Source organism: Zosterops lateralis, assembly GCF_965231275.1.
Source record: "Zosterops lateralis genome assembly, chromosome: 4".
Classification (NCBI taxonomy): Eukaryota; Metazoa; Chordata; class Aves; order Passeriformes; family Zosteropidae; genus Zosterops; species Zosterops lateralis.
The window spans coordinates 31,259,480-31,403,658 of record NC_139765.1 but is presented as its reverse complement, the minus strand read 5'-3'; the positions used below and the strand labels follow the sequence as shown (position 1 = coordinate 31,403,658).

Below are 144,179 nucleotides of genomic sequence, written 5' to 3'. Positions count from 1 at the left end.
TTCAGGGCCAGGTTGGATGGAAGTCTGAGCAACCTAATCTAGGTGAAAAGTGTCCCTGTCCATGGCAGAGTGGTTGGAATTAGGTTATCTTTAAGGTCTCTTTCTACCCAAATTATTCTATTATTCTATGAGTCTAAAAATGTTATTCAACCCTGTCAACTAGACAAAGTGATCTGAGAAGAAACATCTTTCCTGGTCATGTATATAGTTCTAAATACCTGAAACTAGTGCACCTACTTTTGAGGCACCAACTGCCTTTTCTTGTCTCTGTTCCTTCCCTTTACTCTTTTAAAAGTGGCTCTAAGCTCCAAGTGGCTTGGATTTAAAATAATGTGGCAAAACTGTACAAATCCACCCTGGTGGCAGATTTTTTTCCCAAATTTGGCTGCATTTCAAGACCATTTTAGATCTTGACAGTTGATTTGCTTAGTAGTTTAGAAAAAAAATGTAGCCAAAAGATTAACAAACTCCAGGTTTGCATACCCAAGCTATGTGTAATCCATCCCCTATAAATTCAATGAAGACAAAAAATATCATTTCTGTAGTCACTGCTCCCAAGGAGGAAGGGGGAGTTGAGAGTAAACAGCTGCTACTCCCACTGACCCTCATTTTTGGCACAGCAGAAACACACATCAGGAAGCCTCCTCAACAAGGTGTAAAAGAAACATGAGTTTTCAACTTCAGTGCACCTGTCCTACCAAATATTCACAGAAGCTGCTGGTAAAATCTATGCCTCCACCCATTTCCATGAAGGTCCGCAGAGAATAAAGCAATCTTCTCCAAGAGCTCAACTGTTGTGCATCTTACTACAGCACCGGGCCATGTGGAATTTACTTGCCACAATCATTCAGAGCAACAAAGCCTTCCAGTCCATGAGGTAGGAGGGAAACTGAAAATAGGAAGGAAGTTGGAAAAGACAAGTCATGAGGTCCCTTCCAGTTCTGTGTTCTCCAAAGGAAAAAACTGACAGCATCTAGATAAAATTGCCAACTTAAATTCTGTAGGTTTTGTTGGCAAAAGCCCAGTGAAGGAAGGCAGAACCTTAAATTTGCCCTCCTTTCAGTAAAAGTAAGGTTTTCTGGAAATATATATATATATTGCTAAGATGGGACATGGAGACAAACATAGGGTTCTTGTTTTATCTCCAAGAAGATTGTAATGCATTTTGTATTGGGTTGACATTGCTCACCAAGGAATTTGTCACCACCAAACAACACAGCTATTTAATTGGAATTAAAATGTGAAGTGTACCAGCTTATTTCAAGTTCCACCATTACTTAATAATCCCAAGAATTTCGGGCATTTTTTCAGGTTGTATTAAGTCAATCAGAGTGTCACATATTTTTAGGTCACTTTAGAACTGGTTTTATATAATGTTGCTGTAAAACACACCCTAGTAGGACACATCAGAACTAAAAGCACAAGGCTCTGTGTCCATAACTCAAGGAAAATTTGACTACAGCCCAGTAACAATAGGCATTTTTAGTCATACCTATGCTGACTGGCTGCCAAATCCAATTACCTGGCGGCGTCTTAGCTTTTCAGGTTTTGTAAGGTTATGCGCACACTATTAAAATGTATGAATGACTTTTTAAAAGCAGGGCTCAGCATTTCTTATTCTTAATTTATTTTCATTACTGTCTGAAATGTCACTATTTCTTTTAACATAACTGGATATTTTGGTTGTAGGAAAGTACACCCAGAGATATCATTCCTGGAGAACCCATAACTACTGCAAATAGTCACATTCTATGATTTCTCAGTGGTCTACATTTTAAAGCATGGATTTTGGCACTGAATGGCCTGTGAAAGCACCCAACACTGACTCTTAACTTTCTTAACCTTTACCACCATTTCAGCTTCATTTGTCCTGCAGTAGCTGGGGCATCCTCAGCATAGATGGACTGTGTAGTTCACGTCAGACACAGACCTCTGAGGTAGTTGCGGTCAAGCCAATGAGTGCACGATACAGCATAGAACAGAGCATGTTGATGTAGCCACTTTCACAGGATGAAACAGCCTGTGGTTCCAGCTGCCTTTGTTGGACAGGCAAAACTCTGCCATCCTTCATGTTCTCCTTGCCTTCTCCAAAGAGCACTGTCATCCAATTTGTTATGTCTTATGCTGCTGTGACAGGTCTTTGGAAGAAGCCAGAGAAGCAGCTGTGTGATAGCCTGGGTACTGCTAGAGATGGACCACTGCTGAAGTAAGATTGATCAGAAAGGAACGGCTGAGGTAAAAATAAAACCAACCATGATGCTTTGTGATGAAATAAGATGTCCTAATGCTGATTGGACTGTGATATAACTTCAACCTAATTAAAAGCTATCTCTCCTTGAAAAGAGCATTTATGGTCTCAGTGTTGCGTTGATAGTCACTGCCTAATATTGAAGGGCAGGGGGTTAATTTTTTATATGAGTGATTCAGACTTACCCCTGTGCTTACAGAACAACTGATTACGCAGCTAAGTTAGGCTCTGATCAGTTTGTCATTCTTTGTTACTGTTTTTGTTTTTCCGGGGAAAGCATCACAGACGTGGGCGAGCTTTGCTGTGCAGTGGGATGAGAACTCTCTTCAAAGAGAGGAACTTGGTAGGAGACAGATTTGAGGTGGTGTGGGGAAATTAGTCACTCTGTTGTCTGGAACACTTCTGTTAACTGAGATTTTACAGATCTTGCTGTAGAGAGCATGGAAAGTTTCTTGGTTTCTCTCAAGAGGTGATATAACAGGAGAACAGTGATGTTTGAGACAGTTTTTATGCAAACACCAAGAACTGGCCCTTTCCTCTTACTCATTTTGCACATTGTCCAACTTTTCTCCATTCTATTTATTTCCTCTACAACTCCACAATTACTGCCTCTCCTGAAAAGTCTTACTTGTGATGATCTATTCTTATCTCTATGTTTCCAATTCTGCTTCTGTATTTCTCTTTCCAGCCCCTCCAGATTTTGACTTCCAGCAGGGATGCTTGTGGGTAGGCCATAAGATTGCTCACAACCCACAGAGCTGGAACATTGCATAGGGCCAAGCAAAAGGAGTATCTGGACCAAGTCTGAAACATCAAAGGAAGAAGAAATGGATCCCCCAAGCCATCAAGTCCTCATCCAAACACCTCAACAGAATCTGCAGTGATGGGCAGATAGGGTTGCTAAAGGTATTTTTTCCAGTCAGCTTAGAAAAAGCAAGGCTTTTAATTATTCAATTCCATAGATACAGATCAAAAAGCAGAGCCCTGGTCTCCATTTCTTCCATTTTAGAGGAGGTCCTCACCACTCATTTGGCATCTAACTCGCTCTTTTTCCTTGAACACACAGTTGCATTACTCAGGTTGGTACAATATTACATGCTTTGATGTGCTATGTGGGGCTCAGCTAGTTAAAAATCCGAAAGCACACAACTGGTAGTATGAGTCTCTACCAAGAGAAGATCATAAAGCATCCCACAGACCCACCGTTACTGCCAAATCCCTCAGTTACCCTCCTGCTGGCTTGCTTTTGCCTATTGTTTGTGTCATCCTTAAGCAGACATTTATTGTGTAATACAGCACTACCACATCTTAGCACCACCTCTCTTCTAGTAAAAGGGGAGGTAACAGGAAGGTTTTTTAAGGCAATAATTCTTGTCTGTTCTAATAATACCCTTAAGATCATTTCTATAACCTGAGGAAGCTCACAAATACTGTAAAAAAAGTCATATCTTTCACTTCAGGTACTTTCATCTGATGCTGCATCCTGACTTTATTTGATTTCAATAATTGTTCTTTCTACCTGTCACCAGTGTTCACATATGTAGTCCTTTTTCTGCTTTTACAGTTGATTGACAAGCTTACAAAGCTTACAAGAAAAAAAAAAAATATATCACTCATTGGGATTCCAGTCCCCCATATTTTCCCTTTTAGCTTTTTCTTTTGCCTTTTATTTTTGGGTTTGGTTTGGCATTTTGATTGGTTGGTTCTCTGTTTGGTTGCTTTATGTTTTTTGTTGCTGTCTTTAATTTTTTTCATTCAGTGCTTAGGTTATAAATGTGAAGAACAAGTGCTTTAGAGATTTATGACAATGGATTCTGTATTCCTATATGTTTTTATCCTCTTGCATTCTCTGTGAGGATTGTTTTTTTCTCTTTGGTCCCTATTACCTTAACATGACTTGGATAAAAGCTGTTCATTTAATTATCATCCAATTACAGAAGAACTGGTTATAATACAGAGCTTATGTTCTGCTTCTGAAAGTTCCTCATGGATCTGTTTCTGTTACTTTGCAAATTTTTCTTGTGGTTGCTCTTGTTTGATTTTGGTTAAATCAAAGCCATTTTTCATTCAGGAGTTAATAGTTTCAGTTGCTCACCTTAAAACAGCACTTCTAGTTTCTCAAGGTACTTGGTTATGATTTCAGTATAAATCAGCTGCTTATTACAGCCAAGTGAGATGATTTAATTTCCTTGCTGATATACTGAATTCTTGTTATAGCAGGAAACAAACATTTTCTTGGTAAGCTAAATTCATTTTTTACAGTGATGAATGACTCACTGAGCAATCATTCTTGAACATGGCTGCAGCCATTTTTGAGTACTATTTTTCTAAGAGAGGAAGACAGTGTTTAGTTGTTTTGGTTTATGGTAGCTAGCTTATCTATAAGTATTACTAATATTTTTTATCCTCTAGAAGAGATCTGTGACATCCATACTAATATCACAGGATCTCATTTTATTTCCCTGACAGCTAGCAGGACATTGTATCTCTTACTAGGCAGAGAAAGTATATTTGTTCCAAAGTGAATTTACCAGTTCATGAAAGAAAGAGTGATACCCAACTTCATTAACTTAATTACCTTGTACATACAACAGGTCTTCTCCCTCTAAGGGGATGTAAGCAAATCCTTACTGCTAGCAATTGAGGGATGAATGACAAGAGCTGTCTTGGACTGAAATATCTCTGTAGTGTCTTCAATATAAATATTTTTCCTCAGAGGCTAAACATTTGGAGAAGTGTTTAGATTTACATCTTTCATGGAGCAGATTTCCATTCTGACATTTTCTGTGCCAAGACTTGGCTCTCAGAGGAGTCATCCATGCCCTTAAAATGTAAAGCTAATAGCACACGTGCTGGCAGATCCTGATTTGTCCCACTACTCTCCTTATCCTGTTTCTCATGCATGTGCAAACATGTGCTAAGCCTGGACAGAGGAGGAAAAAAGATTCTGCAGTCTAAAAAGATTATACTTCAGAGTTTTTTTCATGCAAACACATGCATCACCATATGATCTACATCATTAGTGTTTCCGTACCTGTGTTTAGAATCAGAGCTGTAGAGTCTGACCATGATGTTTCAGGTCAATTTGAAATTACTCGGTTTTAGATTGTTCATCTCCAGATCTCTTGAATAGAGTTGAGAAGTGCACAGTCAGACATGACTTCAAATGGCTGGCTGAAATAGCCCAGAAGTGAAGCTTCAAGACTCCAGGTGCCACTGTGTATCTAACACAAATGTGACTCAGGTGGAACTTGCCAGGTATACAAATTTGAAGAATGATGAGCATTTTCTATTTTAACAGACATTTTTCAAAAACACCAAATACAATTCACTGAAGGAAGTGGCAAGTGGATAGCAGCCACAACATCAGGACAGAGAGAAAGAGAAATTTGGACTGTTTGAACACAGGACAGAAGAACAAGAGTGAAGTCTGAGACTGAATGAGGAGGAAGTTTAAAAAGAGACCTAGAAGTAAGGAGATGGAGTTATATGCAGCATGGAGAGAGAAAGAGCAGAAAGGGGCAGCAGAAGTGGGATTTAGACTGGAAATCAGATGACAAGGTCTTTGTCAACAGCCTTGTCCTCTGCTCCAAAGCCTAAAAGGGCATCTTTCCCTTGTTGTCACAGAAACACAGTTCTTAAGCAAAACTTTCATCCCTATCAAAGCTAGTTTTCAGAGAAAACTATGTACTTCATACACTGACAGCCTCATACCATTTATTCTGTTCATTCCAGAGGCTCTGGTTCCACATCTGTTTGCATCAAGTTCCAGTTACCAGTTTATTCAAGCCTTTCTCTCTGTATCCTGCTAAAGCCTGTCTCCTCTGTCACAGTTTCCAAATCCAAGAATGGGCAAATTCCTATTGAGGTAAAGGAATTACACAAGCACACCGCAAGAGAAAGCGAACATGCAACTCTTGTAGCAATATCAGACATCTCAAATAGCCAAGAATTCCATTCCAAAAACAGTGTGCAAGTCTTTGCCTTATTCAGAATTTTATCTTGTATGATTGTATGTCAAAACTGGCAAGGACAATCTTTGTGTGGGAGTACTGTGGGGGTTTTGAATTAAATCATATTAATTCCATTTATTTTTTTTTTTTCATATTATTTCTATTTTCCAGAAGAGTAAGTGGAGAGACAGTCAAGCTGGATGGAAAAGGTGCTACTGACTCATAAGGATGAGAAACAGCCAGCCTTAAGAAGGCATTCTGGATTTATGCTTGCTGATTCATAACTTCCTACATACATGTGGGGAAAAAAGTGTGGATTTTGCCCTGAGCTATATTCTGCAGGAAACCCGCCTTCCCTTCACTAAGTGAGAAAGTAGTTTCAAAACTGTAGGACTTAACTTCAACTACCAGAATATGTTCCCTTGAAAAATGTTTAGAAAATATTATCCCCAACCACCAATTTCTTTTTTCTCTGCCTTCACAGAGAAGTTCAAAACTAGTTAAATCTCAAATTTCACAGTTAAATTATCAAGTAAACCAAACGTACCAATCAAAAAAATAACAGAAGAGAGTTGCACAGGGAAGGCATTAAGGGGTTTATGGAGAACTGCTTTTCCTTTTCCATGCAAATGCCACTAGATCAATATGTCCCAAGCAATTAAATAATATAAGAATATAAACAAAATCAAGAACAGTAAAAGATAACAATCAAGTAAGTTGTTGCAAATAATGTTTCATTTCCAAGGGATTTAAAACTCTGCTGATAACCAAACTGTTTATTGACTCCCTGTGTTTTGTAAAAGGACCCAATTCACAGAGAGTCCAGGTGAAACTTTTGATTGTAATAACAACTTTTTATGTCATTGTTCTACCAAGGAGCCCAAAAGAATTTGCCTGTCCCTATAGAATTGGGTGACAGAATTAATTGGCATAGTGAGTAGGATCCTTGGCTTAGAATGCTGATTCCCCTGCTAAATGGTATCTATTGCAATAAGGTTTTATGGAAAATGGTTGGCAAGATCCTAAGTGACATAAGGAGTGACTAAGGGCAATAAGCCACAATCTGAAAGTCTTGGTGAATGAATTCTGTAACTGGAGTGATACATGTAAAATAAAAACAGAGGAGAGGAAGGGATGTGCTGGCTGCTAGCTGCAATATGGAAAATTGGAAACTAATAGGCTGAAAGGTTAAAAGAAGAAATTCAAAAAGGGAAGAGTGAATTTTCAACAAGGGATTGAGAGAGAATTAAAAGTAAATTAAAGGCTGGCAGTAAGTCTGGGAAAAGGTTTATCTAGGGAAAAAATTAAAAAAAAAATAATAAAATAAAAAAAAAAAAAACCCACACCCCACCAAATAAAATTAATGCCACAGGATATAAAGAAAGCACGAAAACACCAAGAAACTGGATTACAAGGTAACAATCTAGACCTCATGAAAATCTGCACAGATGCATATGATACCAACTGAGATGGAGATATTTGGAATAGGCTAGATGGGTATAATAAGGAAGCCATTAAAGTCAAGTCAGTGACTCTGTACCAAACCTGATTAAACAAGAAATCATTACTGATGGCACATTTGAAAATGAACCAGAGAGATGGAATGCCACTAAAGTTCATTATTTATTGCTAATAAAGATGCTCTGTGAAAAATACAAGTAAGCTGGGGAATTAATCAGTGGTTATACCAACTTTGATTGGGCAGTGTTAGGGCAGAAAGAACATCTATTTGTGACAGAGGCAGAAGATTTAGATCTAGAACTTGCAAATTTCCTCGCCCCCCAAGAAGATGCTATTCAGACATTATTGACTCTCCCCATTAGATGGGCAAGAGAGGTCCAAGAGCAAGACTGGGGTGAGGAATCCATGTTACCTAGGCTGGGCCCAGACAAATTGCAGGGAAAATATTACATGTGGCTGTCCTAACACTGCACTGAGCCAAAGTTGAAGGTAATGAACCTAGTCCTTGGGACATTTCTGCTCCCTCCCCCAAACTGAGATCTGTGGGGAAGGGAATGTGGGGATAGGAAAATCAGCTTCATACATCTATATCATACAATACCTGTCGAAATCCCCTTTCTGCAAGTGCTTCCACAAACTATTTTGCAAATGCAAGAACTAAGGCCTGACACTTAAGACTCTGAGTGGTGTGAGGTCTTAATCATTTTGGCATGACCCAGAAGTTGTGCTCCATGAGACCAATGAACTAATCCTATCAAACAAAACAAGACTGTTAGAGGAGTTACCAAGCAAACTGAGAAAAAAGCACCTGTCCAGATCAGGGATGCCCTAGCAACTTATTTCATGTTTATAAATGGCAAGACAAGAGAAAAAGGCTTCAAGATGCCTCAAAAATCCTTCAAATTGGATATTAAGAAAAATTTCTTCACTGAAAGCATTGTTTAACACTGGAACAAGCTGCCCAAGGGAGAGACTATGTCTAGAGGTCTCTAAAAATTGTGTAAGACATGGTGCTTACGGATATGGTTTCATGGTGCACGTCAACTTGCCAGTGTCAGGCTAATGGTAGCTCTTCATGATCTAAAGGGTATTTTCCAGCCTAAATGATTCTATGAATACAAGTACAGAAGAGTTTTTTGTCAAATTCTGGTTCTAATTCCATCTGTGTAAATCTGTTATTCACGAGCTCTGCCTGCAAGCTAACTGAATCAGGTCATGATTGGCCTGTGGGAATTTATTATTTATTACTGTGAAGTCTGCTACAAGTTCTGCTGGTGCCTTTGCAGTCTCCAAGGGGATGCATTTTTTTCATGGAGTCTGATAGAGGCTCGGCTCCTATCACCATTTTAATGAGTAATCTTTTCCCATATGTGGTTACTCTTGGAGCAGCTAGAGCAGAAACTATGTTAGCTGCGTTGAATGGCTTTATGAATGAAAACAGTGAACAGGATCTGTGATGGCACTTCTGTTCTGCAGTTTCTCAGAACAGCATTGACCTCTACAAAGGAGGGAGGAGGAAGGTCAGAGGCAAAATGCGAGTTACAGATCAGGTTTGCAAGTTGCCACAATATCTGGGATTGTTCAAAGATGAGATTTTGTTTCAGGCACTTCTAGCCAAGGAATTATCTTGTTTACTTTCAACACTCCAGATGTCACCAAAGTAATTTTGATGTTTAGTGGCTGACTTGAAAGACGTACAGTGTGCCAACACAATATTTGAAGTGAACACAGTGTGGTTCAAAAATAGAGAAGGATCAATAGCATCAGAGTTCATTAAGAAGAAAATTTCTTTATTATGTTAGGGAAAGCATGGAAGTTTCATTAGTAATAAAAGACTCCCTTAGAGTTTAAAGCTTAATGTATTAGTGTTTATATTACTCCTAAGGAACTGATATTTAGGTCTTTTTCTTGGCTTTATCATAGTTGCTAGGTAACAGAGATGCCTGCGACAGAATAATCTTTAGGGATCGAGTTGGAAGAAAATTTTATCCAACAAAGTATGTGTGAATGATTGCTTTTTTCTCAGCTCCATTCTAGGAAAAAGAGCAGCTGGAAGAACATACTTTTAACAGTTCTTGGAGGAATGCTGTCAAGGTTACGGAGAATCCTTCCTGGTCCTCTCTGTTAAAGTTTTACCATCAATGGAAGTCATTGGAAGAATCAAATTCTTTTCTCATATTCCTTGAAAGTGGCTGAAAGCAGCACAAAGGTAAATAGCCACCCCATTTGTCCCTCTGTAGTAAGCACTGGGCTCACAGTCCTCTGTTGTTCTTTTGGCTGTCTTTCCCACCTCAAGGGCCTTGTCCCTCCTGCCTGCAGCGGTTTCTGAAGTTCCTCCTCTCCTTTTACCATGGAGAAGAAGAGATCACCAAGGTCAGAGGTCAGGTGGCATGGCTGCATTTTTGCTCCAGCAAATGCATCTTGATATCCAGCTGACAGAGTTTAGCTTTCAGATTAATGGGTGAAGGCAGGCAGCAGGGGGAGGTTCTTTTTCCACTGTGCTCTGCTGACCTGTCAGTCACCCATCTAACCTGATGAAACAGTGCTAGAAGGACGTTTTAATATCATCAAGAACAAGCCATTAGCCTTAACTAGACAAGAGGAACAGCCTTCAGGGACCCATTGTTATCTCTGAAGGAGACAGAGGAAATGAAAATGTAACATGTCTCTGTGGGGCCTGTAGAGATCTGAGTTCATTTCTTTTAGTGCCTTAGGAAAGGAAAACAAAGATGGATTTCAGCTTTTAGTGCTTTACTACTAAGACTAATGGCTTCTAGTGCTCCTAACAACTATATAATTCTTGTAACCATAAGAATTATTATCTAATAGTTTTTGCATTGTTCTCCCGTCGTGCTTGAAGCTCTGGCATATCTGTCACATGCTTGGTTGGAACAAGGATAATGTATGGTTTCACCTGACAAATTTCAAATTTCAGCTGGCAAAGAGCAAATGTCTTTCCCAGGTAAAGGGGTAAATACAGCATTTGGAGGGCTAACTCTACTTCTGTTGATTCTGAATTACATTGTTTCTGCCCCTTGTTCATATGGTATTCAAAGGTTTTCACAAAGTAAGGCAAAGTGATTTCAGCACTTAATTTGCAAAGAGAGATCAGCAAAATTATCAGACTAAGGCCATCTCTGAACAGTTTGTTGAAAATACTGAAATGTGGATTCCATCATGTCCTTGTAACAGGTTACAAAAGTCATGTGTAACACTTTTGTTCCACAAAAATAGCAGAGCAACTCCAAGAATTACACCACAGTTACAAAGATTATTCTAATTCAGGTTAAAAAAATGGATCATTATTATTTTACAACATCCTGGATGTGAGGATTCATGCCCAGGATGAATCAAGTAAACAAAAGAAAAGGGACAGTGTCGACAGAAGCCAAATCTTTTATATTTGTATTTATACAAATTTTGCAAAGAACCTTGGATAAATGTATAGAGCATACAATTCATTAAGTGCCAAGGCACAGTCAGGTTAAGTCAGGTATTGCACTGCCTGCACTGTGTTTTACATGCCCAGTTCCCATAGGGAAATCCCAAACCCAGGGTATTTATCTCTCCTAAGCAACTGGCATTCATTAAGATGAGTCTCAGCTCTGATTAGGCAGTGACATAAATACAACCACCTAGAAACTGCACAGAAAAGTGTCTCAACTCCTCCCCTTTTTAGAAGCTGAGATCCTACTTCAGAGCTAACAGTAAGTAATTAGAAACTAGAGCCTCCATTTTTTCTCCTACAGATCTCTTTTCAAAAACTGTCCTGGTTCTGGCCAGGAACAGAGTTAATTTTTGCAGTAGCCAGGAGGGAAGATGGAGAGGACCTGGATGTTATTCTATACCACCTCACATCTTTTCTGGGGATGGGGAAAGGGCTCTTTTCCAGGTCTGGTATTGCCTACCATTAGGGAGATTCTATGTGATCACCTCTTTATCATACCCTCTGCCATTAGTGCTGTTACTCTTACTGTTCATTTTTTATCTCATTGCTGTTTCCAGTAAGCTGGTCTTATCTTAACCCTTGATCTTTACCTTTTCTGCCTCCAATTCTCCTCTCCATCCATGGGAAGGGGGAGAAAGTGAGTGGTAGCACAGGGAGAGTGGGAGCACCAAACTGGGGAATACCATTCCTAAACCACAACAAGAGCTGGGGAAAAATTACTCTTTTTGTCTGTCTCTCTTCAGGAATGTGCAATAGAGATCACTCATCCTGAAAGCTCTGACCTAGAAAGTGGGAAGTTGGGATACTAGTCTCTTCTATTCTGCCACAGCTGAAACCTCACTACTCCCTCACCTCCTGCTTCTCCTCTAAACACCCAAAAGTTTCACTAAAAGCACAAAAACAGCTGGAAGTCCAGTCAAGGCACTGCTGGGGAAATATCTCCAAGGCTGGATGGTCCAGGTGCCTGGGAAATGAAGTGGATATAGGGCTGCCTCTGCCAAGATTGCTGGAGGCAGCCATGAGGATACCTTTGGAGTTCAAAATCCAAGGGCTTTCTTTGCCCTGTAATTTTAAATGTTAAATAAAATCACTTGACCTCCTGACAATTGCAGGGAATTGAAAGACAGTTTGGGGTTTAATATATTTCTACATTTCTATATTTCTACATTCTAACCAGTCACAGGGTGACTACTGATATCTGGATCTTTGTTTTTGCATCTAATAAGTACTACTGGGGTCTTGGGAGTATTTGAATAAATTTAAATAGTTTGTCATAAAATTTGAAGGCAAAAAACTAAGAATATATCTTTACCATTTCCAAATGATAAAGGCTAAAAATACACAAAATTGTTCCAGTTTATAAAATATTATTGCAGTGGTTTCATTTCTTCCTAGATTAACATAAAAGGAGACTCTGTTTAAAATTTCCTATGCACATCGTTTTATACTTTACCATTAGAAAAGATGGAGCAGATTCTTTCATACATTTTTATGCATTATGGCCCAATCAGATAGATGAATAAATATACAGAGTGAATCACACATGCTCAAGCCACTACTTTTCCAGTCATAAATAAATATTCCCTTTGGGACTATTATTTACTTTCATATAAAGATAGCCCTCAAACACAATTTTGTTTTGCACTTGAAAATGCAAATTTTCTATAGTAAATACGAACAACATGAAGTGAAATCCTGAATGTTTTAACAAACTGCATAGAGTCATTCCATTTTATTCTCCACTGTACGCCACAAACGTTATCAAATGAAGGTGACTGAAATCATAACTTGAGTTTTTTATGCTTGGCTTGTGGAGAATGATTGTACAAAGTGGAAAGTCAAAGACATTTGGCTTTTGGCAGAATCAAGGACATGGAAAAGACTTTGCTTGTTATGCCCATTATGATATTGAGAAACATACATTATCTCCACAACTGCATCTGGTGATTCAACAAGAGCTGAAATGAACAATAAGGATGTAATTTTGCATTATCTAGATCTGCAAGAAATTTCATATTTAAGGGTCTGGATCTTTTTTAAGCACAGAGTAGGAAAAGGTAGACTCCTGTAACATGTTTCAAGGGATGACACTACATTTCTCTTGTTTCAGTGATGATTTCCCATTTATACCTGCAATATATTTGAGCAATACAGCCACTATAATCCTTTAATTTTATAAATATGTTTACTTATCTATGTATCTGCCCAGATATAAAAATATATCTTTCTATCTAGAAGCATCTCTCTGTGGACAGATAGGTAGCCACAGCATTTACAGGATAGCATGCAAGCATGTCTGTCTTGAGGCAGGCCTGAATTATACACATTTTCTCAAACATTCAGAGTAAACATCAGAAACCTTGCAGTCTGAAATCTATAGGAACACCCAGTATTTCAAGCTTATGAGAAGTCATGGTGACACCATGTCACCAAAACCTTTACTTACAATTTTCTACTTTACTTTTCACTTGAAATGATTTATCAAAAATATTCAGCACTTTTAACTATAGCTGTAACAGAGTGGTTTTATTGTTATTAAAAATTGTTCACACTATCTAGTGCAAATACAAACAGTGACACTTATCACAGATTGCCCTGCTTATATCTTACCCTCATTTTTGCAGGGCACTGGGTATTTATTATCTAATGAAGCTCTTAAGCAATTCTATGTTTCTCAGTGTTATAAGAGACCAGTAATGCTGGCTGATGGCATCATTGTAAGGGCTGCTGAACCAAGCTATTCAGACCTCCATTCAAGGTGGTTGCTATCAAAAATGCAGTGTTTCAGCTTCTTTTGGTAGCAATTAATAAACTTTCTGCAATCTTTTTCCTTGGTCTAAATCTTCTTTTCCAATTTTGCACTTTCATGAGTATTCAATACTTGTGCTCATTTTTGTTCCAGGCCACTGAGAAAAACAGTGACAAATTGGCTTTAAGGTTTACTCTTAAAATCTGACACCTCTTTTCCCTGGGCCTAGAAGAGTCCTAGTGTGGGCTAGGTTGCCATACAGGAGTTAAACAGGGATCTGAAGAGAAAAAGTCATTTTATAGAAGGCAGTATTGTCTGAAGTAGCACAGGGGAGAGTTAATGAGCATCATACTGACCAATATGCTGAGCAATGCTCATCTCAGAGAAACTCCCTTAGGCTCACTTAGTTTCTGCATTGTAGATTAGTGAAGCATAGCAGACATGGTGGGTACTATACTCTAACCTGTGGTAATATTTTACTATGATTTGAAGGACTAGATTATTTCCTGAATCGATTGGGAAAGGCTTTTGTTATGACCTGAGATGCTTTTGTGCAACCCTAAGCCACCCTCCTCACGAGGGGAGGCGCTTTCCCACCTGCAGCTTTGCGTGCAGCTCTGCTGCTGCTTATGTTCTCTGCAGCATATGGAGGGCATGAAACTGTTGGAGTCCAGAGGAGGGCCATGAAGATGATCAGAGGGCTGGAGCACCCCCTGTGATGACAGGCTGAGGAGGGCAGGGCTGCTCAGCCCAGAGAAGGGAAGGTTGAGTGGAGGTCTCATGGCAACCCCCCAGTGACTGGAGGGGCTGCAGGGAGTCTGAGAGGGTCTCTCCTCAGGAACCATAGTGATGGGACAAGGGGTAAGGGCTACAAACTGAAAGAGGGGAAATTTAGGCTACATATCTGGAAAAAATTCTTGACTGTGAGGGTGCTAAGATACTGGAACAGTTTGCCCAGGGAGGCTGTGGATGACCCAGTCCTGACAGTGTTTAAGGCCAGGTTGGATAAGGCCTTGAGCAACTTGGTCTGGAGAAAGGTGTCTCTGCCCATGGCAAGGGGACTCTGAGCAGATGATCTTTAAGGTCCTCTTCAACCTTTAACATTCTTTGATTCTATGACCTGAATGGAGGAGATTTTCCTCTTAAACAAAATGCTTTTGTTATTGTTCTTCTGTGATTAGTGACAAAACTCTCTGATTTCTTAAGTATCTAGTAACAACAGGTCAGCATTCATATATGATACTGGGCAAAATAAAATTCAGTGAGAAACCAGAGGAATTTTCATGTTCTTAAGTGGGAAATTATTTTAAGCATCTGGAAAGTACTTTTACTTTTCCTTTTTGTTTGCTCTGACTGATTTAGTGACTTTCATTCTCCTAATTATGACCAGAGGCAAAAGCAGATGACAGAAGATTCTCATGTCAGACAGAACAGGTTATACTGATCATAGAAGAGAGATTTAATTAAAGCACTATCACTAGGATGGTGCTGCTATTTTTCACACAGGAGAGATTCTTCAACACAGAAAGATTTGTACAATCCATTTGTGTAAGTTCAGGGACAAATACTCAACTGTGCATCTGCAGCCAATTTTCACAGCAAGTGTTGATGTCAACTGAAATATGAATGCACCAATCAATAAACTAACAAATTCAAGTCCTGTTGCCAACAGAGAGGAATTTCTGGCTTGAAGGAAGAGAAAGTTTATAAATTCTAGATTATCTGATCCTGGAATTATTTTTATAATTTGCCCATGATATTTTAACTCAGGTTATCATTTTCTGACGAAGAATGAGATAGTTCCCACTCTCTGAAGTGTGAACTTCAAATTAATTTTTGAATTTAAGTAATCCAGCAACTAGTTTTAACTCTTCTTTGAATTTTACACATTTATTAAAGTAATGTATTTGACACCAGTTTTGAACAGCAACTTCAGAACCTGGAATAGTCAAAAGTTTCTACTTTTGGAGTGGTGGAATACTTACTCAATTTATAAAACTTGCATATTAAGTCTGTTTAATACATTGTTCTAGTTACCATGACCACAGCTAATAAATGTTTGTATACCTCAGCAGTGTCTACATCCAGTTAAAATCCCTTCATTGACATTTGCTTCCTGCTGCATTTGGCACAGTAAGCTGAAGTCAGGAACAATTACAATTTTGAAGGAAACAGACATCCTATGTTCACACTTTCGAACCTGTTTTTCCAAAATCCCAGGTGGTTAGAGTAGCACATACACAGTTAAAATGTCCACAATTATTTCAGTCATTTATGGAGCAGCTGGCAGGAGGGCTGATGCCTGATTCGTGCCCATGAACGCACGTTCAGGAGAGATTCAGTATCTGGCTTGGTAGTGTTAATTGTGTTAAAGTACAGATTCCTATCAACCTGGAGCACAAAGGGTTTTATAAGTTCTACTTCACATCTAATTATTTTCCCTGGAAATATCAGAGGTAATAGATACAAATTGAGACTGACTTGAAGGAAAGTCTTCTTTCCAAGAAGGGCAGTGAAGTACTAGAGAAAGGCTGCCCACAGGAATGTGGGCCCTTCATCCCTGGTGGTTTTCAGGAGTTAACTAAACAGTCATGGTTGACCTGATCTGGTGGTGACAACACACAACCACAACATGAAGGAATACACATGGACCATCAAATCCTCTTCTAAGCAACATTCTAATTACTTCTTTTTGGTTTTTAAACTTAAGACACCCTATTGTATGCATTAGATGCAGTAAGTTCAATGTTCCTGTAGATTCACATATGCCTGTATCCATTTGTGTACGCATATAAAAATTGCCGGTAGAAGTACAACCTGTACTTTTAAGGACACTAGCTATGCATGCATTTTTATTCAAACCTCTGCAGACAAGTAGGTCCCAAAACAGGACTTTTAAATATCCACCTGACGTATGTGTGAGTATTAATTTTGCTCAAATTGTGGTTGTGGCCTCCACTGGGCTTTGCAAGATGACTCAGAGAAGGGAGGATTGCAAAACACAGAATGCAGCTGTCAGCAGCAGCTCAGGTCCTCCAGGGTGGAGGCATGAGCATAACCAGCTGGTGCACACATTTTAGCTTCCTCTCCTGCCCAGAAGACAGGAGAGGTTCTTCCTCTCCTGCCCAGAAAGAACTGAACATCTGCTGGCTCAGGTGATGGCACAAAGACAAGATAAGATAAAAGTGTGTCACATTTTCTAGGATTTTGGGAGGTACTGATGCTATCTGTCTCTTGAAATGCAAGACTTCTAAGTTTTAATAGTCAATGCATTGGATATATTCATTAGCACTGGACTCCAAGACTCCCTCCATGAGGGTAGGATGGTTTTGAAAACTAGACTAGGTTGTGAATAAGGAAAGCCCAAAAGGGAGCGGCTCCTTTGAGCAACACCAATAAATCTTTGGAGATCTGGAATGCCATGAGAAGGGTAATAAGCCTCTGCAACAAGACAAAGCTTCCATTAAGTGAATTTTGCTGAGGTAGGTTGATGCTAATTTGTAGTGCACATTTTGATGGGAAGAAATCAATATTTTAAATGAAGAGTTATTTTTGCTCTAAGATTTCAATTCCACTTGCAGATAAATTAGCCTTCGGGCTACTACTTCTTGTTCTTTAGTCAAACCCAAATACTCTGAAAGTTTGATAAAGTCTACTTTAGGAAGCACAAACAGGCAGATTCTGCTTTCAGAATTTCTACTTTCAGAAATATTTACTAGTCTCAAAAGGTACTTAAATTTTAGATTTAATCTTCTGTTTATAAAATTTACAGTAAAAGAAACAATAACATTTAGCACACTCACTAGCCACCATATTTGTGGCTGCTGTGTCTGTTCTTAAGGACAAGTTTCGGACTTTTCTTATGCAGAACTCTTCCAGCTGCCAAGTAAACAGAAATGGCAATGCAGCATAAAAAATTTTCAAAAAGTGTCTATCATTTATTCTTGTAACTGAACAGAATGCAATCTTGCACTGGACAGAAATATATTGTAAATATATTTGTAAAATTCAAAATTTACTTAGTGTCATTGTTTTAACTACCATTTGTTCCCATCTCTAAATCCTTCCTCACAAATCCTTCTGTTTCCTGTGTTCTATTCTCAGTCAAGACAACCCTTGCAAAAATGAAGCTTGGCCTCTCTGGTGCACACCAAGCCACACACCTTTTCATTCACCTCTCCCTGATCCCTGTTATGTCTGGCTCATTGCCCAGAGCCTGCTCTTTCCCAGAGCTCAGTTTTCCAATACATCCTACCTACCTCAGCTAGTTTTTTGGCAGAAGGGGGACAGTGGGAACTGGCAGCTGGCAAATAGCAGCTCCCAGCAGATGCACAGCACAGGGAAGGAAGGAAATTCTGTAGCAAATGGTGCAGATGGAGCCTGACCTTATTGTGTTCACGTGGCCCTGCCATTCAATGAAAAAAATCCTTTCCTTAGTCCTGAGCAGCTTTCTGTGGCTGCTGCAGACCCAAGGCTAAGTCAACATCTCATTGCACAACTGAACACTAAAATCTGCCTTCTTAAATATAAGACTTGCCACAGATTTAGTCTGTCATGAGGAAAAATAACTTCTGCTTGTGTGAAGAAGTCACCCTTAGAAACATTAAAATAATGTGAAATTCCTTACAGTTACTTTAACAAGTAGTTAGGTAGGAAAACATTTGAGATAAAAATGCCTGAACATCATCTCTTTTTATTTGGTTGGGTTTTTTTAATTAACGCAGCTACCTTATTGCCACAGATGCTGACAAACAAGGCACACAAGAGTATATGCAACAAGTTGTGCTAGCAGGCAAAAGAATCCAAAATCTGTCTTTAAAAAACATGTTGCATCTTCATAAAATTCCCTCTAGGACAATTTATTAAATTATATTTTCTATCCAGTCTCAGCCTACAACTTCCTGTTTACTTGGAATTGTAGTGTATGATTTATTTCCAGTCTTGTGTTTATTTTCTTTTCTATTCCTTTTTTCCCAAATTATTTCAATGACTTGTAAAAGCTGATAAGGAAGTTCATTCCAAGACTGAAGTTAATGAAGGCAGCAGATCTTGGTTCCTTACAGAATTAGAAAGCTGTGTCCATGGAAACAAAAAGAGAAGTAAAACCTGAGATTCTATTTTTCTTCTCTGCTGTATGATGTGATGAGAAATAATCAGTTTAGTGAAATCTGAGGACAAATATTTTGTTGTAGAAATTCCAAGATATGAGATGCCAGGAAACTAGCATCAGACAAGCTCCAAATTATGACACACATTGAAGAGTAACACCTGCCATTTCCCCAACTTATGTGTCTTGGTGTGCAGCTTTCAGCAAGTAACCCTAAGCCATCTATCTGTAGATTTGTAACTATTGCTACAGCACAAACCCCAGAATTGATTTTGGTACTGGCTCATGAAGATATGTCATGATAGTCTCTTAGGCCACAAGTTAATGCGTTACCACAACTTGCTAATGTTGCTATTGTCCCAAGCTTGGTTTGGAACTATCTCCCTCACACAGCTACTTCCATGTTATTTATTATTGAGATCTAGAAGGTGCCAGCACACTTTGTGATATGTCAGCAAGCCTGACCTGGGTGACTTTTTTTCACCGACTGTGTTTTATGTTCACAGATTTTTTTCATTTTCTATTGAGAACTATGGGCAGATACTGGTTTCCTCTCTCCAGAGAACATTATATTTATAGTACATATTTTTTAAATTTTTGTAAAAAGAAACATCATCATAACAGGATAACTCCACTCACTCACTTCCCTCCAACATGACTCTCAAAAGCCGTGTAATATCTCTCTTACTCTTCATTTGGAAACATTGGCCTCTCATCCTTTTACTTTTCCCTAGAGAACACAGACCTTCTTTCCCTACTCTACCTTAATAGGTTGGTTTTTCTGTATTGCTTTTGGACCAGTTGACTGAATCTTCTCTGTTGCCACAGATAGAAGTCAGCCTCCTCATCTTTAAACCCATGAAAGTTTATATCTGTTTGGTAAAGTTGGAGGAATGATTTAACAGATGAAGTCACAGCTATAAAAGATGAGTCACACAGAGGTAAAATACAGCCCCCACCTCCCCCACATATACCCGTGCATACTGGTCATGAACAGAGCAGTTACTAAAAATTAAGCCTCATCACCTACTCCAGGTACAGTTTTGCTCTCAAAAGTTTCTGTTCTTCCAAGCTGGGATGGCAGAAACAAATAGCCCAAACATGATTTTGATCAGTAACTCAGACTCCACAAGACTACTACACAGCTACTGTTTTTCTCTCTATTTTTTCAGCTAGTCTACCCAGTCCATTCCTTCCTTCCTTCCTTCCTTCCTTCCTTCCTTCCTTCCTTCCTTCCTTCCTTCCTTCCTTCCTTCCTTCCTTCCTTCCTTCCTTCCTTCCTTCCTTCCTTCCCTCCTTCCTTCCCTCCTTCCTTCCCTCCTTCCTTCCTATACCTCCTATAAAAGCAACTCTGCCTGTTTCAAATGCAGAGCCCATTTATCCAGCTCTTCTCTATGAATGCCACTCCAGCAATTTTCTGAAGCCTGACTGACTCTACTTCAGAATAATCTGAACTCAATGATGAAGTAGAAGTTCAGCAAATTGTCAGCACAAGAACAGCAGTAAGGTCTTCTCTGGTTTAAAAATCAAATTTTTAGCTTGAGCTAACTTAGTTGGAAAAATGCCTGTACTTCACCCTAGTCTGAAAAAATCCCTAAAGCTGAATCTAGAACTGACAAGACTACAGAAGTGTCTTCTGAGAACACCAAAAAAATCCCTGTCCATGCCATGTCAGTGATTAATTTCCTTTGCATAGACTTCAACATATGTCTTCCCCCCCAAAAAATGAGACAAATAGTTGTGTTGTAGCAAGAACATATTCTGCTAAAAATGCCCCATAACCATACCTTTTCAACTCTCAAAGAGTTCATCTTTTAAATGTCTTTGGGATATCTTCTACACAAAGTCCTTTAATAGAAATTACCCAAACACTTCTTCACACAATTTGAACATATTTCATTTCTACCCTTAGAGGGTCATTACCCTAATTGCAGTATCAGAGATGTTCAGAGGAGCTAAACAACACAGCTCCCAAACTGGAAGCAGCATTGTGTGTTAGGGTACTGCAAGGCTCCATTTGGGCTAATAAACCTGATTCAGAAGAACAACAGTGTGCTAATAGCTGTGCTGCAAGTGGGGTTCCCAGGTAAGTCATACAGAGCTGGTTTAAGCACCTGTGCTCTCTAGACAAATCTGCAGAATAATTTTTTCACTCACACTCCAAAGAAAACTTTTTAGAAGTCCAGGATTATGAAGTCCTTGGCTTTAAAATTCTTTCTGACAATTCCTCCAATTAGTCATGTGTCTTCATATTTAATGGCTATAATTAGTTCATAATTAATCCTGTGCTTTAACTGTGATCTATATGACCAGTTTAGCTTTTCCTGGAGAAGATGGTTGCTCCAGTGAATACTTTCCTCATTATTCCACAAAAGCAACTCATGTGGTAAAAGATTAACTTCTGAAGAGTGTTGAAACATTCCTCGTTTGAAAGAGTGGTTGAAGTATTTAAACTTGGTTTTTTGCCTGGGGACGACAAGAAGTCTTTCTGGTACAAGAGCTTTATTTCTTCTACTTTGTTGTTTTGTTGTTGGTTTGGTTTTTTTTCAGCTTGCTTCTGGTAACATCTCAATCTCTTTCTTTTCTGTCTTTCCTATGGAGGAAAAAAGAAAAAAAATCCTATATTTACTCCTTTATTTTCCCTTTTATGGTGAAAATTGCTGTAACGTTTTAGCAATGTCTTTACAAACAAAGACATTGCCACCTTTTGGAACCTTGATAGTCTCTTTCAGATGTTTCCTGTTTTTCTATAATAAAAATGACTTGATGTGTTTTTGATTCCTGTGCAGTCTTGTTTTCTGTTAGCACCACCTGGTTTACAGCTATGTCACTGTGTCGATCCTAAAGTGACAGTCTGCTTAGGCTGACTGGTGGTCCTGAAGTACAGACAGACCACACACACAGAGTACCAAAGGCTAAATACACTACAAACTTAACTGTGACTACTCAGGAAAGTCCACTCAGAGCACATCTACTACCTTAATCCATAGATCATGCTTTCATTGTACTATTGCTTTTTTTAATTTTTCTATCTTTAAGGTGATTCCAGAAAAGCTCCAGTGCCTTCCTTTATCCTTAAACGTTTGGTTCCTGAGTTGTGATTACAACAATCTGAAAATCAACTTTCAAATTTAGCATTGTTCATAATTTTCAACAAAGGTACTAAGAACATAGAACATGGAGTAGAAACAACGAAAACAAGTATTCTTTGGTTTCATTTTTGCCTTTTTTCTTTTTAAAATTCTTGTTAGCTCTATAAAACTCATCACAAATTACTAATCCTTTTCTCCCCCAGTTGCTTGAAATGGGTCTTCTCTAACTTCTTTTCTTGTCTTGGCCAATTTTGTTGCCTTTATAATTCTCTTTCATCTATATTTCCCCACCCCTGGACAAAATGGTAAACAGTATTGAGTTACAGATTTGCTTAGGCATTATTATCTGCTGTAGTCTTGGTTTATTGGGATATTCTTGATCAAAGTCCATATTTTAACTTTCCTGATGACTTCATTAATATCCCATTATCTATCTAACTGTTTTGCAATAACTCATCACATTTCCTAGTGTCATAAGTTATTTTATGTTGAGACTCTCTATCTTTTAGTTTTCAATCTGCCTTTTTCCTACATTTTCTTTGCCGCTTATAAAAACATTGTCTGGATGAAGCTGTTTCTTTGGCAGACAAAGATCAGAACATTGCAGTATAAGAGGTGATGTGCTTTGGTTGATCAAAAGTCAACCAAGCCCAATTTACCAATCATCATAATGAATAGCAAAAGTTTTTTAAGAGTAACAGAAGCATATGCAATTGATTCAGTGGTCTTTCCTAATGTATCCAGACTGTTTCTGACAGTCAACATATGGATTTCCTGAGGTTCCATCTAGAAGACAAGTGTTTTCTTGCAAGGATTTGTCTGATTTTAGAACACTTGTAAGCATTTGGCTCTCAGAGTATCCTGTGGCAATGAATTCCATTATGCATGCATGTGTTGTCTAGAAACAAGACGTTGTGGGAAAAATTCCTTTTTGTGTATGTGCATTTTAAACCCAGTCATTTAATTGGGTATGCTCTCATTTCCAAATTGCTACATATATTGAATTATAGTTTCAAGTTTTTCTTCCCTTCACTGAATATGATATTTGAACTTCTTCCGTAAGCTTCAGCTCCTTTTTAAACTCAAATCCTCATCCATTTAATCTTCCTTTACCTGGGAAATAACAATTTCCAAAAGGCATGCAGAAACACCTCAAGTGAACCCACAGAGTATTTCATTTGGGTACCAATGCTGAGGTTCCAAACACCACCCCTCAGCTGTAAGACACATAGTGATGCTCTGCATCACTCTCCAGCCACCTGTGTGGCACACTTCTAGACTTCTTCCAACCTTTTCAAAGTCTCAAAAGAATGGGGTTTCTTTTCAGCTTACCCTGCCAGAAGAGACTTGCAGCTTTAAGCTGGGAATCAGAACCTTTAACAAAAAATTGTAACTGGAGAGCACAGCACAACATGGCAAGGTCCTTCAGATCCAGGACATTGGAGCATGACTGAGCTTTTGTGACATGGGAGTAAACAGCCAGGCAAGCACTTGCATAGTACTCAACCATCTCTCTACTGCCACATTGCTTAAGAAAAACGTGCAATTACTCCAGCAAGCAGTTTTACATGATATGTAGGCAGACTGTCTGTGCTACGCTTTAATAGCCTCTAGCTATAAATAACATTATTAGGAAAGCGCATTGCCTTAGAAGGACAGAACAGAGATAATCACCTTTCTGACTGTCTAGAAACGTATTTAGATTTCATGTTTAAAGATTAAAAATAGACTCAAAAAATGCATTCAGTTTTTGACACTGGGTTAAGCTTCTTACACAAATGATACAATTGACACAATAATGACAAGAGTTTATTACAAGTTTTAAAACCCATTAAAATACTAGTCAAAAATATGAAACCTTAAGAGGCATTTTAATTAAAAGGTGAAAATTAGGGTCATGACACATTTTTCCCAAGAGATAAAACACAGATGGCTGACTCAGCTACTCCCCTGCTGTGTACACGAACCACCCTATGGATGGACACCGCAGCCCTGAACCTCAGACAGCTTAACTGCCACAGATTTCAGCCTGAGTTTCCATCTGATATTGAAAATAGTTTATGTAAAATGTCAGCCTGAAAATTTTGTCTGACTTTGAGGGGGACATTCTGCATGAGTACCTGCCACATCAGGGATGTTATGGGCTGAAGCCATGTCCCTGCTATGTCCAACAATCTGATGGTGGGGGTACTTGGTATGTGCTGCATTGTCCTCTTTCTGAAGCAAAACAGAAAAGCAGTGACTTCAGCCTAACTGTCACATCTTTCTTGCTCTCACACCTTCAATGTGTCTTTCTTAACACAGTAGAAAGAAAAACCCTGAGCCCTGTGGCCCTGCTTTAGCTTTTGCAACACTATGTCCCTTCACCCCTGTTGAAACAACATTGGCCCATTGACATGCCAAGTGTCCATGGGCCTGCTGGAAAGGCTAAGTGTCCCTCCTGGCAGAGCCTAAGCTGGAAAGACTGACAGCCATTTGGTTATCATGCATTTCCCCAGGAAGCTGTGTAACCACACAGCATGCAGCTCCCTATGGGTAGCCACTATAGTGTGCGTTCTGACCTAGGAAACTGAATGTAGCTTTGGGGTACACTAAATGAGCAAGTGTTCATTGAATCCTGACTAACCTAGTCACTCTCCTCTCTTGCAGGATGTGGATGTTGATGCCACAGCCTTCATCAGTATTGTGAGGATGCACAGAAAACTTGTGGCATGTGCCGCTGAGACCATTACGGCCCTTTATGTCATTTCTTTTTGTTTGGTCCATCAAAGCTCCACATAGCCTCAGAAACAGCAGCATCATGTCAAAGCCTGCCAACCTGACCTGTGGCCAGCTGAAACCAGCAGCAGGTGGTCAGATGGAATTTGGCCAGGCAGATATGCATATTATGCATATCTCTATGGAAAAACCTAATTGGCCAGAGTTATTGAACTAGTGAACTACCTATCAAACTAGGCCAACTAGGTTGGACTTCCACTTTCTGTTTGTAGAAATGCAAAACAAACAAATGCACACACTGAAGCGTATCACCTTAGGAAATAACAAGCCAAGGACATAGCTGGTCTCCAGCCCATACAGGATACTCATTCACACAGGATACCTGTGTTGAACACTCCTTGCTATAAATTTTGTTTTGGGTGTTTTCTTGACAGAAGGTTAATCCCACACCCAGGCACTCCCCATATGTTCTCAGCAAAGTTGTAAAACAAGCCCTCTGAGTCAGGAGTTACACACTGATAGTAAATACACCTGATAACAACACATAGCCTCCCCGAGGCAATACATCCTACAAGGATATGTGGTAAGGGACTTCATTGGCATGTATGCTCTTGTGTAAGTGCCAAATCCAGGTGAGACCTCCAATGTGGGACAGACTAATAACTTTTATAATTTATAAGGAACACAAGCAAGGTAAAACAATCTTTATTTTTGTCTTCATAATTTGATTCCTCTGAAATAAAATATTTGCACTTTCAGCTGATTATCACACACTTGCCTCTGCAAGTTCACCTATCCAGAACAACAGGTACTTGATCTTCATGTCTTTACAAACTTTATACTAGGTGATCTATTATGGCATTTTATCTCAATTATTTTAAGGAGAGAATGGCCACAAATAGGGATGTGTCTAAAGAGAAACACTGAAGACATTAAACACCACCTTTATGTTAGTGGCTATTTCACATATCTACAATACTAACTGAGTAGTTGAGAATACAAGTGACATCCAAGTTAAAAACAAACAGCCTCATTACAAGCTGGGCAGTAAACAGACAGCTGGCTTTTAAAGGATATTCTACTTCCTGCTCCTTTCCACATACGTAATGTTTATTTTAAATTTCTGTGGGCTTATGCAAACTGGACAGCTCTACAAACTTCTGATTAGATTGTTTAACTTTCTGGTGAGTGAGTGGTACAAATCTCTCTTTGTGACAAAACCCAGAAGTTAAACATATTGCAGACTCCTGCCAAGAGATTTGGCACCTTATTTTACTGTAGCAGCCCAAGGTCCTGGTGTGATGGTAAAGAATGTCTTGCTTACACACAAGATTCAGCCAGTGGATAATATTTGCTATGTTGAATTTTTGCTCATTTGATTCTCAAAACATCCACTTTGCAATTACTAAACAAGGAAACTAAAAGTTTCATAACAGATCTTTCTTTACTTAAATTAATTTCTCTCCAAATGATGACATCATTTTGACAAAAAACAGTACCGCTAAAGCAAGGTGGGATACATGATGGTTTTAGCACGAGCATTTCTAATAGTATTTTTAAATTAGTTTTAGTTGTTTTTCATTTCTATGAATATTTCTGATCTAATCTCCTTTCTCACTTGGGGCATGACCCAACACTCACCAAAACAGATGGAGACCTTTACATCAATTTCAGTGGGAAGTAAAGTGATCCCTAAAGATCAATTAGAAGATCATTGTTTAGTTATGTGTGAAGTTCTTCTGGGATAGATTTTATAATTGTTTTGTTGAAACCATCCAAAAAGTGAAGATTTGTTTCCTGTAATTCATAGCCCCATTAGGCAATGCAATAGAATGCATTATGAGTGCTAATGTGAGCACCAATATCTAGACGAATATCTCATTTATTCAATGCCATCAGGGCTCTTGAAAATAACACCCCATAAATTCTTAATGATAAGTACCTAAAGTAAGTGTCACTGAGAAACACTGGATCAGAGAAGAAAGCAAACCTGATATTGTATTTGAGATCTTTAGAGCAGTGTTTATTTATTATACCTGAAGAGAGTACTCTCCTTTAAAGATGACATTTACATAGATCATAAAATAAAGTCACCCAAATAGAGTAGATGTAGTGAAGGCAGTGCAAGGAAAAAAATGTCTCACTCTCTTGTACTGCCCCCCAGGGTAGGGAGTTAAACAGATTCCAGTATCTGGATAAACCACCTTTATCTAAAACCAAACACCAACACTTCTCATGTTTTTCATTGAATCAGCAATAGTATCTAAATAGTATTTTGAAGAAATATTTTTACATATATGGGGAAAAATGAAGAAATCAAGTAAGGCACAGCATGTGTTTACTGTGCCAGTCTACTCAGATATCTTTACTTGATAACTGTCTTTCAGGATGAATGAAAAGTGGGTAAATTATTGGAGGACTGTCACTGGGAAATTATTAATCCAACAAAGAGATAATGGGTAGTGTTGAAAGGGGAACTTCTGGCTAGAGAATGACTAACAAAGAAGTTTCTAAAAGATCAGTCAGGCCCTTCTAAAAGAGCCTATCTTCTTCAATACTGTCATCAGAGAATTTGGCACAGAAATAGAGATGAGCTATTGAAAGTTAGTGACAATACTTATATGAATGTATTTGTCATTACAGTTGAGGGAGCAGGCTATTTTGAAGGAAGAGCTGGACAACTTTGAGGTCTAGAGTATTAGAAATGGCCTAAAATGCAGCATTATTACTGCAAAGCGTTTCAATTACTAATGAGATTTTTTTTTTCTTAAGCACACTACTTGGAAATAAATGAGACAAAGAAATAACTGAAAACACCAGTTGCTTACAGGATGATTACGATCCATCAATGTGATCTGACTATGAAGAAGGCAAGCACAATTCCCATAAATCTTTTTTTTCCAAGAGAAATAAGAAACCATTATTATCTTTATACTTGTGAAACGTCCTCTGTATATAATTTTGACTGCTTGTGTTCAAGAAAGTTGAATGCAAGCTGAAATAAATATAGTAAACAAAGTAACGACACGCAACTGAAAGCACGTATCTTTTCTAACAAAACAAGAACTGTAAGGTGACGTTTTCTGCACCTCAGGGGTTAAAGAGAGGAAAGAGAGAAGTGTTAGAGCTAGACGATGTTGGGATGATTAAGACAAGTATAAACCAGCCACGGGTGAACATAGCCTAGAAATTGCGACCTGGAACAGCTTTTTTCCTATCAGTGCAGAGCCATACTTTTGCAGTGGAGTTTCAAGAGTCTGTAAAGAAGAGAATATAATGTGACCATCTGAGATAGCAGAGATTTGCACTTCCTCGTTAAAGTTTTATATACATTGATTTCATTCTTCACTTAAAATCTCCTGGAGTGATTTTGATGAGTAGTTAGGTGAATCTGGGTCATTCATGGGCCCAGTTGTAGTTTTACCACCAGACCTTGAGGCTGATGACTGATTATAGTAAGTTCAAGAACAGATTAGCAATCAGACTGTGAGCCAGAGGTGGGATGGATGTAATCTTTGCTGGAATATTTTCATTTGCTGCAGCACCATACAGTATGAACTGCATTGAAAAGGAAGAACAAATTCTTTTTTCATGTTTACCTACATAAACGTAGCCCATTACACGGACTGCACAAGTATATTCAAAGGAGACAAGCAGAGTAATTCATATTCTTGACTTATTCCTGCTAACAGATGAACCTACAATTATTTTCTATGAATACAAAAAAGTTTTACAAAGGTAGAAACTATAATGATAATAGTGTTTTTTTCAATAAACTCTTCTTGGTATCACCAATACTTCTGTTCAGATCTATAGTTTCACTGGGGTTCTGTGTGGTTTACCTGTAAAGGCAAAAAATCTCACAGGTTGTTAAAAGGATTCAGATATCAGCAGTAATTTTTGTAAGATTTACATTCATTAGCCATCTTCTCTTTTGCTGACCTTTATGTCATGTGCCATTCATAGTGTTGTGTGAAGTACTGCTGCCTTTGTTTTATCCAAAGACTATATTTGTTACTGGAAAAAAAAAAAAAAAAAAAAAAAAAAAAAAAAAAAAAAAAGTACAGAAAAACTGTGAAGAGATCACAAGCAAGATGTCCCAAGTCCTGGAATAACATTTCAACCATTGAATAAACCTTCACTTTCATCCTAGAAAACTTCAACTGAGGCTACCAGGGGTTCCTGCATGGAAATGCCAATGAGATTCATGCCTGGAATAGAAAATACACAGTGAAGCCACGTAAATTTCTCGCCTGTGCAGCTGAAATGGTAAACAAAAAGCCATCAATACTTCCTACAATACAGAAGAGATGTAGCTACAGAAGGACTCTTGGCACTGAAGCCTGTTAATTTTGGCTTTCTGAATAAAGGCTTGTGCTGTTGTGCAAAAAAGGTATTCTGTTTCTGTTGTAAAAGGGGCCATATAACAAAGGACCCAGGCAAATACACAAGAGAGTTAAAGAAGGAAACCTCTGAGGCACTGTGTTTCAGATCTTTATCAACGTTTTAAGTTGTCTGTGGCAATGAGCTGTTGTTTATAGACCTCATGCTCCTCTCTGATGAGTGACTTGGGCTGTGTTGATTTATAGAGTGAGTGGTCTGACTATGTTTTTTAGTTATCTGCTTTGCCTACTTGCCTTGTAGAAATCACCAATAAGTATTTCCAGTGCGATACTCTCTGTCACTTCTCAAGCTTTGGCTTATGTCCTCTGTTCAGGCTTAAGCAACTATTAGAAGTACGGGATAAGGTTATAGGCAAGCCCCTTTTAGGGACATGGGTCTCTAAGGTATCTGAACGTCCAGGACCAGCTGCTAGAGTTACACACCTCTGACAGGGAATCTAAACAGATCACTTACTAAGCCAGTCATTTAAAGTTAATAATTAAGAAACAACAAAATGATTGTTGTGTTTGAAAATACCTTTTCATTGAGCTGTGCCTGTGAAACATCTGCAGGGAAAATTCTTGTAATATCCTTGAGGTTCAAATTCCCAGAATCTCACCTGTGGACAGGGTGAATATACACTTTTTCCCTACATGAAGAAGGAAATTATCTTTTCTGCTACTGCCTAATGGTTCTAGTGTCTTGTTTTTTTTTTTTTTTTTTTTTTTTTTTTTTTTTTTTTTTTTTTTTTTTTTCCCTTGCCTGCAGAGGATTAGAACTATATCTCCCCTGCAGAGTGGTATTACATGGGTAAGTATGTTATCTATTAAGCTGGACCTGGCAAGACTCTTCTCCACCTCTACTAACTATGAAGCAAGAAATAAAGACTTGTGAGAAAGGGAAGGAATGGCTCTGTGGCCCTACTGGTCAGCCTATCCCTTTTAGGAGAGCTTTGCAAAGTGACCATTATTAAGTCATTCAAGTCCTGGTCCCTTGCCAAACAGGGGAATCACCGACAGAACAGAAGGATCTTCTTCTCAGAGGGGTTTAAAATCTCTAATGCTAAGAATGGCTCCAGATCTTCTCGAGAGGCAATGTAAGCCATTACAGAAAATCTGGACTCCTAAATCTCTAGATTTTCAGAAGAAAGGGGCCAACAGTCTTTGCTGAGAACCTTTATGCTAACATAGTGTATTTAGGAGCATGAGAGTCTCACAAGGAACTTAGATCATAGAACAGCTACTGCTGGTCTCAGATGAGACCAGTGAGACCATTTTCTCAAATGAGATATATGTGAAAAAGCACAAGCATCTAACTCTAACCACCAGGAAAAATTCAGGTTAAAGAAATAAGCATATACTGACAGCATTTTTTCTACCAACAGAACTTTCTATCATGATTTTAAGTTAACCTCCTCAGAGGAACTTTGTTCCTTCTTCAGGATTAAAATCTTCTCTGGCACAAAGATTTTGACTCAGGCAATGCATTAGTCATGTCCAATATCAAAAAATAAGCATAATTTGTCAGCTTTGTCCAAAGAAAAAGTGCAAACATAAAAGATCTCTGAACCTCTGGATATGCACTATGTGAGATGTGGGACCCTGCTGACTTCAGAGGAATGTAACTGATACCAAATAGTAACTACATGCATCTAAATGGCTTTGCTTTATATGCACTATCATCAGTTAACTCACCTCAGCTGACTTAAGTATTGAAGGTGTAAGTGGAACTAAAGTGTTAAAGAACATGCAACACTTCATTGTTACCCACACAAAAAACCCCTCAGTTTAACTATTTGAACTGGGCCTGTTGGTACTGGCGATGTTATGGCATTGATTTCTCCTGGACACTGTTCGTGTATCCATTGTGAATGCACAAATCTGATAAGAGGGCATTAAAAAATCAAACTTAGAGAAACTTCCATTTCAGCCTGATCACACTACACTTTTGAGAAAAACTGGCAGAAACCAGCTTTGAGATGCATCTTTGCCCTGCTTGGCACTTGTGTTATCTGCCAGCTCCCAGTAGAGATCCAAGGTGACTTCACCATCACCTTTATCGCCTCATTTCCTGAAGAACTTGAGTTTCCCTAGTCATCCTGTCTTTCCATTTGTCTTTCAGTTTGCCTGTCATTTGTCTCCTACCCTAGTAGATATTAAATCTGACTACTGCCCACAATCACATTGGGCAAAAAGGGAGAATTTCCAGTGAAATATGAGTTCCTACAAGTCTTGTGAAAGCCAACAGGTGGGTAGAGGAAAGCAACTAATACAAATTGGAGAAAGGAGATCCAGAGAAAAATTTCAATATGAGAGCCCCAAGACCAGGGGCTGGGGGCTGGGGCTACATGCATCTGCTTTCTGATCAGCCTGAGGATGGGTCATAGCAGCACTGAGCTACCTCAGCCCAAGGGACAGGGCCTGAAATGAGGTGAAGAAAAATAGGGAAATAGAGGAAGCAGATTAATGTGAGGATGTGTAGCAGACATGAGGGAACTGGGGAAGTCTTACAGACTTTTGACAGAAACTGTGATTAGCATGGGAAGGTCAGATGAAACTCCGTAGGAAGTTTGGCTTCCTTGTTCTGCTTTTCATGAAACAGGATATGGACATATTTAGAACTGAACCAGCTCAAAGTACAGTGGCAAAGACGCAAAATTTCAGAGTACAGCAAAGCTATATTTTCATTACTATCTTCATTCCAGATTAGGCCAAATTTGACAACAGATATAGCTGCACCTGTGGAGTAACCATACTCAAAGTGATAGGGACATGCAGCTAAGCTTCCAATAAAGCCCCTTGCTGAGTGGCTCCACTGCTGAAAATGGAGTATTTGAGCTTAAACTAAGGAAACATCGGCTGCATCAAGTACTGAATGTGGGTTACTTTCAAGCATAAATTACACCCTTGCCATAGTTGAAACAGGCTCCTGTCAAAGATCAACAGATGTCTCAAGAGTCACATACTTCAGCTCCCTGTTTGCTGCCAGCATCTGATGCACTAATCATTCATGCTGCATATATGCTTACTCCCTCCCAGGCTCCTTTATGAAGCAAAATGACTAGTTTCTTGGAGAGGAAGTCTGGACACAGTTAACAGAATATCTTGCTCCAGGCTCCACTCCAGACAAACAAAATGGACTTGGACTGCAGCAAATTTAACTCCCTCAGTCCTTGACAGTTGTCTGATCTTACTCCAGTAAGCCTTGTGTCCTCAAATTCCCTACACATTGTCCTGGGACAGCACAGGCAGGCACTACGTGCTCTGAATTAGTAAATCACAACTGCCTAATAATTAGCTTGCAGAGTAATATGGGGCCAGCAGAGACCTGGGCCAAATACTACCCCAAATCTGGCCATGCTGACCTAAAGAGAGTAGTAGACAGGAGCTGAGCCATGTGGACAGGAGCTGTCTTGCACCACCTGGTCTGGGTCAGAGATTAGCCTTGGGGCAGCTGCTCTGGTAGCACAGTCACAGCCCTTGAGAAGGCCAGGGCAGAGGCCGGAGCTCTCAACATAAGGACTTTGCTTCCAGGCTTACAGCTGGAATTTGAACTATTCACACTGATAGGTGCCACCCCTCACCATCAGCTCTCACCCGGGAGACTCCTGTGGCCCCTCCAGCCTTTTTCCTCAGAGGCCAGTTAAATAATCTCTCAAAATAGATAATGAGGTAATAATTTTATTTTCCTAGTTGCTTAAGAAGAGTGTTAGAAGAGTTAATCCAGGGATCAAAGGTCTTTGTTAGCAGAGAGTCTTTTGAATCCCATGTGTGCCGGTCACAGAAATAACAGTGAAAGTGTACAGACCTGGAAATGACAGCCAGGATAGAAACCAAATCTGCCACAACCTTCTAATGGCATTTAGTGTCTTTTAAATGTTGGGGTCAAGTTTGATTTTGCTGGTTTATGTAGTCTGTTGTAAGATTTGGCCAGCTGTTGTATCTTTTCATGCAAGTGAAACTTTCCAAAAGAGCCTTAAACTCTAGTGACGGAATACGGTTATTTGTATGTCAACTGCAGCTTCTATTTATAGGATGATGAAAATATCCCCCAATCAGTAACTCTCTAAGAGACAGGCATTTCATAAAAATAGATTATAGAAAACAAAGATGCAGGCATGTTTTAGGTTAATCAAAACACTCATATTCTAAACTCTCCTCATAACCCATATATTTAAGACATTGGTAAATTTAGATAGTAAACCCATTCAGATACAAACATACCAGCTTTACACAGGATAAGGAATTTGGCTATTCAGGGATGAGGAATATTAATTTATTCTACAGTGAATGAACACAATAATAAATGGAGGATTTTAATGACCCAAAATTAAATTAACTGTTTTCTGTGATATCCAGCAGAGCTTGCATTCACCATTTACCAGAGGTGAATGTGCTTTTAAAGGGTGTTAATTTAAGACCTGAATTGTTTGAAGATTGACTTGAAAGAATTTCAAAGGGTGTAGTTTAATTAAAAATATTCCAAACTTTGCATTCCTGGCAAAACCTTTTGACCTCTCACGATATTTAATGCTCGAAGGTGAGGAGTTGACTGACTGCTACTCACTTCACTAAAGGCACTCAGGATCCTTCCCCCCACGCCACAACCATCATTAATTGTTGATAGGTGCTCATTACATTGACCTAAAGCCAGTACCCAGAGAAACAGCAGATGAGGAAGTGGCAGGCACCCAGCTGCAGAACCGGGGGTACTTTTCCTGGCTCTGCGTCAAACGCGGCTCATCCTTCCAAAAAGACCCAAGAACAGGGTGTACACTGGAAGGTCTGCTCACTGCAGCCATGGCAGCCTGTCGTTCCCAGGGACAGAAGGATCAAACAGAGCTATCCACAGCGGGCTGGCGAGGAAGCATGAGAGAGTCCTGGGACGCCCACTGGCTCCCGTGACGAATGGCCTGCTGTCATCCGCGCCGAGGGGCCTCTCGCCATGCGGGCTGTTTGCATTCAGTCAACACTTGGCTTTTATAGGCCTGTGGAGCCAAAGATTGCTAGACTTCTGAACCCCAGGCTAACTTCTGTCTGGCTACAGCCTCATTTTCTGGAGCCAAAATCTTTTTTAACAACTACACAATAATAAGTAATTAGGGCAAAGTCTGCTAATCTTCTCCTTTGGGCCTGGAGCTTGTGTATTCAGGATCCATTGAAGGTAGAATTACTGCCATCAAAGCCTGAGGTTACTTTGTGAAAGGGGTTGAACTCTAGGTCAAGGAAATGTTAACTGGACAAAGAGAGATCAGGCAGATAGTGTTAAAATTAAAACTGTCCTACTGAGATAATGCAGAATTGACTGCTTTTGCTCTGAAAACTAGCTGAATGAGCAACATGGAGGGAAAGCTAGAGTCATTCTTTCAAAAGGTGAAAACATGGCAAATAAAGGTTTTATTGACTTTATTTAATTTGGGAATTTATTTGTAGTGTCTTTATTCAGTAAGACAAAGTAAAATATCTTATTTTTTATGTCACATTGCATTTGGGCCATCTTGTTTCCTAAACCTGTTTGATTTATTAAACTGAATAAGTTATTTCTTATATATCTTTTCTCTCTCCTCTAAAAGCCCCCATGCAAAAATTCATTAGAAATTGAAAGGTTTCTGCTCTTGATTTAAGAGTCCTGGGGACAAATGGAACCTGCTGGGCGATAGGAAGGATAAACAAGCACAGACTCACACATATGAGGAGGAAACATTGTCCAGAAGAGAGTGGTGTCCATGATGTGCCCTGGATATGGCATGAGGGTGGATTTTGTGTCTCTGGTACTTGCACAGAACGTAGGTCAGGGAGAGACTCCAATTTTTCAAGGGATTAGAGCCCAACCACTTAAAATCTTCAAACATTCAAAATAAAATCACAGATTTTGCCTGGAAATTCATCACAGAGCAGGATACCCCTCACTCCACTGCATGGAGTCATTCCAAAATTAAATCCACTCACTGCTGTCAAGGGTAACAAATACACCCCTATCCCCTTGCCAGTATCAAAGCTGACAGCTCCAGCAGGACTGGCAGCACTTTGTTCTCCCCTGGTGCTATGAGGAGGCTTTTGCCTGCTGCTCCCACATGCAGATTTTAAGACTGTATGTGGGAGCAGAGGAGCAGAAACATTGAAGTCAGCTATTTCCCATGCCAGGTTCTACCAGGCTCTATCACAGCACTCTTGCCACCCCCCTGACTTTTGGGAAATGGATGGAAATACTTCAGCTGACACAGGCAAGGGGCATCTTTGGGAATGTGATGGTAATTACCACAGCAGTAGAATTACCTCACAGTTCAGTTCTCAGGGCAAGATGTATTTAATGGTGTCACAATTGCCAGCTGGATTAAGCCAAGCACAGTAAAGTGGATACAGCTTTCTGCTTCCAAGCTGAGCTATCAGAAGAATTCTCTTGTGGGACTTCTTCAAACCTGAAGTGGCTGGTACAGCTACCATCATGCGAAGAAAAAGTGTCTTGCAGAAGACCAGTGGTAGCAAAAAATAATCCTCAGCTCTGAGGTGGGACACTTCAATGCATGGGGAAAGGCCTCTCCAGCCCCACATTTTCCCCCCAAGGAGGTGGCAGCCTAGAGCTCTCCCCTGAGCTTGGACAAAAGGAGAGTTTCCAGCCTCTTCAGGAAAAAGGCAATAGCCAGTGTTGTTTATTGCCCATTTTATTGGCATTTCCCAGGGATTTTAGAAACACCAGGTTGCCATTACCTTCATGAAAATATAAACTTTCTCCATAGATGAGCTATAAGACACAGGCTCGTCAATATTAGCTTTCTTTCATGATGTGTAGGTTTTGCATGTATTTTCCTTTAATTATATCAGAACAAAATCAATTAGTGGTAATGAATAATCATAGCATGAAGCTTTATTTTTTTCTTTGAAGCATTCTTCTGACATGGGGTCAGAAAATGACAAGTGCATTTTTATGTTAATTATGGCCACGTGAATTACACCAGATAAATGGCACAACATTAATGTTAAAATGCACCAAAGTGAAGACCAACTTTTTTCTGAAACTTACAGGAGCAGTGCCCCTGGTACAAGAGGCATTGGGATATATTTTTTTGTGTTTCAGATTAGAAATAACTATTCTCTGCTGCACTAGCAACAGCACCAAAACTAGCTAAACGTTGCTGGTTTAAATGCTTCACAGATGGAACTAACCAGCGTAGCTGTACCATGAAGCAATCCTGTATTTGTGCAAATATAAAAAATTGGTCTTTAGTCAGATATTTCTCAGGCTGAAATGCGAATCTGTCTCCTAATTCAAATACCTCCATCCACACTCTTTTCTGTTTCAACACTGCAAAATGAAATTTTGTGGCCACTATTGAAAGCTGCCCATCAAAATACCATATAATAGTACTTCAATTAGGACAGCTTTTGGGTTTAGAATAAGATATATAGGAACATGGTGGCTGTTTCACAAAATTCTGTTCAAAATGTGAAGCAGACAGAGAATGATGCTGCAGAATAAAAACCTGGCCACCTTCTGTGTGGATGTGCACATGGATGTTACCCTGTTGGACAGCTGGCAAGTTGATTTGGGGATCTTGCAGGCTTGTTTCTTTTCTTTAGGAAAGAAATCAAGTGTGTGAGTCAGGTGTGCACTCTGGTACCATTCCTTTTTATTTCTAAAAGATTTTTTCCATGAACCCAATGGAAGCAGACATCAGGAAGCACTTTCCTTGCCCAGACACCCCCCAGCCTGTCTTTCCAATTAATTCTATGCTCAGACATTGGGGCCATAGTTGGATTTTAACTAAGCCAATCGCAGCTCAATCTAATGCCAAAAGATTCAGTTTTATCCATCTTTCTATTGCCATTAATTACATCCTCCCATTCCCGACATTGCTCTGTTTCTGATGCTTTTCTGACCTCATGGTTTGCTACATCAGGGCTAGATCACCAGAAGAAATATTGATAAGTTTCACAGAGCTTTGCAGACAAGCAAGTGATTATAGCAAAGGAAAAAAACAAGAAGACATAAATGTAAAAAAAGAAGGAGAAAAGGAATAGACTGTCTTTTCAGAGGCAGCTGGTCATCTGATTGCCTGGCCTAGCCTCAGACTGTGCACTCCACCCTGACTGTCTGCTCTATCTCAGTGTGATGACCATGACTGTATCCCTTATAGGCTGGTGAGTTTTTTTCTTTTCTGTGCAAACAGCAGCTTGCCCATGATACTCGTTTTTGTATGCACAGACCAAGTATTCTAGTACTGCTCAAGCTTTGTCATGCACTCCTTGCCTTGGGCCATAACCCACATCTGCTTCCTACCATCAGTGTATGAAAGAGAATTTATTAAATTCTCTGGTACTGAGCCTGAAAGAAACAAACCCATTGTCCTTATCCAGGTCTGTGATTATCAACACATTAAAGCTTTGCCTGACAAAAATTGAGACTTCTAGGTAGACACGCAAGACACCAAACCAACTAGAAGCTTCTTCGGAGAAATGAATCAATCTTCATCCTCACTTTAGGTAGAAGGCGCAAGGAAGAGAATCATCTGACATTCACTTTGGAATAATACATGTTCATTTGTATGTTTCTTGACCAACAGTAACTCACATTTACAGGAGTACCTTAGAAAGTCTATTTTTTTTTTTCCTAAAGTAATGGCACTCACATGCACAGCTCCTGGGCCTGACTCATTGCTGCATTATTTCAGCTTTATTTCAGAAACTCCATTTATAGTGCAGCAACTACATGAACCATGAGTCCCGTCTGTGACGCTCTCATAAGAAAAAGCGTAGGACGCTTTTTTAAGTGGCTCATGATATAGGACTCAATTGCCCCAGTTCCCTGTTTCATTCTCCTCTGTGGAACCAACTCACTAGGGTGTGAGGGGTCTGCACCTTCCAAAAAAACTGCTTCTTCTTCCCTTACACTAAGCAGCCAGAACAAAAGAGTATTTAGCTCCTCAGTTAATTCAGAAATCTCTAGTAATGTGAGAAATTGCCCTGCCCAAGAATCCCTAGCTTCTTCAATCATTAGTGGATATTATCAATTCTTATGCAGCTGATGGTGTGCAGTGTGTTTTCACATCCAAAAGAATGCCCCAGCATCTGATTTTGCCAATGGTCAAGCATTTGAGCAACTTTACTAATCAGGATTAGCTCACTAAACTCTGCAATAAGACTCATCAATCCAAGGATGTAGAATGGTAATTACAGAATATAGCAACATGCATATCATTTAAGTCAAGTTGCATAGTCACCTGGCTGTCCAGGACTCAGGAAAAAGGAATTTTTCTTTTGACCTCAGATAATTATTATGTTTATTATTAACATCACAATAATATCCCATAGCTGTAACCAGCTAACATTAGCCAAGGCACTGTATAAAGATACCAGATTAATTAAATCCCTGGCAAAGGAAGCTTACGTACACTTTGAAACACACACACACAAACACACACACACATTAAAAAAGGAAACCTGTTAATTTTATTTCACCATAATTGGCAGACTCTTTTAAAACCTTAATACTGTGATAACAAACACTTCTCGAGCGTGGTCTCTGCTACTCTTGTGTAAAGCCATAGGAATGTCATTCATTTAGACCTCAGCAGAGAGAGTGAAATATTATTGCTGGCATAAAGTAAAAACACTATTAGAAGAATATTAGTGAGCAATGTCAATGTCAAGCACTTTGAATCTTTGAAGAATGGATAGACCTAGTGCCAGTTGAGACACTTCAACACATACAAAATTTAACTGACAATGAACCCCAGAAACAACTACATTTTCTCATCTCTTCCCTTTCCAGCAACATCACTAAGGTGCTCTGCTTTCTGTTGGTTGACGTGTGTTTTCTTCTCTGCCTAACACCAAAATTAGTCTTAGTTGACTGGCCCCATTAATATTTGTTCAGGAAAAACAGGGACGTAAAGAGTATTTATACTGCACAGTGCAGGGATGCTTGAGGCAGATGTGATTGATGTTGCTGAAATGCTGAAGTACAGAGGTACAGTATAAGCCTCCAATCAAAATTACCAATTTTGGGGCAGACTCACTGCACAATCCTCCACCTCGTGGACACAGCATCACAAACACCCTCTTCTCCTCAGACTGTGCTATTCTGTCCCTGCTTGGCAGGCACCAAGGGCAGGCTCAGCTAAATTTTATCACTGCTAACTTAAAAAGAAAGTTGTTCATAAAGATTCAGTTGCTTGGCATGTTCAAACCACTGTTTTCCAATAGCTCAAATCTCAGGCAAGAGGAGCTATTCAGAGGAGCAGCACCAGGCACAATCTCAACACATCCTGCCAGATTTTGAGTTCCTTCCTCCAGACATAGAAAGCTGAGGATGTTCAAGGAAACAGTAACAGATTTTGTTACATAGACAAAAAACAAGGGATTTTCTCCAGTAAAAAAAGGGGCCAAGTCTTTCAGGATGACATACTCAGAGGGATATTAATTTCTTTTCATCTTTTTAGACCAGCCTGAGGCATTTCTATTCAAGTCCAAACAAAGTCTAGCAAAGCTGTAAACATCTGAGAAGTTTCTTTTAAGAAGAATTGGTCCACATTAATAGTAGTCATTGTCTACTCTCTGCTCTGACAGCAATTTAGAAATATAAAAAAATATTTTCTTCATATACACTATCCTGCAAAATTTCACTGAATCAAAAAAACTGAAGTGAAGGATTGTAAAGGTGTGTGAAAGCCTAATTTGTTGTTCCTGATTTGTATTCAAGAAATCAGACACATTTAATCTTTATATATAACAAAAACATCCTGTACAGAATCCAAGTGTAACTTAATTCCTAATGCTTAAATAGAGTATCAGCTCAGTGCTGGGCTGAATTTCAGTCTAGATGAGAGGTGCTGTGCTATGTTTCTTCACAAAGAACCAGGCTGGCCTAGAAACCTTCCAAACAAATTCATTTGGTAGAAATACTGACGCAAAAAATCCAATTTAGACCATTGATAGCATAGAAAATCCTAATCAGTCAAGCAATAGCTGAAGTCTCAGCGGTGGTCATGATTTTTTTTTTAATGTCAGTAGGTCCCCAGGACACTAAAGTTCTCTTTCTTTTATAAATAAGAAAAAAAATGTTCTCTCTCACCATGTTGAGACATCTTCACTTTCTAGCTCTATATGTAGTTCAGAATACTATAATATTACTGTATGCAGGAAAAAAAAGGAACTAAAAACCCCACATATGCTCTTAATGGTCTCCAAACAGAGACAGATAATGTCTTCAAGGCGCTCAAGAGTGTTAAAAACACCAATCTGTGGCAAAGCCTAACTGGTCGTCTCTACTGTTACAGTGATTCATATCATTCGGGTGTCCAACGTATTTACTGAACAACTAACATGTTTTCACAAATACTGAATACTAGTGCTTCTAATCTGGTTTTGGTAGGATGCCATTTCCCAGCAAAGTCAAAAACTGCCACCTTCAAACTATAAAGAACTTTCACCTTGCTTAAACTGTCAGCCAGCAACGTTTTCAGACAGCTTCACTTGCAGATAGGAATTCATTTCCTACAGGGTTGAGGTCAGCAAGAAAAAAAATATTAAAAAACAGACTTCCGTAATTCCCCCAAACATGGTTTTAACAGAAAAATGCAAAATTTCATTTAAAAGAAGTCTAGAAGTCAAGCAAGGGCATTGCCCTTTTGGGAAGGTGGAAGATCTCGGGAGAACTTAGCAAAACACTTGTGTCTCTGGCAAAATGAGCAAAGTTGTTCACAATGGTCTCCACATTATGGTAAGCAAACCTCCCATGGAGCATCATTTTGAGTGCTGGTATCTACAGTGCTGGAATAGCCTAGGGGTGGGAGAGTGCCGGCATTTTTTGTTAGTTTCCTGAATCCTGGGGATTGTAGCTGTGAAGGAGAGCAGGGCACACTTTCTGTTGTATCTCTCAAATATAGTCCTGAATGCAACTTCTGTCATTAAGAAATATTTCTTAAGCAGACTCCATACCCCCCGCCTTTTCCATCTGATAATCATCTCCTTGTGTTTGTGGTAAGTGAACATTCTTCATCTTTGCCTTATGAGGAAAAGCTGTGGCTGTGAGCATTTCAAAATTCCCTCAGTGCTTGCAGATCCCCATGATAACAAACAACAGAAAACATCTAACACAGTTTTTTCCTTTCCTTACAGAGACAAGCACTTTGCTCAAAAGAGGGCAGCTCCCATACCAGCCTTCTGTCTGTACTATCTGCTAAGCTACAGCACATGCTTATCTCTCAAATTTGGTAATGAAGAAAAGAGATGTATGATGTTGCACTCTCCATTTCTGACTGCTACAGGGGCAGGAAAAGGCAGAGTTTGACCCAAGTCATCACACACCATGAGAAAACACTAGTGGGTAGCCCTTATTTCCTTTTGGCTATGAGGTGTTTGAAGCAAACTCAGAGACCTTTCTTGAATGCAGCATGTCACTGAATTCCCAGAGTGTCCCAGATGTGCTGCTACACAATGGAGGGGGCTGGCCCCATACTTGTGTTCATGGGGTAACTGAGCAATGCTGAGCACGCACACACGAGGTCTAGGGGGGCACCAAACTGAGCTTAGCAATTTGTTCCACCATTTTCACTCAGGCAGTTTCTGGTGATTTATAGCAGTGTGGAGAGAGGGCTTAAGCTGTAGCTTTTCTTAAACATTCACATACAATTGTTTTTTCCTGGAGCTCTGAATAAAGTGCCATCATGCTTCTCAACAGGGAAGAATTTTTGGATAAGATTTTCAGAGAAGCTGTAAAAATGTTATCCAGACAGAATTGTTAAACCTGGTGTCAGTTTTGATAACAGAGCTACCTTTGTTGGACATATTTTCCATCTTGCCCCACTTTCCTCGCCACTCCCCTCTCTTCAAATGCGGACTCAGTGCCCTCTGACACTGGATAGGCCCAGAGGAAATGCTGCTTCCTCATGCCTGCCTTCTCTGTTAACAGCAGCTACAGAGAACCCAGGGAAGCCATGTGGAGTCAAATCTACAGAGGGAGGACACAGAGGTGGAAAATAATGTCATCTGCTAGGAAGTGGCAAGGGGACAGTAGTGTTTTCTTACTTTTTCTTCTAAAATATACCTTTCCTATAGCTCACTATAACTAAGTCCATGAGACTCATTCTGTTTTTCACTGTGAAAACAAAGAGGAGTAGGCAGGCTTAAAGCTGGCAGAAAGATAAGTTGATTTAGAAAATATAAGGAAAATAGCAAAAGAACAACAGAGAAGAGAAAGAGAGGGTAAGAATATAAAGGAGAAGTTGGAACTATGGAGTTTAGAAAAAGACCTGTGGAAAATTATAAGGCATAGGAGGAAGAGCAACATTTAAAAAAAAAATATGGCAAAAGAGAAAATTGTAGCTACTACAGCAAAAAACATAGTTAAAACATTTTGAAGGGAGGCATAGAGCAGTTTGAAAGGGTGTGAATGGGAAAGAGGAAATACAAGAAGGGGAACCAGCACGATGTTACATATTGCTATTGCACAGAAAAACAGAAAATGGAAAGCAAAGTGTGCACACAAACACAAATGGGAACCCTGGCCTTACCAGAGCAAATGGGGCAGGATACCACAGAACACAAATTCATCCTTTGTATTAAAGGTAGATGGGTAATGAGAGAAAGTTCTGATCACTCCTAAGAGCACAGTTTTCCTTCCTAGTATCTCCACAGCTTCTGAAGGATTTTCTTCCCTCATATTACTACATTATAATACGAAAAAGCAGGTTGTGATTTTGTAATCTGCAAAGGGCCAACATTTCTCCTCTTTCCTCCTATACACACCAGCCCTGTCCCTACAGGCACAAAGGATTTATTCTTCCCTTCACAAATTACTTTACCAGCTGAGGAACTGTAATAGCTGCCAAACCCCTCAGAAGCCTGAGACCTCTGCCCCATCCCAGCAAGGACTGAAACAAGACAGGGGACAGAGGAAGTAAATTATTTTTGAAACAAGTGCTGAGGAGGGGATAAATGGAATAACCAGGACACACACTACAGAAGCAAGCAGAACCCAGCCTGACAAAAGCTGGCAAGTGCTGATGTAGGATGAGCCATTCCCTGCACCATGCTCAGGTAGTTTTTTTGGGAACCGCTGTGGGGAGGGTGAACATTGCTGGTAAGACCCCTCACCACTTTTCCTCCAAAACCCTTGTAATTCGGAGCCAGCCTGACTATGAACATTCCCAGCAAAATCAGACATTAAACCAGGTTTTGATTTGGCTCCACTTATAATTTGGGGGTCCCTGTGACAAAAAATGTTGTCACATAGTCTGGTTCAAGTTCATCCAAGGGTCTGAAACAGCCCTGGTTCAGGCCTTGCTCAAGGAAAAATCTGGAACAAGTTTTGAGCCTGACTCTGCTCTGTGTGTGTGTGTGCATGTGTGTGTGTCTGTCTGCAAGCAAAGCTGCTCTTCTGTGCTTGCTTGTCGCAGAAAATGATGAATTGCAGAAGTACCCATTTGGTGTTAGTCATTCGGTGCAGCAGGAAGGAAGCAGGAAGCCCTTGTGAGCATTAACTTTTCAAAGCAGTTTGCAAAAAAAAGCCAAAGCTCTCCTCCCCTGGGCTACATAGCCACACACTGTTTTTTACCTCCTCACCTTAAGGGGCACCTAGTCACAACTAACATTCGCAACTCCTTCAGCCGGAAATATTTGCCCGGTGCAAACAGCTGAGGCATTTGGTGTCAGTCCTTTCTCTGTGCAAGGCGTATTAAAGGGGGGAGGGAAGCCTTACACTTGCCAAACGGGAGAGGCCTGATTGCACTCAACAGGTTCAGCTCACGCTGTGACCCTGCCCGGCTTCCTGCTATTCAGATGTGTTACTTCCCCTTTGTGGTAATGGCCTGTGGCAGTCGGCCAGAAAACACTATTAATTTCAGAAGTGGCCTGACAACAAACCCATAGCAAAACGAGAGGAAGTGGCGGGGAAGCCATCTGTTAACTTCAGCAGAACAGTAGGGACACAGCTATGTAGGTTCTACAAGGAAAGCAGATTAATAATCCACAAAGAGGAAACTGGCTAAAATTATCCACAGACCATATTAAAAAAATAAAAAATAAAACACACACACACACAAAAAAAAAAAAAAAAAAAAACAAAAAAAAAAAAAAAAAAAACTACCAGAAAAAACCAAACAAGGGAGTCACTTGAGCTGCAGCTGGACAGGAAATTGCTAGAGCTGCTTGCAAATCTCCACTTTGAACAGAACAGCATAGGGAATGCCAAGAGCGGAAACCGTTCAAAACTGGATTAGCACAAGCCAAGTTTAACTGCAACCCACTTCTACTTTCACAGTTTATGCACTCAATCTAGGCCACTACTGCATGAGACACTGACTCACTTTTTTCCCATGTTTTGTTTGCATTTCATTTCACACACTTGCAGTTTCTAAAATTACTTCAAATGTGCTCTGGCTGCCAGGAGTTCTGCAGTACCTCAGCCGACAGCCCCAGCCCCTCACTGTGTACTGCACTGATTCTGGCACCACCCCATCCTGACTAGTTATCATTGGAAGGATGTTAATGAATATAAGTTGCAGCAGGAAGTTTTGCAATTGCTATAATCCCCCTTTTTCCTTCTGCAGAGACAGAACTGCTTGAAGGATCCAAAGAGGAAATGAGGTGACTAAGGGTATATAGAGACTTTTTCTCCTTGCCTTCATTAAGTTGCAAGGTGGCTGAATGGCAGAAGAAAAATCATTTACAGTCTGCAGACTGTTGATGAATCTCTGTGAAATGAGTTCCTGCCGGAGAGCTAAGCAGAGCATGAACCCATTTCCTGGCATCTGTAATAGAGTGACCAAAATTCATAAACAAAGCCAGAAAACAACGGTTCCTTACTCTTAATACTAAAAGAAAAAATAATGAGAAAAAAAATTATGGCCCAGAGTCAGACTCATCCCTAGTACAGCAAAGAGCTGCTGGAATATTTTGTAATTAACCTTAAGGCCTTCAAAAGCATTCCCTTCACCAAAGCAAGATGACAATCTAGCACATTCACTGTTTATTCATTTAGGCACCAGTGGACCAAAGCGGAAATCAAGGTTTTATTGTCTTAGGAGATGTTCAAAAGATATTGAGAGCAATTATTGCCTTTAAACATAACCGTATGGGTATGTGCAACACAGAGGGGAAAGGGGGAATAAACCAGCCAGCTTCTCCATAGCCAAAAATAGTTATTTATTTATTAATAATTTAAGGTTTTACATTCTTATAATAAATTCCATCTTAAAACTTTTACACTGTAGATTAGACCCTCCCTTATTGGCAACCATGTGCAGGTTCACTGTGCGTACACACAGGTACAAATGCTCGCACATACTTCCAGTTTTATACAAAAAAAAAGATGCAAAATATTGCATTTGAGGTGAAGCTCCCTGAAGAATTTGTACAGAGGTAATGCACTGTTTAGCACATCTGAAAGTTTTAAAAAGTGATCAAAAATCCTTCGCATTCGAAGACAAACCTCCTCCCAGATGATCTATTTACAAAAGGTAAGGCAAAAAATTAATTTAATTTAAAAATATATATATATGTGTGTGTGTATATATATATCATATGGAACCTACAACAAAAGCATGAGGAAAAAATCACCACAAGGAAAAGAAAGATATATGAAAGAAGAGACTCTACTTGCTCACAAAACATCATCTGCAAAACTTCTCACCATTGCCATTTCTCCCTTATGGAAAGCTTGCTTCAATAAAATTCAGCATGCTGCAAATATATTCTTTGCAATTAAAACAAACAAACAAAGCAGAATTTATGAGAATAACAAAAACACAGGTGTCCCTTGGATTGATTTCTTGAGTACATGTGAATTAAGAAAAAAAATGCAAATAAATTTAAGGTCAAATATTTACATTGATCAAGTAGAATACTACCAAGCTCCTAGCAAACAAGTACTCCAAGTACACTAAGCTGAAATCTCTTTCTTTGGCTCCTCTAAATTAAAACAAACAAACAAAAAGAACAGTCTTCACTGAAGACAAAGATGCGTATCACAGATCTGAGAGCAGAGGGCAGAAGGACAGTTCCAGCCTCTAGAGAACACGTGCCCAGCCTGCCCAGCCTCACCCGAGCACACGGGAAGTCCTCAGGCCCCAGGTACTGCCCAAGCAGGGATGAACGTGCTGCCCACCTGCTGCCTGGTCACCACGGTCCTGCCCAGAGAGCTCGCCACATCCCCTCCCTTTGCAATAGCCGATTCCATACTGTGTAACCTTTCGTCGCCTGCGCTGGCTGCTGCTTTTTAATAGCAGAGGCCAGAAAAAGAGAAAGCTGCATTTCTTTATCATTGCTGAAGGGAAATCATTGAGGAGTGATCCCACGGAACGGACAGGAGAAGGGAGGTAGTGGGAGCTCACGTGGACTGCAAGGAATCCACCTGGAAGACGTTCTGGTTGGAAGGGGTGGTGAAGTACAGCTGCTGGTTCGGCACTCGATTGTCACAGGGGCTGCTCAGTCCCAGAGTCCGCTCAAAGTCCAGCAGCTGACCCATGAAGTTGAAGTTGGGCGAAATGTTGGATTTCTTCATCTTGACAATATCATAGGCATCATTCATGGACAAGTTCAGCTTCTGCATGAGGTAGGCCACCGTCACTGTGACCGAGCGGCTGATCCCTGCTAGGCAGTGCACCAGGACGCCGCAGTTCTTCCCCCGTGCTTCATCTGTACAGAGAGGCAGAGAAGGACACATAAGACAGAGGGCTGGTAACTGATCTCTCAACACGAATGAGATTAGTATCAAGCAGAAAGAAAGTATGATTCTGATCCCAGTGGCCAGCAGTGCAACTCAAGAGTTAACTTTAGCGGCTTAAAACCAGGACAAGAGAAGAATCCACTCCCCCTACTACCCAAGCCCGAGAGCTGAGAAAACTAAGAATGAGACAAAGGGCGCAGGACATGCCGCATGACACTGTTTTAAAAGTCAGTTTTAAAAGACAGGCTTTTGCCTGGAGATTTGCCTTTAAATTCTTACAGTCCCCTTGTCCCAGCATGGAAATCCTGCAATATGTCACTGAAAGGCTTTATACAGACCAGCAGACTGCTAAGGTCTATTAAATTATTCTCCAACTGTTGTGCAGCTAACAATGGAGGTATTCAGGCATTTTAAAAGAATGAGGGAAGTCACAGGGGACAGCCCATTAGGAGGAACAGGATGTCAACACTGGTTGAAAATGGGTTCCTTTGTAATAGGAAATGCATTACAATGCCTGGAGATTAGTTTCTTTGTGGCTTCTAGCCCACATTTCTTCCTGCTAGGCTCAGATTACCTACATTCTCCACTATTACCGGTATCATTCAACCGGATTACAGCACAGCTTCCCAACAGATAATGCACTGCCCACCCCACTGCACCCCGATGGGGAAATTTGAGTCCTCCCCAAAACGAAGGAGAGTGCAGATTTTAACCAGAACTCCTTGGGCCCAAGGGTACAGATTTCCAGAGCTGACGGGTAATGCCTGAGAGCTGGTTGACCGAGGCACCGAGCCCGCGAGGTATATCATTATTACCACGAGATTTAATTTAAACTCTGACTATATATTTGCCAGAGGCACCGCTTATTCATAACTTGCATTTAAAAGCTAAAGTTAGATCCCCAGATCATTTATTTTTATTATACTCCTTACTGCTCTTTAGTAACCTCAAGAAAAAAAAAAAAAAAAAAAAAAAAAAAAAAAAACACCACAAGAGCAAATAACCCCAAAACCAATATTAACAACAACAACAAAGTCAAAAAAGATATGGACCCCAGGCTCATTTGCCCCCCATCCGCCAGAAGGTGATTTAAGATCCCCCAACACGCGCAGGGCTCAGTCCCCAGCTCCAATACAAATGACTCGAGGAAGAATTCCACAGCCAGACAAACCAGGTATGTCTGTGCAGCCCTGCAAATGTCGCTTACAATTCACCCGGACTTCTCAATGACATGCCACCCCTCTCCCTCCCAATAGCCCCTCGATTTAAGCTGCCTTTAAAATCAGAAAAGGGGCCATAAATGCTGCTACTGCTTCTCGCCCGAAATTCACGAATTCTGCAAAAGATATGGAATTCTGCCTCTTGGCATGCAGCTGTTAGTAAGTAACCGGGTCATACCTATGAAGGAGATGGCCTCAGGAAAGAATTGAGACAGATTTTGGCTCCAGTGGTCAGAGATCGGGATCTGTTTGTACTTGAATTCTCCAGCGTTTTCAAAGAGATTAGGCAGGTTAGGAGTAACATTCAAGATGTATTTAATGCCGAACTCTTCTAAAACGTCCAAATTGGTGGAGTCCTTGGCACAGCCTAAGTAGAGGTAGGGTAAAATCTCCACCGGGAAGGAAGGCTGGTTGTTGGAGAGAGGGCTGCCATCGGAGTCGGTGGCACTGTTGGGGTCTCTGTCAATGTCAGATTCAATGTCGGATGATGAATCGGAGCTGATTCGGAGGCCTCCCAAGCCCAGGACTGGCAAAGGAGGAGAGCTGCTGCTACACGAACTGTCTAGGTTAGTTTCACAGTGCAAGGCGAACTCGGCCTGGAACTTGCTAAAACCACCTAGAGAGAAGAAGGAAGAGGAGAAAATGCAACCTGATATAAGATGGCACGTCGGCTTATTTCCCTGGTCCAGCCCTGTCTGCACAGGAGAGTCTGCTTTGCACCCTCTCGAGCTCCGGGAAAAAGAAGGGAAAAAAAGTCTCACTCTCAGCGCAGACAGACTGACTTAAAGGAAGGGTTAAGAGAATCGCCCGCCGCGGTGGAGGGCTCAGCGCATTCAAGATTAAAGCCCTACACCGCTTTGCCCTGCGGGTACCGCTGGAGAGGCGTCTCGGGGCAATCCTTTCTGCCGGGCTCCTGCCGGAATCCCCGCTAGCCCTGTCCTCCCCGCGCTGCCACCGTGATTGCAGACATCGAGGTTTCTTGAAACAATGCGAGGATAAAGGGGGGCGAGAGGGAGAGAGTGGGGGGAAAAGCCTTCTCTCTAGCCAGGTCTGCGCTCTCCTGGCGCATCAATCCGCTGCCCGGGGAGCGCTGCAGAGCGCATCCTCCCCCTCCCTTTATCCGGGCAGAGATCCACGGGGCTCGGCTCCCTGCTCCCCACCGCCCCGGGCCCCGGGCAGAGCTCTCTCCCCTCACCCTGGGCTGCCCTCCTCACCTTCCAGATAAAACGCCTTGCAGCCTTCATCTTTGAGGCGCTTGAGGAGCAGCCCCAGCACGGACTCTCCGCCCGTGTTCTCGTTCCAGTCGCGGCTGTGCTCGTCGTAGAGCACCACGGTGTCGGTGCCACAGCGGCGGGCGAAGCGCTCCCGGTCCTCCTCGCTGCTGGCGACGAGGGCGCGCAGGGGCAGGTTGCCCTTCTGCAGGCGCCGCAGCATGATGCCGGGGATGGCCACATTGATGGCCGACTCGATGTGGGACGACTCGTACAACTCCTGCGGCCGACAGTCCATCAGCAGTAGCCGGTCGTTGCCCATCTCCAGCTGCTCGTTCAGCCACGCCACGGATTTACTAATCGCCATTTCCGACGCGAAAGGGACGGGTCTGAACGTATCTAGCATGAGGAAGGACGGGGGGAGCGGAGCGTGCTCTGGAAGCGCCCCTCTCTCTCACAGAGGCATGCGGCCGGCTCGGCGGGCGGGCTGCCCCCCTCTAACTCCGCACAACTTATCTCCCTCCGCCCCAGGAAAATGAATCACGCAGCCCCCCCCGCCCGCTTCCCCCGCGCCGGGCGGCGCTGGAGCCGCGGGGAGGGAGCAGCGGCCCCGGCCCCGGCGTGTGTGCGGCTGTGAGCGCCTGCGTGCGCGCAGCCAGCCTGCCCCGTCTGCTCTTCTTTCTCTCAATGAATCCCTGAATGAACCTGCCTAATCGCCGCCGCAGCCCGAGCCCTTGGGCTTTTCCTCCGCCGCGAGTGAATGAAATCCAATTAACGCGCCGCCGAGCGGGGCTCCCCGGCTCGGCACGGAGGCGCTGCGGCGGCGGCGATGATGCCCCTTCCCCGGCGTTCCCCTGCCCGTCCTTGGCTGCCCCGCGGCCGCTCAGCCCCGCGGCTCCTCAATGGGCCCGGCCGCGCTCCCTCAATGGGTACATCCCCCGCCCAGCCAATGGGGGCGCCGGACGGCTGTTGCCGCGGCGACGGGCCGGCTGGAACAGGTTGTGTTGATGAATCGTTAATGAGTTTGTCATTCACAAAAACGGAAAGGAATTTCCGCTCCGGATAAGCCGAGTGCAAACAAGCGGCAGCGGCGGCGGCGGGCGGGGGCGGCGGGGGCAGGTGAGGGAGGGGAGGGGAGGGAGGGGAGGGGGCGCGGCCGGCCCGGCCCCCCCGGCGCTCCCCCCCCCCTTCCCTCCGCCGGCAGCCGCAGCAGCAGCCCGGGGCGGCCGTGGCAGCCGGGGAGCGAACAGCTCCTTCTCTTTTCTCGCCCTCTCTCCCTCCCTCCATGTTTTCGCTCCCTAAACCGCACCCCGCGGGCACTGGCCGCCTTCCCCTCAGTTCCCTCGGGCTGATCGCGGCCCGGCTTTTCATTAGGGTGTTCCGGGAATCCCATTTTTAGGGAGGCAGGTAGGCTCTGTCCTCGGCTGATCCCTACGGGGGAAGAGTAAGCCCCGGGCTAATCTCCTCCTACGCGGCCCGGCTGTGTTCGCTGCCCGCAGCGCAGGCGGGACCCGGCCCGGGGCAGGACCAGCCCGGGCGGGCCGCCCCACGAACGTGAGCGGGGAAAGTGGCCCGGCCGGCTCCTCCAGGTAGCCCGGGACTGAACCGCGCTCGCCCGGCCGCGGCGTGAATCCGCAACAACCCGCGGCTCCCCCCGGGCCGCGGGGAGCGCCAGAGCCGCCGCCAGCCCGGGGGGCCCGGGGCCGCCCGTCGCACCTGGCGGTGTCCCCGCACCTGGCGGTGTCCCCGCTCCTGGCGGTGTCCCCGCTCCCGGCCCCCAGCGCCGCTCCGGCTCCTCCCGCGGCCCCGCCGCCGCTGCCCCGCGCTCCCCCGGCCCGGAAAGGCCCCGCAGCCCCCGCCGCACCGGGAGGCGCAGGGCAGGGCAGGGCAGGGCAGGGCAGGGCAGGGCAGGGCAGGGCCGGGCCGGGCCGGGCGGCGGTGCCGTCGGAGCCGCGCTGGGCGAGCGGGGGCCTGAGACGCTGCGGGGCCGGAGGCTGAGCCGGGGGCGGTGGTTCCGAGGTGCGGGTTAGCAAATGGGTAAGGGAAAAGCTACAATAAATCAGGAGAAGCCTGGCCTAAATGCTAATCCTGCCACCAACATCTGCTTGGAAGTAAAATTGTTCAGGAGAGGCTAATCTCTCTTCCACCGCTACTGCGCCTCAGGGCTCACTGTGTTTAACCCCAGCTGAAGGAGGTCCTTTAGTGAGTGGCTGCAGAGTGTGACTCCGGGAACAGAGAGTGGCACGGCCAGTGCTGTGTGCTCCACACAGAAAACATCCGTGATGTTAATCAAAGCTGGCACATCAGCCGCTGCGGTTTCAAGCAAGGCTGACACCCAGATGGCATTAACGACATCCTCCCCAGCAGGGATTTTGAGAGGATCCCTTCTTGCTTTTTCAGAGGCTCGAAAGTTGGACTAAACAGTTACACAAACCTTGCCCCGCCCTTCAGCCGGGAGATTTCCTTGATGTTCAACTCACTGGGCACATCACACACTCCATCCCATGGCTCAGCAAGGGCAACTTGTCCAGCCCACATTACCCGCTATGGACCTGTCCTCTCCCTTTAAAGACTTTCCAGGCTGCTCTTACCAGGTGCTTCACTTGCTATTCTGCTCTCTATGTCCAGAGCAGTGGCAGATCAAACTGGAAAGCCAGAGCCTTTGGTTTTATTTATTTAAGCATTTCTTGGGTGGGATACCTGCCTAGTAGTATAACAGTAATATTACAATAAACGATGATAGTATTTAAAGATATTTTTGTCATTAGTTCTCTCAGTATTGATGGAAATACCATGAATGTTAAAGGGTAAGTGTATGAAGGCAGTGAGATGTTAGATGAAGCGTGCTCCAGAGAGCTGTATTTCCAAAGTGGAGCTGGATATGGACTAGTAACCATGGTAGGTGTAGCCTGCTCATTGCATGGCAACAGCCTGAGGGTGGCATTTGGTGAGCTTGGACCCAGGCAGGAGATTTTGCACTGCAGTGGAGTTAAATCAGTCAAATACAAATAGTGCCTTTTGAATTTGTACCTCCCTCAGCACACACCAGCTGAAAAACTCTACAGGAGAATGAGAACTATGTGCCACCTTGTTGTGTTTTTGTTAGCATGCATATATGGACTCCCTTTTCCTCTTTGTGTCTGAACCACTCTGTCCTGTCAGTCACTGAGGGATGCTGGAGCAGATTCAGTTAACCATGCTACCATCTGATTCTTTGTCAGAGACCAGATGTACAACCCAAACTTCACCAGCAGATCATTTATCTTTCAACTTCCAGAAGTTTTTGTAGTACCTGAGCAGTGAGAAGAGCCTATTCCTGTCAACCATGATCCCTTCCTTCACCCAGCATCTGGCAGTTAGGTTCTCAACTCTGAAGTGTTTATTTTTGGATGGGGAGGGACATATGGGGATTTTGTTGGGTTTTTGTTTGTTTGTTTGTTGGTTGGTGTTTAGTTTGTTTGATTTTGGTTTTGATTTTGATTTTTAATTCCGTGTCTGCAAATAATTCTTCAGTCCAGCTCAAAGCTTATGAATAACAAATGGTCTATTTCACTGTCTTTGGGATCGTTTTGCTCATTTGTAGCATGTGTAGAGGGCCCAATAGATCTCCATGAGTGCTTATTACCTGAGCTTGTCTTGGCCAGACACGTAGACACAGAGTACAAGAGCATTGCATGGATGGCAACAATTAAAATTTACTGTTGCTTTGCCCAATTCCTTCATATCTCTCCCTGTAATAGAAGCCCTGGCCCTGAATTAGACAGACAGGTTATCTACATAGTGTAATGAGAGAGAGAAGTACCAAAAAGTCAGGTATCTATGACATTTTGAAACCAGGCCAACTGCGTCACTCTGAGACACTTCACAGTCTGGAATACGAAGGCAGCGACGTAGAGGCATCCTCAGAGGGCTAAGTACCAATGAAGTTTCTTCTTGCATTTGACATCAGGGATGAGATTTTTTTTTTTTTTTAATACAAGTGCTTTCTTCCTCTAAAGATACAGCTTCATGCCTCTCTTCTACTTAACTGAAACAGAATTTGATAGGAGTCTGTCTTACTATGAGAGGATGGGGCATAAAATACATAGGAAAGGATTTTCTACTTCTTTGGTCACTCCTTTCCCATGCTGAATCAATCAATATTTTTGAAAACAGGGACTCCAACCTTCATTTTCCATGTCCCACTGATGATCTGAATCAAAATGGCAGAGACACCTTCTGTATCTGCACTGCTTAATTTCAGGAAAGCAAAGAACATTCTGGGATTGTCTGCTGGAGAAAGTCAAGGAGCATAACACATGCTGGCATTAGGATTTTGGGTGAGATGCCAACTCAACTCAACTCTGGAAACGCAAGAGCTTGGAAAATGTAGTGAAGGCAGGTTTCTCCACTGACAGGTCATACTTAGGCATGAATTTTGAGGATCATGACTATCAGCTTGACTGAGCCAGCAAACGCCTGTGATTCAGCTAAAAAGTCATTCAGCTTTAGATGTGGAAGTAAGAGGTTCACATTTTGCCTACTTTATTTCCTCTCATTTATCACTTTCAGAAGGTCTTCTGAGAAGACTGCTGGAACTAAATTGTGCTGGAACCCTTTGCTGTCTCTAAATTGTGCCTGGTGGAACCAGCCTGTACTTTTACACGCTCACCTTGCAGTCTGCGACTCTCACCTTCAGGTTTATCTCTAACTCCTTTATACAGTTCCTTTTAGTTTCAGTAAAAGTGAAAAATCAATGTACGTCTGTGTTGGTTTCTTTGAATGACCTATTTGAAAATAGAAATACCTAAATCATCCTAGAGCAAATTGTCCATAAAGCAGAGTACCATTGGTGTAAGGGTGGTTAGTGCAAGGTGTCTCAAACAGAGAACAAAAGTGTCCTATAAAGCATTTGCTTTGTTTTATGTAAAATACAAACAATATATGGAAATGACATTTAACTGATTATTCAATCTCCAATTATTCACATCTAAAATAATTCCTGAAGTTGGAGAAATAAAGCACTTGAATGACTCCATTTAGGAAATCCTTTTGACTCAAGTGCTTTCCTTGAAACAGCAAAGAGCTGGATGACTTCAAGCACATATTTAATTGTGCCTTGTAATAAAGTAATGTAATTAGCAATTACTTAGGAATGATGCTTTAAAATACTTAACAGCTACCACAGAGATGCGTTTGTTTAAGAGGTTTTGTTTTCTTTTGACTTCTTGTGGTATAAACAAGGTTCCCTTCTGAATGCAGCTCATGAGTTCTCCAAATTGTTCCTTAGGGTGTGCAGAGGTGAGCAGTTTTGTTTGACAGCAGATCACTACTGGCTGTTGGATTCTCTTCTTAGAGGATAAAACTAGGCTTGTAGGAGGGCAGTGCAAGGCACACGTTTAGCAAGACTCACAGTATATTTGGCCAAGCAAAGAGGCAAGTCCTGTAATAATTTTTTCTTCTTTTTTTCCTTCCCACCACATGCTGCCATTGCTAATGACACTTTTGGTGGCACTGACCTGTGTATCACTTCACCGTGGTTTGCAATCTTCTGGCAACAGAAACATAGCACAGGTGGGCAGCTGTCTCTTAAGAATAATAAACATGAAGAGAACAGAAAGCTACGTGTCTGCACACTTTTCTTATAATTACATATTAATTTGATAACTTTTCAAATAAAAAAATTGGACTGTATGACAGCAGCAAAAACCAGAAGCAGACTAAATTATAAAAGTGGCACTGTGTGTGTGATTCAATGAAAATACAAATACACCATTACATTTGGTGGCAGAGGTTAAATTAATAAATTTGCTTACTGGTTGGAATGTAGATTTATATGGTTCTGTTGCCTTAGCTACGGAACAGAGCAATTCCTATCTAAAAGTCCTGATCCGTGGTGCAAAAATGTCATGCTATTTGTATAGAGACAACAATCAGCTTATATTATTTCTTTGCCAATACCAAAGAGTTCAGTAGTGTCCAGAGAGTGTTTTCATGTTGTGCAGGCTGGTGTTTCTCTCTGCTGTTGTCTGCTATTCAGTGGCAGCCTGTATCACAGTATACTGGGCACATACATCACACCAAATGAGGCTGCTGAGGAAATGCTCTAATCTCTTTATAATGCTGCCCATTTTGATTGAAGGGCTAACTAGGGACTAACATGTGGGCTTACCTGGGGAGGCATTAGTGCTGTCACTCAAGTATGTTCCTTCAATAGCACTGTCCCATTTTCGTCCTGTTCACTCATCCTACAAGGAAGCAAACCTGACAGCATCAAGGAAGCGTGGAAAGCAGGTCTCTTCCTAGTGCTAAAGCTTTCTTTTCCTCTGTGTTTGCGAAGTCCCCTGCTACCAAATCTCTCTGTTCTGACCATGGGAATAAACCCTGCCCCTGGGATGACTAAAGGCTTGTTCTAGACCATGAAAAGAGTAAACAAGGGCTGTATTTGCACAGTGCGGGATAAATCAGTTCTGCAGAGAGCAGAGCAGGGACAGCAAATTATGTAAGAAAAAGATCTTCATCATGGGACAGGCACATTCAGGAAAAGAAATGTTATGCAGATGTCTTACGTTTTGTTTCCAAAGAGAGGCAATTAGTAGTTCAACCAAGACATGAACAATTCAATTTCCACTGTCTGTTTTCTATATGGCCACTGAAATGTGTCCTGGGGACCCCATGGAGCTGAGCACACTGTTTGGCTCCAGGACGTCACAGGGAGAGACACATGGACAATTGTGCATCCTGGTGCCTGCAACTTGCATTTAGCACTTCTGCTTCACTTTTCACAGATGAAAAGTCCCTCACAGGGACTTCTCCTGGGCCAGGCAGGACCTGCACCAAACCCGGTACATACACTAACAGAGGTAAGAGTTCCCTTATTACTGAGCCTGGAGCTTTCCCATGTGACCTGCTGCTGTCAAAAAAGGCTGGTAAAAGCTCCTTGACGGAGATATACCAAACTGATGGCCAGACCTAGGTGCTAAAATGTCCTATTCTATTTAAAAAAACCAAAGAGCTCAAGCCACATGCTGAATTTGGAACACCCATGGTGCTGTCTTCCAGGAGATGGAATGTGATATAAGTCACACAAACCTTTCTGGTTTAGTTTGCTACAATTTGCACCTCCATTCTCCCAAAACAAACAAACAAACAAGAATATAAAAATAAAGTTGCCAAACTACAGTGGTCTTAAGGGATTGGTCACTACAGCTCCTACGTCCTACAGATCAGACAAGTTATTTTATTTGGAAGCTTGAGAGACTTTAGTTGGTAGGAGAGTGAAACCAATAGAAAGAATACAATGTAAATAGAACAAGTGGGGAAAGGGTAATGCCCTAAATGTGGAGCAGTATTATAAATATCTGGGGCAATATTGAGTTGTGTACATTACCAGAAGAGTATATATTGAGGGAACAGAGTCCTTTTGAAAGGCATACATCTCAAGGTAAGCCATAAATGGGTGTGGTAGTTCTTTGATCCGGTATTTAAGAACTTTGCAGTATAAAATATACCTCGAAGGCCGTGTGTATACAAGCGTAATCTCTGCAAATGTTGGCAAGACAGTTATGGTTGTCAAGTTTATTCTGGCTTTAGTATGCTTAGGTATTTATGAGGACTTAATAGCAGAACTGTCACATCCAAACACCAGGTCATCACTGGGCATGCCAGAGCACTATGAAATGATGATTACAGTGGTGTTCATGGTCACAGATTTTGTCACTTATTTGGTACATTGGTGTCACCAACATACCACAAAGGTAAATTATATTAAAATACTGCTTTCTCTGAGTAATTTTGTAGCAGAACTGTATAGTATAAACCATTTTCATGAAGTTTCCTATTCTGGCTAAATTGTATGCAAAGATCTCTGTTCAAAGGTTTGCAAGATGTTGTAGAGACACCTATAGCCCTATGCTTTCCAGTGGTACACTGGAGCCTTCCTGCTCTTTCTTAGAGGTTTTTGTCTGTAATAATTATAAATATTGGTTGGTTATTATCTTTTTTCTTCTAGTCCCAGTTTGCAGCAATCTGCTTCATTTCATGTGGCAATCCCATCACATCAGAGAACTTAAGCATTTCTGGATCACAACAGAATTTGAATGGAAATAAAAAAGGTGCAGGAAGCAAGGACCGGCATTCAGTGGTTCCTTGCTCCCTTTCCAGTCTGCACCAGATTACTGCCTTAGCAGAGGGTTAGGGTGAGCTGCATGGAGGGGAGCACCTTCCTTCAGATAATGTTTATGGCCAACTGTAATAACTGGATTCAGAAAGGAGAACGTTACACAGCATGGAGGTTAAAAATAGGTGAGTTGTAGGTACAACTGATTTTGTGTCATGTTTCAGCAAGGAGAATCCTGAAGACCATGGCCAGATGCATCTAATCCCATCCTTGCCCTTGTATGGGGCTCAGGCAAGTCTTTGGAAAGTAGACACTGCCTGCAGTGCTACCATTTTTGGCTGCTTCCTCTGTGATTGGTGGACAGGATCCCGAAGATACTGAGGGGTTTGGTTTTTTCCCTGAGCAAAGTGTAACTTTATTTAATCAGGGAAATCACATTAGAATTATGCTATGGATGATGTATCCTAGATGGTTAGGTCTTCAATACGTAGAAGAACACTCAGTGAGTCAGCCTTGCAATTTTTGGTGGAGTAGGTCTATTCCGGTGTGTGGGTGTTCGCAGAACAATTACGTAAGTGTCAGGGTAACGAGGAACTTCTGACATTTCTGGCAGCTTAACTGAGTTCTTTTCAGTCAAAAATACACTAATTGTTGTTCTCTTGCATTAAACACACATCATTGCCTTAACTGGATTTGGGAGGCTTTTTTTTTTAAGTGTCAGTTGCCAGGGCAAGATACTAGAGCAGTTTTATTCTTGAGAAAAGAGATTTTTCACAGTTACAGTGAGACAAACATTTATGAGAACCATTTAAATCACATAAGAGGGTGTGAAAGTTGATATGCCATATGCCTGGAATTTACTATGGTAAAGCTAATTACTGCCACTGAATGCAAGGGCCCATCAGCATTTTCATTACACCCACCCTCAACACCTTGTCTTGTCTTTTTTATTATTTTTTTAATTTTTTGAGTTTTAGTTTGCCAGGGTTTTCCACCTATGTAATTTTCCTGATGGACAATGATAATGCAGCCTCCAAACTAATCCTTGAAATATGTTATGTCCTATATTCAAGGTTCAGTACCCCACTGAAGAATGATGTATTGCACTGCAAAGGCAACTGTTTTTCTACATGTGTTGCAGATGGAAAGAAGAACTGGTTTTTCTGCAAAATTAGTCAGACTAGGTCAGCATGCAAATGATACTTTCAGAAAAGATTTGTCTCTGGAGATTAAATAGGAAATAAACAAAAACTGGTAACTGTTTTCTTTCTTATTTAATCTAAACTGTGTCTTTGGTACCAAAACCCTGTAGTCCAGCTAGTCAATGGGATTATTATTTTTTTTTTAATCTGGATAAATATGAAATATTTCAAATTATCATGACCTTGATATACTGTCTCTTCTTCTCAATGGAACAATTAATGAGCCAGATCATAGCTCTGAATGGTGCTGAGCATCCCATTGACATACCTGAACATCTAAAAAAACAGCATTTGTAAGTGGATTTTGGAGAGCCAACTAATGGCTGCAGGATGTTTTTAATCTAAAAAAGTGTATTTCCTGAGGTCAGACAGAGAGAGGGTCTGTGTTACATGCTGTGTAGGTTCAGAGCAAGAGCAGCCTACCAGCTGTGTTGGTGCTTGTCCACACTCATTGTATTGGTTGTGTTAGCAGTCCTTGCTGAGGCTAGCAGTACACAAGGATTCCACCAGTGACAGCATGTGGTGAGGAATCACTCAAACCAATACAGTTTTGGCCAGGAATTTTTCTAATTAGTGAGCACAACTTCAGCCTAGACGTTCTGTCTTAATGATGTGTACTTTATGTGAGGGTAATAATTGGATACAGTGGACCATGTGTGTCCAGGGGGCTGTTGTTTATTATTTCTCTTTAAAATAGCAGAATCAAAGTTTGAATCTGAAGTTGCTAGAATCATCCCATTTGCTTCCCCAAAACTTAGAAAATTCTAGAGGTCTGCAGCATGCACTGATTGCCTTATATTGCTTGTAGTCTGGTAGACTGAAGGGATTCATTGTTCTGGTGTGTGCAGGAGGAATTGCTTAAATCCAATGAGCAAAAACAAAGGAACTCTCAGTGCTTCGTATTTCTTCTTCAGGATTTATGCAAAGAGGAACCAAGTCTTCTGCATTGAGAGCTCGAGATGAGAGTGCTCTTCACTTCAGCTCAGTGCCTTCAAGTGCCAGCTGAGTTGGTTAATGTAGTTACTCAGAGAAAACTGGAGGCAAATAAACTTGAGTTCTTGTATTCAAAGAGCTCTCTGCACTCAGTGATAAAATTAATCTCTTTTAGATTCAGAAACAGACTCAATATTTAAAAACCATTGTTCCCACTCCTTTAAATTCATCAACAACATGTGATGCTTCTGCTATGACAGGTGGACAAGAACTGTTAGAAACAGGTAGGGAGACGTCACCTACCCACATCACTCAGCTTCAGGGCAACTCAGAAATGTACCACAGGATTTTCTTTGAACCATTTTGTTAGCTGGACTTCTTTTATTTACTGAAAACCTACAGAAGTAAATGTACAGATACTGTGTTATTAGATGGTAAAGCTAAGAGCTACATTGCTATGGGAAAATATTGATTGCTACCTGTAAATCATTCCTCTCTACTGAGGACATACCTTTGATTCAATCACTTTGAAGCTATTTATCTCATCTGAGTAAAATCATCAGTAGTGTTTCTGCAGTTTTTCAAGCTAGGTTTAGCTGACATAGCAAGGCAAAAGCGGTGTCTGGAATAGGACCTATCATGAATGTTGATTGTCTTTTTGCTCTTAAAACCAAAGCCTATATTGATTTTTCAACAGAGTCCCTGAAAAAAATACATTTGCCTATTACTTTAGAAGGTAAATGAGGCCAAAATGGCAGAGAAATTTACCAAGAACTTTTTATTTTCAGGGTTTGGAATTGATCAGTTGTTCTGATCATCCGTTAAGTTGGGTTCAGTACATTGCCTTTAGAAAGAAGGGGAAGATGAACTTCTGACCACAGACAGTACAGATGAGAAAGGAAAAACAAGCCAGAAGGATCAGGTCCAGCTGTGGCAAGTTGAGGTCCAACCAGGCATTACAAGTAAGGCAAAGATGACCCCAAAACCTACTCTATGCAAACAGCTGCCCTGTGGGTTTGTACAGGTTCAGCCCCATGTCCTTTGTCCCCTTGCCTCCCAAATTTCCACCTGACTTTCATACTTAGGTCTCCAAAAATGTGAGACTGCCACTATTCACTACAGATTGAAAAGTTTTACTGCGAGCTATTCCTGGGTATCTGATGTGTATCCTACACACAACATCTGATAGTCTGTTGTGAGGCACAGTGATGGGAGGGCTATGTGTGCTTGCGAGCAGGGAGCAGCATTTGCTGAGCTTGCTTTTGCCTAAGGCCACCCCTTAGAGCAGGAACAGCTTTGGGAGCAGTCAGGAGACTTTCTGCTCACTTGGATGGTGTTATGAATCGTGGCTGAGGACAAGGAGAAAGGAGCAAGATCTAGACAGGATGTGGCTGACAAACCTGAGAGAACAGCTCCCCATGAAGAATGCTGGCTCTGCTCTCTTTGAGAACAGGTTGCCCATCAGATCTGAGCTCTTTTTACCAGCTTGGGGAGAAAATGCCTCAGCTGACATATTCTTAGATAGAGACTGTTTTTTTTAGCTGTGTAATTTGCCCAGCCAGACCATTTGTTGAAACTCAAGGTGTCTGTTTTTGTTTCTGCTGCTGGGTGAGAGGGCACCCAATGCTTCTTTGTGGGCATGGTCATTTGGAGGATGTAAGAAATGCTTCTTGAGAAGTGGCAGAGGTGACTTTTTTCCTGACTACTTACCTCCCCTCAGGTCCAAAGAAGAGTTTCTAGGAAGCAATTTATTGTTGTCGGTTTTGGTGGGTGTTTTTGGGTTTGTTTTTTTTTTAGAAGGCACAGCATTTCTAGAAGACTACAGTTATTTTATACTTGGAAGAGAGATGATGAGTGTGTCAGATGGGTGTTTCAGAAGATGGATATACCAGTTCATTCATTCAAAATGGATTTCTAAGACTGGTATGTCAACAATTTCCTCCAAGGTTTTCCTTAGCATAAGGTGCATGTTTATCTGAAATTTTGCATATGTTTTTAGGACTTTTATAAGAACATGTGGGCTATATTTGACATGAAGTGGCCTTTGGACCAGGGAGAATTTTACCTTCCAAAAATCAACTTCAGCTGAAGCAATTCAAAGACCATGTAAAAAAATGAAATTTTGCCCTGCTGTCAGTGACATTTGTGAGTGATGGAAAACCATCCATATGGCTAAACAGACTATCTGCACTCCCCCCCCCCCCAAGTAGTCACTTAGAGGATGAAAGTAATATTCAGCCTGATCATCTGTTTCGTAACAGGATATGTATCTCAAGCTTTCAAGAATGTCATTGTTATTGGGGGAGCAGGGGAAAGGCAGTAAGACAGAATCTGTAATAGATTATCAATATTGTGAAGTGAATAAGCTGGAGGAAAGCCTGAACCCCATCATTACCAGCCCTGCTTTTTCCCAGAAAGAGGGGCTTGTCATGGTTTGAAAGCAAAACAAGTGAGAGGCTCCGAGACAGAAATACAATTTAAAAAGAATAAAGGAAAAAAAGTAAAATAAAATAAAATAAAATAAAAGCAATAACACAAAAGACCACTGACAGAGTCAGAATACAACCTGAGCAGGATGGTGGAAGCAGTCCAGGTGAGGTGGTGTTCCTGAAGCAGTGATCCTGTAGAAAGGTCTGGTAGGTCTGGTCCTCTGGGAATCCAGTAGGTAAGGGCTGCTTGTACTGTCCCAAACCCCAGATTATATCCAGGTGAGAATGCTTGGCTCCTCCCCCTGGGTGGAGCATCTCACAATGGGATGAGGAGTCATGAAGTGGGTCCTGGATGGCCCATTAAACAGAGATAACTCCTGGAGGGAGTTACCTGTGAGTCATGGGCAAGGTGTTGATGGGCCATTAGCAGAAGACAGCCCAAAGGAAGGGGGCCTGGGAAGAACACTGCCCCACTTGGTTTAACAGTTCATGAAGATGGTGATAGAATAAATATTTTGTGCATATCTTACACTACAACCCAGGACAGGGCTGTAGGCCCATGACAATACAAGGAGAAGAAAAAGAAGGAAATGTTCTCACTGTGGTCAGTTAAGAGTTCAAGGAGACTAAGGGGAGTCTGAAAAATGGTAGGACCCTGAAAGGGAGGGGTAACACATTTAAAGTGTCTGAAGAGATGACTGGTTAAGACGGAATAGAGACAAGTCTGTAAAATTGTTTCTGTAAGCACATCCTTGAAAGCTAATCTAGCTGCCCTGCAGGGAGACTGGCAGTGCAGGAGGCTGAATATTGGCTCAGGGGCTCTGGTCCAGTTAAGCAAATGACACGGTTCTGACTGACTCTGGCACAGAGTATGGCTCAGTGGCTGTGACTGCCTAAAAACCACCTAATTTAAACTCCATTTCTGAACTAAGGAGCATGAAAATTTCAAAGCTTTTTGCTTCCAGTGGAGACTTCCAGGGGTAGTATTAATAGCTTTGGTGAACTGTGCTCCATTGATTTAAAGCACCTGTGCTTCTGAAAGTCAGGATTTTATCAATTTTTTATCACTTACACAGGAAGCAGTGCTGGGCTTAATGCTATTTATCCAGCTGGACATATTGACTTTGACTGAGGAGATCAAAGCATTTTGGTTAGGGATTGTGTAACATCTTCCTATAAGAACTGTCAAGGGTAAATTTACCAAAGCCTGAAACTTTGATTGATGATCGTTTTGCATGAGTATTCAGCATCAGGAAGCACACAATAAACCCTTTCTCTTAATGGAGGTACAGGCTGTGGCCTCTTTAAACATACATATTTTGAAAGACATTTCATCACCTCCTTGAACATAACAGTACACGAAACCCTGGAGGTGCACTTGAAGGAGTGCTGTCCCTCAGCTCTGAGATGACTCAAGATCCTTTAAGATGCAGCTTTGTATAGTGCAAACCTGGAGCCAGTAAGGAGAGTAAGTTATTTGTCTTGGGTTTTTTTCTTTATTTTCTTGCCCTTTGCCATTGTAACAACAGCATTTTCAAATAGGCAAGAAGTTGGAAAGTCCTCCCTCAGGAGCTCAGAGGATCAGTCCTGTGCTCTTGTGAATCCTTGCAGCACTGGCAGATGGATCCAGCCCCTCCTTGAGGATACATGAAAGAGACTTGACTTCTTGTCCTGGCTTAAGGTGACACATATCATCTCCTGTGAACCAACATCCCCCAACTATTTCTATCTGAGTGGTACTAAATACACTTGTTAAACACTTTGATATATTATATCACTAATTACTGAGGGTTTGTTCAGATACTCTAACTTTTAAAGGCAGGACTCTGTCCTCTTTCACTGAGGTTATGAGGAGAACCACAGAGAGGAATCCCTCAGCAGGGGATTCTAATTTAGGGGTGCTAGCTGCCCCCTAACAGAGAATACCTTCTACTGATGGCTGTAAAGGGAAACATGAACAGTAATCTCCCACCTCTGTCTCACATGAAGCCATGGAAAATACCTGTCCCAGCCTAAATGTACATGAAACAATGGTGGTCCCCCACTACAAGAGGTGTTGTCAGCATGAATGTAATCTTTGAATAGTTTTCCTTAGTACAGTAGTAGGGAGCATGTACAGAATCACAATAGATGGATTATGACAGAGAGTTGCTTGAGTTTTTCTCTCAACATAAAATTAAAGCCCAATAAATAATATAGCATTATACAGGCCCTATTGAGCCTATCTATCAGTGGGTTTCAAAGCCATATATAGCTTTGTTGAGTCTGAAAATTATTGCTGTTGTACAAGACAGTATTGCTTTTTTTTTTTTTCTCTAGGTGCAGACTGAGCCCAAAAGATGGGCCAGCCCTACTGTGGCCCCAGCACATCCTCTGCTGTGCCCTGCAGGTCTGCTCCAGGGCTGAGCAGCTGTCAGAGCCCTGTGGGCTGGCATTTACCTGTGATTCAGGCACCTGCAGGCAACTTGCTCCCAAGCAGTAAGGCCTTTTGAGTTATGGCAAAGTTGCTGCTGCCCCTGTTTTGTCTGACAGTCACAGGCTTTGTTCTGAGCGTGCCACAGCCTATGCACAGCTGATCTGGGCTACTGCAGTGCTCAGGGGTCTCCTGCAGAAGAAAATGTTCAATGGGCTTTTCCTTTATTTTCCTTTTTGTTTTTAGCTACAAACAAACACTAAATATTTTGAGTGTGGTTTGCACGGCTCAAGGACTCGGGATGATTAAAAGCAGGGGACCTACAGAGACATCCAGAAATTATTGTTTTTAACAAGACAGGAACTTTGTCTGAAAACAGGATGACTTGCTGCAAAAGACGCCGACAAATCCCTGTAGAGCTTTAGAAAAAAACAAGCAGGCGCCTGAGTGTGCTTTAAAAAAAAAAATCTGCCTAGTAATAAAAAGGGATGTGAGGGTAAACAGGAAAAGAGCACTCCACACTGTGAGCAGCCCAGAGGAGGAGAGGCTGGGAAGAGCACTGATCTGAAAACCTGATATGGAAACTAAAGGGAAAGATTTCTTGCTATTTCTCAGGATAAATTCCCTGTAAAAGCCTCGATGCAGCTTTGAGTGGCAGCTGCCCACTAGTTCCTGTGTGCCTTTGTTCTGGTTCAGGGTGTGGGAGGGTAGCACATGCCCCACAGGTTTTGTTGGCTGGATTCCATGGCTGTGAAGAAGTGTTTGTTCTGACTTGCTTGAAATACAGGCTTAAGAGACAGTTCTACTGCATATCTGTATTTCCTGACAACGAAGTGACTGCAGTTCTGCACACCTGTGCAGTTATACTGCAGTGCAATTCACTTTTCTAATTTTAGTGTGAATCTCATGAGAAATGTCATTTTCTGCCAAGCCCTAGCTCAAGTTTTGCAGTTTCATGACAGCCTCACTTTTCATGAATCTGAATCCAGTCTTTCTAGCCTTCATGCCTAAGAAAATAAAATCTTGAAATCAAAGGCAGCCTAGCATAGTGCGTAAAACAAAACTCCTATTTATTTATTGGATGGTGATTTTTAAAATCAAATGCTACTTTGAGAAATTTGTATATTGATATCTGGGCTTAATCACATTACCTCTTACATTTTCTGGCAGAATTTTCAGACTCAAACACTAAGCAGGTTTTCCTTTGGAACAGACATACTGTTAGTGAGATGCCTATACTCATAAAGAGGATGGGATAGGTATACAGCATCAGGTATGCCAGAATCATAGGATGGTTTGAGCTGCAATCAACTTTAAATACAATCTAGTTCCAATACCCCTGCCATGGGCAGAGGTGCCACCCACTAGATTAGGTTGCCCAGGGCACCATCCAACTTGGCCAGCTTGCAGGGATGGAGCATCCACATTTTCTCTGGGCAACCTGTTCCAGTGCATCACCACCCATTGAGTAAAGAATTTCTTCCTCATATCTATTTTAAATCTCTCCTCTTTTAGTTTAAAGCTGTTTTCCCTGGTCCTATCACTATCTGTCCATATAAAAAGTCACTCTCCCTCTTTTTTATAAACCCCTGTAAGTACTGGATGGCCACAATGAATGCCAAAATTCTTTGCAACAAGTTTCTGCTGCTCCAAAGTCAAACACTTCCTCAGAATTGAAATAACACCTTAGTGGCGAGAGAGGGATTCAGCAGGACATAAAATGCACTGACAGTAAAAGATTCATCCTCTCAAATGTAGGTACCTACCCAGTACCTACCAAAATGCAGGTGAGTGGTTTGGGCTGGTGCCCATGGTTTGGCTTCACACTGGGGCTGTTAGGATGGAAGTCACTCCTCTCTGAGCACTGAGAGTTGACACAGTCAGCTCAGCCACAACCAACGTGCTTCTACCATCACTGAAAGAGCACAGTTTTTCTCTTTCTTTGGGTCCTGTGGAAAATACAGCGGTTCAGACAAATGCCTGTGACCTTACAGGCACTGATGGGAGCTACAGAGAGACTTCTAGATCACCTCCCCTGGATGCAGCCCTAAATCCCCAGTGATGAATATCAAGTCCTCTGGGGCTCCTTTGTCTCCCTGCTGGTGTTTACCAGCCCTGGCCTGGGAGTGTCTCTGTGCTCCTCTGTACAAGGCTGCCTTCCAGAGAGGCTCCAGCCTTTGCGAGTGGCAGGGAGCAGGGAAGCAACACTTGTTTGTGAGCTCTTCTGATAATGGAAAATACATTAGTCTCCACCCTTTTCTTGGTATTGCTTTAAGGCAGACAAAGAACAGCTTCTCCTCGCCTGGGAGGAGAACAGGTGCTGGAAGTGCTCAGCGCAGGGGCGGCCCTGAAGCTGGGCATCTCGGAATGGGGGCCACTCTGCAGCTGGTCACAGGGGTGGCAGCTGTCCCTGCACACCTCTTCATCCCTGTGGTGGGTACTAAGCACCTCCTGCTCCGGAGTTGTTTGGTTTCAATTTGCAATTGGTTCACCTGCAGCATTTGTTTTTGCACCGACTTTCTCAGGCAGCCCAGGACCTTGGGCAGGGGTTTTTATCCACTCACTTTTTTTTATTACATAATGGACTTGGGTTTTTGTCTTTGCTTTAGTATAAATGAAAGGTGGTTTGCTGCTCTTAATGTATGTGGCTGCCCATTGATCAAACACTTACCTGTAACCTGCATCTCCAGCACTGTACTACTTGACTTACATAGTAGAAATTATGATCAGAGACATTTCCAATTTCCAAGAAATGAAATTAAAGCCAAACAAATTCTATCTCCTCAAAATGAATAGAAATACCAGCTGCTTAGTCCACTGATTACCTCATTGTTTGATACTCATATGCATGGTCACAGGAACACAGCTATAGCAGCATGCTTCGGTTTTCCTCTCTAACTTCCAAATTCACAATGAATACAGAATGCAAAAAGCTACCTGCAGGGTGTAGATAAGCATGTCTGTGTAAAGATTTCAAGAATTTTATTCTTTCAAGATGTTCTTGTCCTCCTCAGAAAGCAAAGACATGATATCATTTATACTGGCCTAAGAAAAAATATTTCTAAGTAGACATGCCAACATGGTGACAGGTTGATTTACAAATGATTGTGAAATAAGTGTGCAAGACACTGAACTACATCATTAGGGGGGAAAAAAGTTAATTCCTTCTCCACAAGCAAGAGATACTTAAACTCTGCCTTAAAATGACTACAAATTTAATATGATGTCCCAGGTTCCATATTCAACTCACAAATTGCCAAAAGAGCACAGCAGAAGCAGCATTACTGAAAATCTAATATGTCAAAAGATCTCTCATTTTTGTTAAAAAATGGTGAGTTCAGGGCAGCTACTTATCTTTCTGCATTTTTTTTCCATAGCTCTGGCCTAAGTAAGACCTACTGACTTCTCTTTGTCAGTTTTTATTTGAAAAGTGGATGTTATGAGCTTTCTTTTTCCTGGTGTTTGCATCTGAGGACATTGTAATGCTTGTGAATGAGTGGTTCATCTCAGCCTCCTGGAAGGGAGTCGTAGAAGACTGATGCCATTAGTGCAAGATAATTTTTAGGCTATTCCCTCTTCAATGGGCTATGAAGTAATTGGTTATTTTGGTGCTGCCCAGCAGGGTTTATGGTTTGGCCCAGTGTTGTTCCCTCAGTGGCTGCCATGCCTGTGCCTCAAAAATGCTTGGAAGCACAGACTTTCTTCACTGACAAAAAAAGCCATTCAAACCAGCCATCTTTCTGTAAAGAAAGCTGACTGTTTTGGGTAGTGAAAACACAGCCTTATTGCAATAACACCCTCTCCCCAGGGGGACAATGCCATTGCAAGAGGCAGGCAGGCAGCAGGAAGGCCGTGCTGGTCACCGAGAGGAGCAGCCCAGTGCAGGCTCCACGGCAGGGGACAGCGGTGACTCCTACGGTCGCCCAAGCGGTCTGTGGGAAGGAACTCCTGGGGAGAAGACAGCAGGGAAGAGACCAACAGGGAGGCAGTCTGTGACTAAGGTTTGGAGAAAAAAGGGCTATTTGAGCAATAGGGAGGGATGTCTGCAGACCATCCAGTCCAAGTGCCCTGCTCAGAGCAAGGGTCAGCCAGAGCAGGATGCCCAGAGCCAGATTCTGCACCTTTAGCTCTCAGCCTGAATTGGAAGCCCATGAAGGAGAAGTTTGGCATAGCACAGCTTTATGCCAGACTCATGCTGAGAGGTTCTGAGCTATGTGGTATGATGCTCTAAAAAGATAATTTCAATGAAGTTCTTCTTCTTTGTATTCCAATCAGTCACATACTATTTTTTTCTTCTTGCTCCAGATATTGTTTTACATCATCCTTGCCATATGGAAAAAAGGAATGGTGCTGTTCTGATCTGCTGTCATAAAAATATGAAATGTTGTTTGTGTGATCTTCAGGGTAGATTAAAACTGGGAATTCCCACTTTAAGGGCATTTTCAACATGTCAAATTTTATTTTCCTTTTAATCTAGCAAGCGACAGTGGCATCAAATTTTCCTAAAAATTAGTCTTGTCAGAAATGGATTTGTATAATGTATATTTTATTAGCATTTATAAAAACTGCTACGAATTAAGATATTAACTGATATTTTCCTTTTATTATTTTAGATATTTCAATTTATAAAAGTCAAATTTGGTTTTTTTTGGCCATCTAGGTGCTGAAAATATTTAGTAAGGAAAGAGTCTACAGAGACAGAGACAGTATTACTGCTCCCACTGAAGTCCTCCTGGACTTCTGGGAACAGAACATGACAAGAATACAAGTGCTTTTAGCAAATCCAACACTGAAAGGTGCTATTTAGCACAAGGAGTTAAAAAAAAAATACTGTGCAGATGGGAGCTGCAGGTAAGCATCTGTCCAGTGACACATATCATCTATGCTATGGTTTCATGGTGAACAGTGGCTCTGGGTTAATGGTTGCCTTGATGATCTTAGAGATCTTTTCCAGCCTCGATGACTTTGTGATCAGCTGCACCTGAGTTTTGAGGCGTGGTGATGGAGGAGCCAGTGCAAGGGTTACTATGCTGTCTGTTTGCCTAACATTATAAAATGACATGTGGATTTCCCTTGCTGAAGGATTTCCTTTGCTACTCCTGATAATGGGAATAATACATGTTACACCCAATTCCCACAGAAGGCTTAGGTATCACTGTCCTACCTTCCCTGTACTCTGGTTTCTGAAGAAATGGGGTGGCTGTGGTGGCAGTGAGTAAGTGGTCCCCAGGCAGGTTCTCTGCTTCAGCTAATAAAACCTTTGGGAAATGGCACAACCTAGTGAGCTGGCACTTCAGTGGCTTGAAGAAGATCTGGCCTGGCTGTGTGGTTCATGCTCCAATGGAGACACACTGGAGACAGCCTGAGTCTCTCTTTTCTGTCTCAGGAGCTGATACTCTCATGTCCCAGCCAGCTCTGTGTTGCTGATGGGTTTGGGCTTAGCCTCATGGGACACAGCCATCCTACTTCTTGCCTCATCTCTGGCAGCAGTACAGGCATGGATGTGTTGTGATCCCTACAAGCCAGGAATCCTGGCTGCCTTAAGCCATCATCCCAATGGCATTGTTTGTCTCCCAGACAGTTCAGCAGCCTGGACACTGGGGTGGAAACAAATTTGAGACCAGCTGTCATTATACCCCTTGAGAACCAGACAAATTTGTTCTTCTTACAGGGGCACTTAGGGTACAGAGGAGACTGGACTTTGCATCACTGTGTTTTCATGCGGTACTGTGGCAGCCCAGTCCCACATGGGAATGGATTTTTACCCTTCCCATCTTCATTTCTTAATCATACAGAAGCAAAGATGCAAAGCAATATATAAAATTATTTATTAGAGTATAATATATCCATACTTAAAAACGTTGCAGCAAAAACTACAAGTAACATAGAACTTTATCCCCATGTATCTTGAATAGGATTTTATGGTAGCACAGGAACAGTTTCTGAGGCATTTGACATAGAAAATGCATCTTATGGCCTTTCCTGGTATGCAATTCAGAACATTTTAAAGGTTTGTTGGCAATGCAAATGGCAGTTACTGTGGACTAGATGAAGTGATGCTGCCACAAGTGGAAAGCGATAGATGAGGAGGTAACGACAGCTCCCAGGGTGCAGATGGGTGCACTCCACTGCAGCACAGGACAGTTGTATTTTCTTCAGTCCAAAATCGCTGGTAAGTCATCCAGAGTCACTGCTGAGTGAAATAAAGCTGAACTGATTACTAATACTGATTCTCTAGTCTTTTTCTCATAGTCTGAGCCTGTACATCATAGCTCCAGGTTAAATCATATGTGTTAGGAATGAACATAAATTAGGTACAGAGCTCAGAAGTGCAGATGTCTGGGGAATAATATGTTAATGAGATAAAAATTGTCTTTTTCCTCCTAAATGCAAGTGGACTATTTAAAGAGGAGATTTTTCCTTGAGGGAAAAATAATTTCTGAGGGTTTTTCCCATTGGTTTTCAGCATCATTTCAGCCCAGTCAAGTAAGCCAAGCTACCAGGAACAGGGCAATATCACCTCTGAGTGATGCAAAAGCTGCCGGAGAGGAAGACAGTCAGGGATTTGGCAAGGTATTGAGCTAGCTCCTGAAGACAACCAAGCAATGTTCAACTGGAGTTGAGAGCTGCTGCATGTGGGACAGGAAACTGGGGGGGATTCTCTTTCCCAAAAATTATCCTCTGGTAAAACAGGACCAATAACTATGAGGCAAAAAGAAGTATAAGGACAAGTGAAGAAAATTCTTAGTGAGGCACAGAAAATGTCAGGCCTATTTGTGGTCAACTCACTCCCTTGTAAAGCAGCAGTGTCTTGCTGCAGAAGGATAATCCTGGACAGAGAACAGCCAGCCATAGAAGGCATTTCAAGAGCAGGGTGTATATGATGCCTATACTTCATCTCCAGGCTTTGGTGGAGGAAAAGAAGCAGACAGACTGTCCTGATGGGTAGAAGCAGGCATAGATGGGACGTTCTTTCGTCATACTTTTTTTATGGTGTGGCACCTAGGCTGAACACGTTCATTTGTATTGCATTGCACAGTATGTGAGTGCTTAGCAGACACAGGAAGGTATCTGAAATCAAGGTATTACTGGAGATCAGGAACAGAATGACCTAAATGTGATCACAAATACACTTTAGCATTGCACTGCAGCTCCCACACTGAAGCAAAGAAGGGGTTTGAATGTGTGGGCTGCTGGCTTCATGCACTGTGGCAAGGACCTATACATTGATGTTTATAAAACATCCTAAAGAGTGTCTGCAAATAGCACTGGGATTCAGCAAGGGCTGACTAGCTCTCCAACACATTGCATTTGGATTCAGGGAGTGAGGGACCTGAATTGCACTTGGGCCGACTAGCAGCAGTTCAAACCTTGTCAATAGTGCCAGGCTACACAGCTGTGCAGACTTAGCTTGAGCAAAGTACTGCACTGAGGCTACCACAGCCTGGGCAGCCTTTGCTGGTGGGACTTTCTGAAGAGAGTGGAAAAATACTAAGCTGGACAAGCAGGGCAAGAAAGGAGGAGAGATTGAAGACTATTCTGTAAAGAACCCAACTATGGCAAAGTGCCTGGGAACAAGCTTCCTGAGAGCAAACTGTTGCACGTGAAATGCTGTGTTATGATAGGGAGTCAAAGAAAAAAATTATTATTGACTTTGCAGGTGAATGACTGAAGTGCCAGCATGAGAAAATGAGCTCTTGGTTTGCCATAGAGATGTTTGTTAAGCTTTCATGTGTTGAGCAAGAGGAATGCAAAACCTCTTTCAGTGTGGTGACAAGAGGCATCAGAGAAGTATGAGTACTCATCTGATTTAAAAATCAACTTTTGCTAGACTGGTGTTCCTGGCAGGTTACACCTGCTTCCCACCCCATGCCTTGCTGCCACTCTGTCTGGAGCAGTGTGCTCTTAACAATAGCTGGTGGCTGGAAGGTACAGCATGTGCTGCATGCTCATTTCCCCTTCCTCCCACCCTGATTGTTATTGCAGCAGTCGGCAGCAAGAAGGGCTCTTTAACACCATTAAGCTGTGAGAAACCGTGACAGTGAGGACCTGACTTCATGCAATCTCAAGTTGAAAAAAATATTTAAAGAGAGAAGATGCCTTCCTGTAAGTACTTTGTACGGTAAAGTGTATGTATATACACAAACAGTCACACGCACATGCATCCGGGAGGAGGTGTTTCCATGGGGGGAAATCCTGCCTGCACCACTCAGTGAACAAATTCCCACTGACCTTGGCAGAGCAAAGCTTCAGCAGCTCTCTGTGCATGTGGTGGGCCCTTGTGCAAGTGCTCAGGCAGGCACACTGTGAGCACTTTACTCTCTGTAGTACTGGGGCATGGCAGCTGGCCCATCCTGGCAGTGCACTGAAATACAGCAGGGGCAGCAGGGTCTGCCCTCAGGCCAGGCCCCAATCTGCATCTCCCTGCTGGCATGGCTTCCTGCCTCACATCCAGGCTGGGGCAGCTCTGGCTGCAACTCATGGGGCTCTGCCCACCTCAAAGGACTGGCAGGGGCCTTTGGTCACTTGTTTGGTTTTCGCTTGGGGACTTTTCATTTGGGCTTTTTTTTCCCCTCGTTGTCTGTCTTTTAACGTGTGTTTAGATTAATGTAAAAGTTGGTGAACTGCCTTCATTCAGTGTGTTCCCAAAATAGGTAGAATAGTTTTTGAGGGTCAATTAGAAACGCCAACAAGCCCTTGGATAACCCTGACACTGCATTCACTGATTTCATCTAGCTTATTTTACCCTTAGGTCTGCCTTTGGGGAGGCAGAAATTCAAGAAACCTACAACTGACTTTAGTGGTTACTGTCGTGAAAACTACTATTTTAAGGTTGATTATAATTCTGTTCCAGTGAATTTTTTTTCAACTGTTTTGAATTTGTGCAGCTCTAAGCATCTTTCAGTGATAATATAGATGGAAATTTAAGACACCAACATAATGAATATAGATCTGGGTTTCCTTTGGTACTATTTGGAGATCCATTACAAGCAATTTAGGGCACCAAGGTTTAAAGACCTGCTCTAGTATGTTTAGCTACAGTGTGCCAAAACTTAAGTGGCTATTTTCACCTCAATCCCTGCATACAGCGAGCCAGACACCTGATTTTAGTACCAGAAAATGTTACTAAAATGTTACTAAAAAACACTTTCTAATAGCTGGATTCTCATTTTTTGTCTTTCACCACAAGTATAACAAACCACCATCAGCATGTATGATAGGCACTTAGCTGCCACCTTCATCCTGACTGCAGCTCTTGGAGTATGGAATTAGGTGGCTCCCAAAAGTAGAGCTGTGATTCCTGCAGGAAAGCATTATGTATCCATGTCTGGGACCAGATCTGGGGCAGTATGCCAAGCTCTTCTGAGAATTTGGCCTAAACTGTAATTACATGACTGATGGCTGCCCGCTGCTGAAAATCTGCTGCAATGTTACGGGTGCTGAACATTTGGACAATCCCAAGATAAAGGCCAGCCAGTCAGTGCAGTGCTGCCTTGGTTTGAGGGTGATATGAAGGACAGCAGAACAGGGGCCAGAGCTGCTTGTAAAGGAAAGCAAAAATATATTCAGAGTAAGAGACACTGTTTGTTCAAGATTCCAAATATCTGGTGAAATCAACCCAAAACAGGAGTATTACTGAAAAATGTCAAGCATTTTTGTGTAACAAGTATAAAGTATTGAATCACTTCCACAACAATCTGAGGTATCTTTAAGACTAGTCCTCAGTTCCTGTGGAAGGGCTTTGAACCAAGAACCTTCCTGTTGCTCTAGAGAAACGCATCCCCACTTCCATGCGGAGCTGTGTTCCCTTGGCCATGCTCTGCATTTCATTTAAAAGGCTGGGAACATTGCAAGCTGATGAAGAAGAAAAACTGCTGAACTGCTTCAGAGCTCTTAGTGGGTGAAATTCACTACTATTTAATGATATTTTTTTCTCCATTCATTTTAAATATGTGTATGAGCTACTTCAGAATGTCATTATCATGTTGTTTTAAATTTTTTTCCATATTCTATACACTCTCCCCTTGGCACATCCTATATAGGATAACACATAAAGGATTGTGGTTAACCACTCTATAAAGATGTAAATTGCAGACATTGCCACAGTACCTACAAACTATACTCTATCAAATTTACTTTCAAACAGCGATGTCATCTGCCCCAAGCATGTCTGGATGACCTCACATGTGTTAGCAATACACTACAATGACACACATGTGTTCCCACACAGCCCATCCCTGCACTGACAGCACAGGTTCCTTTGTTCAGAATCATATTATGCATGTGTTTGTTATTCATGTTTCTTCTTCCCCAGCTTTCCTTTGATGCAAATTTAATACAGCTTTTTTTTTTTTTTTTTTTTTTTTTTTTTTTTTTTTTTTCTCCTCTCATTATTTGAAACAGAAACTCTGGGACAATAGCAGCATCAAATATTGGATATATGGAAAAACATTAGGCAGTATGTTATACTTTTTCTGCAAGTCTAAGCCATAATAAAAAATGCATAATTCTCTGAAGAAAAATAATAGGCTTGACATTTTTCCAGGAGCTACAGACTTAGAGTTTGAGTCAGGCTGTGATGCCATGGCACTGAGCTGGCCAAATTCTACTACAGAGTGTTTGTGTCAGGGGTGCCAGAAGGAGACTGATTGCCTACAACACTGTTAAGAGACATTTTATTTGAAGTGGGCATTGGCTTGTAAGTCCCTTGCAAATTCTATACTGTGCTACACACAGTTCTGGAAAATGAGCAGAAAGACTTATGTGAAGATTGAGAAAGATGCTTAGCCTTAAGCTTTGCCTTCCTCTTTAAATGTTTCTGAGCAACACCTTCACCCATTATTAGCTTTCACAGTGTATGAAGATCATGCTACTCTGTGGTTAACCTTTAAACAAAATTTCTGTGATTGCTGGCCCTGGTTCCCAAAGCAACTGTGAGAAATGAAATGGACAGATGGAAGCAGCCTTTCCCAGGGGATGCTACAGAATATTTCTGTAATGATTTAAAGCCATGTTAAACAATAGCTTGTTCACATTCAAATGCAGAGCATCCCAAGATGCTGTATGAGACAGGGGAGAGAGCTGAAATTGCTTTTGCATGATGCTGGGCACAATTAAAGGCTTATGTCTGAATCGTACATCTATCAAACTTCTGTACAACAAGGGAAGCAGCTCCCTAAGTAGCTTTTTACAAAACACTAAATATACTATCATAACAATAAAACCTAACTATCCAGCTGCTGGTGAATTATGTACATGTGGTACTGTGTCCATCATGTCTCCTCTCCCTCCTTTAATCTATCCCTTTCTGCTGCTGGAAAATAGCAAAGGTCCTCCAAGGAGCAGCTGAAAATTTTAATAAAAGTAAGTCAGAGCTGCTTAATCTGTTTTTGTGATCTGGCTGCAGTTTTTCTGAAAATTATGATTGTTCCTTTGGCAAAGTTCAATGTAAAGTGAGAGCTTTTAGTGGCCCCAAACAAGGGGAGAAAAAAGCCAGTTGCTGTCTTCTCTTTTGACATGGCAAATAAAGGCAAATGTGTGAAGGTATTAGAGCCTCACTGCAGAGCAGGAAGGGGAAAACAAATGACACCACGCCATATGCCCATAATCCCAATTTAAATGCATTCAAATTCATTTCTCTTCTCCTCAGCTTCCCTTTTCCACACCAGTGAACAAGCATGTTTGACAACAGAGTGTGGGAATTTCTAGTTCACTGAGCAGGTTTCCTTTCTCTTTGCCCCTGCATTTACCTGAGGCTGCAGCTCCAAACCCTCACCATGTGCTTTAAAGCAAGCCCTGTCTCCCCTCAACACACAGCCAAGCACTGCACACATTGCCAGGGACTCCTGGAGCAATCAGGAGCAAATCAGGAAGCAACAGACACAGCAACAGCTTGAGGTTAAGCATTCTCAGTGGCCATGCTGGGCTTTGTAGGAAATCAAACCTTTTGGGCTCCCTGATGATGCTGCGCTTTACCCAGAACTTTTCCCAGGTATGAAGCCTCCTGTGCTTGACCAATACAGCAGGACAAGCATTGAGAAGGTGAGCAGGACCTTCAGCCTTCAATGGGCATGGAGAAGCAGGCACAGTAGACAAGGTGAGATCCTCTCAGTGCCACTGCTGAAGAATCGGCCAGGGGAAAATGCTGGAGGGCACTTAGAAGATTGGAACATATCTTGGAGTCAGCAGGGATGTGAATACATGAGAGGAAAGCAGTATGAGCTACTTATTAGAGGCTGAATGGATAGAAATGGAGAGAGGATGTTAGTGTGGCAAATCAATCTGCAAGCACCAAAATTATTTTGAAAAATGCAAAAGGATGCATTTCCCATTATAAAATCAAATAGGAAGAGCAACAAATAAACATGGTTTATGATTCATAAAACCATTGTTAGAGAGATAGCAGAATCCTTTTCTCAGGCAGGAGAACAGGCAACTTCATCTGCAGCTTTTCTCATTCCTAGTTTTCACAAGGTCCTTCCTCTTTATCTTCCCCTCGACATAAAAACTGTTGACTGGACCTATAAGCACAGCACTGCTTTTCATTGTCTCTTGATTTAAACTCTGTTGCTTTCTCCCTTGTAAGGTATCTCAGATCTCAATGACAATTCAAAACACTTCCTTATAACTTTGCAGTCTCCAGGTTTTGGGTTTTACATCCCCCTCCTTACCAGCCTTTTCAGATCTCCATCCCACTGCTTCCTACACAGAGTACAGCTGCCAGGCTGATGATACAGATGCAGAGATAAAATTCATTTCTCAAAAGTTGTCTTTGTAAAAGGATTTAAACATACAGATCCAGATAGTTTTCTCTGTATGCATTTTCTTTATGCTTTTAGATTCTCCACATTGATCCTCACCTCTTGAACAGGTGAAGAAATCAACAACACAGAGTGTTAACTGCCACGCTAGCTCATGCCACAGGGAAAGTGAGCAGCTGGGAAAAATACCAAGCAAGTGGCTCCATAGTTGTTTAGTTGAGCAAGAGGCTGCTTTGCAAAGTGTTAGGAAACAGGATCAAATGGACCAGAGCCATTTCTTCCCTTTGCTCCAAGCTAGACCTCTCCAAACACTACAGTCCTTCTCCAGACTTCTCAGTGTCTTGTCTAGTCCCCAGCCATTCTGTGTTTCTCAGATCCACTCCTTCATCTCCTTACCCCAGTCTCATCTCCATGCTGAGCTAGTCTTGGTCCCACTGTATTCGCACTTGGTCTGGCCTAGCTCTGTGACAGTTTTCAGTGAGCTGCCTGCCTGTGTCCTCAGAAGAAATGTCTCCTGCACCATTTATTTCCCATCAGCTGTCTTTATGCTTTCTGATGCCAGAAAGGCTCCAGCCAAGGTCTAAAGGGGGAGGTCACATATTATCTTATTCTTTAAAAAGGCAGAGAATTTCTAGAAAATTTCATCCAGAAAAGGATACCTAGCATGGAAAATTTCATTCAAATGTTGGGAAATGTATGCAAACAGCCTCTTACAAAAAGAAATGCAGGAAAGGAGGGCTATTTGTGGCACACCAAGTCTGTGATTGAAGTAATTATATGAGCTTTCCTAACCAGGAGTAAGAGCTCCCAAATGAGTTAAGTGATCCTCTATGTCAAGCCATATTAGCGTTGTAAGAACTGTAATATTTACTTAAAATGCTCTTACAGACAGTGTCCTAATTCAAACTATTCCATAGCTGTTACAAACAATGTCATTATTATACAGCTTGTTATACCATGACAGCTGGCAGAAGTGAGCTTGGTAATTCACATGCAAGTTTGAAAATGTGCCTACACTTCTAACTCTGTCACTCACCATAACTTCTTAATGGCTGCTAGGACAGGCTTCTACCAAACACGACTGGTACTGATGCTTCAGGCCAATGGAAAGAAACATGTGAACATGAGGGAGGTTTCTCCTGGCATACACTGAGGTTCTGCCCATGGTCACTTTTTGCTGTGTGACTGTGAAGACCATGCTGGCTTTGTCATGTGAGGTAACCATGAGAGAAATCTGCAAGAAGACACAACATTTTGAGGTTGCCTCATGATATTCAGAGTTTGACAGCCCCATTGTTTATACAGCATTAATACTAAATTGATGCTTTTGGGAAACTCCACCCATGAGTGATCCAGAACACTTCCTGATATGCCCAACAAGACTTCAGCCAAGTGCAGTAATTGCCGGTTGTAAAATAATTTTTCAGAGGAAAAGGACGGGAGAGAAGAGAGGGTGAAAACACAGAGCAGAAGAGATAAGCAAAGAACTGGTGAGCTACAGAAGGATGGACAATATAGGCATGACAAATATTAGTGCAGAAGGAGGCAGAGCTTGTCAGTCCATTTGTGAAGACTACAACCAAATTATCAGAGGCTGCATTTAAGCAGAATGGGGTTCATATTTTTCCTCTCCCTATCTCTCTCTCTGCCTGCATTCAGTCTCTGCTGGCATTGTCTCTTCCTCTCACACTCTGAAAACTTGAAGCCTCTTCTCCTTGGAATTTCAGAGTCTGGCAGGTCTTACAACATTGCCTAGAAAATTACACTGGAGGACATCACTTTTCCAATTCTTTCTATAGCTCCTGGTCATGTTGTGACAGCAATACAAGGCTGATCTTGTTGGCTGTGCCAGCCTCTTGAGCAATCCACTTTCAGATGTAATGGGTCACTGATTAAGAAACTAAAACTAAGATGTCTGGAAAAAATGAGATACTCCATTGCTTAAAGAGAATATTAAAATGATGCTTACAGCTGGATTTTGTTGTTTGGTAACACCAAGACCAAGCCAACTTCAGAGGTTAAATCACCAGATTTTCTTGATATTGGCCAGATATTTCTTCTCAGTCAAATGGTTTTCAAAACCAAGTTAACCCAGATACATAGGCACAACATACTGATGCTCATGGACTGAAGTTAAAAAACAAGTATAGAATGTTGTTAGAGGTTAAGAGTTCGGAGTACAAAGGCAGATAAAGGTGACTGCCTGTGACATAAGCCCTGAGGCGGAAGGGAAGTTATCTGCTTTCCACAGCTTACTTCACCCATTGAGCCCACAGGATCCCAGCACGTGCCTGCACAAGGCCCTCTCCTAAGATCACCTCACATTAAAGAGAAGGAATGAAACATCGGCACCCCCAGGTGATTCAGACTGAAGTGAAGAGAAATATCTCTGGCTCCAAGGGGAGATGGAGCAGATAAACCACAGAGCAGCAGCCAAACCACCAGCAGCTGGCCACCAAGATGGCTTTCTATAATATATCTCTGGGTCCAAGGTCCCAAGAAACCACCTCATGCCCACAATTGGCCAGAGTGACCAGAAGACAGTCAGCCTCTGTCCCAGAAACTGGCCTGGAGGAAGTGAGTGAAGGACATGGTGCTGAAGGGCACTGCTAGCATGGAGAAACCACAAGACAATTGGGCATTTTAGAAAATAAACAATATTGGCACTGGGAAGTCTCCTAAAAGTCTTCAAAAATGAAGCTCAGTGTGATATGAAAAATATTTCACTTCCAAGGCAGTTTAACTGAAGCAGCTTCCCAGGAAGGGAGGAAAACTGCCCTGGGTCTCCCACATAATAAAACATAGGACTGGGCTATGCAAGGTCTTTACTATCAAAATGTCCAGTTCAGGACAATCAGAAAAAGCCAAGCAGAGCCAACGTGTGTTTCTGTCAAGACCTTTTCCCTCTAAAAAAAAAAAAAAAAAAAAAGGAAGAATGACAGGTTCAGTCCAGAGCCATCCTGGAGCCATGGAGCCTGGAGAGCTGCCAGGCAAGCTGGCAGGAAGTCAGGCGGGCTTGTGATGGAAACTTGCCCTGTGTTTTCATCGGAAGTTCATTCAAACAGAGACGCTTCTGCAAAACATTTTGCTTACGACAAATTGGCATTCTCTGACAAAAACCTGGGCTGACAGAAACCTCCCAGCCCCTGATCGTGATGGAATAATCATTCCTTACATAATAAAAAGAAGAAAAAAAAAAAAGAGGAAAGACACTGGGTGTGTCATAGCTAACGTCAAGAGACTACATTATATATAGTTTTGTAAGTGACTCTTTATATGGAGCAAAATTTAAAAATGGGCTCTCAAGCATTTCAGTCTGATCTTCCACAAGTGGTGAAAGCTGAGCTTTGTTACCCTAAAATGTACACACAAACGGTGAAGATGAAGCAATTTTACTGTATCCATCATCTTTCCTTTTTGAATAGCATTTTTCAAATATTACAGGTTGTTTGTTATTAATTCCTCCTTATTCCTACCAAGTCCATTAGATAGGAAATATTGATAACTTCTCCCCCAAATGCAGATTCTGTAACAAGGGCATAACTCTCTCATAGTTTGAAATTACTAACTAGAGCATTTAGAGAAAAGAGAGAAATGTAGAAAATATATACACAACTTGGAATACCTGGATGGTTTACAGCATTTTTCTTCATCAAATAAAAAAAGACAAGGGGTATTTCCTCTTTTATGGTTTTGAATGATACTGGAAACCTCTCTTGGTCTACCATCTCTTCCAAAGGAGTACCCAAAAGGCTGTAGGAGAAGGTCTGCATACAAACTGGGGACCTAGTCCTCATTGTCTTTATTTACCTGAGAACCAGAGACAGACCTGGGAGGCTCTAATTCATATAGCTGTGAAATAAATAGCAAAGTATCCTTTTAAACCAATCAGAAGCTCAAGTTAACTGGTGTATTTGTTTCTTGAGTACCTTTAAAGGAAACAGACATCAGCTAAAATTCAAATTTTTTTTTTTTTGGCCTCCCAGTTATGTGAACACAGTGTCCAAGATTAAGACATTTCCAGCATGTAAATTCAATCACGTGGGAAGTCCCACCAATTTCAGGCAGTGACTTCCTATTGAGTCAGCAAAGCACTTATGCCTGTGTGTGATTTTAAGATGACTAATCTCCCTGGCTGCGCCCGCACTGGTGGGGAGGTGCATCGGCAGGATGTCCTGTGGCCCTGGCCCCCAGCAGACACCCTGGCTATGTCCTGCCTCTGGTTTGGGACAAGATCGGTGTGACCACAAGTTCCCACATGCTGTACTTTTGTCCCTGTGCCCAGAGGCAGCAAGAAGTGCACTGTGCTTTGTGAGAGTCTGCAGGCGGGCTGACAGGGGAATGCTCGAAATGGGCATTGCTGCTGCTGCTGCATGGCCAAAAGCTCGGCTTCATCCTTAGTCTTACCTACATGCTGACACTCTTTGGTAATTTGGAGTGGTACTATATCAGCCCTGGCTCCAAGGAGACTTTCACAACTTCTCTAATGAACCTCCACGGTCTTTCAATAATGCAGCTATTTATAGGCTAAGTCTATGCGGAATAAATTGCAGAAGCTGCACAAAAGCTCACAGTGTTTCAGCAATGAAGCTGCAGAGAAACGTCAGAGCAGACTGAAATCACTCAGTATGGTTACATATAATCAAGTATAATCTATGTTTTTGCATCATTAGACTCACTGCTCAACTGAAAAGTTAATGGCATTTTAACACATTTATATAATTTTCTTAGAAGTGAAAGCTGTTTTTATAAAGTACAAGAATTTTCAAGTCTTAGACTAAGGGCTAAACGCTGCTCTTGCTCACAACATCAAATTTTAGGTGAGGCATCACCTAAGTTTAACAGAATACCCCCAAGTATTCAGCGCAGAAACTGGACATTGTCAGAAACCATCACCAACCATCTCATCTTTCTCTTTCAAATTACTCCTTCTAGGCTTTAGCAAACATCCTGGGTCTTGCAGTCCTAGCATGTATCATGAAAATATTAATTAAAAAATGTTCTACTGGCACACTGATGAGAAAGCATTGCTGCTGTTCTTTTCATCAACCAAGTCCACTTCATTTTAAACATTTCTGAGATGTGCAAGATGCAGGCAGCACAAAGCAGTAGGACATTTTGCATATGGCTCACCTGAATCTTTCTTAGAAGAAATGGGAGAATTTTACTGCTTTGATGTTCCCAGACTTGTGTCTCTCTGACACTTGTTCATGAAGTCCCAGTAAACAGCAGATTTACACAAACATGCTTTCTTATGAATGCTATAAATCTTTTCCTGAATCTTAAGGGAGAATTGACCTTCTTCATAGGTTTTAGAGTAAGCATTGCAGGCTTTTGGCCAGAAGAGGGTTCAGTGACACCCTTTAGCATAGACTCCCAGCTCTTGCTACCTTCTGTGTCTTAAGGTTTTATCTCTCTAAAAGGAGCAGGGATTTCCTCTGGGGATTAGGAGGAGATAAAAACCCAAGACAGAGCTACTATTTCATTACATTACAAAGCACAAATGGATGAAAAAGACAGTCAGTGATTGTCTTTCCTTTTTCCTCTTTTGGCAATTGAGTCCTCTTCAGCGGCTCTGAAGAGAAACAAGGTTCCTCTTTTTTACCCAGGTCTGTAAGGACACGGGCCACAGATGGACTTACAAACCTAACTGCTACTGGGAGCTGCAGAATTCTATATTTATACATTGAGACTCTCAGTATTTCTTCTCAGTCCATTCCTGTACAAGTGCACTGAGCAGGTCCTTGCTATAGGCCTGGGAAAATTGTATAACCCCAGACACCAGCCAGCCTCAGTACCCTCATTAATGGCAATGCTCCGTCTTGAACTAGATTTTCCTGCACTGCTTTAGACTGTCGATAGACCCCAGGCAGAGGAATTTCATATCCAGCCCTCCTCAGACTTTTGAAGGATGAGGTTAGGCTAGGTATATGAACACAAACCAGAGCTGGAGTTGCAGTGAACTTGAATGAGTAGCCTAGAAATTCCCAGAGACCTCTGAAGAGAATTATGAAACTATCCAACAGCAGCTCTTTTGACCCTGACACACCCACATAGTTTTTTTCCACCTATTTCATTAATTTTTGCTTCTGAACTGTGGGAAAATGAAGCAAGGCAAGGCAAAGACCTTGACCTGATTGTGTAAGCTTCACAGCAGGAAAAGTGTTAGTGAAAAAGACAATTCTTCTGCTTTAAGTTTTATTTACAATTACACTGGTTGTACCTTGTCTAGAACTGCTTGCTGACTGTCTTAAAAATAAATAATTTGGAAAGGATGACACATTTTGTCTCATATAAGGTACCTCAGTGCTCACCAGTAAAATTTGAAAATAGCAATCAACAATGAAAGATTTTATTTTCATATTATTAAGATGTTTAATTTTAGGTACAATATTAAGTTATAAATATGCTCTATGACAGATAATAAATGCAGCTTATCACTGACTAGTTTAGAAACTCTTTTTTCTGCTGGATTTAAAATTTCTGGTGAAATTGGTGAGGAGTGCACTCAGCACATCCTGTTAGCTGAGTCAATTGAAATTGCACCTGTTCTTGGATGCAAGTCATAACAAATGCAACCCATATACATTGTAAAGAAAAGGACTTGTATGCACTTTTTCCAATTAACATCTGCCTTTTGGCAAGTCATTAAGCTATTTTCTCACAAAGAAACAGCTTCAATTGTATTATGCATCCGAAGCGTGCAAAAGTCCCTGAGGGGGTACTCTGACAAAAACATACTGTTCCTGGATCCACTGTGAACATACATATTCATTAATTGTTTGGGGCAATGAGTACAGAATTTCTGATTTTTACAAGTCTTACAAGGTAAACAGGTTACATAATGCTATGTCCCTGGAAATAGCTACATCCTGGCTACTGTCGCTCAGTAGAAAAATCAAGAGTGATTTTATGCTGTGATATGGCAATGAAAATAATTCAGAAACACTGTAAAAAAACATCTAGGAAGAAGAAAGAACTTTGTTTACCCTAAAAATAGTACAGTATGTTTATTTATTTAAATAGATACAAATAAAGATAGTAAATTCCATTTTTCAAATCCCTCATGCTATATGGATCTGTTCAGGACATCCTAAAATGAAAATGAGAACCAATTCTACCACCATTTTTCCAGCTAGAAGATTGATATAATCAAAATTTAAAACTACAGTTTAGATTTCTCACCATGAAAATGATAATGAAAAACCTAATTATTATCTTACATGCGTAAAAGCAAGAAACAACAATCCCTCAAAGACAAGGGAATTGTTCAGATGCGTTCACCTCTGGGAACTGGTTTTCCAAAACTCTAAATCGATAAAAAATGCATTAACAATAGCAAAAGTGAATGCTGAAGTAACAATTGGTAGCATTTCTTTCAATTTGGAAGAGCATTTTTAGTTTGAAATGTCTGCTCAAGTACGTTGCAATGAGCTGCTGAGCTACTGCGCAGCACTTTGACACTTGAGGAATTTGAAGTTGGGTTTCTCCAGAGACAGTCTCCCAGCAACAACTGTTCCTGCCACCACCTTCTCTCTCTCGACACACAAACCCTGGGGATCTACTACATGTCATTCTTTTTAATAAGTAATTGAGCCATTTTTTGCAGTAGCAGGCCTGAAAGCTGGAAGCAGTCTTTCTCCAACAGGGTGGCCTATTTATATTTAGTATCAGAGGGATAATTTACCCTGAGGGAAACTGTACTGCATCAGGTACATTGTTGAGCTTGTTCAGAACACGTATGGGCTATCAGTACTTCAATGCAGTCTCCAATACAGATATAATTTTCATAATTTAAAGATCCACACAATTATTTTTTCACATAGTACAAAAGCCCAACTAAGACTAAACAGCAGTCATTTTCCTCTAGTTTCGTAATTCAAATTAGTAAAGTCATCAGTTATCTGACAGAGTACAAACCCTAGAGTAAATGCTTGTGGGAGTTTAACAGCCTTGGCAGGTGCTTTTAAAAGGAAGCATTTCTGTTCCATAACTTTATTATACGGATTCTGTTCCATAAATTATATGGATCAAGAGAATAAGATAACTTGCCCACATTGATGCTTTTTGAAAAGAAACATCATGTTAGATGGTTGTGGCTGTGTTTTAAGAGAGCCATCACATCTTGAGGAAAATACATCCATCCTGTTTTCAAGCAACCATGACCAGACATCCTCCCAAGTATCATCATATTGGGTTTCAGTATCAACAGACCACCCAACAGAATGACAATAACATGTCTTAAGTTGAGAAGTTATGTTGGTTTACCAGATTCACAAACAACAGAGGAATAATCAGAGGATTAAGTAGTAAATGCTCCAGATAATAGGTACTGAAAAGAAATAGAGATTAGTGATAGGAGCTAAGGCAGAAGGGAAAATTTCAGTAGAGATTTTATTAAAAATATGGAAGTAAAAGAAGTATCCAAATCTTATTGATAAACAATCCTGAAAAAACTTAAAAGAAAAAAATCTGCAGATTTAAGACATGACATATGTAGTCCACCAAGAGAAAATAAGAAATAAGCAAAAATTTCAACAGCTACATGGTTTTGTGTCTTCTAAGGGAGACATGAAAAGGCAAAGACCACAAGAGTATTTGCAAATTCATAAAGTACATTTGATCTAAAAGACAACATTTACATAACTTTGTGTTATATAGCAGTATAAACAATTGCATAATCAAAGGTCAGGCTGGAACACATAAGATCATTCTTTGACAAAAGATCTGTGGTTAGGACGCTGCCTAGAAAGAGTTGCATCCAAAGATTTTATAAGAGACTGCTTCTTTGCCATAACCAGTAGTGCTCAAGACTCAGCTGCAAACATGGAGTACCTATTGGTAAAAATCAGTTAACCAAGGAAGTGAGGTGATGTCTGGCTATCTGAAGGTGACTGCTGAGAGAAAAAATAAGTTATACAAGAAAAATTGACTACACATTTCTGTGGCTTGAACTGCAGTCATATTTGCACTCAAATGCAAATGTACAAGCTCATGTACTAAAGCTGAACTCTGTTGATGTTAATGAGGTTCAGCCCAGGAAATGGGGTTTATCAATGTACAGTCAGTTGCAGAATTGGATTAAAATGCTCCCCCATTTCAAGGGTCCTATTTTTCGACATACATGTAAAGTTACAGAAAAGAATGATTACCTAGTTTTGACTTGTAGATTTGTTGTAGATTTACAGCAGGTGTTCTGAAATTGCCATTTAAAAAAATAACAGATAGACATAAAGAAAATAAATATTTTTCATTAAAAATAAGATGTAAAATCACCTAAGAATTTCATTTTTATTAAAAATAAAACCCAAATCATCATACACTGCAAAGTTTTTCCTGACTTATGTCTGACAATGCACTATGTGATGGGGTACATTCATACCATGCAAAGCTTGAGCACATGTGGACATTCTCACAGGATAAGAATCTTTAGTATTTATGATCTAGATTTTTGCATAGTTTTGTGTTTGGTTCAAATATATTCTTCAGAAGTATAAAGCTGATTTTTGTTTCTGTAAATACGAGAAGTAAATTTTGATGGGGATGCAATACGCAGAAGTGTTCAAATGCACCAGTTTTGCAGCTGCATTCACATAGATGCAATTACAGCTTCAAAGTTCAAATTACTTAATTTTTGTATTTTTAACTAAAAGTTTTCACACTACATTTTGCAATCATTACTAAAATGTTTAGAAGATGCAGAATAACTCACTACTTTTTGGTAAAACACTTGAGAATATGTAAAGGACAAAGAACACCTCTGGCATTTTTGGTATGATGTTTTATCTAATTTAAGTAATGTTGTCTTAGCACGAAGAACATGATTTTCACAATCCTTGCCTGAATTTAAAAATCAGTACAGTGGTAACCTGCATAGTAACTGCTATTCATCTATTAGTGGCTTAGTTATATTCAAAGATCTTGTTAGGTTGAAATAAGAGTCCTGGAATGTTCAATGGAAATTATTTAGAAAATATTAGTTTTGAGTGGGCTACACTTCATTCAATAGATAACGAGAATATCTGCTTGTTACCTATGTTTAAAACTTTTTTTTTAATTTCTTCTATTTTTATTACTTTCATTTGATATTTCTGCTTATAGCAAAATCCAGCGAAGAAACATTTCTTGTGATTTTATGAAACATATTCATCAACATAGTTCACTTTCATATTTTATTAGTTCTGCTTTTCCTTAAGTAACATTTTTTGCTGATCTTTTATGAATTCTTTCAATTTATCTTCAGTACAAGTAAGACGTTGTTCCAGGACTGAAATAGTCTGCATGAAGAAGAGAATAATTTCAATTGGGTTTATATTACTCACACAGTATTATAGAAGTGTGCAACACAGTAACATAAGAAAAGTAATTTTAGCTCTACAGGAAAAAATACTCTAAGATGGCTTATCCTTAGCTATTCCACTATTTAAAACTATATTTAAAAATTATGGTTTCACCTCCATGGAGATTGTCTAAAGGTTTTTGTTTTCACAAAACATTTTCCCTGAGAAAGAGAAATACATATATGCATAATGTAAAGTACTCTGAAATAGCATGTGAAAATATTTCAATAGAAAAACAGCCATCATTGTGACCACAAATTCTACCTTTCAGAAACCTAAAAGAAACTTTTAAGGCATCCTGAAGAAAAGGAAGTGAGAAAAAAATATACTATTAAAAGGCATTCATACTCTAAGAGATTATCTTCATCAGAAAAAGTAGGGGTTTGGACCCAAGCTGGCAGTTTCTTTTCCATCCAACTTACCACACAAATCATTTTCAGCTCATGATTTGACTTCATACTTCCAAAAACCTACTAACTTCCTACTTAACATACATATTGCAAAAGATCACAGAAAAAAACCCTCAGCTCCTCCATTTTGAAGTGATATAATGTCAATACATTACAGACTACAAAGAAGTACCTTAAAACAAACTAAATCTGGATTAAAAAGATATATTGAGCATTTGCAAACAAGTAACTCAGAGTCACTGACTGAGACTGAGTATTTGTGCAGTTTGGCACAAACTGGCACTAGGACTTACTGCACTGCTTGGATTCCTACCTAAGCCAACACCTCGCACACTAAGTTTGGAAAGGGATTTATTGGTACATTGCCAATTTACTTTGTTCATCCTCTGCTAGTACGTGATTGTTCCAGCTGAAATGTCTGCTAAACAACTGGCTTCTGACAAAACTATCCTAGATCTCACTACTGAAAAACAGCGATTCTCTTCACCCAGAGTTAAAAATACAGCAACAATCTTTACGATTATATTCCAGGAAGCTTTCACTTTAGCAAACAAAACACGCGCAATTAATATTTTCTGAAAGGAAAACACCAAAACAGTCACTTGACTATAGAGCTATTCAAAATTACCCTGTAGTCTTTAATGCTCTGAACGTGACTCCAGAGTATTGTTGCCCTTTGGTAGCAGTGTCATTTAAGTGTCACCTGTTATTGCATACTTACTAGAGTTAACATATCCAGCTGCCCCACAATGCGGTTCAAAGCACGGTCCAGGGAGGGGGAGAGGCCTCTGCGCTGTTTCACACTATGCACGGCTGACCCACTCTCATTCTCTGCCTTCCTTTTCGACCTTCTTGCCAAGGAAGAAGCAAGGGGACTCTGCAGTTCTTCACTTTTTCCAGGACTCTTGAATAAAGAAACATCATTTGAAGATCCAGCTGCCTTTGTCTTCATTTAAGTGTAACCATACCATAAGACAGGAGAGCCAAAAGTCAGGCTTTTAATTTAAAAAAAATCTCCACATATATGCACACATACAAGGACAATCAGATTTGCTTTTTAACCAGGTCCAATTCATAACACTTCAATTTGTTCTGACCTAAGAGAGAATTCCAGCTGTGATGGATGAGGCAATAAGGGAAATCTTAGCAGTCTTTGGGTACATATTTCAGGTACATATGATTGAAGAGCTATGTGCAGTACCACCAGGGCTTGAATTAAAGCTTGAATAAATACAATCAATGAGGGGCGTTTTCTTCAAAAAGATAGCTCTGGTCAACAAAGAAACTCACTCAGACTAGTCATATGGATGAAAAATCCATATGTGACTAGATGACCACAATCACCCATTCCAACTTTATAGTATGAAACTATCATTTAGTATGAACCAACCTCTTATTTCAGAATTATAAAAAAATAGTGTTGTTTGTTCAGTGATGGTACTTTTTGAAAAACTGATTCCTTCAGAAAATGGGAGAAGGAAACAACAGAAAAGATCCACACAATGCAACATTGAGAGAAATAGCCTGATGCACAGTTTATACATCATAGTTAAGTGAGAGAGCATGATCTTCCCCACCAATTTGGGTTTGTCTGTGCCTTGAAGTTCTAATGGTATTTTTGAGTCATGAAAAGCTTAATCATCACTAATTCATTAGAAATTCCTTCACAACAACTTTACCTGATTAATTAATGACTTATTGAGATTTCTTTGAAAACTTCTTATATCTTCAGACAATTTTAGTTTACTTTTACACTGAAATAAATTGTGGTAGTTAAGTTTTACTATTTCTAATTACATCTGAAATAACTACATTTACAAAGTAAACCTTTTAAGTGGTTACAATTAAACTATTTCTCTGGAATTTATTGAAAGCTCACAAAAATATCCATTAGCTATGTAAAGGGGAAATTTTAGTCTCACCTGATGTATTTAAAATACACAATATTTACAATGTGCCCAAAATATATTTATGTTGTAAGGCTGAACAGATTTTCAAAACAGAGAGTATTAATATCATTGTCAAACATTTTAAAATAAATCCCCTAAGTCTCTAAAATAATCTTGTAGAATGTAAATTACGAGGCAGAATTATTGGCAGAGTTTTACAAGATTACCTATGCATGCTGATGAGTTCCTGTCGAGAATGATTTATATGTAGTTGACTCTGCCTTTGAATCACATAGGATCAGAGACTGATGGATTAAATACTGCCACTATGATAATGTAACTATTTTAAATTTAAGTAATACTAAATCATATCAATATTATTGTGAACTTATACTGCTGCACTGTCCACAATAACATTCCTGAATCTTCAGTGCCATCCTGCACAGTCCTGTGTGGTGGGAAATGGCTGGAAGCAGAGACTGTGGTGAGTTAAGAGAGCAAAGAAGAAAGTCTTACAACCCTCTCTGGGTTAAAAGTTCCATTCTGCAGCTATATTCTGCAAGGACAGGTCTCAATCCTCCAGGAAAGAACCCAGGAAGTACAGAGTATGACATTAGTAGAAACAGGGGCAGACAGCCAGGTATGTTCTTCAGACCTTAACTGACAATGCTATGAAACCAGAGTGAGCCCATTTCAAGGTTTGCTAGTACCATGGTATTCACTGACATCACTTTCATTTATTTCTTTATGAACAAAGAGACAGAGCAAGATACTTCCAGTTTCCTTTCAGCCCTCCTTTCTGTGCTTGGTGACTGACTTAGGCAAATAAACCAGGCATGTCAAATAATGAATGGGTGATGCAACTAACACTGAAATCTATCAGTATTAATACACATCTATTGATGCATATTAATACCAGGGTGTGGCAAAAATAAAACTGTGCTAAACATCAAACTAGAGATTTCAAACATTAATCATACAAGGCTATTCTACAGAAAGACCTAATGGTTATAACATTTGCATTGGACTAAGAGAACTGGCCTTCTCTGTTCAAGTCTACTTAAACTTGTCAGTCATAGAGCAATGCTTTGTCGGCCAGGCTGTTGCCTTTTAAATGCACAAAACAGTGGAAGAAGGGGTACTCTCTCCAGCCATGCTGCTAAAGTTATGTCACTGGTCAACAGAAAGCTTTAGTTCAGTATCTAGAATGCTCAGCCAGGAACAGGTAAGTTCTGTTCCCATGAGGGGCTTTATATTTTTTATAAAAGCGAATAAAATTAATAAAAATTGCAAAAGAGAAAGGAAATGATCCCAGAACTTTCCCACTCCTAACTAGATGGTTTGATTACATCTCTCTCTCCATGAATTTAATTTTCTTTTCAACATGAAAAAAAATTTGCTATGCCAACTTCAAATTATTCCAAAGAGTTGTATATTATAAAAGAGTAACTTTAGCACAAAATGAAACAGACAACAAATGGTTTGGTTTTTGGAAAAGATAGGCAGAAAATTACTCATTTAATTTTACTTTGTATCAGCTCTTTACTTTAAAGTTTAAGAAGTCTTCAAAAGAAAGCATTTCAAGTATCTTGGGATATTTTGACTCTCAGTGTATCCCATGTACTTTTAGATGAACATATATAGGATTGTTGTATCTTAAGACTGTCCCTATCTTCCCTTTACAAAGATCTTGAGCTATGAGATACTGTTAATTAAGTCCTAGAAGAACTCATATTCACTGTGTTATTTCCAAATTATGAAGATGTATCTGAGGTTCTTGGGAAACAGTATTAATGGAAGGCTTTGGCACGTTTACTAAATCAGAAGATGAATATAGTCTCAAATGTTGATTAACATGGGAAAGATTAAGTTAAATTTGGCATTCAAATGTTAAAGACAAAATATTGCCATGTGGTAAAAAACTCCTGTCTTACAACTAATCACGCTATGAAGAACACTCTTGTATTTAACTGCAATGGTAGAGTCTGTTAGAACAGACTTCTCAGTGATTTATCCAGAAAAACAGGAAGAGAGGGAGCTTACAGAAACCTGGCCTTTGTCTGTAAATCTTGACTCTTTGCCCAGAAGATTTCAAACCTCAGCCAGGATAAGCTAAATTTGACAGAGAGATAAAGAACTGACTGATTAAGTTGCAATGAATTTTAGGAAAATTGGAGACCTGTAGATGGAATACATTGCAGGAAAATCAGGCAGAACTCAAGGATTATATATTCTGCATGGCAGCAGTAAACCTGCCCAGTTATCACATGCCTTCAGAAACTCAGGCAGTTGATAAAGGAAGTTAAAAGCATCAGTGAAAAACACTCAGTGCAGGGACAATTTGTAAATCTCATGCAACTGTATTTTGTAGACACCTCTATGTGTTCTCTGAAACTTATAGCATCTATTGCTGATTTTAATCAAGCCTAAGGAAGAGGAGGGTTCTCTGAAGTAATTCAGTTCCTGAAAGCTCCAGGAAACCATTTGCCAGAACTTCTCACCTCAGGTTAACACAGTTCTGCAAGCTCATGCTCCTTAACTCTGAAGGAAATAAAGTGTGAGTAAGACCTGACCTAGAACCCAGGTCTTCCCAGACACCAGCATTAATAAGTTCACTGTAAATAAACTTAATAATGTTTGCCTAATGTTTACAAAGCTACTTGTACTTATATTATGGGAAGTACATTCATTTTCTTGCCTTTGAATGATAAAAGCAACTAATTGGCACAGACAGAACAGATGTAACTGTAAACTCTTATACTCTCTGACTTTGCTTGAAGACATTCTGCCTCAAGTTCAGTGTCCCAAGGATAATCTATTAGTCCTCCAGTAGTCAAAATTAATAAAAAATAGATTTAGCATTCAATGACTCTCAAAAATTGCTGTCTGTGATTTATGATGATTTAAAATTAATTTAAATGAATGGAAAAGGAGATGAAAATGATCTGAGGTTATTAGATATTGCCAAGTTCTAAAAACAGATTTACTCTGATGTTGGTGTTTCTGTTTCTCTTCAAAGAAGATGACTGCACTTCACACTGAAAATTAAGTAGAAATCTCAGTATAAGCTCTCATAAAGTGATTACAAATTTTGCCCTTAAACCCAGCCTAAAGAGATTCTTTCAGCCCAAGGAGGAAAGCTGTCAATTCAGTAAAGAGAGCAAATGCTAAGCTATGAAAAGTACCATCACCTTTTTCCTACAGTAAAATTGATCCAAAGTTCAATATATCAGGCAAATAGGCCATGAAAGAATGTTTTGTATCTCAGTAAACTGCCACCAGCAGTCTGACTAGTCTGCAAGTCAGACTAGTGGAAAAGTCTTCTTTTAATTTACTGGGTTAAGCAGCAAATTGAGATTTTTCTGTTACATATTCAAAGACTTAGGAGCAGAATAGAACATGAAAGCATTTATAGAAATAAGGCAAAGACCTTGATGTTTGTCAAAAATGAAACACAGATAAGCAAATAATTGAATTTTCAAAATTTGCAGGAGAAATAAAACAAGATCATTTTTAATTTTCAACTTATCTAACTTATGTCCAAAATGGTTATTTTCATCGTATTCTGGAAATTTGTAGAGATTTTTTAAGCACTGTCAGACATCAAGTATGTTGCTAAAACTCTAAGGTTATCTGCTTTATATTTTAACCTTTCAAAATATCTAACTTTATAGTGTCCTCCAGCTCAGAAAAGGGTCCAGAACTGCTGAAATCTAACACAACACTCAAATGCCAAGACCTTGCAGTAAAGGAGTGACACTGGTCTCAATAGATTTCCTTTACTTTTGGATACCAGTCAGTTCATGTCCAACACTTTCATTCAGCATAGCATTTTAATTTAAATTAAGTTCTTTTAAAAGAAAGTCTTTCTACTCACAGTCTTTTTCACATGAAATGCTTCAAGAATTAAATGTTGTCTTTCCTTCAAATTTTCCCCTTTTTAAAGTACTTGAAATGCTACTAATTCATAAACAACAACTCTATATGTCACCAGCAATGGAGTAAAAATGTCTCATTATTCAAAAAAACCCAAACTAGTATGAAAGTCATCAGAGCTATAGCTTATTTTGAGAGAATAAATTTTAATAAGGCAATCAATTTTAAATTGTTACTTCTGAGCAAAGCAAAGAAGAAAATTAAAATGTGTACAGTGTTTCCATTCACAGCCCATTAGTAATAACACAAACCCACATTTCGGCAACTTCATGCAAGTTACAAATAAGGAGGAAAAGGAACAGATTTAATTAATCAATAGGAAGTTATTACCATGACATTACCAGCGGATGTTCAGCAGAAAATTAAATTTAGCTTATAAAATGATGTCACAAACAACAAACCATAATTGCTCATCTTTGGTTTCTGTCAAGCAAAATAGCCAAAACTCTGTGGGTGGTACTTGATCAGTTTGTGAAAAATCCTTACACATAACCTTAATCACCTCTGCCTGTTCCCAAATGCTTTCCCACGAAACATTCACACAGTCCATAGACACAAACACTGCATCTCAGTCTCCCTTTGCTTCATGACTGTTAAGAATAGAATCTGAGTAAAATGCATCCATATATAAGGATTCCTGAGCAGTTTTATTTATAGAAATAAAAAAAAAAAAAAAAAAAAAATCCCTCAAGGGAAAAAAAAAAAATTACAAGTCTCTGTCACTCAATTAGCTATCAACAGGCTTCAATCTTCTACGAGCTCCACAGTCAGAAACTGCAGACCACCATTTCTAAGAGCATATCTTGGAGATCTCATAATTAGGATGGCTTATAAAAAAGTGACATTGGTAAGCTTCCTAATGAATCACAAAAATTGGCATGGTCTGCTTTTTAAAAATAAACCTTTAAATTTTGAACACATGGTACATTTTCCTACTAATAGTAAAATACTTCTGATACTGTGATTAAAACAACTACAAATAATTAGTCATAACTAGGGCATTAAGCTCAAACAGACCAAAGAGCAAAGACATAACAGAGCAGTGTCCCACCTTACCAGATGCTGAATTCCTACGTCTTTTGGTTATTTGAAATCATGGGAAATTCTCAGGAGTAACAGCACTATCATTATCACGGCTTTTTTCCTCCTCTTGTGAGCCTACCGTCATATAAAAATGGTTCACTGTGGAAATGCTAAATTTAACCATTCAAGAGTTATTTTTTTCTCTGTGGTTTATTTTTTTTTTTTTTTTTTTTTTTTTTTTTTTTTTTTGTAGGACCTAATTACTCACAGATCATTTCTACTGCTTTGATTTTTTTTTTCAGTCAATGAGTGATCCACATAAAAGAGCTCTCTGATCTATTAGTCTAACACTGACTATGTTAAATCACAATCTGTTTTATCAGTTCCTACTGAAGAAAACTTCCCAAACTTCCCTGTAGTTTCAGCTCATGACAGCACTCTTCATTTCCTCTCCTCTTGCACACACATGAATCAGCAAAGCAACAACTTGCCATGTGCCAACTGTGGCTTTCTGCCCCATGTTAGCTGATGAAGTAGCTCTGGAATCGTTTATTTGCAAACTTTAATGAAGTTTTGCACTCAAGCAGTAAAGTACAGATAAACTATGCAGTGCATCCAGAACAAAGTTCTACTAAACATTTCTAGCTTGAGCAGTGTGCACTCAAAACTTTTAATACAAACTTTCACACTTCAATCAAAGTCTTTCATGTCATCTTACACATCATAATCTTTTCCAGCTTTAAAAAAAAACGCCCAAGCTGAAATAAAAAATTTAAAGCACTTAACAGATGTGCATCACATCCAGTCTGATATGGAAACACCTTGAAGGACACTGAAGGTAGCTCTAAGGAGTGTCTAAGGACATTCTAAACATCCATCAGTTTAGAGCCTGATCATGAGCGGTGGTACCAGGTTACAAACTCACAGCCAATAAATAAAACAGGCCAAACTATCAGACTGTATTCTTTAGCAAAACTGGCATTTTCACCTAAGATGGAAGAGCATAACATTTGAAAATAGCAAACTCAGCCTGAAACTAAAGGAATTTATAGAGGCCATAAGACCAGTACAAAACAATGAAAACTAGTAGCTTACTTTGGTGGGGTTCTTTATTTTATTATCTGTTCAAAATTAACTGAAATCCTGATGCACTTACAGCTATGGTCTGATTAATCAGAGTTATTTACTTCTGTCAGGATGACAGCTATATTGAATTTAGTATTCCTGTGATGGCATGAAATAATAAACTCTCCTGTCCATAGGCAAATCTCAAGATAGCCTGAAAGTTCTATGCAAAGAAATTATATCACATTTTACAAGCATCCTTTCACACACATAATGAGAAACTGACTACGTGGTTTTCTTATGTCATCTTTTTCCCAGAGTGCTGCTTCTGGTTTGAGAAAACACTGTAAAAGAGAGTACATCCAATGCAATCAGTGTTTTATGATTCCATGTATATAGAATCTAGTACAGAACAAAAATATATTCTCTGTATTTCATACATTTCAAGAAAGCACTGAAAAAGAACATAGAATCAGCCTTGTTTTCTCCATGAAACATAAAAAAATTATTTCTATTTCCCTAATATAAACCTCTTAGAAGTCCACAAATATTTGAGTGCATCCAGTTAGAAAGAAATAAAATTCCTGAAATACTTCCTTCTAAACTCTCAGATCATCAGTAATAAATTTTACTTAAAACCGGATGATTTTTTCTTTCTAATTTGCTCATTGATGTTAATTTCTAACACTAACAGTACCCTGCACAGAGTCTGCATCTGTTTAAACTTTTAGAAAAAACTAAGGATTTCTCCCCAAAAAACAAGCAAGGCGAAAAGTTAGGATTTGATAATCAAAAGCCAACTGAACAAAAAAACCCACAAAACAATAAACGAACAAAGAAAAGCCCCGAACAACCAACCAAATAAAAAACCTCAAAGCATATCATGAACATACAAAACAAACCAGGCAGAAATCATTGGAGGGTCAATTTCCAAAGGTGAGAATCCCCTGCCAGGAAGTCAATTCTAAAATAACAGTTCAGGAAGACTATATTCAAACGCTTTCGTAAGTTATAAAAACACTTGCACTACAGGCACTAAAAGATAAAAATGTACCTGTAGAAGAAAGGCAAAGAAAGGTAATCAATTACGTCCAATATATTTTCATCTTCAGAAAAAGCTTTGTAAAGCTAAGGAGAAATAACATGACGCTATAGAAGCATTTCCTACTATATAAAATTATAAAATAAAGTAGCCAAGTTTAATTTACGCAAATTACTTTGGACTGCTTGCATGCATACCCAAGAAAACATCTTATGGCTGAAATTTAACAAAAAAGTTTCCATAATAGCTTCTTTTTGCCTACATAGAGTCCTAACAAAAATTGTATTTCATACTCTGCTTGAACTTCTTAGACATTCCAGAGAAAAGCTAAAGGAGGGCAGAAGGAATACTTGTAAGAGAAATTGGAAACATAATGACTCACTAGAATGAAGTAATGACAGAAAATTAATAACCCTATGTGGACAAGACCTCCTTTCTACCACTATAAATAGAATATTCTGCTATTTTTGATATTACAAATGTTAATGAATAAAAACAAAAGTATAAAAGCCCTAGGACTTTCTTAGCATGTGGGCAAACTCCCTGCACTTCAAATAGCAGATTGTGGGGGTTCAGAGATGTCAAGTATGTGGGAGGAAGGAGGCAGGGTTACCCTCAGAGTGTGAGAGAGAGTACAGCATCCTCACCAGGGAGGGACACATCTAATCAGAGAAATGACAGCCATTCTTCTGGCTTGCCTGCTCATGACTCCTTTCTGTCCCTTTCCTTCCCCCTACCAAAAAAACCTGAATTGGCCTTTAGACCAATACTTAGATAAAAAAAGTCTAACTGAACTTTACAAAGAAAGAGCACCTGGTAATGGTGGGTTTGTTGTACAGAGTCTTAAGTTATATATAAAGGACAGTACTTCCTCTATCTCATTCAAAGTCACTCAGTATATCCATATTCAATATGAATTTACAATGAAAAGAGATTGAGCAACAAACCCAGAGGAATTTCTTTTTCTTGAAGGCATGTTTACTCCTGAGAAAAAAAATAAATAGAAGAATATACTTTACAACATGCAACCAACTTCTCCTACATAAGGCTTTCATACTTAGTCTGTTGGGGCAAAACTAATCTTGAATAACTTACACTGTATGCAAATAAGAACTAAAGGAATACACTTCTGTCTTAAACCGACCTCTTAATAAGAATGAACAAAAAATTACTGAAGACAAAATCCTGAAGAGACAGACTCTGCCAGAAAAAGAACTGAAGGCTGTAAATAATGTTCTCCTGAGGCCTGCAGAAAGCTGAGCAGGGTTGCAGTCCCTGGGCTCCAGCCTGCCCAGAGCAGAGGTCTGGTGCTCCTCAAGCCCAGGAGGCTGGCACAGGGCAGAGCTGCCTGTGCTGCAGAGCCTCCCTTCAGGCGCTGGCATTGCTGCAGGAGCACACAGGAGCTCTTTGCTGGCCCCTACATAACTATATACTTATATGCATATACACGCACAATTTACTTTCAAAGTTATATGCAAAGCTAAAAGAAACTCCTTTCTGCCAGCACAGCTGCATCTCTATCAGTGGTTTTTATCAGGGTAAGTGTTGGTGCTATGGTATAAAATTTCCTATTTTGCTACCTCATATCAATATAACTTTTGCCATAACAAAACTTTGTTGCACAGAAAAACCTAAATTACCTCCTGTTAGGGGATGCTATGGGGGCAGGGTGTCCACACAAAGATTTCACAGAGAAATCTCTTCTTAGCTGAGATCTGGCAGCTTTGATTTCCTTTCAGAGCGGCAGTAACCACAGGTGGTAATACCACTTGGTGGCTATGGACAACACCACTGAGTTTGTTTATTCCATAGAAGAAAGTTTCAAATCTCCTCTAATACAAATTACTTACAGGAAAACATCAAAGAGTTAAAAGCATTTGAAATTAAGTTAGTAATCCAGCATAGTAGAGTTAAATCCAACAGGGCCAGCATAACAGCGTCAACACTTTGCCAAAAATACAGGTACTACTACCTGCAAAAGAGAAGGAAAAAAAAAAGAGTCCAATATTTCATAGCTTGGAACTGAAATTTTCTGACTATAGTGAATATAGCCATAAAAAATATATTTCACTCTGTAATAGAAGAAACAGAGTTTCTTTCTCAGCATTTTACCAAGGCTTTTGTTAATGAAGTACTGTGCCTATAGTGGTGGATGGTGAAGTTTTCAAAATGACATCAAGCACTTCAACAATAGTGTCATGAAAAACTCCCATAAGGATAAAATGAAGCTTCAAAAATTTGATTGAGAAGTCAAATTTATGTGCTTTTATTAGATTTCACAAAATACCTGGAGAAAGTAGCAAAAGTCCATTCCGAGCTATTTCAAATCTGAAAAGTCCAAATCTGAGCTATTTCAGTGCTCAGGATTAGTAAATATGGTGAAGGTTTGGACAAGCTGTCCTGTTAGTTCAGGTAAAAAAAATACTTAGTCCTGCTTTGTTCAGAGGTGGGATTGTAAAAAATTGCTTTGGTAGCACCAGAACAACTTTGTACTTAAGTCAGTTGAGTTTTACAATTTACTGTGATTGGAATCAAATTAGGGAACAGTAGAAACTGAGAAATGTGATAATTACATACAATATGTATATTTTATATACAATATTTTATACAATAAACATTCAAGAAATGTTAACTTTGGAGTGGTCTGACAGGCCCGTTACACTCTTGAAAAATAACTATAACTCAAGGATTATTGGTACTTAAAAAGTATCAGAAACAAAAGAAGCCCCAGCAACAGCATACTTATTAGCAAGAGGTGTTAAAGCATTATGCATTTTTTTTATGTGTCTAATGAGGTATTTTTATCTTCCATTTCAGAAGATAATAAACATTGTAATTGCATTTCTGGAAAATACTTTCTACTCCAATGGCAGCAAAAAAGACTATTGGTTTTGAAATAACTTCACAAGTCAGATAATGTTACTGATTTTTAATATATCCTGCAATAATGGAGAAAATATCAGGGGAGTGGGGAAGCTGAAATTCCATCAGTAATCACAAAGCATAAACAGGACAATTATGTGGTCACAGGTCACAGACAGCATGAGAACTATGTCAGGAAAAAGCAAAAAAATCAACTAAAAAGTTGACTTAGGACATACAGAGCAAATATTTAAGGCCTAACATCAATATAGTTTGAGGGGACAAAAATAAATGGTTGTTCAAACTGAAGACCTCTCTAATGAAATATTTAGTCAAACTGTGACTGACAAAATCATCCCTTTTTTTTAAATGCATGCTACAATTTTATTAATGTATTTTAGGTGGTAATGCATCAGGCACTCAATTATCTACTAGTGTTTCTTCAAAAACAGTTAAATCAGAAAGATGTTGCAGAATTATGCTGGTTTTAGTGACTCCATTGAAAACTGCTCTTGTTTTAGTCCCATACAAAATGTACCAGCGATCTGGAAAATCAAGTTTAGAGGTGACAAAAAAGGCATCCTGTAAACTATTAAAACAGTCAGGGTCACTTGGCATTCTGACTTCATTCAACTGTCAAAATGCACCTTTTTACACATGCAAGACATCGGAGAAGAATACACTATGGAGTAATAAACTATAGAAAGCAGAGGTGTTGAAAAGATCTATAATGACACATAACTGGACAAAATGATAAAACTTTATAATAAGGTTACTGAGTGAAGAATTAACAGTATCTTACATGCAATTAACTGAAAGTGCTAAGCAAATAGTATTGTTCTATTGCACTACACTAGCAAAAATTAGAAGTATGGGCACTGAATTCCTTTCCTAAGAGATGTAAGGAAGGAGGAAACATCTTGGAGGAGTAACCTTTTCAGTGAGGAGCACTTGATATTGCTTAACCTAAGAACGTTTTAAGGATAAAGCAATTATTTTAAATCTCTGTTGCAAGTAAGGAGTCTTCCTTTGCAACAAAAATACTGCAATATTTAACTCAGAGTTGCATTGCAATGCCTTCGCTTCAGGTTCTACCATGCAGAGTGGAACTCACACCTTGGTGTGCAGGAAATATCCATGCACTTAGAACATGCCAGAGGACAGCGTTTCTCTCCTCCCCACTTCCCTCCTTCAACCAGAGTACCATATGTCAGCAGATACAGAGAAAAAAAGAACAAACCCAAACGCAACCAACCAATTTTTCAGAGCAGTAATGCTACGTACCTCCACTGATGGCGTCACCAACATATTTTTTTCCCCAAATACTTTTTATTGCAAAAAGGCAACAGAATCCAGTGTTCCTCTTCCAGAATGGCTAACCATAGACTGTTTCTCACTTGCTTTCCTCTGATGTCATACACTCTCAGTTTTTATTTTACAATGCTTCCAATTCAAGCAAAAAGGATGGAGCTTCCTCCATTCAGTCTCTGTTACCTGCTGTTTATGTTACAGCCATGCAGATAGAAGAAATCAGAATCCTCTTAGGCTCAAAAAAACCCCAAACTGAATCCAACATAGGTACTGCTTGAACAAAAGGAGATCATTATTACCACCTCCTTTCCTCCTATTTTTTCCCACTGCATCTTAAGAAAGACGTTCAGCTGTTGCAAGTACATAACACACCTGTATTATAGCACAATCACTCTGGATACATGGCTCCACAGACATCAGTTGATTCAGTTAGGTTACAGCCAGCTCTCATCTACTCCTTCATCTCTAAATAATTTTTTCTCATTTTTTTCCTTTGTGCTCATATTAGTGTTTGGACAGCTGAACAGATCAGGGAATTGACTTGGATGGAATTAATCAGATAAAAATAGTCATTAAGATAAAATGACTGTGAAATCCTCCTTTAGCATTGTTCTACCTAATTTCTAACCCCCACACTGTTTTGGTGGAAGATACAAGTCAAGATGTTTTTCTATATCAAGCATCTATCTGCTGAAGAATTTTTTTTCCTTAGTTGCTCCATTTTATTTGAAAAGTCACGTTTTTTCAGTCTTGTTTTAAGCAACCTATGTAATTTTTTGGATGTGACTCATAAGCAAGTAACTACATCTCTTACTGAAACTCGACAGTAATGCAGCATGGCTTCAAGGAGAGATGTGTTCTATTGGAACAACTAATATATTTGGAAAACACTCTAACAAGCATTTAGTCAGAAAGCATCCTCTGGGTTTAGATATCACTCTAAGTGATAAACAGAATTTGCTAGCACTTGTTTAAGTACCGTCATTTAGGAAAAAAAAAAGAAAACATTAAATCAGTATTCAAGTGTTTGCTTTTATAACAAACTTGCTTTAACAATTTGGAGTAACATATGGGTTTTATATATAAATAAATTTCATTTTATAGTCAAGCTTCTACCACACAGTTGCAAGCATGTTGTGCTAAACTTATACTTCAGTTTTATTTAAGAACAACGGGTAATTCAAGGGCAGTATTTTAGCTTTACAATCTTGTTTTCTGACATACTTGATCTGTAGCTCAGCTTTATTATGCAACTTAAGACAAACAAAAATAAAACCTTGCAGCCTTTTCAAAGACACATGCATTATGAGCTAAACTAAGCATTCCCTTGCTCCTTAGTCCCACAAAATGTGCAATCTCAGAATTATTAAAGTCCTGTGAATACTAAGAAGTTGAAAACTTTATTTGTACTGCTGTATAAAAGAAGTTAAACTAGGTGCTTACAGGGTAGCAGAGCCACTGAATGATAATTTCATTAACTTCTATTAAGCTAAATGACTCACAAATGGCATTTAGATCAGTAGTAAATCATCATCTAGGTCAGCAGGAAGCTCATTACAGACTGACAAGCCAAGTGACAGAAACACTTTTCTACAAGTGCTATAGTAGTAATTTCCTGTGTGAAAGGCTTGCTGCTGTTCCTGCATTCCTCGGGGGACACTTCTCCTCAGAGGATGTTACTCTTCCCCAGGAAGAGGAAGGAACCAGTTGTTATTGGATGTGTGGGCTGATAGCTGTCAGGCATTTTCTGCATGCCGCAGAATCAGCTGTGAGAACTGTGAATACAGCTTAGATTTCCAGTCAAAGCAGAGGAAAACACTGCTCCAGCAGACAAGGTCAGAGCATACATATACGGTATCTCAGGAAACTGAGGGAGAAATAATACCTGGAACTTCCATCCCTCTAGTTCCCAGAAATCTGCTGATGTGCTAAAGGAACAATATACACACATGGATCAACTTGAAAGGCATTCCTGAAACACAGCTGTCCTGAGTAAGACCTACACAAAGTAAAATTTGGCCAGTTTTAAAAGGCCTGTTATCTTACAAAATATGTGTGGATGTGTACATTTTTTTCCTGTTAGGTCCCTCTCCTAGGTTTCCTGTTCTATAGGAACTCAACTTCCCTCCATATGTATTGAGACACTGTTACAGGGTGGGTCACCAGTAGCTACTCTATGCCTATCAGTTCACATCCACTGACTTTTTCTTAACTGATGGCACTAATATGTTTCCTTATTCTAACTGCTAATTTCCAAATTTCATTAAAAAAACAATCCACCAATTATTTGATTATAAAATTATTAGGGAGACAGAACAGTGACAGACAAATAAACAGTACAATCTCATAATGTACATTTCCTCAGGAAAGCAGGCTAAAAATAGTATAGGAAATATTATAGTCTTGCACTCTCTAGTGCCCAAATTCAGAATTCAGTCTCCAGTAAAAGCCTGACTTTCTCTCCAGCTCCAGTTCACTCAGAGAATATAATCAAGACCATTAAGGAACATCAGGACATGTATTATTACTTAATTATGTAGAGGCACAACATACTTCCTGTTCTCTCCTCGTAAACCAGCAGTTACATGCTGTGTTGGAATAGCATCACCACAAAATGCAAGTACCATTTGGATCATATTCCTCTTTTATTACACATGTTGGATCCACCTTCAAGCATTTGATCCTTAGGCTTCATTTGATGCTAGTGGTATCAAAGCATACTCCTTTTAAGATTACGTACACAAATCTTTTTTAAACATGCCTAGACATCTACAGCAGCTCAAAATGCAAGTTTAGAAATTCACTGTTCAATATGCGTAACATTTCATCCTTTCGGCACTTGTGGTGAGTCGTTTTGTTCATATACACCACACTTTCTTTGGAAGGCTCTTAGGTGAGCAACAGAAAAAGATGTCTCTACTGCTTCATGGCTATTCCAGATGTATTAGGGGTAACCTTTGGGAGGAATGGGAGACATGCCTTCCCTGAGAGCAGCTGAACATGTTTAGCTGCAGAGTTTTGGGGAGAAGGCAGCCTATTCTCTTGCAGCAGCCCCACACATTGTACCCACCTAGGGTGCAAAGAGTAGAAAGGTCTTTCTAAAGTGTACTATAAGCCAAAATTGCCTGTCTAAGAGCAAGATTGGACAGAGAGGGGGATTCATCTGCAAAGACACAAAAGCACAATTCTTATTTTTATTCTGCAGCACTGAACACTTCAGACTTCCTCCATTTACAGTATTTATTCTGTGTTTGTATAAGACTAAGCACAAGCCATTCAGAGTGTGTTTGAGAGTTCTTTGGTGTGCTCATCTATGAAAAAGATGCAGACCACTTTACCTCAAAACTTTGGAGACACAGGATCTCTTCACACTATTTCCTAATTTAATTGTCAGTCATTGGGAGTACAGGGAGTTGACCGTTCATATAAGCATTTACTGGTAATCAGAAGAACGGCAGTAAATGAAAAAAGTTCCCACCTATTCAGGGAGTGGCATTTCTTATTTCTCTGTCTGGGAACAAAGAAGGTAAAGCGATGCAAGAGGCTGGGAACTGTCAATTCTTATCAAAGCCTTTTTACAGGTGGATGACTTCTCAGCGCAGAGCTCAGTCTAATTGGCAACCAAGTTTTGGACAAAAAACACAAGTGGGAGACTGATTCCAGTCTTTCTTTCAAAGGGAATACTGCTTGAACTTTTCTTTGGTAGAGAAAAATGCATATCATGTAATGATCAGAGTTTTTGTCTGAGGACATTTAGGAAAGTTAATATCCATGAACTACAGAAAGCTGTTTGTTGTGCTTTCAAATGAGCTATAAAAAACAGCAGAGGTAACTACTCTGCACAATGAAGCGCCGTGTGAGTTTTGTTCTACCAGCTGTTCCCTTCTGAATTGAACTTAGGCCCCAGAGGAGATGATCTATGTATAAAATTGCCATTACTTCCTTTCTTCCTTTTACCCTCCCCTTAACCTCACTGAAGACAGTTGGTGTTTATTTCCATGTAAGGCTGAAGCCAGGAAAGAATGGAAATCAGAATAAATATGAAGTTGCATGGCAAGGAAAATATGAAGTGTTTTAAAAATTAGTTTTTAAGATATAATTTCTATTGTCATTCCTCTCCTACTGCATTCTGGAGTTACATTAAGCCATGCAAGGAAGAGACATTACTCCAAGATCTTTTTAAAGCAATTTCCCATGAGGAAGAATAGTTGACTAAGCCTTCATGTATGCAGAAATGGAAGAATAGATGCAAATTTTTCATTCATAATTGTTGTCTTTCCAAATACATGGGGTGTTTTTTGACTGTAGAGCTTGGTTGGGTTTTTGGAGCTTTTTTTAGTTTAAAACAAAGGCAGAAAAAAGTGTATAAAAAATGTCTAAACTCTGAAACACAAACTGTGAAAGCAATGTTTACAGAACAAATTGAGAGTATTTGTACAGATACTTCTACTTTTTTTTTTTGCCTTAAGATACCTACTACAAATGCAGTACAGATAAACTTTCTATTTTAAAACTTAGTATGTTCTTTTTGCTCCAAACAGAAACAATCCTTATCTTTCCTCACTCAGTAATTAACCCAGTCTTAACTTTGTAGAAGTTGTACTGTAAACGAACAATAAGAATGTCTTGTTTTTAGTGTTAAATGGCACTGGAAGAGAAAGAACAGCAAACATCTCCCAGCCAGCACAGACATTCTGACTTCCAGATTACAGTACATTGCTTTCCTTCCTCCAAATCCTGTTTACATGAGCAAGGTCAGGGGATGAAATATTAGACAGCCTCTACAGTGATTTCCTGCTTCTGTCAGTAAAAACTACAGAGACACCATCAACTTTCCCTTGTTTCCAACAGCTTATCAGGGACCAGAGGTTACCAGAGTATTGCCTTATAGAATTTAAAAGACCCAACCTCCCTCATTACTTAAAATTGGAGGATGAAACAGAAAGAAGTAATTCCAAAGAGAAAATTTTTCCTTTTCAATAGTTCAGAAAACAAAGACAATGTTAAGCTGTTTGACACATGGAGAAGGGGTGGGAGAGAGGCAGTAACGCTTTCAGTGTCTTCAAGGAAACAGGAGAAAAAACACCGGCCCCAGCCCCCAGATTTGACCCCAATTTAGTGAATATTTTCAGAGTGCAAAAGGCTAGAACACACCTAAATTTCTAGTAACTGCAGTATATGAGGACTCCTACAATTGAAAAAAATCAGGACATTACACAAGTACCAATTTGTTAGCATACACAGCTTTCACTAATACACAGGAGAACTGAATAAATGAATCAACAAATCCAAAGCTATTTCCTAACCATAGTAATACACAGGAAATCTTAATGGTTTTGTAACTGTAGTCCAAAATAAAGCAACTCCATACTGAAGATGACACTGAAATTTTTCCACTGACACAAGGATCAGACTCCCTTCACTGAGTTTACAAAATAAGTTGCATCAGTATGAACCTTAGATGAAAAAGGATTTTTTCACCATGTTCAAAACAACTGGCATTAGTACTAAGCTAGAACAGAAGTTGAAAAGATAAGGTGTTCACAATTCAGGCAGTTTAATAATGTAAATGTTTTTAGTAAAAATCCCTATAAGAACATTAATACCTGCACATCTTAGCTTAACCTCTGAAGCAAGAAAATACAACTACATTTAAAAGAAACAAACACAAAAGCAGGCATCTTAAGTGTGGAAGCTGTGATGGATTGCTGGTTTTGATGAAGCAAGAAATTAAAATTCCTCGAAAAGAGGAGGAGGAGTAGGAGGAACAGATAATACTAGTATTTTCTTAGACACCTACAGCTCAAAATAAATGAACTGCTGAGAAAATATCCAAACATATTTTAAATTCACAATAAAGAATCAAGACTGTTATATTTTTAAGTATTTGTTTTTAAAATCTTCTCTAGGCGGGCTGTTGTCAAGAATAGATGAGGGCGATACTTTTCTGCACCCTAATTGCCTAGAATATTGTGTCCTCTTTTGGGCTTCTTGTTCCCAGACAGACACTGACATCCTGGAGCAAGTCAAGCTGAGAGTGAACAAGATAACCAAGGGGCTGGAACATGCAATATCAGAAAAAGCTGGAGAGCCAGGCTTGTTCTCTGGAAGAAAAGATACAGGGAGATCTTGCTGCTATCTCAGATATCTAATGGGTAGATAGAAAGAAGACAGACACCCACATATTAGAGGACCACTGTGGATTGAAGGCAACAGACATGTTGGAACATAGGATATTCTAGTTACATATCATGTAAAAAAAAATAAATTCATCAACCAAACACTAGAGCAAGCTGCCCAGAAAGGTGGTGGAATCTCTATCCTCACACATGATCAACAAATGAACTGGAGAAGGCTTTAAGAACCTGATGCAAGCTGGCTTTGCTGTAAGGGGAAGGTTAGATGAAATTACTCCAGACATCCCTCTCAACCTATACTGTATCACTTTCATTAACAAATCTTCACAGAAGGAAGGAAAAGGAAAAAACCTTTTTGCTCTGGCACAAATCATCTTAGGGGCAGTAATAATGTATCTCCTATAAAGGAGTAGAAGAACACACAATTCCAGCTGAAGAAAAGATTCTCAATAAGAAGAGCACTTTCTCCTATTGTTCTTTCTCTTAGACTAGACTGAGACCTACAGAAGTTTTTGACCACTTACTGTCAGGAATTTTGGTAGTTATTTAGCAAAACATTACAAAGTTTTGTATAGACTTCCAATCTTGCTGAAGACACTTCAGGGAGCTTTAAGAAACTCACCAGAGATCTTACAAAAGCTTCAGTGTTGCTACTGACCCAAGAGAAAAGCTGTATTTAAGGACATGCATTTTCTCGGATCACTGTGTCAAGTATCTCTCTCCTTTATAAGAAAAATTAAATACATTGATTAGCTACTTCCAGTGGTGCAGGGACTTGCCAATATGTTTTGTAAATAACCCTTAAGATCCTGCTGTGTTACATGCATGAGAGTCATTGAACAAGAACGTGTAAAGATACCTAAATGCTGACTGCATTTTTCTCTCTGCACATACAGAAAGGCAGAAGAACTCCTTAAGGCAGAGCCTTAAAAGAATAAGTAGGTATATATAGGACACGTGTAAATGAACCAAACAATCTTATCAAAAGCTTTTGTTATTTGAACAGCATTCTTTCAGGAGAAGTAGTGCCAAAAAACCATAAACAGATTTAAAATGGGTCTTGAAATGTTTGCAGGGAAAAAAATGCACAGTGATAATGTCTTTGACAACCAGTAGAAAAAGAGCAACCAGTTGGGGCTGAAATCAGGGATATGCATGAGGTAGGATGATGAATTAGACTAGGAGTAGAGGATGGCAAACTCAAATTGGAAAAGAATTAAGAAAAAAAATATACAAATAATGCACAAAAGCAGTATCATTTAATTGGGAACAAACTGTATCAAGAGGAAATCTGTCAGTGAAGGTGTGCTAGAAATAAAAACCAACATCTGTCCTTTTCTCCTTGCTGCTTATGAAGAACACATCAAGCCTCTATTAGACAGTCTCTCCATACACTAGGGAAACTGAGAAAGCTTCGAATAAAAAGGTCCAAGTCACTGAGAGACAGAACCCTCTACAAACAAGACACAAAGAGTCTAGGTGGCTGGCCTGATTAAGAAGCAGGTGGTAACTCCACAAATGACAGAAACTGGTAATGCAGCAGACAGATACTAGACAGGAAGATGATACTAAAGGATGAGCTGACATTAGAAACCAGGGAGGACCAGACTGGTAGGCAAAGTTGGAGAAAGTGTTACTCACCATGGGAGAGGAAGGATATTATTAGTGGCAAAGAGAAGGATATTATTAGTGGCAAAGAAAACATGCAAATGATTCCTGAACTTGTGTCAACAGTGGCAGAGTTAGGGTTAAACTGTGTTAAACAAGACAGCTGCCCTTAAGGCTACAGTCCAAGTAACAAGGTTATAGGAATGTTTCTAGATGGAAAAAGATGCGGATGAGGAATGCTGAAATGCAACAGTGGTGACAATCAATGATAACTGATAGATTGAGATGCTGGGGGGGAAAAAAAGTAGTGATTACTGACACAGTCAAGAAGCATAAATTCTGAAGCAACATTTTTATAATGAAGATTGTAAAGCCAGACAGACAGCAGTCAAAAAAATGCTGTACTTCTTGGGTCAATGTACTCCTTCAAGCTTATAAAGTTTTATAAGCTGCTTTTGTATCAAAAGAATTAATGGAGACTAAGTGATTTGTGGGTATATAATAAAGAATTACAGCACAACCATACATTTGAACTCTGTGATGAGCAGAGTAGGTAATGAATACAGAGTACTTAATAACAATAGGTAGTCAATAAATTATATCTACCACAATCCACTGTCTGTGAAGCCTACTAAACCAATGTCTGTAAGTCTACAAAGAACCATATTTCCATTGTGAAAACACAACATAATCGATAAACCTTAAAATATATAACATTATGACCTCTCAAATACAAGTCATTATATGATTATTTGTTTTGAAGTAAAGGTTTCTCATCAAAACCTTCATCAAAATCCTCAAAAATGATCGTAAAGAATTATATATAGTACCTTCACAACGTAGCTGTCAAAGTATTCATGATAAAATAGAACAGCAGAAACCACACCTGCTGCCTTTTTTTAAGTATTAACCCTTTAACCACACAAACTCTTTATGGGAACTAAAATTGCTCAAGACAATTTGTGCCTTCACAGGAACAGATTCAGAGCTAAAAGAAAAATTCTCATTTTAACCTAATTCTAGAACAGCATGTCTTTTAGATTTCATACCAGGAGAGCATATTTCTCCTCCCACACGCCATACCAATGTCATTTGTAAAGCCAACACTAGAAGACACTAATCCTATCACTCTGTCTCAAAATGTATTACCTTTTTGTTTCCTTCTGAGGAACTTTTAAATTCCTTTAAAGGAGAAATAATAAAACATCACTCCTAGAATGGTATCAGTGAGACAATGACTCTTTAGGGTTACCATTATTTGCAGATAAAGACAAAGTTACAAAAAGTGTTTGAGAATAAGCCACAAATTTTACCAGTAATATTTAGATGGGCTTATAAATAGAATTTCTGTTTAGTATAATGGTAAAATTACAGGTATAAACTGAAAGCTTTGCTATTACACCATCTTCTGGTTAGACTTGGGAACTGTGACAGAAAGTTTAAGTTGAGAATTTAGGATATTGATCTCTGAGCACTTGACAGTTGCTAAAAAAAAAATAAATCTATTTCATTCATATGGACAGCAAAAGCACATTTCCCTAACATACTAGCTATACCCTACCCTTTTTCTTTTTTTTTTTCTTTTTTTTTTTAAGCAACTTACAGAAGTACTGGGAGTACTGATACTCGAAGATGGTATAATATCGATGATAGTTGGGTCAGGTGTTTGATTATCAGGCACATCAAAGGCAGGGTTGACCTGTTGAAAATGAATGATATCATTATTTCAGCACCAACAGAGAAAAGGAAATAAGACTGAAATAAAAGGTGAGGACACACTTAGCAGCCCAGATCAGTTGGTTCCTAATCCCCATTCAAGTTCCTCAAGTCATCCACTGCTAACTGATTGTCAATATGCTTACTTCTTCTGTACCAACTCTGATTACCAAGATAACTTTGAAAGCACATCTGTGGAAAACAAGCAGGAGGTAACACTGAAATCTGTAATAACTTAACAGATCGAACACAAACAATGTTGCTCCTGAAGCTGCAGGAAAAACTGCTTTCTACTGGGACAAGGACAGAGGCTGATTGCTCAGATATGTCATTGCAATATCTGCAATTTTGCTCTTAATAACACAGTTACAGCTTGCTTATTTTTGGCTACAGGAGTTAATCTATAACTTTAGTAATATTTTGCTAATGTCCTTTCCTGAAAGTGAAGCATTGAGAAAGTATCAGAGAATATGAAATTTGAGAAAGCTGTTGCTTTTATCCTATGGTTTCACCTAAGGATGAGAATAACTCCCTATAAAATCTCTGTGCACATTATCGTTATCATTCTATTATCTAGGTGTATCACAGCCTAAGATGTTTGCCCTCTCAGCATGATGCATGGCAGTACTATTCTTATTATTTTATGTACTGGCAAAATTTACACAAAGACTAGATGACTTTCAAATCATCAAGAAGTCTGATGTAATAAAGAGAAATTAACTTTTCTCTTTCCAACTTTTTATCAGTAATCCAGAGACAGTATTAATTCCTATCACCTTATTCAAAGGGGAAAAATACCCAGAATACCCAAAACTCCCACTTGCCTAGTGACTGAAAGTTTCTTAGCTACAACGGTCCTTTTATTGTGATTTCTCAAAAGGAAGATTCTAATACTTCCCCTGAAGACTGCCAAAATTCTGGCTCAGCCAGAGCTGCTCACTTGGTAACTGCTTCAGTGCTATTTCCACAAGGAAAAATCCCTGATGCTGGGGTGCATACACTGGTATGAAGACCTCTAGGACAGAGACATGCTTGTTAAGTAGCTAGAATACAATCTCATGTCTGGAATTAATTGTCAAGGAAGGAGGGCAACAGCAGCTTGTACTCCCTGAAGACTTTTCTTTCTGTTTATTTAGATTTCTGTAACTTATATGCAGAAATTTAGGTTAAAATTAATAGAAGCAAGATCTCCCTCAGTAAACACAAGTAGAAAAAGACAAAGTTTACTAGCAAGCTAGAAGGTAAGGAAACATTTAAATAATCAGGTAGTATCTGTTTTTAAAGCAAAAGTGATTCTTACACTTTGCAGCACTTACAAATCGGAGATGACAAACCTTCCTTAAGGGGAGATCTTAACACTGTTTTTAAGCTTGTTCACTTTTCTGAGTAGCAGTGCTTAGCTCTTTCTCTTATTCAGTTTCAACAAGCCATTCTTCATCTATGATCTTTTTTTCTGTCTTCTGATTACAAGTGCATCAGTCAAAAATGACCAGGGACTCAGGGACAATCAAGAAAACCAATTCTGCTACACAGTCATCACTGCTGAACACTTAAAATTCTCTGTCATTTATAGATATTAGGGTCAAGTCTTGCTTTCTTCCAATTTTGTCAAATAGACTTGGAGGAAAGAAAGGGAGAGAGAAGAACCAAAGCCAGGTAACATGGTCTATATAATAACCTTCTATTTAGCCAAAAATTCTACCATTTTAACTGGACTTCTCCTTCAGCATCTTCTCTGCAGAAACATGATTAATCAAAATCTCCTCTTAATATTGTATTGCTTACCATTTTTTCACTGTTAAGGTGAGCAGGAGAGGAACTGAAAATTTTATTGTTTTGTCTCTGTACATATTATGTCTATTGAGATGACACAGGTCCCACAGAGCTTACATTTGTTCAGTGCCCAGGACAACCAAGGTCAGTTGCTTCTGACATTGTCAGCCCTACAATAAATATAATTAATGCATTATCCAAGTGCCAATCACACTATGGGCAGGTAAGACTAAAGTCATTTTCTGACATGGATCATTTGGGCATGGAAGAGAGGACAATGCATCTGCAGGATTCTGCAGAAGAGGGACAGCAGATGCCTACTAGCCATCAGTACTCTAATGTGGAGGAAATACTGTAGTATTATCACTAATAGCTCTTGAAACATCTTTGAGATAGTATCTCTTCGTTACAGACATTGGAGATATTGCAGAATGAGGTAGATTCTTGATACAGGTTGGTCATTAAATACATGGTATTATTAAGCTAAAAAAATATGCTCTTTTTGTAGAAGTGTCACATCCTGGAGCTAGAATGGAAGTTCCTCTGAATATACTTCTGCTTATTACTTTACCAGTGGTAAGGGGAGGATGAGGAGCACTGTGAACACTGACTGGAGGTGGAGGAAGTCATAAGCCATACTAAAAGAATTAAATATAAAATTATTAAGCAACTAGTCAGAAATAGCGCCTTAAAGGTCCCTAAAAATGCACAAAAACTATAAAGGCTGTATTTAAGTCCTTCATAAAAATTTTAGTGCTTAATACTGCAGTAAAAATGAATGAGATCGTAGAATGAAGCTAAATGTAAAAGTTTCAAATTACTTGACATTTCCTGGCAAGGTGATGTAGTTAGCTGTGAAATAATCTTACCAAGGTAGGCCTTAAAGGTAAGTCTTTGAAAAGACTTAACTTTAAGAAACAAGACAGAAAAAACAGAGAGCACTAAAATGAGAGGTAGGGAGTACTGTCACATACTACAGGTTTTCAAAACACTCTTTCAAAACCCTGCTTTAATTACCTGGTAAACTCATATATAAATATTCTCAATATTATCTTCTAATACAATTAGACTATAATACAACGATATTTTGATCCATAGTACAATAAAATGTATTTGAAGGGAAGGTTTCTACAGAATCTTTCATGGATTAGAAAAATAAAGTTAATAAAATTAAAAGAGGAAGTTTTAAATGACTCCCAAAGTATTTTTGAGGAAAGTGATTTAGGTACTTGTGAAATAGCATCTCCAAACATAGCAAGAGAAAATTAGCTTTCAATTTGATAAAACGCTGTTCTTTGTTTTAGACTGAGCCCCTCAAGCCAAGCAAGCCATATAATCTTTTTTCTACTGCCACCTAGTGTATATTTGAATTTCTTTCATCTAAGACAATACAACTGAAATTACACTGAAAATTTTAAGATTAAATTAAATCAACAGAAACTATTTGTGCACAAGAGAAACTCTATGCACGTTAATATGTTCAAACCTCACAGTTGTTTTGAAAGAAACTAATTTCTAATCTTCCATTTATTTTAAAGAAGTCTTTAGCACATGAAAAGTCAATTACATACAAACATGGCAAATTGAGAAATACAATTCTCACCAGGTGGAATGTAGTTTTTAGTATATTTCTCTAAAACTGGATAACTGATTAAATATACTGTTTTCAAATAACTCCACAAGGTCCTTATGTCAAACAGAGACAACAACTGGGATTTATCTCAGCTAAATTTAGACATACTGCTAGACACCTGTATTTGAGCTGGTAATCACCTAAGATTACCTCTATGGTCAAGAGAAAAAAGTCAGCACCTTTAGAGAACCAATAATTTTCTTACATTTCCAAGTCGTCTGAAAAATTGCAATGGTTATAAGCATTAAATCTCTACTTACTTGAATATTCAAGAACCAATTTGATCAGTACAGCAGAAGAACATTTATAAAATTTTACAAGGCAAGAACATAAAATTCAACACTACATTAAAATTCAGGCTACTGCTGGGCTGAGTAGAAGACACAACTAATGATTTTCTTGTAAAATTATGCCTCAAAAAAAAGGTAGTTAGAGAGAAAAAAATACGGAAGGTATCTGAAATATTACTGCTTTGATGTATAACTTTGCAGAGTGAATGAGAAAAAATTATCAGAAAAGGCAAAATACACTCAAAGTCCATCTTTCTGTCACTATCCTAAAGGCAAAACACCAGATGATACCTGCAATTCTTAACACTCTTGTGCCAGCTGCTTTATTCAAACCAGCATTTCCAACAGGTGATATGTGAAAACACTGCAACTGTGTCTCTGATCCCAGCTGAATAAATTCTAAGCCAACTCCATTTTTGTGTATACTATTTCTCCAGAATCAAGTTCTGGAATTGCAGGCACTTTGCCACACTGAGACAAGCAGGGATAGAGAAGCAATAGCTTCTCTAGTTAAAAAGTAAAAAGTGTGAAACAAAAGAAGTGTGAAAAAATTTTAAAAAGAGAGGGATAATTACTTTTCTTTTAAGTTCTGCCTGTACATCGTTGAACTTTTTGTGTTCTAATACCTTTAATCTTATCCTAAGGCAATCCCTCTTCATTCCCATTGTAGAGGTGACTAAACCTAACCAGCTGAGCATAACTCAAGGCAACGTATTACAACACATCTCAAGCATTTAGATGACATTGTACTGGCTTGTAGCAAACCTTAAGCAGTCATTGATACTTTTAAAAATCATATCTTCAAACTGCCTCCTCTGCCTGCCTGTAACTCTTGCATATATTAACAAGTCTCTTAGAATAGTGATACTTCTCTTAAGATCAATTATCTTACCCTGTTCACATAGAAATATGAAGAAAAAGGAAAAAAATAAGAAAGGAAGCAATTCTGCATAATATGAGATGTAAATGAGATAAGAGGGAAAAATTGCCATTACAACTGCTGTGCTGTAGTGGAATAGATCACACAGAGAAATAAGGGAATCTCTAACCCTCTTCAAGGCCCCCTAACCAGACACAGCTGGACTGTACCACTGATAGAAGAATAGATGATGTCCTGAAGCTCCCTCTGACAAGCCTGTGCTTCCATTCCTCTTTTCCCTTACATAGTAGAAACAAGATGAGCCACTGAACGATGAGAGTGGGATTGCAGCAGAACAGCCTAACACTAGAATTCTCTCCATTGCCTCTGGCTTAGAAAGAGGTTGGCATGTGGAAAAAATAAGATGTTCTAACTGAAGAAGGACAAAAATACTTTTTTTTCCTTCTCCATAGTACAGCATATTAGGTCTAGACATTATACTTTTTCTCACTTATAAGAGGATATTGTTAAGAAGATGGAACACTGAAAAGTTTCAAGCACAGTGTTACCTAAGAATTAGTGCATGCTAACTAAAGCATGTTACTGATGGTAGTAACCTGACAGCAATTTTGTCTGGAAAAATTAAGGTTTTGTCCAGTTGGTGAGGTCTACTCTTCCTCATCACAAGAAAACTCCCACAATTGTTGAGACAGACCAGAGGAGCAAAAAAAAACCAAGAAAAGACATATGGAGCAAGAAAATTTGATAATTTCACCTTAACACCATCTCAATTATTATATTATTACATTAATTCTAAAAATTAGCTGCAAAAGATTCTAATCACTATTACTATATTATTTCACTTAGAAATATAAAAATATATTACATTACAGTTGAAACTGTCAGACAATCTTTTATCTCAAAGAATATAACATACTTGATGTTTACTTGAGAGGAAGATATTCTAGTGACAATATGATGTTAATAGAAAACTAAATACAGCAACTCTTTTTAAAATCCTGAAATTAGGCCTGAAAATATAACACAGAGTCCAAAACTTTGCTATGACAAAGCCATAGAGCTCTTTCACAACTATGGAGCAGCCCAGGAGCCTATAAGCTGCTACAAATGCTGCAGCCATTAATAAGTGCAGACATAAGGCAGAGTTAAATCTGTCAAAGCCAACTTAACAAATAATTTATTGACATTCAACTACTGAATTTCCTTGATGAGCCCTTTCAGTATTGGTAATGAAGCTCCCTAGCCTTAGTTTAACTTTAGCCTGAAGTCATGAACGCTTTACCAGAGCTTATCAATTACCCAGGACCAGGAAGAAGAAAAAAAAAAAATTCTGAAAAATTGGTTTAGAGTATATTCACATTTTTGCCAGCAAAAGAGGTCTGGAAATGTTGATCTGAAAAGAAAACAATGGACCCCTGCAGCTATAAGCTACTGTGTTTGTTTAGCACATTATAAATGGGTGCAATTTGAATGGTCTTGACGCAAAATGTTGCTCCAGCAAGACTGGCTTGAATCTGCTGGCAAATGCTGTGATTGAGTTTGCTCTGGCACTGACCAACTATACTGAAGGCTCATGCCAGTAAACTTAACTTCATTAATTTATCTTACAACAAATAAGGAAGTCCAGCACGGAAGTTTGTTTATGAAGCTTGTCATACATGCTGTCATCCTGTTCTGACCAAAAGGCTAAGCATTAGAAAGCTTCACATCTGACTTGACAATAGAACCAGGCACAGAAGAAATATTAGTCATGGATTTTATCAGAGTTCCCTTCCTCCAGCAAATGTTTTCAACCTTTACACTACTCATTTGCATGTATTCATAGTGCAACACACCCATTCACCCCCGAAAAAGCTCAATATCCCCAAATGACAATGTTCTAAAACTCTGAGCAGGAAACAAATGTCATGGCAGCAGTATCTATGTTTTCTGTGTAGGCAACCAGGCAATGGGGAATTTCTATAGTACTCTGACAGCACATTACAGCAATTAGAAAGTTCCTAGATTTATCTCAGATACAGTTCTTCAACACTGTAAGAACCTGGAGACTATCAAAAAAGAAAGAAAATATAGGTAAACTCCATGCAGAAGCCAGCCAGCTCTATCAGGGGTAGCCACAAATAAAGCATAAACAATGGCCTCATTGAAGGCATAGCACTGTTTACCTATTGAGAATAACTTTCAGACTATTTGACAAACACAGGATTTTTCCTAATACTGACAGAACATTTGACATTGCACTTTGGTTCCCTAATTTCCAACACTTTCGATGGATGCCAGTAGATAGTCTGACGGTAAAGCAGTTTAAGAATGAAATATCAGGAAATCAGACTACATAATGACATAAAACACATTGCTAGCCTAGGAAGTCTTTTAGATAGATATCAAGACCTTCTCACAATACCTAAAGGTCTTGGAAAGAGGGACAGCTTGCAGTAATATCACCACTTTGTCCTACTTATAATGATGTATTTTGATTAGTATTCTAAAGCTCATTGGAGATTCAGATGCCTCCTGCAACACTTGCAGTGTTATTTCAGAAACCAGATTATCATATATGCTTTGCTTAAATCAGATGCAAAGCATAGACACAGAAGAAGCATGAAAGTAACTTCAGCATAAACCTGCCAGCATCAGCTTGCCTAGTAACTCTAATGTGGATTCATAATATAGTTGCTTCCAAAGTATTATGCATAACAATAAGAAGCTCTCTGGTATACACAAAACATGTTTAATTATAAATGTCAGACAGTGTTCACAGAAGCTTCTTGTTTCCTGTATTAAACAATTTATTGCACTCACCTGAACTGACTGAATCTTTACACCATGGAAATGAGATGACCTTGGGTGAATATCAAGAAGATGAGGAGGATCATCAATATGTGTTCTTCTAAAATTGTGTTTGAGAACTTCTTCATAATTCAATTTATCAAAGTTGGTTTTCCATAGTAATACCTGTAAGAAAAATTTGTATGAAGGCTATTCAGTACTCAAAATATAACTATTCAGTAAAGTCTGTTATTACTAGTAGATCACTGCATCATAACGATACCGCAGTGATGTCTTAGTCTGATCTCTACTGCAATACAGGCACTTCCCCAGAATTTCTTCAAATCTAGAAGATATGGTTCATTCTATTAAAAAAATAACCTCTAAAATACATCTATAATCACAAAATAAAACAAAAACTCCTGTCCCACTGAACTGTCCCAAGTTACTTTTCTGCCAGATCAAGGAATCATATACCATTAAATTTCTGTCCCCTATAAAGGCTTGCAGGTCTAATAAGAAAGTTCAAAGGAATGAAAGAAATGAGAGAGTTCAACAGAACTCTAGAACACCAGGTTGCTGTGTTTTAGCAAAAGGTATCTCTTTTCTGAATTTTGTCCAATTATGTTCTAGGTAAAAACAATATGCAAGTCACACAATGACCAAATGCAGAAGGCCATAGGATATAGAGGTAGTCCAAAGGTATTCTATCCAGTCTTATGAATATCCTGGGAAATGAAATCATAACACACAATGATGCTCTCTCATGTCACAAAATAATTGCATATTTTAGTAATTTAGTTAAATTTACATGACCTGTGAACGCCTCCTTACTTTACGTACCAAGGGAGAAAAGAAAAAAGGTATTTTGAGACTCTTAGAAATGACCAAAAGTCCAATGCTGACATCTACAGCTCCAAGCTAAATTAAAGAAAACAAAGAGGGGACTATAATCTGACTTAAAATTACTTCCCTGTCCAGTCAGTAATATTTTGACAGACATTAGAAGTATTTTCTGATATTAATCATTATAAAGCAACATAAAATGTAGATTTGTTCACAGAAATTTCAAGCACACTATATCGTGCTTTTAATATATTCCTGAATAGCTGCATTACTACAAGTTCATTTCAGGTTCAACATCTTTCATGACTCCCTTGAGTCAAAGGCCCTGAACATGCATTAGGAGACAGTGTTCCAATAAAGGTGAACCCAGACTAACTCAGATAGTAGCAGTGAAAGAGGGATGCACAAATCTTTAGATAGTTTGATCTAAACTATCTAAACCCTCCTAAGAACTTTCCACTTCCAGGACTGTTAAGTGATAGATTAGATGATTCACAGTAGCTCCTGCTTTCTCTTCTTCCTCAGTTTTGTAGGCTCTCCTACTTCCATCATTCAGTCCAGAATAAAGTTACTTACATTTTTTAGTAGTTTCCCCTCATTTTTTTCAGGTTAATTTTCCGCTGGTTTAGTAATCTGAAGTGTTTCAGCACTGAGTCTAAATAACAGTATAGGCAGAAGGCAGCTCACCTTTCATTGGGGGTGAGCTTTTGAGCTGCTCAAGCTCTAAATACGTTTCATTTTGTTCTAAAGTGAAAGGCCATGTCCCTGCAGCTTCATCATTACAGATAAAAAAAAATTACTAAGAGTGAAACCAGCATGGAAACATCCATTTATGCCTTGAGTATCTCAACTGCAATGCACAAGTGCAAAAGCAAATATGCAAAATCCTAGAAAGATGGGTATTTCATAAAGAAGTACTTCCCTTCAAACCAAGGCCTTTATCAGACATGACTTGACTCTTATATAGTAACTGAATTAACAGCATAGGCTACAACTTTCCAAACAAACACGTATAACTTTGCTCTTTCACATAAAAGATCTTATGTTTTCCATGGCAACAGGTTAATGAAATAAATTGCCACGTGCACATATAGCTAAAAATGTGAGGAACATGCACTTCAGAATACTACACTTTGAGATCTTTTTTGTTTGAGGAAAGAACTAAATAGAAAGAAACAAAAGTATCCAGTGTTTGTTTCAAATATTTAACCCACTTCTGAACAATGCTGTCAGTTGGTTCTGCACCAACCAGAAACTTGATACAGGAAGAAGAGATACTGGTTTTGCTTCTTTGATAGAAAGGTACGGAAAGATCTGTTGTTTGAAAACATAATAGTCTTGAAATAACATATGTATGAAGGAAGCAGTCTTCCATAAACTTAGAATGTATCAGCTGCCTGCAATTCATGCTGTGAACATAACAGTATATTTCGGGTACTGTATGAGGGGTAAAAGATGAAGCTTTTATAGCCAGCCTCTGCTCATAAGCGTGACATTGGTGTTCTGCCAGCAGAACTTTCCCAACAAGTACAGCCTACAATTACAGTAAACCAACAATCACAGTGAGCTGAGAAGTCCCACAACCATCCTCCTGGCACACCTGGAAGAAGGCTGTGGATAGGTCAGCAAAACAGGATGTTTGAAAAGTACATGTGTGTATATACCAAAAGACAATGGACGCTGAGGAAAAAAGTCCTTATGTTTACTACAGGTAAAGATACACACCTTGGTAGTTACCCAACAGTAATTAGCACATTTTAAAACTTAGAAAAGTGAAACTTGCAGCAAAGTAAATACTTCTCTCCCACCAAAACTTTCATAAAACAAAAGAAAAAACTTCAACAAACATAGGAAGGTCCATTTTCAAGGTCATTTAAACAGTTATTAGACCTGCTATGACTACTTTTTAAAGTCAACATTTAACTAAGGAAGGGCTTCCTGATGAAACTGGATCTTCCCTCTCATATATTCAGCATGAATCTACTATATCAAACTGCTGAGGAACATGAGACATAGATTTTTACCTACTTTCTCCATCTCTCATGCCCCAGAAGCTCTACAACAGAAAACCAGAGCAGGAAAAAGGCAATCACATGAGTGCACTGAACACACATGTGATTCAAGGGGCCCCAAATTCAAAGGAACTTTGAAGTAAGACAGGCATTCCCAAGGTGTGTTGGCATTCAATGGGGACACTGTGTTAGGCTTAATATTGTAAGTCTTTGCCTTCATTGGAGCTTCTCAGACTAATCTTCTGTCATGGCACCGAGTCAATACATGCACTTTTGTTCCTCTCAAGTTAAGCAGAGTATACCAACAGTCATAAAATACTCATGCAAGGTAAGGTCAACAATTCAGAATCACGTAGGACCTAAGCTGCATTTTGGGACTTAAAATCTTATTTAAAACTTAAGTATGGAAAATAAAAGAACACACTAATGGGTCAAGAAATAAATATCTTTCCCTCATTTTTGGTTGTTTTTTGTGAGATTTCCCCTGCTTGTAAAATTAATATTGGACATTTGATAACATTTTCACTGTCCGGTAACTTCAAATCTTGTCAGTATTTCTTAACACTGTGATAGAAAGCAGGTTTTTTTTATTTCTCAAGACCATCTCTGCTACCAGCTGAAATTTATTTCAAGCTCCACACAACAGAGTATATCCATGAATTGTGGTAAACTCAAAAGATCTTAATTACAACAGCATAGCTTTTTATATCTACATTGAGCTTTTACCTTTTTGTAACAGGAGACAATGAAAAAGACAACTAATATTAAGGAACATTTCAGATTGAAAATTTAAATCTTGTGCTACAAAAGTTCTTTCTTTTTGAAAACTTTATAGACCTGATAGAGATGATTCCAAGCTTTTCTTAATTATGAGTTTTATTAAAGCAGATGTAAATTAATTATAAGACCTCCTGTTTAACTTTTTTTAAATGCTCAAATGATTCTTCTTCCCTTTATAAAATCCAGTACTTTACTGTTTCACCAAAGTAAATTAGTTAAGGGTAAGACAAGAGCTTTTTCTCCCCAATTCTAGCCAAACTTTTCCCAGTAATACAACTTAATACCTACAATACAGAGGAAGAACTTCAAAAGCAGTGAAAATGTGACAAAGCAGCTAAACCTCGATATTAATTGCAACACATCTATTTTGTTGATACTGAACTGCAACACTTTAAGTATTTTTAGTTAAAGATCATCCTTTCTTTTAATATTTAAAATAGAAGTGGCTAGTCTTCTCATCACAACATCCAATGGAAAGTCTATAAAACGCACTAGTAGACAGAATGCATGTGAGTAATTAGCATGCTACTGTGGCACACTATATTTAACTCTCACCCACTGGAACAAACATTAAGACATTTCATTTAAGGAAACAATACCACAAACCTGAGTATCCTTTCCACCTGAGGCAAATTTTTCACCACCTTTTGAAAAAGCCACACAAAGTACAGCTCCCTGGGAAAAAAAAATAGCATACAGTAAAATTAGGTTATTACCGTAATCATGGTATTTTAGTGCAAAGAGAAAAACACTGATGCCATTACCTAAGATAAAAGATTTTTCAATTTTTATAAAATAAGGAACAATTTTACTGTAGTGAAATTTCTGCAAAGCTTGTTTGAAAAGTGAGTATCACACATTTTCATAAGATGCTACATTACAATTGCAGCAATCTATACTAGGAAAATAGTGGCATTATCCTTAGATTTTATACTTCAGCTTTGCAATGAAAAATTACAAAATATATATTACATTACTCAAGGCAAGACGTTTGAATAATTTATAATACAAAATAGGGTTTGTTTGGGGCATTAACAGGAAAAGGAGGAAATGCCTGCCATTCTTCACAGAAGTTATCTTCTGTAAGCTTCCCCCTCCTTAGAAAACACTCTTTTCCAATAGACAAAATTACTGAAGTGCCAAACAACATGATTTTGAAAATCAAGTGAATTTTTAATGAATTCAGAACATGAGCTTTTACTTAACATCAAGCATGTAATATTGACAGAAAAAAAAAAACCCAAAAAAACATAGTTACAGGTAAAATATGATGCATTTCCTTAACCACTTGTGACAAGGTGCATTAATACAACACCTTGCTGTCCATTAAATTTTATCTGCAAGTTGCAAGATAAAAGACACAATGACAAAAATGTTTCTTTCCCTTTGTAAAGATCCTGAACAAGCTATTAAGATCTCCATTTAAGATGATTATTGTGTATACCTTGTGTCCATGAAGAGTGTAAATAAGTCTTTCTCCTAAGAGGTCCAGAATCTTAAGGGTACCGTCAGTAGAAGCAGTGATGAGGTAGTTACCAGAAGGATGGAATGATATACAATTAACCCCTGCTCTGTGAACTGATTTACAGAAGACAATATTCAAAGGCTGTAGATATCTACTAAGAGGATATGTACACTTTATTTCTTTGCTCTTTTCTACTCCCCAAAGAACTACTTCTTTTAAGGGAAAAATGACTAAAGTGCTGGGGCATAGAAGACTCTCCAAAGTATTTGATTAGTTCAGCTCTAAAAATTAAGAGAAGCAAAGAAATAAAAAGGATTCAGATTGAATTCTTAAGGTTGCTAGACTACAAAAAGATACTTACAACATGTCAATATGACATGTTTGTCCACTTCACCCAGTAAGGGATGAAATAACAGGCTCTTAATAAATCCCATTTAATTGCAAAGAATCCCATTGTAAAGAAAATAAAACAAACTACATTGTTTTTACCTTTGAAATTCTGCAGTAGCTTGTTCATTCGAATATCCCACAGTTTCACTGTGTTATTCGAACCTGCAGAAGCTATACATGTTCCACTTGGGTTGAAATCCACAAAAGTAGCGTATCTAAATATAATTAACGAAAACAGATTTATAATGTGCTTCCACAGAAATATTTAGGTGTGTGCATATGTATAAAGCCCACAATATTAACACTGAGCTGTCACAAACTTGTGTGGAATCTACGTGTATGGAAACTCCAGTAAGGCAATTCAAGTAACTGAAATAAGCATAAGCAAACAAGATGTGTGTGATAAATCATAATCTCACTTTTATTGAAAATATGGTATAATTGATCCAAGTCAAACCTTCAAAGTTTGTGCTAGAGTACAAAGTCCCTAGAAGGCACTGCTCCAAAGAGTTTGCAAGCAACAAGTAAAATAATTTTGTCTAAAAATTGAGTATCTAGCTATAACAACATTTTGGACTCGAAAAAGGATGAAGGCAGCCATGAAATCAGCAAAGCACATATACATAAATATAATATTTCAAATTTTTCAAATATATAATATTTCAAATATTTCACTGACTTGTTAACTACAACTCTGAATCCAAGATGCTTAAGAAAACTGCACGTAAGTAAAAGCAAGTATTTTTTAAACTTAAATAAGGGAGATCACTGAAGGTAACAAAATATTGTTTTCATCAACAAGTGGAAAAGTTTTCAAGCTTTCTTCTTGTTGAAGCATCAAATATCAAATAGCATTATCAAAATTGGGGGAAAACATAGATATATTCCAAAATCCAAGAATAATCTCACTTCTGTTTGGATTATCTCTGGATTGCTGGAAAACAGCTGGACAGGTGCAGCCAGTTAACCTCTTTAGAAAAGCATTATATGAATTCTTTTACTTGGCATGTATGGTAGAATTCTGATCTGTTTTCAGATTTAACATATATAGATGTTAATACCACAGAACATTAAATTAATGTCATTAAAATTACACTATTACATTTCTCCTTTTTTTCTTGTAAAACTTACCCTTCATCATCTGAGAAGCTATTAACACAAATTTTATTTCTTGTATCCCAGATGTTAATAGATTTGTCCTCACCACAAGATACTATTATTCTTCCATCAGGTGAAAATCTGCAACACACAAGCACATGCATTACTTAACAACTTTCTGCCTAGATTAGCATTAGAGACATAAGTAGCAAAACAACAGAACCAAGGAAGCCTGTTTGAAATAAGGATGCAGAGCATTTAAAGGACATTTGAACTTCTAGGATTTCCTGTGGACTAATAAAACTGAAAAGAAAAGCTTCTTCCCCTATTCCACTCTGCCCCATTTCACAATCAACTACAATTAAAAACAGAGCCATAAGCAAAAGGAAAACAGGAGCTTGGGGGGGAAGGTATCAGTAACCTGAGGATTTCACTTCAGATGACAAAAAGATTATTATTGAAAACTATAGGTTAAAAGACAAAGAGGACACAGTCAAATCTTGCATTCAATGTTAACCTATATATATGTTCTCTGAGTTCTTTCTGAGTGTACAAATAGTGGGCAAAGCATTTGTGATTATTCCTAGACTAGCAGACCAGGTTCTTAAACAGGAAAATTGACTTGTCTATAACTTCCTCGAGCATTGTTATTTCTTTTATTGAGCAATTGCACAATGACATTAAAAAACTGTTCAAGAACTTTCACATGTGATTTCCTAGAGCTTTCCTTTTTCTTTTCAACAATCAGATACTTGGAAACTTGTAGGGGTCTGCACTTCACCAGTGTTAAATTCCTTTTTCCAGAGGCTTATATCAGGCCTCTCTTAGCTGCAGGTTTTCCATTAATATGGAGAAAAGGAAAAATTAAAAAAAAAAAAACACCAAAAAAAAAAACACCACAAAAACAACAGCATTCCTTTTTGTCTTTGAGAGTTGTCCTGTCTTCAAAGAGTATGATTCCTAACTTGCTGTCCAAGGGCCATTTCTTTACTTTTTCTAATTATGTAAGCTTAACTCACATGGATTCACGACCCTTTCTTTAATGCCACTACTATTCCAAGAATAGTTGAGAAAACCCCTACAATGCATGATAAATCTAGAAACAAGTGCTGGGAAATAAGTTAATACAACAAAAAAAAAAAAAAACCAAACTAGGGAAAGACAGGATATTGACTGGAAATAAATACAGAAGACCCCATTTGTCCTCTATTGTAATAGAATGAACACACAGCAACTGATTCAGTATGAACACACATTAACACAGAGCAAGTTTTCATACGTCAGCTAGGAGATCTATACAAAATAAGTGTGCATAAGATTAATTTAATAAAATATAATTATTAGTGAGAGATGATTAGTTGTCATTCACAGATTTCTCTTATTTCTACCCTGGAATATAAAATCCCCTTTGTTAGGAATTCTACTTTACCAAGAGAATAAAAACAACACTTACTTGGCACAGCGAACCCAACCAGCATGTTTGACAAGGGTAAACGAAAGGCGCTGATAGCAAACACTCCATATTTTTATTAATTTATCATTGGATGCTGAAACTACAGAGTTGCCATCATGAGAAAAGCTCACACTCCGAACAGATGCTGTATGGCCTTTCAGTACTGATGATTCTCCATGACTACAGGAGGAGGGCAAAGAAAACGAAACAAAACCCTTAATACCAAGTCACAAACCACAATCATATTAAAGAGTTCAAATCCCCATAAATTCAATATTAGCATATTTAGAGTCTTACCCAAATGAAAAAGCAGTATACAGAGGCCAAATCTTAATGTCACCATCATTTTTTACTTATTTAAATATTATTAGAATAACATTCCTTGAATTGCATTTAATATGACCAACTTTGCAGAACAGTGCAATTAAGCAGCAGCACTGGTCTTTAGTCTCATCAGCATCGGAAAGAGAATTTTTTTTAATATAGTAATATATAAATCTTTTAAAAGTTCAAGTAACATCAGTCTAAGATCATACTGAATAACTCAATTACTACTACTCAAGAACATTCTGATAAGGTAAGTCAATTAATTTTTTTTTTCCAAAAAACTATTGTTTTCTTCATCACTTGTCTCCCCAAAATGAAGTGCAGCCATGCAGTCCTTATTAAAATATAACCTTTAAGCCAGAGAAATATTAGGAAGCATAGTTCTACACACATGAAATTGTAACCTCTGAGTTGTTATATTTTTCTTTTGAAACTACACAATATTCAGAAAATAACAAAGTAATACAGTAAAGAACTGTGTTGCTTGTGGTCCCCAATCTCTGTTTCTGTCAAAGCCCAGGCATACGGGAAAGAAAAAGAAACTTGCGTAAAGCCTCCAATATTCACAATAATGAAACACATTGCTCAGTTATACTCACATGCAAGGAATCCACAGCCTGACAGTGTGATCATGAGAAGCTGAAGCCAGCACCTGCCCATCTGGTGAGAACTCCACACTTGTAACTCCTTCCGCATGGCCTGCAAATCTGTAGGCTGTGCACCGTGTCTTCAGCTTCCACAGTATAAGAAACCTATCCACAGAGCAGGTAACTGGCAACAAGTAAGAGATATTAGCAGTCTGCTCGCTGTTCTCATAAAGGTCAGAGCTAACGACTGTGGATCTGGATTCACTAGAGAACCTAATGGGGAGGGAGGAGTTATTAGGTTTTAATGGATACTCAGCCTGAGCAGAAGCCTGGCAGCAAGTAATGCTAACACCAGCCTTCAGAAGGATGCCACCAGACTGGGAGAAATAAAGGATAATTCTTAACAGGTAGCTCCTCCCATATTCTAAGCCAACTGGCTTACAAGTACTTTGAAGATATAGAGCAAAACATTCAAAGCCGAACATCATGCACATCAGCAAGTACAAATCCAGAATTGGTTTTACCAAATCCTAAAAACAGGAGACAAATTCTTCAGTAATCTCATTCTGATCTCTGGGATGGAATTTTTTTCAAGCATCAAGTGTTTAACTCCAGAAAAACATGCCAACTTAAACTCAAGACTTGACTTGTAACACTTCAGATATCTACACTTGAGTGAAGATATCAACAGATGATAATCCTATAATCCTATTTAAGTACCAATTTTATAATACTAACATTTGCCTCATTCAAAAGAGAACATAAAGTTGTCAGTCTGAAAATAGAAAGAGCATGTTTGAGGGTGATGTTTTTGCAGTCACTTTGCAGGTGAACTGTACTATCTACAGTCAAAAAGGCAAACCTAACTTTTACCAGAGCTTGATATTTTCAGGAACCTATAAGCAAAGTCAATAAGCAGTTAAAATAAATTGGTACATGTGATTTTCCTACATCCCTATCATCTTCATCTCTGCTAAATGCTAGTATATAGACATAAATAAAACCAAGGTATTCACACTCCCATCCTTCAGTTGTCAAATTCCTAACCCTAGTAGAGAAAAGGAGAGGAAGAACAGGGGCCTCCTGGAAGCTGGAAGGGTTCATAAAGATGGCTTTTCTCTTCCCAGTTTCCTTCAAGCACCAACATAGCATAAAGAAATTGAGTTTCCTTATGATCACACATTAAGGCAAGCCTCAAACAAAATATTAGCATATTAGAATATTAACTATTAAATTCCCTTTATGAATTTGATATAAAGACACTATGTTTATTCCTAAAAGACTAGCTTCTACTAAAAGATGAGAGACCAGTCTATGCCTATGCCCCTATCAACAGGCCCGTATTTGACAAAGAAATATAGGATATTTTCCCCCCACTGCAATTTTTTTTTTCAAGTCTTTCTAATTGTACTTGAAAAAAATCCTTTTTTCCCTTTGATTCTGAGAAGTGTGATCTACAGTGGAGTAAAACTAAAACAAAAGAAGTGAAACATAAGCTAAAATAGAATTTGAAGGCATCAGGCTGGATATGTGAAACAGACAAGACTGATGGCTTCTAAAACAAATCACTGATGAACTACCAGATACCTGTGGTATCTTATGAACTGCATGAAGGTTGTGCAGTATCAGCTTTCAGTTCTAAAAACCAAGGGAAATATTCTTAGAAAGATGACAGCACCATTCATTCAGAGCCTTCTTTCTTGTAGCTTGCTGTCTCATAGATGGGCTATTCCAAGGTAAATGAGACGCAAGCAGTGACCTTAAGTTCTCCTTTCTGTGGGACATCCATGACTATCTTCCTTATTTTACCTCTGGAGTCCCTGCTGCCTATGCAATATTTAAATATTGCATTGGAAAAAAAAAAAAAAAAAGGCACAAAAGCTCCAGAAGAATTTTTTTAGGATGTACCATAGCACAAATAGGCCTGTTGCTCCTTAGAGAATACATGACATAACCAGAACCATGTTTAGAGGTGAAAGACAATTTCTCCTTGCTATGATCAACTGAAAAATATAACTAAAATGTAGAAAGCTGGAAATTCACACTGAGCTGACTCCAATACAGAGCTCACTCCAGTTTATAACCTGAGTGCCTTTTTTTAAAAACATCAATGCTTCTGTACACATCCTCGTATAGCAGATACATCACTGGATAATTTGCTTTTCTGCTGATGAGTCATTACAGAACTGAAGATCAGAAAAAAAAAACACCTGGCCTTATGCAAAGGCCAGATTGAGAGATCTACAGCAAAGTGGTGTGTAAACAGATACCTGAGCTTCACATATGCCATGAAAAGGATTTTATGGTACTTGCAATGAAACAAAGTTCAATTTATGAATTGTGACTATTGATGATACATTGAAATGTATTGATTGATACATTTTTATATATACACACACAAATATATGAACACAAGTAGATGTAATATGAAATTACCATTTCACTCCCATTTCCCACAATAACAAAGTGGTGGCTAAGAAAGTTGCACAAAGATAAAAGAGAAAAATCAGGCTTTAACAGCTCGATGAATATCTCTCAAAATACTGAAGCATCTCTGATATAATTAATCACTCAGTGCAAGAATTACAGGGCAGATGGAATACAGTGCACATGATGGGTATGTGAATATTCAAACCTCACCTCTGCCAACAAACCTCCACACTTCACAGGAGCCCTGCAGCTCTCAATGATATGGTACAACATCACAATACAAACATTTTGCAGTAAAATGCAAGATTTCCTATTTAGAGAAAAATAATTATTAACTGAACCTCTGTCAAAAAAGCCAGTCTGGAATTCTAAGCACAGTGGATAAAATACAAAGAACTTTTAATAACTCTCACAAGTTCAAGTTATTGTCAGATTTTGTTGCATTCTGTATGCATGTAGCAAGAGGAAAAGAACTGAGAAGAGTCAGCACACCACCCAACATTTAGTTTTCTGGATTTTATTTTTTCAAAAGAAATCCCAAAGTCCTCCACATTTATTCAGTGTTAAGTTTACATTCAATTTCTTTTAAGTCACTTAGAATCAGTAGTTTAAAATATATACAAGCATTCACCAAATCTTCAAAGTCTAACAGAATAAAAAACTATTCAGAGTTTCAGATTGTCCAGAAATCTGTACATATTGAAAAATAATTGGACAGGAGTATTGAAATGGTAAAGTGTTGTTTGGTTTTTTCCTTCTTTCTTTCTTTCTCTCTCTTTCTCTAGTCCTTCCTCCTCTTATTTACATGGTCTTTATTCCCACAGAGAAAATATCTAATTTGTTAGTTTTGTTTTTGTTTTTTTTTTAAGGGCCAGGTCATTTAAATTGTTTTGGTTTTTTGTTCTCCCCAGTTTGTTACTAAATAACTCCAAAAACAGAAAGGGAGGTCATGGGGAGGAGAAAGGGTTCAGATACATAGAATAACTTTTCAAACTGAGAGGCAGATTCACTTATAATTATTGCTTAAATAGATAAGGAACACTTTGAATGTCAGGTTTAACTCAAAGGTATTTCTTTATAAAAGCAGTTTTTGCCAAGTGATAAAAAATTGACTGTATAAAATTTGCATAGTCTATATTCACACCATTTAATTACATTCATCTGAAGAAACATGCATTGCACATACTATTTATGATCTGCCACATAGGAGAACCCAGGCCTTTTTCCTGTAATTTCTACTGAATGTAACAGCCTCTTATTGAATGAACAGCAAGCTTTCCACAAAAGCACATACTTTATATAATTTATTGCCCCAGTACATAGCAATTGGTTGCCTCTTAAATTTCGATAAATGGTTCATGACTTTCAGGTCCACAAAAGAATTCCTGCTGCAAAGTGGAATGCAATTTTTCAGGAATGCTTCCCTTATGTAGTAAAAAGTTCCCTTTTTTTTTTACAAACAAGCAAAAGAGCCAACAACAACAGCAGAAAAACAACTGAGGGGAAAAAATGAAGATAAAAAAGGGGAAAAAAATCAAATTGCAAGTAAGTGCCTAAAAATAAATTAAAGTCTTACAAGAATCCATGCCACACAGTGGCAAGCATTTTTAGCATGATTCAATGCTGCATTCCAAGCTCCAAAATACTCTTCTGTTCATCTTCTATCTTAACCTGCTTCCTCCAAAACCTCTCAAAGCTTTCAATCAGTAAGATTTAAGAATATGTCCTAACTTACTCTCACTTTATTTCTGGCAAAACTTCAACTACATCAGGTCTCACTTTTAACCTTTTTAACCCTTCTACCTACTAACATCTGTAGCAAATGCACATCCACTACATTCCTCAAGTATCCAGATTCCTAATGCTCACCAGCTTAAGTTTCTACCTACAAGCCCCATGTAAAGACTTACTGCACTAGGGCTACTGAAGAACATTTATCACCTCAGTGAAAGTAATCAAAACAGCTGGAATGCCCAACACACTAAGAAAAGTGTTCAACTTAAATCTTATGAAACTAAAATACAGATACTAACACAAGATTTGTTTTCAAGTACACAACCTATCACATCTACCATCTATAATTGCAATCAAAACAAATTAGTGACATGATTCAAGAATCAGTATTCTTCAAAAATTCAGCATAACAGAAAAAAAGAAAACATTCTAAGTACGTAATTCTGTGAATCACCTTACCAACAAATCTTAGTTTCCTCCAAGCTGTCCTTTGTCTTTTCAACTCCCCTCATGTCAGAAACTTCAGCTCTCCAGCCTTACCCAAGGTCTCAAGGGGTATTGTTTTGACTAGAAAGAGGCGGTTTATGATGTATTATTTCAAAACTCTTCCTAAGGCTGACCCACACCAACTGTTGCCAAAACATAAAAAGCAAAATAAAACAGCCCAAGTGCTCCTCTATGGTACCTTCTTCTAGCCTGCTGACAGACCAAATGGAAAAACCATCAAAAACCAAGCAATGATCACATAACTTTTGTGTCCCTAGGGTGTGGGGCTGAACGCGGAAAAGCTTACACAGAAGCAATGTATACATTAAATATATAGCTAAGAAACAGCAGTAGCTAAGGCAATTTTGTGGTTCCTTTTCTTCTCCACTGCCTTTAAACAAAATTCTTACTTGCAGACATCCCTATTTCTTCCATTTGTGATATCACCAGCATGTCCTTAGTTCCACTGCTACCACACTCTCCTCTAAATGCATGAGAGCTCCTGTCTAAGCCCCATGGGGTAAGATTTTTACAATAGATACAAGATTGCAAAGCAGTGCCAAAGCCCTTCTAGTAAATAAACTTCCTGTTCTTCTATACAATATAGTACCCTTAACAGCATGTACATTCCCAGAAAAATGTAGACTATTACAAGGCTTAGATCTGACTTTCCACATCAATGTCCATTCAATCACATGCTATTGTAGCATTACTTAGGGTGTTAGATACATATTTTATAATGTATCTGCAACATAGGTCAGCTAATACCACTGCAAGAAACTTCACTTTTACTTCTGTAAGTAATTTTTTTGTTTACATATAACATTATCTTGCAGGATTATTGCATAATTTTAAGACAAAAAAAATCCCTCCCCAGTCCACTCAGAAACCTTTGTTTTACCATAACCAAGACTGAGCAAAGTAATAATGGACCAAAATTTTACAAAAATAAAAGGTGTTACGTGTTCTCATCCATGTTTTAGAAACCAAGCCCCACTATATACTTCTGCTCTCCATACAGCTCATCATAGTAGAGAGCTTCTACACCACTCCTGACCCATCTGAAAACACTCCAAGGTATTCAATCAAACGCTGTCAACTGCTCACACATGTAAAAAGCTTGGAGATCTCAGTCCATCTGATCCAAACCAGCAGTGATTATTTTTCAAATTTCCAAATCTGATTTTTATCTCCAGCTTTACAAGTTCTCATTTGCACATCAGCGTGCCCCTCAGTCGTACGATAAGCAGTAAGGCACTTCCCCGAATGAGGATGATAAATAGTCCCATCATCTTTGAAATGCCAGATAATAATTTCTGGGATGGGAAATCCATCTTTTGGGCAGCTCCTCATGCCTATGAAGTCCTCACGCTCAGGGACTTCAGCACATAGCTCAGTTACAGAGTTAAATCTAATCTCCTGATTTGACGTATATTCAAAAAATTGGTTGCCTCCCTGCCCATGACAGCCAAAGAGAGAAAGGTGAGAGCCGGTAGGATTATGTTCCTGTAACACATAGTCAAGGCACTCTGAGGGTATTCCTGTACTGCGGATCGCACCGTGCCAGCCCGGACGATCCTCTGGTACGTGCAACTCAGCAAATATATTTTTTAAATACCAGCGAAAACTCTTGCATTTCAAACGCTCCCTAAGAATCTTTCTTTCAGAAATGTCTCCATAATTTTCTTTCCTTGCTGAAGGATTTCTGTTGTAAAAGTGATCTTTGAACTCATCCATCCAGACCTCAGCAGCACGTGCCGTGTTCTGAAGGAAGTTCGGTCTAGCATAGGGCGCGCGCTTTGGAAACACATGGCCCACGTGGGAGCACGGATGAATTTCCAACATGCCTCCACACTGCCAAACCCTAAATGACAATTCTAAGTTCTCCCCTCCCCAAACATCCATTCCTGTATCGTAGGTTCCCAAGTACTCAAAATACTTCTTGCTGACAGCAAACAAGCCACCAGCCATAGTTGGGGATCTGATTGGATCCGTTTCAGATTTGCGCCTGAGACGTTCGTGTTTGGGCACCGAGTGCCACTGGAACGTCAGCCGCCAGTCAAAGCCCCCAATCATGGGCTCCGCCGTTTGCATGTAGTATTCAAACGTTTTCCAGTCAATGGTGTCAATGACAGGACAAACAATAACAGTCTCATTCTCAGCAATCCTCTCGAGCAGTGGTTCCAGCCAGCCAGAAACACATTCACAGTGACAATCCAGGAATGTGAGAACATCCCCGGTAGCAAAGGTGGCGCCAATCAAGCGTGCACGAACCAATCCTTCTCGTTTGTTGGTTCTTATCAAGCGAACTCTTTTCAGACTGCTGATGTATTTTTCGAGTTCAGCCTTCAAATACACTTTATCACTCAGGTCATCCACCAGTATAATTTCTTTCAGAAGCACTGAAGGTGATGTCTCAAGAACACTATGTATCGTCCTCAGCAGCGTTGACCAGGCTTCATTGTAGAAAGCAATTATAACAGATGTCGTGGGCAGTCTTCTGTAGTCATAAGATTTACTTTTACAACCACTCAGTCGATTATCTTCAATGTGCCGGTGGAGAGAAATTTTATCACTTAAATAAATATTTATCGCATATTTCTCAATCAGCTCTTCTTCCTGTTTCTTTTCCTCAGGACTCAGCTGCGGGCGTGAGGGTTTACCCCATTCTCCTGGGGCAGAAGGATCAGGTGGGGGTTTGTCATAAACTGGACGAGCCAAATCGACAGCTTCTTCTGCTCCGTCAGAAAAGCGCCTCTCCCATTTCCCTTTAGTGATGCTCTCGCTGGCGAGGGAGGCACCGAAGGAAGAAACCGACAGCTCCACCACAAAGTAAGCGATCATTAAGAAGCCGAGGAACACGCAGCTTTTGCGGACCCACGTCCATCTTCTCGCCAGACGGATCCTCATCTTAGGTAGTTAAAAGCAGCTCCGTACAGAGAAGAGTCCGTAAACTCCTGCCGGGTGTCCCCGCGCCCCGGGGAGGAGGAGGAGGCTGCGGGCGCTCTCGGGCTGGGGCTGGGGGGCCGGCAGAGTTCCGGCCCGCCCTCCGCGGTGGGCCCGGCAGAGTGCGGGGGCCGCGGCGGCAGCGGAGGCACGGAGCACCCCCTGCCCCTCCGCCCGCGGCGCTGCCCTCGCTTACTTCCTCCTCCTCCTCCTCTCTCTCCGCGGGACAAACCCCTCCTCCCGCCTTGTGGTTTGCTCAAAAAGTTGTCGCTTAAGGAAGGGGCAGAGACTCCTCGGCCCGCCCGAAGGCGCGGGAGCCCGCCCCGCCCCCGGACCCGGCCCGGAACCGCCCGGCGGCTCGGGGGACGGAACGGGGAGGAGGGAGCGCCGCCCCGCCCGGAAAGCGAACGGCGCCCGGCCCCGCACTCACCCAGCCCCGCCGCGTTCGTGTTGAAGGCGACGCCCGTCACCGCCTCCGTGTGGCCGGAGAAAGGCCGGATCAGGACGGGGTCCTCCTGGGGAGAGGGTGCGCACGGTCAGGCCGCGGGCGGGGCGGGGGCGCTGGCCCTCCCCGCCCCTCAGGGCCGCTAACGCCCCGCGCGCTCCGGAGCGGTTCGGCCGGGGGGGGGGCCGCGGCCGGGCAGCCCTGGGCGATACCGGGCGATACCGGCCCGCCGCAGCTCGCCCGCCTGCCCGCCGTCCCGGCTCCGCGGCCGTGGGCGGGGGCCGAGCCCTTACCAGCGGGGAGGCCATGGGCGGAGCGGGCAGGAGCGGCCCGTGCGAGCCCCGCGCTCCGGGCGCGGCCGGCCGGGTCCCGGATTCATCCGCCGCGCCAAGAGCGCCGCTCCCCATCCGCCCATGCGCGGCCTGCGCGGGGCGGGCCTGAGCGCGGGGCGCCCTTAAAGCCGCAGGGCCCGGCTCGGCTCGGCTCGGCTCGGCTTGGCTTGGCTTGGCTTGGCGGGACCGGGACACTGAGCCAGCCTGCCGGGTGTGTCCGCCCGCCGGGACAGGCGGCTCGGGGCCTGCGGGGGCTGAGCTCTCGGTGCGGAGCACGGCTCGGGGAGCCGCAGGCATTGGTGGGATGCTCGGCCAGCCCAAGGTCTGGCCCAGGTCACCTCGATTTTGTGACTTACAGATCCATGCACGGCAGCTGTGTTTAAAACCTCAGACTGATTTTGTGTTAAGCTGCCTTAGGTAGTTTGGCCTCTTCTCTTCTTATTCTTCAGTTGTTTCTTATTTTGATTAGACTTTCTAGATTCCCGAGTTGTCACTCTTGTCTGTATCACAGAGAGTGGTCTTTTAGCAAACTTTTAATGCTAAAAAAAAAAAAAAAAAAAAAAAATACATCTACCTTAAACAAAAATTAAGAAAATCCCAACGCTGCAGCGTTGTTGTTAGTGCTGTGAATATGAAAGCTGGGTGAGGGAGGTCACCTCTCTGGAGAAGTTCTGCTCCCAGAGGTGTGTTGGTAAATACAGGGCTGGCAGCGCTCAGCAGAGAGAGGGGCTGTGGTGTCAAAGCTGCCATTCCATAGCCGAGTGTTCCTGAAGAACTATCTCACCCTGCAATTACCCTTTCTTTCCTTTTTAAATCCAGTCTGCCTTTTACTGCTTGTTTTGACATTAAACTTCTACATCTACAGAATCAGGTCAGTAATTAGGCCAACGTATAAGAATTGTCACTTACAGGACAGGTCCAAATAAATTGTGTTTAACCATGAAATGCACATTTAGAGTAATAACTTTGGAAGTGGTGAAAAAAAGTAGGATTATCACAACTATATAAAGCAGTTTCCATGAAAATCTACTAGCACTCCTTACATTGAGTTTATGTGGGCTGATAATTTGCCATTTTGACTTCACAATTTGAAACCCTTTTTAAAAAATAAGTGATGGGAGAAGATATATTGATTTTAACTTGGACCTAGCAAAAGCTACAGGTCTTCTGCCATTATTTGTTTTTGATTTGGCTTATTGGTGGAGTTTTGTTTTGATGTTGGTTTTTTTTTTCTTTCTACACACCTCCCCCTCCCATCCTTTCATTTTAGTCCCTGTGATTTAGATCACATAATAAAATGCAGCATTAAAAAAGTTGGTAATGATAAGACTTAAATGTTCTGCAGTCTACCTCTCTGCAGGAACAGTAAGATGACTAGTTAAATTAAATTGGGAATAATTCACCATTATTAAAGTCTTCCAGCCTTTCTCTACCTTTTCCCCAACTGTCTTCTTTCTGCCAGGTTTTTTCAGCTGTCAGTGTGTCTCAGGGAGACTACATTTAGATTCTATCCCTCTGGGCTAGTACCAAACTTTGTGTGATCTTAATTTATTCTGCATCTTCTCATCTCCTGAGTGAAAGTACCATCTCTGCTGCTTTAATGGTGTGCTACGTATTTTCTCGTTTGTGTTTTCAGGTTTGGATCTGTTATGGAAGCTCCTTAAAACCCAGAGGTCAGAAACATGTTACTTTTTTTAGAAACTAAGCTGAATGACAATTCCCAGTCCTACTGAATCCTTTTGCCTTCTTTAGAGCTGCTATGCTACCAGCAGCTCAGTATATGTTACTAATTTTGGTATGTTAGCAATAAACTGGAATCTCTACCTGCCCACAAAATTCCTTGACTGTGAATTACCAGGTGATAGGCATAAAGCAAAGGAAGGGCTGTGATTTTGGAGAGGAGAGTGGCATCCCTGTTTTTATAAATTGATAGATGTGTATTTTTCAAATTGTAGGGCTTACAAAGTTAGTCTGTTCCTTGCTGTTTCTCCTCACCTTAGAGTGCTTCGAGGACTCACAAATGCTGATAGGAAGCAAAGTATTCCTTTACTGCAGACATGTAATCAGCTATAGTGACTGTAGTTATAACCTGGCAGGTAATAGTTTTTATGATGATTATGTTCCTGCATTAGTATGTGTCAGTTTTATTTTTACAATTATTTTAAGATTATTGTAACTCCTAATAATACAATTATGAGTTGGCATTGTCTTTTTAAAGTTGTGATATGGAAGAGCAATTTACTGTAATAAGTTGTTGTGCACTGTGATGACAATGATAAATGATGCCTCAGAAAATATCTTCCAAGCATCGTGTGTCAGCAAGCTGCTGTTTCAGCATCTATGGAGATTTTCTTTTCCTCAGGCACTGTGTTAAGGTAGTATATGTCCAAATAAAAATGGTATCTCGAAAAGAACACCTTAAGATGGTAATTCCAGGCTTGTGCTGACTGCACTGTAGGAAAAGAATTAGTAAAAGGACGTGTACAATTCAAGAACACATGGACAAGCATGATAACCTTGGTGCATGTGTGCTGCAATGCACACATTAATTCCACTAATCACATATGATTTAATGATAATAATTGATGTAAAACAATACATGAGCACAAGGGGCAAATATACTAGCAATATAGTAGCCCACCAAAAATTCTTTCATGTCTGAAATGAAGTATTTTAACTTAGTGTTAATCCTACTTTAAAATAAAATGAAGAGCTGCAAGTGTAATTATGTGGGATCTTATTGGGAGCAGCTGTGTTGGCAGCAGAGCTATCAGGGGTGCCAAGAGGCCTCAGGAGGTCGTACTCTGTCACTAGAGGGGAGTGTGAGATCTGCTTTGCCAGTGTGGTGTTGGGTATTCATCCACCTACATGCAGGAAGAAAATGTAGTCTAAGGGCACAAAGATTGAACTGCAGGCTGTCTTGCTGTTGTAGAACCATTATACCTTATGATCTTTTCTCCTCTATCAACATGGTTATGAAAATAAAATAAATATTAAACCTATGAAATAACTTGTGGAGTAGTGTTGTTTTTAATTCTCTTGAAAATTTCTTATCAAAGTCCCGTTAAAGTTTGTTTGCCAAGACCAGCAAGAGAATGGAAAAGAAAAGAGTATCAAGTAGGTACATAACGATTTGAAATACAAGGATGATTTGAAATACATATGATGTTACTTTTAGTTTAAGAAACATCCTGGCATTCTGAGGGAATTGGCAGATGTAATGGCTGAACCATGTCTCCATCATATTTGAAAAGTCATATTAATCAGGCTGTGAGTCAGTGACTGGAGTGATATTGACTACCTGTAACTATCTCAGGCACTGGAGAAAAGAAATTATCATACCCGGAGTGTAGGAACTGCTGACCAGTCAGCCTCACCTTTGTGCCCAACAAGATCGTGGAGCAGGTCCTGCTTGAAATTGTGTGAGGTGATTTGAGACAGCTGACACAGCTTCTCCAAGAGCAAATCATGCCCCACTAATCTAGTGGCTGCCTATGATGGAGTGAATGCATCAGGGGACAGTGAAAGGTAACTGATGTCACTACACTGCTGTAAAGCCTTTAATACTGTCCCTTCCAGTGCTTTTGCTTCTGAATTGATGTGGGTTTGATGGATGGACTATTAGATGTCAAGGAATTGTATGACTGCAACCAAAGAGCTACCAGTGCTGAGTGGTATCCCCACAGGGGTCCATTTGGGGGCCTATAGTATTTAATATCTTTATTACTGACAGATAATAGTGGGATTGACTGCAGCTTAAGGAAGTTTGTGGGTGACACCAAACTGTCAATTGATATAGGGGAAGGGATACCATTCAGAGGACCTTGACAGGCTTAAGGAGTTAGCATGTACAAACATCATGAAGATTAAAATTGTCCTGCACCTGGCTTGAGGCAATGACCAGTATCAATAGACTGGGGATGAGCGGATTGAAAGCAGTGGAGAAGGTACTGGGAATACCCATGGATGAGAAGCTGGACATCACCCAGCAATGATACATTGTTCTGCTTGTGCATCTCTATCAAGTACAAAAGCTGCCACCATAGATGAGATAGCTAGACACTTGTCTGATCCCAAAATAGGTGGTGTCATTACATAGTATCAAGTCATGCTTATAAAATGGTAAAAATCTAATCAACAGGCCCTATTCCACTTTTGAGGCATGTATGTATATGTATATGTATGTCATTTTGGAGGTAGAAAGTTCAAACTGCAAATGCCTTACCCATTCCACACATTCCTTTCTGAAACTCCCTTTCCTCTCTTGCAGGAAGGCTGTATGCATACATAGCTGTATGTGTGTCAGCTTGTGTCAATCCCTTCTTGAAGTGGTTCTAATTATGAAATTTTATGCTGATCTGAGCATAAGGACAGGGTCTGTCTCAGAGAACGACAACTCCTGAACAAGCCATAGAGTGGAGTGAAGTCAGTGAAGATGCTAAGCATCTGCTTAGTATCACAAAATACTAAGCCAGGAAGAATGCCCCCAGTTTTCTCATTAGAACATGTTTGCAAAAAAACCCCAAAACTCCTCAGGCTTCCAGTAGCATTCTCTTGTATCACAGAATGTTACCTGTTTTTATCATCTTGCACATTACTAATTGCAAGGCTGCCACATATGGACACATTATATGCAGAATCTCCATCACAACCCAGTTGCAATTCCCCAGGGTGTTTTACAGTGGCAATTAGCGATACAGATACTCTGTAGACTAGTCCTAGCTGCAGAGAGAGTCAACAGGGCCACGTAGCAGACAAGATATGCAGCAAATTGCTGCAATTCCCTTTCAAAGTTACAAGGAATACCTGGTTGCCACAACTTTTGCAAGTGCAGTAGCAGGAATTGCCCAGGGATCGTGGTCTGCCCATTCAGAAAAAATCCAGGCACTTTTCCATCAATATGCTGTAATGCTGCAACCTAACAGGTGTTTTCACACCACACAATCTTTCTGATGTAGACAAAATACTAAATTCAGGCTAAAATGATCAGAAAGAAGCCTGTTGGAGAAAGAGGTCTAACTTACTCTCCGCTCTTTACATCTTTTTCTCATAATTCTTACTTAGAAATTGTTTGCGGGCTACATTCACTCTAGCTTAAGAGAGTTTATCTTTAACTTGGTTTATATTTTGAAGAACATAGCCTGTCATTAATATAAGCAGCTGATTCTTGCATCCATAAAAGACCTTGTTTTTGAATTTCCCATCTGTTGCCAGAAAAGGGTCTTTCATGATTGCTACAAGAGCTGCCTTCAGGATCACTCCTGCTGCAAGAAAGTTTTCCTGACTTAGAATTCTTAGAAACTTTGTCTTCACTGAAAATATATGAAAACTTGCAGATAAGCACATTTTACCGTGTTACACCACCTAATTATGTTATCCATGTTTAATTTTGGTATTTTAAATAAAAAACACTAGATTAGGTTTCTTACATCCCTTTACCAAGAACAGTTGGTGTTCTAGTTTTGTTATGCCCCCTCAAACCTATCATCACTTATGTGAAATCCTAGAGTGATCCATAGTGGTTGTCAAATTTTGATATTCAGATTCACAGCACAGATCACCATTGGTTCTTCTCCCAACCAAAACAAGAAGTAAAGGTGGCTGAAATACTCTGTCATAAGTAGAGGGCATAGTTTGTAGTGCTCCTGACATTGGTGCCTCAAGCTGAATGAATCTGCTTTAAAAAACAAGCTTTTCAAGTTGTATATTCATGGTTTTTTCTCTTCTTACTCCTATCTTGTCACCCTGCTTTTCTTCCCCAAAAGTTTTCAAAAACCTTCTCGTTGCTCATATCTTTCCTTCCACTCTTTCGATTCCTACTTCCTTCATCTACAGTGCCTTGGTTGTCAGTTCCTTGAGCTCTAGACTGGGCAGCAGGAGTCACAGGGGGAGCACATCTGTGCTGGAGTTTTTGCTGAGCAGAGAACACCCCACACCACCAGCCTGCAGCAGCAGTTTACCCAGAAATCGTTCCTGTGTGGTTGACCACACTGTCACAGAAGCTGTTGAAATGGCACAATGAAGGGAGCACTGCAAGAAGAGAGGAGTGGTAACCTGGGCCAGCATTGCATATTACAACCCTACTCTGTGAAAGGCTCAGTTGCAACCCAGTCACATCCCTGCAATGAGATGGAGCAGTTTGATATAAAAGCTACAGTTTTGCTGGAAAGCCAACAAGTCTGACTGTATAGATACTTAAAAGTTGAACTTGCCTAGGCTCCCTGCTGGGGCAGCAAAAGAGATCCCCAGCACCAGGAGATCCTCCTTGAGAGCTATCTAAGTTTGTTCAAAAGCTTGGAGATGGTAGACCAATGGGCATAAACAGAAAAATAACAAATTTCCTTCTTAGAAATGGCCAAGACTTTTCCTTTCTCAACACAAAAGCAAACCACTTGAGCTGTATCATTTCATTAGGGTACTTAGTACCTAAATGAACTTTTCCATGAAGTTTCCATTATGGCCTGATTTCTGAGTTACAGCACAATTATCAAGACTTACAAGACAAGACAAGAAAGCCACAGAAGCACATCTGTTTTATTTGGCAATATCCCAAGTATAGTCAGTTTGGAAATAGCTATCTATGGCTTAACTGTTGGACTTGGATTGATTCCAAGTGCAATATTTCAAATTGGGTATATGATAGCATGCATGAGTGTGTCCCTTTCAGTCTGTGTGTGTATTTCAGTCTTTTGGACAATTACTGGCAGAGATGAAGCATGACTTTGGAAAACAAGCACTGAGGGGTCTATTGGTTGCACTGATTGCCTTTGGGGACAGTAATGAAGAAAACCAATAGAAAATTGTTTTCTCAAATGGTATTTTATCAGCTCACACTCCTCTTCCAGTGATCAAAAAGCCTGTAGCATTTCTTCATTCAAATATGTAAAATCCTGACTGTGTTGATTGGTATCAATCTGACACTTGATCATTTAGTTGATATTTGGACTTGGACTTTATGGCCCTTTAGAAAAAGACTGAAGTCAGTGAGATTTAAAGCTATAATAACTGTATTCAAGTACTGACATGCCTACAGAATTGGCTGAGCATCCCAAGCTCTTTGAAAATGGCAGTTCAGAATACTTTTAACTTCCTGCTGTAGAGTTATTTTTTATTGAATCTTTAAGAGTTTTGAAATGAAGCATGCTTCAATATATTGACTCTACAGATGAAAATTCTAAAGATTTCTGCACCTTTAAGGTAGAGAGCCATTACACAGCATATTGGAAGTTAATGTTGTAGGCACTCTCTCACATCCTCACATCCTCTAAACATACTTGTTTTAAATGTGTTTTAATTTCAAAAGGAATGTGTTATTTCTAACAAAAAAAAAAAAAAAAAAAAAAAAAAGACCATGTTTCTGTTTTGCAGAAACTCAGTTATTTTTTCAATAGTTAAATTGTCAAATCATCTCATTACTATAACATTTGATCAGCCAGGCAGCTAGTTTTACTATACTGCATGGACTGCATGGACTCTGAAACTTTTTCCTATTACAACAGTGTTAAGATCAGAATGGCAGTTTTGTAATCTTTTCCTACATTAGCATTAAAGTTTTATAGGCAATTATGTGAGAACCAATAAAAAGAGAATCCAACTCTGATATAACACTATTTTTTTTAAATGTAGCAAAATATTTCTGAAACTCAAGGCAGAAGAAGGGAGCATTTTTATGCAGCATCAGAACTGATATGGCATTTCATTTAATTTCACAAATACTTTGCTTTATTAGACAGAAGCCTGTAACACCACCACTTCTCTACAGTAAAAAGTGAGCTTCTCAATTCTGTGTAAATTATGGTCTTCTATGACTAAAAACATACTTTTCAGTGCTCTTTGTCTTGATCCATTAGAATAATATAAATTTCATTAACTTTATATGCCTGCAAGAGAACCTTCTTTTTTTAGAAGCTGACCTTAAACACTTGAAACCAGAATAAAAATAAAAGAGTAACTTTGAGAAAAAGGATTCTTTCAAGAGTCCTAAGTAGAGGGCAGGGCAATGAAACCACATACATCTTCAGGTAAGCAAGTGTTTAATTTTCCTTAGAAACAGCTAGCATTTTTTTTCTTTTCTTCACCTGGATAGAGCAAATAACAGAATGAGAAATCCTCTCCTTGAGGAGAAGCTGATTTCCACAGCTCTGCAGCTTTCTAGGGCTGCCTATGAACTACAGACAGCCAGTCATCATTCAAAAAGGTTTATTAGAGCAGAAATGATCCAAGCTTGCTATCACAATAAGCATTACAGCAGGAAAATATCAGCAAGCCTTTTGGTCAGGTAAGTTTAAGATAAAAGAAAGAAAGTCTGTTGCTTTCTTGCTTTTGCCTCAGGTTTGATCGTTTCATTAACTGATGTCTTTCTTGAATTCTGTCTATGTATAGAAATAATATCCACAAGGATAATGAAGAAACCCAATAGAATCACACCTCCTGCTCTAGAATTTCAGGATCACTGAATTACTGAGGTTGGCAATGGCCTCTGCAGGTTATCTACTCCAAACCCCTGCTAAAAGCAGCATCAGCTACAGCAGGTTGCTCAGGGCTGTCCCTAGTTGAGTTCTGAGTGTCTCCAAGGATGAAGACTCCCTAACATCTCTCTGTGTTTTCTTGTGTTCAGGCAGTTTCATGTGCTGTCACTTTTTACTGGCTGGGACAATCGGAAACTGATTTCTTACAATTGCATCAATTTAGCTATGTTCAGCTAAGACATGATGGGCTTTATAGAATCTTTATGGACTAAGTAACCAGCCAAGCCATTCTGGTGATATTTGGCCTGCAAATTCTTTTGGGCTTAAAAACTTCATAATGAAACTCATATTGTTGTTTTTCTAATTGGTTTAAAAAAAAATAAATCTGTCTCTCTTTAATTCTTTTTCCAAAGTCAGTTCTTTCCACAGATCTTGTTGAAAGGGCTCTCCTCTGAGTCGCTCTGGGCTACAGCACTGAAAGATGCTACCATATAAAAAGTACTCCCAAAGTTTACTGAGTGGTGAGATCTTGAAGAAGACAGTAGAAGAACAAAAGGCAAGATAGAAATATGATAAATGCACATCTGCATATCTTACCCCATCTGT

At 39.7% G+C, this 144,179-nt stretch overlaps 3 protein-coding genes across 3 annotated transcripts; all 3 read right to left on the bottom strand.

Annotated features, from left to right (window-relative positions):
* Positions 1 to 45,292: 45,292 nt before the first annotated feature.
* On the bottom strand, positions 45,293 to 50,094 carry DUSP6 (dual specificity phosphatase 6). Its single transcript, XM_083859150.1, has 3 exons — positions 49,258 to 50,094; positions 48,222 to 48,659; positions 45,293 to 46,792 (listed from the first exon to the last, which is right to left on the bottom strand). The coding sequence occupies exons 1-3, from the start codon at positions 49,658 to 49,660 to the stop codon at positions 46,485 to 46,487; spliced, it is 1,149 nt and encodes a 382-aa protein (XP_083715276.1). The 5' UTR covers positions 49,661 to 50,094; the 3' UTR covers positions 45,293 to 46,484.
* Positions 50,095 to 83,539: 33,445 nt separating this feature from the next.
* Positions 83,540 to 135,180, bottom strand: POC1B (POC1 centriolar protein B; the record flags this gene model as incomplete). The annotated part of the gene is made up of 12 exons (XM_083860610.1): positions 83,540 to 87,367; positions 88,562 to 88,744; positions 110,317 to 110,412; positions 117,808 to 117,960; positions 122,019 to 122,087; positions 122,857 to 122,990; positions 123,367 to 123,482; positions 124,399 to 124,506; positions 125,819 to 125,998; positions 126,745 to 126,916; positions 134,759 to 134,864; positions 134,986 to 135,180. The coding sequence occupies 12 exons, from the start codon at positions 135,178 to 135,180 to the stop codon at positions 87,266 to 87,268; spliced, it is 1,614 nt and encodes a 537-aa protein (XP_083716736.1). The 3' UTR covers positions 83,540 to 87,265.
* On the bottom strand, positions 126,818 to 134,314 carry GALNT4 (polypeptide N-acetylgalactosaminyltransferase 4). Its single transcript, XM_083859744.1, has 2 exons — positions 131,356 to 134,314; positions 126,818 to 126,916 (listed from the first exon to the last, which is right to left on the bottom strand). The coding sequence occupies exon 1, from the start codon at positions 134,290 to 134,292 to the stop codon at positions 132,541 to 132,543; it is 1,752 nt and encodes a 583-aa protein (XP_083715870.1). The 5' UTR covers positions 134,293 to 134,314; the 3' UTR covers positions 126,818 to 126,916; positions 131,356 to 132,540.
* Positions 135,181 to 144,179: the final 8,999 nt, after the last annotated feature.

Bases quoted from the DNA above. Each gene is read 5' to 3' on its own strand.
- DUSP6 (XM_083859150.1), bottom strand. From the start codon at position 49,660: ATGCTAGATACGTTCAGACCCGTCCCTTTCGCGTCGGAAATGGCGATT. The intron at 48,660-49,257 runs GTGAGGAGGGCA...TCTTCTCTCTAG, and splicing joins CAAGGCGTTTTATCTGGAAG to GTGGTTTTAGCAAGTTCCAG. The intron at 46,793-48,221 runs GTATGACCCGGT...CTCTCTGTACAG, and splicing joins TGAGGCCATCTCCTTCATAG to ATGAAGCACGGGGGAAGAAC.
- GALNT4 (XM_083859744.1), bottom strand. From the start codon at position 134,292: ATGAGGATCCGTCTGGCGAGAAGATGGACGTGGGTCCGCAAAAGCTGC.